Here is a 144179-nt window from a genome sequence, read left to right as displayed (position 1 = left end):
AGACGCACCGGGTGTACCACCCAACTGTGGGCAGAACCTCTTCCCCTCTGCGGGCAAGCTGGAGACTTGTGGCCCAACTGACCACACTTGAAACAGGTAAAGTCTCCCTGGCTACCTCTCCTAGAACCTAAACCCGGTGCTGGAAAGGTAGATCTCGCTAAAGCACTCTGGGACTGTTGAGGGTTAGAACCCCTCTGCCTCCTGCCATCCCCTTGGCCATCCAGACTCCTCTTGGAGCCCGTCATCCTCTCCTCCTCCTCCATCATAAGCTCCATATGGGCTGTGACATCCACAAGACGCCCATATTCCCGGATCATAGAATCCCCAACTCTCATCTTGAGGCCATGCCTCAACTTCCTCTCAAACTCAATACAACGGCATTCCTCAGACGCCACAAGCTTAGGTGCAAACCTGGAAAAACTGGTAAAGGCGGCCTCAAACTCGGCCATTGACAAACATAGCTGCTTGAGCTGGCAAAACTGGTCCCTCAGCTTCTCCCTGATAGCTGGGGCTAGGAACTTCTCCTGGAAAGCATCTACAAAGGCCTCCCATGTACCACCAATACGACCCCTCGTGAACTTCCACCACTGACCCGCATCCCCCTTAAGCTGGAAAGATGCCAAGGTCACCTTCAATACCCCGTCTTCGATGCCAATCATCTCAAAGGTCTTGGTCATCAGCTCCAACTACTCATCAGCCTTAAGTGGCTCCTTTGGATCCCTAACAAACTCATCCGGATTAGATCGGAAGAACTCCCTCTTCTAAAAGGAAGGCCCTGCATCAACAACCTGGGCCTGCGCTGGATTCTCAGCTCTGAGAATGCCTATGGATTCCCTCATAGCTCCTGCGATCTCGCGGGCTAAGGCACCTATGGCCTATTGCACCACTGGCTCGGCCACATTGGCCTGACAACCACCCTTCTGCTGAGTCAAAATCTCATCCGGTATAAGCATCTCCTGCCTCCTAGGCCTGCCTTGCCTACCACCACGTCCTCGTCCGGACATCCTAATAAAGGTAACGAAGAACATTAGCACATTCACAAATGTGCCGAAGCTATAACACTCGCGTCCTAATGCAATGGATAACTGTAATTCACTCCACGTAAGCACATAATCACATAAGCACCTACGAATTTCGTTTCCGGATAATGATATTCGCGAGGCGTTACTAGAGTTCCGATTAGAAACAGCATTGATCAAGTGCTTTTCCAACAAGACTCACAGAAACCCGATGATCCAATCAACATCCTAGAAACTAAATCCCATACCCAAATAGTCACATAAGCATGTTATCACATACGCATATAACACTACATCTAAGTCTCTATCAAGCGAGACGAACCCATTGTGGTACTAACCACTTCCCGCGTATCCAAAGTATTCGAACCCGGTACGCTCTGATACCAAGTTGTAACGCCCTCAAAATAAACCCATCAATCATATATTCTTGACATAAGAGAATAAAGCATAATTACATTTCATCAGAGTATTCATTACAAAATGTATTACATGTTGACAACAAAAGGAAATGCCCTACGGGCTTACAACTTTCCAAGCCAACACTTGGTTACAAAAAGAGTGAGTACTAACTCAAACAGATAATAAGCCCTTGGATACACATGCAATAAAAAAATGTAACCACAAAAGATGTCCCAGCCACTAAGCCTCTCAAGCTACGTCATTGGAGGTGGCATGCTACCAGTACCTAAAAATGATGTTCCATATAGGGTGAGCCAACGCCCAGTAGAGATATGCTAAACATAATATTAGCAATAACTAAAACATTAGCACTTGATAAATGTTTAACCCATATGTATACTAACATGCAGTACAATCCAGTTCCATAATCCTTCACTTAACAAAACTCAACTTATAAACACGGCTCAGAACCTGGCCAAACAACTTAAGTGAGATTACATCTCAAGCCAACAATACTTCAAACTTGCCATTTCATGGAAATTGCGTCCGCGAGATTCGGCACCCATGTGTGATTATTTTCTCGTGGCCATTTTATGGAAATTTCATCCGCGGGACTCGGCACCCATGTATAGATGTTTTCGGATTGCCATTTTACGGAAATTGTGTCCGCTGGACTCGGCACCCATGTATAGATGTTTTCGGATTGCCATTTTACGGAAATTGCGTTTGCGGGATTCGGCACCCATGCATAATTATATTCGAATTTCCATTTGACGGATATTGTGTCCGCGGGATTCGGCACCCATGTGTAATTATTTTCAAATAGCCATTTTACGGAAATTTCATCCGCGGGATTCGGCACCCATGCATTCAAATACACAACTTGATTAGTTTTAATTCACCTAATCATCATGCAGTGTCTACAACAATCAAGACTATCCTCCACCGATAGCCCAAAGCAGTTATTTCTAAACAAATAATAAATGCTTCAACAAATATATAATTGACATTTTCAAAAATGAGCGATTAATAAATCCAACTCCACCATTCTATCTCATAATGAGCCAATTTCATTATTCCCAACCCAATTTCATAATTCCGTAACAAATGTCATTAATTACACTAATGACCGAAATATACCCAAACATGGCATTTTCCCCTTAAGCTCAATATTGACCCAAAGGTCCAAATATTATCAACAACACCAATGATCTCATCTCTAGACTCAAATACACATGTATAGGCTCAAAATACAAAATCCCTCTTTTATACATTTTGAAACCCTAACACCCAAAATCACCCAAACTCAACATTACATCAAAATGACCAATAGTTTATGTCAAAGACTATAGAAATGAGTAGTTATCCCTAATTCAAATTCGGAGCTCAAGAAAGAAGATGAAGAAAACTCAAGGTGCTCCAAATCAAGAAATTTTCGGATCAAAGTGAAGCCCACACCAAGCACAACAGTTTTTACAAAGCGACAAGGGTGGGAGATCACTCTAACTAGATCAATACCAGGAGAGATGTTCGGTTGTAGAGAGAGGTGCCCTCCAATTGAGGTTTTGAAAATGTAAGAGAGAGAAAGGAAATCAAAAAGTGATCTAAAAAGGTGAAACTCGGACTGATATACAAGTCGCCTAGCTCGGGCGTGGAAACCCCCGCTCGAGCGTCAGACACAGACTCATGCTCGAACGTCAAAACGCTTGCTCGACCGTCGGATGCACACTCACAGAAGTTTTGCAAACGATGGTCCCCGCCTGAGTGTCAAACTCCCCGATCGAGCGGAGGGACAAAATCAAAGGGTCACGCTCGAGTGTAAAAACTCCCGCTCGAGCGTACGAAGACCTGTAGAGAAAAATACTGGGAGATGGAAATTTACGCTCAAGCGTCAAAACGTCCGCTTGAGTGGAGAAGCAACAACAAAGGGTCCGCTCGAGCGTCAAAAGCCCCGCTCGAGCATGAAGGCCAAATTCTACGGGTCAACTTTTGGTTTCAAGGCACAACCAACCTGTTTCAAACCTGCCCAACACAACCCAAGACTCAAATACGAAGAGTAAAGGATGGAAATGAGAATGAGACAACAACACATCCACGGAACCGAGTCCGGAATACAATAAATAAAGAGAGGAAAAACCAGGATCGCTATAACCTCCCCCCTCACGAAATTTCATCCTTGAAATTAAGTACAAGTTTTCAAAAACATGTTTTTCTCAATTATCAACAGTATTACAACTCCACATTCATCAACTTGACCCAATACCGATCATCCCATCTCTTTTCCAGAGGCAAAATCCAACATAATCTCCAACATGCATTATCAACATGCATCACAAAATAAATTCAATGCCAATATTCTATTTGCATTTCTAAAACAGAGTTAGCATATGCAATGTTAAAATAAATTTCCCTTACAAGGTAAGTTCCACAATATTTTGATAAACCAAAACATTCACAATGTTTTATAACTTAAGACATATTTAATGCTCTTAAAGTTTATGAATATTACAAAATTCCCAATACATAATTATGTATTAACAAACAAATCCAAATATTTCTCGCAGACCTCCAACTCACGTTCCCAAGTGGCTTCCCCCACTTCGTGATGCTCCATAAGACTTTTACCAAGGGAATAGTCTTGCCTTGTAAGACTTGATCCCGCCTATCTAAGATCCGTACCGGCCTCTCTTCATACGAGGCATCCTCGTCAACCTCTAAGTCGGTCCAATCTAATACATGCGATGGATCCGGCTCGTACTTCCGAAGCATACTAACATGAAACACGTCATGCACCCCAGACAACTGTGGCGGTAAAGCTAAGCGGTACGCAACCTCTCCAATCCTCTCAAGGATCACAAAGGGACCGATGAACTGAGGGGACTACTTCCCACTCTTCCCAAATCTCATCAAACCTCGCCTAGGTGATATTTTTAGAAAAACATGATCACCCGTCTCAAATGCCAAAGGCCTCCTCCTACGGTCGGCATAACATTTTTGGCGACTCTGGGCTGTAACAAGCCTCCTACAGATAAGCTCAACTTTCTCTGTCGTTTCCCTCACCAACTCCGGGCCTAACAAAGGTGCATTACCCACCTCGGCCCAACAAACTTGAGACCTACACGGTCGGCCATACAAAGCCTCAAACGGTGCCATACCGATACTCGACTGAAAACTGTTGTTTTAGGAAAACTCCACCAAGGGCAAATGCCTCTGCCACGACCCACTAAAGTCAAGGACAGAACCTCGAAGCATATCCTCAAGGATCTGAATAGTACGCTCGGACTGCCCGTCAGTCTGAGGATGATAAGCCATGCTAAAGGTCAATCTAGTGCCCAAGGCACTTTGCAAACTCTGCCACAACCTATCTATAAAACGTGGATCTCTATTAGAGACGATCGACACTGGGGCTCCGTGCAACCTCACTATGTCCCGAATATACAAGTCGGGAAGATGATCTACCGAATCTCTCACGCGCATAGGAATGAAGTGCACCGACTTAGTCAACCAGTCTACAACCACCCAAATGGCATCACTACCCCGTTGAGTCCTCAGAAGACCTACAACGAAGTCCATAGTGACATGCTGCCACTTCCACTCGGCAATAGGCAGGGGTTGCAACAAACCCGTTGGCCTCTGATGTTCGGCCTTCACTTGCTGACAAGTAAGGTACTTAGACATAAACACAGCCACATCCTTCATCATACCCCGCCACCAAAACTGGCGACCCAGATCACGATACATCTTGGTGCCTCTCGGATGTACCTCAAGGCGTGAATGGTGAAACTCTCAGAGTACTTCCTCTCGGCAAGACTCCGGCACACACAAACGGTCTCGGTATCTCACACTCAGGTCGGGATACGCAGACAAACCCTCTTCAGCCTTCCCGTTGGAGATCTTCTCTCAGAGGAATTCTATCTCAAGGTCACCTCCCTGTGCCTCTAACACTCGAGTCACAAGTGTAGGCTGCGCAACAACAGAAAACAAGGCCGCAGCCTCAACGGATTCGCCGAGAAGCAAATCAAACTCGCCAAGTGCACCGAACATCTCCCACTCTCGGATGGCTATACAAGCTACATCGCTAATTGATTTTCTACTAAGGGCATCGGCCACAACATTGGCCTTTCCCGGGTGATAATGCAACTCGAAGTCATAGTCCACAATGAACTCCATCCACCTCCCCTACCTCAAATTCAAGTCTCTCTACGTAAACAGGTACTTCAAACTCTTATGATCCGAGAATACCTCGAATTAGCCACCATAAAGGTAGTGCCTCCAAATCTTCAAGGCGAAAATTACTACTGCTAGTTCTAGGTCGTGAGTAGGGTAATTTCTCTCGTGAATCTTTAACTGACGTGAGCCATAGGCTACCACTTTCTCCTCTTGCATCAAGACGTAACCCAAACCCTCTCGTGAGGCATCACAATATACCGCATAACCCAAACCTCTCTCTGAAATAATCAAAACCGGAGCGGTGGTCAATCTAACTTTCAACTCTTGGAATGACTTTTCACATGTCTCACTCCATACAAATTTGACCCCTTTCCGCGTCAATCTAGTCAACGGCGAAGCTGGCCTGGAGAAATCTTTCACAAGCTGGCGGTAATAACCAGCTAATCCCAGAAAACTGCGGATCTCAAAAACGCTCTTAGGCTGTACCCAATCTTGCACTGCCTCAATCTTGGATGTATCAACAGACACCCCTTCCGCGGAAACCACATGGCCTAAGAACTTGACCTCTCCTAGCCAGAACTCATACTTCCCAAACTTGGCGTACAGCCTATGGGCTCTAAGAAACTCAAGCACCACTCTCAAGTGTTCCTCGTGCTCCTCCTCCGAAGGTGAATAAATCAAGATGTTGTCTATGAAAACGACTACAAAACGATCTAAGAATTTCCAGAATATTCGGTTCAGCAAATCCATAAACACTGCCGGTGCATTGGTGAGCCGAAATGGCATCACCAGAAACTCGTAGTGGTCATACCGCGTACAGAATGCCGTCTTCGGAATATCCTCCTCCCTGACCCTCAACTAATGGTAACCCGATCTCAAGTCTATCTTAGAGAAACAACGGGACCCTTTCAACTGGTCAAACAAGTCATCTATACGGGACATAGGGTATTTATTCTTAACCGTCGCCCGATTCAATTTCCGATAATCGATACAAAGTCTCAAGGCACCATCTTTCTTTTTAGAAAAGAGGGTCGGCGCTCCCCACGGCGAAACACTAGGGCGAATAAAACCCTTATCTAGCAACTCCTGGAGTTGAATATTCAACTCACTCAACCCGGCTGGGGCAAAACGGTAAGGTGCCACAGAAATCGACGCTGTGCCCGACACTAAATCAATAGAGAACTCTATCTCTCGATGTCGTGGCAAACTAATAAGATCCTCAGGAAAAACATCCGAATACTCACAAACCACTCTCGGCAACTCAACCCCGGTCTCATCACACTCGCTACTCAAAAGGCTAGCGAGAAGACCACCAAGCTCACTCCGCCCTCGCAGATCATACACTGGTGGCAACACACTACCAACCCAATCCCCCAAGAAATGGAAACAATCCCCGCTCACAGTACATACAGTGACCCTCTGGCGGTAACAATCAATAACTGCCCGGTATGATGATAACCAATGCATACCCAAAATCACATCAAAGCCCGACATGGGAATAACAATAAAGGAAATGGAAGGCGGCGGTCGGCGACCTCTATATCACAGCCCCGACACCCTTGTTTCAAAATAACCTCACCCCCAACAGGTGATACAACACAAATAGGAGATGCTAATTGCGCTAACTCCAACCCCAAAACAGATGCAAATGCAACAGATATAAAGGAATGAGATGCACCCATATCAATCAACACATTGGCAACCGAGTTGCAAAACAAAAAGGTACCTCTCACAACAGATGGAGCCGGTCCTAGATCCTGCGCGGTAACGGCATACACATGCCCTGTAGACCCCTGATCTACCTGCTCACCTTTCGGAGCAAAAGGCTGGTGCACAGACTGAGACGATGAAGCCCCTTGATTGGCCCTCGAGGCCTAAACAGACTGTGCTGGCTGCGAACTCTGCGTCTATCTCAAACCAGACGCACCGGGTGTACTACCCAACTGTGGGCAAAACCTCTTCAGGTGCCCTGCCTGACCACACTGGTAACAAGAGGACGACCGGCCTCTGCCCTGACTCTGGCTCTGAGGTCGAGCCGAAGATGAAGCTGCTCCCTGACCTCCTCCCCTCTGCGGGCAAGCTAGAGACATGTGGCCCAACTGACCACACTTGAAATAGGTAAAGTCTCCCTGGCTACCTCTCCCAGAACCCGAACCCGGTGTTGGAAAGGTAGATCTCGCTAAAGCACTCTGGGACTGCTAAGGGTTAGAACCCCTCTGCCTCCTACCATCTCCCTGGCCATCCTGACTCCTCTTGGAGCACCTCATCCTCTCCTCCTCCTCCACCATAGACTCTATATGGGTCGCAGCATCCACAAGATGCCCATATTCCCGGATCATAGAACCCCCAACTCTCATCTTGAGGCCGTGCCTCAACTTCCTCTCAAACTCAATACAACGGCGTTCCTCAGACGCTAGGAGCTCAGGTGCGAACCTGGACAAACTGGTAAAGGCGGCCTCAAACTCGGCCACTGACAAACATAGCTGCTTGAGCTGGCAAAACTGGTCCCTCAGCTTCTCCCTGACAGCTGGGGCTAGGAACTTCTCCTGGAAAGCATCTACAAAGGCCTCCCATGTACCACCAATACGACCCCTCGTGAACTTCCACCACTGACCCGCATCCCCCTTAAGCTGGAAAGATGCCAAGGTCACCTTCAATACCCCGTCTTCGATGCCAATCATCTCAAATGTCTTGGTCATCAGCTCCAATTACTCATCAGCCTTAAATGGCTCCTTTGGATCCCTAACAAACTCATCCGGATTAGATCGGAAGAACTCCCTCTTCTAAAAGGAAGGCCCTGCATCAACAACCTGGGCCTGCGCTGGATTCTCAGCTCTGAGAATGCCTATGGATTCCCTCATAGCTCCTGCGATCTCGCGGGCTAAGGCACCTATGGCCTATTGCACCACTGGCTCGGCCACATTGGCCCGACAACCACCCTTCTGCTGAGTCAGAATCTCATCCGGTATAAGCATCTCCTGCCTCCTAGGCCTGCCTTGCCTACCACCACGTCCTCGTCCGGACATCCTAATAAAGGTAACGAAGAACATTAGCACATTCACAAATGTGCCGAAGCTATAACACTCGCGTCCTAATGCAATGGACAACTGTAATTCACTCCACGTAAGCACATAATCACATAAGCACCTACGAATTTCGTTTTTGGATAATGATAGTCCCGAGGCGTTGCTATAGTTCCGGTTGGAAACAGCATTGATCAAGTGCTTTTCCAACAAGACTCACTAAAACCCAAGGATCCAATCAACATCCTAGAAACTAAATCCCATACCCAAATAGTCACATAAACATGTTATCACATACACATATAACACTACATCTAAGTCTCCATCAAGCGAGACGAACCCATTGTGGTGCTAACCACTTCCCGCGTACCCAAAGAATTCGAACCCGGTACGCTCTGATACGAAGTTGTTACGCCCTCAAAATAAATCCATCAACCATATATTCTTGACATAAGAGAATAAAGCATAATTACATTTCATCAGAGTATTCATTACAAAATGTATTACATGTTGACAACAAAAGGAAATGCCCTACGGGCTTGCAACTTTCGAAGCCAACACTTGGTCACAAAAAGAGTGAGTACTAACTCAAACAGATAATAAGCCCTTGGCATGATACACATGGAATACAAAAATGTAACCACAAAAGATGTCCCAGCCACCAAGCCTCTCAAGCTACGTCCTTGGAGGTGGTATGCTACCTGTACCTGAAAATGAGGTCCCATATAGAGTGAGCCAACGCCCAGTAGAGCTATGCTGAACATAATATGAGTAATAGCTACAACATTAGCACTTGATAAATGTTTAACCCATATGTATACTAACATGCAGTACAATCCAGTTCCATAATCCATCACTTAACAAAACTCAACTTATAAACACGGCTCAGAACCTGGCCAAACAATTTAAGCGAGATTACATCTCTAGCCAACAATACTTCAAACTTGCCATTTCACGGAAATTGCGTCCGCGGAATTCGGCACTCCTGTGTGATTTTTTTCTCGTGGCCATTTTACGAAAATTTCATTCGCGGGACTCGGCACCCATGTATAGATGTTTTCGGATTGTCATTTTACGAAAATTTCATCCGCGGGACTCGGCACCCTTGTATAGATGTTTTCAGATTTCCATTTTACGAAAATTGGGTCCGCGGGATTCGGCACCCACGTATAATTATATTCGAATTGCCATTTTACGGATATTCCATCCGCGGGATTCGACACCCATGTGTAATTATTTTCAAATGGCCATTTTACGGAAATTTCATCCGCGGGATTCGACCCCCATGTATTCAAATACACAACTTGATTAGTTTTAATTCACCTAATCATCATGCAGTGTCTACAACAATCAAGACTATCCTCTACCGATAGCCCAAAGCAGTTATTTCTAAACAGATAATAAATGCCTCAATAGATATATAATTGACATTTTCAAAAGTGAGCGATTAATAAATCCAACTCCACCATTCTATCTCATAATGAGCCAATTTCATTATTCCCAACTCAATTTCATAATTCCATAACAAATGTCATTAATTACACTAATGACCCAAATATACCCAAACATTTCATTTTCCCCTTAAGCTCAATATTGACCCAAAGTTCCAAATATTATCAACAACACCAATGATCTCTTCTCTGGACTCAAATACACTTGTATAGGCTCAAAATACAAAACCCCTCTTTTATACATTTTGAATCCCTAACACCCCAAATCACCCAAACTCAACATTACATCAAAATAACCAATAGTTTATGTCAAAGACCATAGAAATGAGTAGTTATCCCTACTTCAAATTCGGAGCTCAAAGGAAGAAGATGAAGAAAACTCGAGGTGCTCCAAATCAAGAAATTTTCGGATCAAAGTGGAGCGCACACCAAGCACAACACTTTTTACAAAGGGACAAGGGTGGGAGATCACTCTAACTAGATCAATACCAGGAGAGAAGTTGGGTTTTAGAGAGAGGTGCTCTCCAATGGAGGTTTTGAAAAAGTAAGAGAGAGAAAGGAAATCAAAAAGTGATCCAAAAAGGTGAAACTCAGACTGATATACAAGTCGCCCCGCTCGAGTGTAGAAACCCCCGCTCGAGCGTCAGACACAGACTCACGCTTGAGCGTCAAAACGCTCGCTCGAGCGTCGTATGCACACTCACAGAAGTTTTGCAGACGATGGTCCCCGCTCGAGCGTCAAACTCCCCGATCGAGCGGAGGGACAAAATCAAAGGGTCACGCTCGAGCATAAAATCTCCCGCTCGAGTGTATGAAGACCTGCAGAGAAAAATATTGGGAGATGGAAATTTACGGTCGAGCGTCAAAATGCCTGCTCGAGCGGAGAACCAACAAGAAAGGGTCCGCTCGAGCGTCAAAAGCCCCGCTCGAGCGTGAAGGCCAAATTCTGGGCATCAACTTTTGGTTTCAAGGCACAACCAACATGTTTCAAACCTGCCCAACACAACCCAAGACTCAAATACGAAGAGTAAAGGATGGAAATGAGAATGAGATAACAGCACATCCACGGAACCGAGTCTGAAATACAATAAATAAAGAGAGGAAAAACTAGGATCGCTATACATAATGTTTACATATAAGATGCGATTGAGACATCTAATAATTGCCGGGCTAAGTAGCATTAGCTTATGACTCAAGCGAGGGCACCAAAGTGGTTGGATGATGGTAAAGTTGATGGATGGCTTCAACGCTTGAACTCAGATTGTGGCCAGCATAGTTCAACTCAGGCTAGACTAGTGAACTTGTAGGTTCCCTGGCTATAGCTTTAGCTTAAGTCATTGGATAATCACTTTTTTTTTTTTTTTGTGTAGTAGAAAATAAAAAATTAATATTGTGATGATCAAGGATGGACTTTTATTTTTCATGTATAAAACAAATAAATTAGTATTGTTATGATCATGGATGGGTCTTGAAAATTTGAAAATCTAAATATACTTTTGCACCCTGTGGATCCATCCTTGGTGATGATTACAAAACATAAAAATGATGATTTTTTCTATTTCAATTAATAACATTTGGTGCGGTTGGCAACTAACCAAAAAAACTCTTTTTTTTTTCTTTTAAATATTATATTTTTCAAATTTGCGTCAAAGATTTTACATTTTTTTTTTTGTATCTAGTGTAGAATGATCTAAAAACATCACCAACTTATTTTCACTTTTATTTTTAATGAATTGTTTTTCATTTTTTTAATAACTTATTTGGTCCATATAGTTGCGTAGTTTCTAAAATGCAAACTTTTTTCAAAAAAAGTTCATCAAAAATGAAAGAAAAAAAAAACCACAAGTTCACGACCCAATTCAGATCTGTTCCCTAGTGCCCAGAGTCACCACACACAATGGAATAATTTCCCTAGACTAAAATACACAGATGGTCCCAATAATCAATACACATCAGTATCGCAAAACGTGGTAGTTCACCATTATAAACATGAGACCAAAACAAATAGTTCACAGTATGCTAAGTTCACACATGTTTCAGAAATAATTTGATTCCATTGATAATATAATAATTTTATCAAAACGGTTTAGTCCTGAAACAACAATTTAATTTTCCAACAGTTCAAGGTAGGGGAACATTTATAAAAATATGTAGCATGAAACTACTCACCTGAAAATGAAATAATATAATCCTCAAATAGAGTATGAAAGTCCAACTAGTGCCCTGAACTAAGCATGAAGACTATACGTCACTACTAATTTAAAAATACTAAAGAGAATAATAAATTAAGTATCCCACACTAAAGTACACTAACACAGCTCAACCCTACTCACCGTTACACTTAAATAATACCTAGGTTCATGTTCTTCAAGGTCTAAAATTACCCAAGCCATGGGTTCAAATCGAAACTTAATTAATAGTAACTTTAAGATAAAACAGAGTTTTAAACAAACTTTCCCAATATATTCGCTAACTTTGAAAATTAAAAAACCCACTCAACGATATTCAAAAAATTCCAAAACCCTCTAGATAACAACTAATATATCCTAAGTTTCAAACCCAATTGGTCTCACTTGATTTGCTTATCAAAATAATAATTTACAATTAATTATATCTAAACAGGTTGTTTTCTGCAGCATTTTAAAAAAATTAATGGTTCTCTTAGTATACACGAGAAATCAATGCAAGGCCAAAAATGTAAGAAACTAGACTCGTGACCGGTTCTAATGACACTAATTTGATAATTTTTGGATTTATACCCAAAGAGAACGACACTCCCGAATTTACTGTTTTAAACCAGTTTTCTGGACAGATTTGAACGCATCAGTTTATATGGATTTTGACCCCCAAAAATTATTAAAAACTTCAGATATGAAATTCAATATGTAATTAATTTACTGTAAAAATTTCAAATCAAAATTCATTCATTTGATATGGTTTCTTGACTTTTAAAGTTTGTGATTCTGTGTAGAATTTTCAGACTAAGAATTATACCCAATCTTTATAAATAAATTTAACTCCTCAGATTTCTTAACCGTATATATATATATATATATATTCATACAAAATACATAAACCTACAACCTCTCCACCAATGAACTAAATACTAATAGAGTAAGGATAATGAACAAAAATGTAATGACCCTCATTCTCGTGTTAGTCACGTTCATGTATATCTGCATGATTTTGTCTTGATGAGCTTGCATTTGTAGATTTTGAATTGTGTTGCCTAAGTAAAGGTCCCTATCTTGTGTTGTGCTTGTGTGATTTGCATGTGTATTACTGCCATGCTTTGTTCCTTGCTTGGTACGTTAAGCCTAGGTCACACCCTTGAACCTCTTACACCTAAGACCATCTTGGAATCCACTTTGGTTGACCTCCACCTTCACCCTGGTACATTGGCCGAGATGTCATCATCTAGGCCGAGGTGTGCATCACCTCGACCGAGATGTGTATCATCTGGGCCGAGGTGTTATCATCTAGACGTCCTAGATCTTTGATCCTTGCACCTAGTGATCTTGTTCCTGGACTGGTATGACCTAGACCGAGGTGTGGCACATCTAGGCCGAGGTGTGGCACAGCTAGGTCAAGTGTTATCCTTCCTAGCCGAGATCATTGAGACCTTACTTGCCGAAGCCTATGTCTTGATCCGAGATTCTTACCTTGTCAGAGTGACCTTGTCACCTTACTTGTCATATACACTTCGTCATATCCATGACTTTTCACTCAGGCACCTTTTTGAGGAAATCCAATCCGGTAGTGCCACGTGTCCCAGCAGGGGGTTAAGTCAACCGGTAGTAGAGAAAATATATCATTTGTTATATCTTTGTCCTAGAAGAGAGAGAAGCTCTTGGAAGAGAAGAAGAAAGAGTTCTTAGAGTAAGAATAGATTTCCAAGCTTGATTCTTAGAGTTTGAACCGTTGGATTCGTGTTTTGAGGTTAGAGTCTTGATCTACTCTTGTTGTTCTTTATATTGATCTGATCACATTGCATGATCTAGCATGAATCACGAGCCTTGCATTGATTTGAAGTTTGGTTTTAGAAAGAGAAAATGATGTTCTTGTGTTCTTCAAGAAAAACCCACATTTTGATCCGAAAGTTTGTATCAAGATCCATGTTTTTGTGTTTGTTTTCATGGAATCTTCAAGTATGGGTACCTAGGTCCGTGTTTTTGAACTCATATCATGAAATCTCAGATTTTGAATGAAGAAGTTGTGATTTTAGCATTCATGTTCTTCATGTTCATATTCTTCATGTTCTTCAAAAGGAAACCCAGATTTTCCAGACTTCATTTCCCTGAATGTGGCCACCGGGACCACACCTCGGCCAAGAGGTGTGGGACCTTGGCTAAGACCTGGTTGGTACCCAGCATGTTTTCCCGAGATGAAAAACAGTGTTTTAACTCCCAACACATGTTTTGCTTCGTCTTGACCTAGTTTTGAAAGAAATACCGGGATCATTTACGCTCATGTAGAGCTTGCTTTAAGGATGCATTGCACAACCATCTTTGAGCATTACTTCTTGTCTTCTTGAAATGCATTCAGTGGACCTTGTCATGTATTTGTAGGTCTTGGATTCTTTCCTTAAGCGCTACACCCGAAGAGCTATGTGAGTGGTATTTTTAATAAAGCTATGTTATAATATTTGATAAAAGCTTTGCTTCGTTTCGTTTTGGAAAAGTATTTGTTTAAGTATGAAGGATTATCCCTAGTTTTGTATAAAGTATTATCTTATTCTGATGACATTCTTGAAAAGTCCTTAGTGCTAGAAGACTATAATGCAACTAGTACCCTTGTTTCAGATATCTCCCTTGCCACCGACGGTCTTGTACGGGTGGGTTTGTCTAATTGATTTCGGGTTGATTATTCCCTTGTTTTGTTAGGAATGTCATCCCTTGTATTATATTGATGCTACTAAGCATCCCTTGAAGCTTTGAAGGACTTGATAGATGACCTTGGTTCATCCCTTGATTTTGTACAAGCTATGATATGTATTGTTTTGATAAAGATCTTGGATAACATTCATTCAAACCTTTATTACTAATATCATTCACTGAGTATCCAAACTCACCCTTTCCTTATATATATGTAGGTGACGAGCAAGAAGGCGGCGACGCCTAGATGTATTTTGAAAGTTGTGTTCGGATTCATAGTTTGCTAGCATCTTGAAGATTATGCTTCTTAGCTCTGTATTTCATGTCTTTTGTATATGTCGGGTTGAGAAGCCTTTTGATCAAGATGCAACATGCACTTTATTTTATTTGTATTCAAGTTGTAAAACCATGTTAAAATGTACGTCATTTCATTTGATCTATGCATAGCTCTTATGGACTACTTAGACTTAAATTTATTGATTCCGCACATGTAAGCCCCATATGTATACTCTGATTGTATGAATCCTTGTAAGTTGGCCTTTGGTAATCTCGGATTACTGGCCATCATGACACCATTCGACTAGGGGCGGAATGGGGTCGTGACAGATTGGTATCAGAGCATCAGTTTCTTATAGTACGCTATTCATACACTTTGAGTCCTAAAGAGCGTAGGATCTCCCTTAGGATGACGTTAGGATTGCATCATATTGCTTGCTACTTGACAAGATGTGTATCATCTCGGCATGATCATTTGTTACTTGCATATATGTCTATTAGATCATTTTGTTTTTTAAAAAAGTCACATTTTGCATACTCCTAGCATCATGAGAAGGGGTAGACCTCCAGTTAGCCGAGATCAATCTGAGGATAGGTTAGACAGATTAGAAAGGATGGTAGAGGGTTTGGCCCATGAGTTGAGGCGAATAAGGCAACAGAACACTAGTACTACCTCTACTCAGGTCGAGCAGACAAACGACCGAAATGTAGTACCGCCTCCACCTCCTCCAGTGCCACAAGTGCCTCCATAGCCAGCTTTGTATGGGGATAGCACATTGACTTTGATTAAAGAATTTAAGAAGATGAATCCACCGACATTCCATGAAGGTATAGAGCCAATGAAGGCAGAATCATGGGTTCTTGAGATGAGAAGTTGTTCGAGATTTTTCCGAGCACCGATGCTCAGAAGGTGTCATTGGCAGCATTCACATTGGATGACGACGCTCGAAGATGGTGGATGATGATCCAAGAAGGCAATCCAGGTTTGACTTGGGCCAGATTTTTGGAGTTTTTTTATGACAAACATTTTCCCGTCAGTGTCCGAGATCGCAAGACCACAGAATTCCAGACTTTGACCCAGGGTAACAAAACAGTGGCTGAATATGACCGTGCTTTCACCAAGTTGGCGAGATATACACCTCACATGGTCAATGATGAGTACAGGAAAGCTAGGAAGTTCGAGAGTGGACTTTGAGGACCAATACAAGATCGATTTAATATGCTCAACATGCCGACTTATGCCGGAGTGTTAGATAAAGCCATCCTGGCAGAAGCTAACTTAAACAGATATCAGAGTTCAGTGGAGAGCCAGAGAAAGAGGCAGAATTATGACAATCGCCGAGTACCGTTTCGTGCCATGAAGAAGGCGAATATGGGCAGTTCTAGTAACTCGAATCAGGAAGGTGATACTAGGCCGACATGTTCAAGTTGCGGGAAGCCACATTTTGGGGTTTGTCGTTGGGCGTCTGGAGCTTGTTTCGAATGCGGAGAGATGGGCCATCATGTCAAGGACTGTCCCAAGACAAAGGCTAATGATAGCACGAAAAGTGGGAGTACCTCGGGTTCTGCACAAAAAGGTAATATCGGGAAAGGACAAATGAGGCAGAGTAGAGTTTTTGCATTGGTGCCAGGAGACACTCAGAGCGTCGAGACAGTAGTGTGAGGTACCCTTCCAATTTGCTCTCAAGATGCATATACATTGATTGATTCGGGTTCCACACATTCATTTGTATCTGCTAAGTTTGCCGAGAAGTTAAATAGGGAACTAGAACCCCTTGGTTATGTGTTATCTATGTCTACTCCATCTGGGAGAACTATGACTGTTGCATCCATTTATAGGGCGTGTGTTGTTGTGATTGAGGATGTTGAATTATTAGTTGATTTGATGTCGTTGAACATGGCTCATTTTGATATTATATTGGGAATGGATTGGTTAGTAATAAATCGTGCATCCATTAATTGTGTTTCCAAAAGTGTCACATTGAAACCCCCAAACCAAGCTGAGGTTACGTTTCAGGGTAAAGGAGTAGTATCCCCACCTTACATGATCTCATCCATGAAGGCTTCTAAGTTGATCCTATAGCGATCCCAGTTTTTCCTTCCTTATTTACTGTATTCCGGACCTAGTTCCGTTGATAGTTGTGGTTGTCTGTATTTCATTTTCGTCCTTTAATGCTTTGGATTGGAGTTTAGAAATGTCTTGGGCGTGTTTCGAACAGGTTGGTTGAGCTTTTGTCCCAACTCTTGTTGCCTAGATTTTAGTGATCCGCTCAAGCGGGTCTTCTTGTGCTCGAGCGGAGTTTGCACACCTTCAGTAGTTTGTCCGTCTACAAAAGGACCGCAGATGTGTTTTTCACGCTCGAGCGGGTACCCTTGCCCTCGAGCAGATGTTCTTTCTCTGTAAAAGTACTGGAAGAGTGTAATCTATGCTCAAGCAGGTTTCCATTTGCGCTCGAGCCGGTGTGTTTTGCAGTTGTGTCTTGACACTCGAGCGGGTATTCTTGCACTCGAGTGGGTTCAGTTTTTGTGCTTGACACTCGAGCGTCCTATTCTCCGCTCGAGCGGACTAGTTGTATATCAGATTGCAGTTGGGTGATTTTAAATCACTTTTCACACTTTCTTTCTCTCTCTTACTTTTCAAAACCTCCATTGGAGAGCACCTCACTCTAAAAATCTAACTTCTCTCTAGGGTTTGATCTAGTAGGAGTAAGCTTCTATCCTTGGGCCTTTGTAAAAAGTGTGGAGCTTGTTGAGTGCTACATTTTGATCCAAAAATATTGGGGTTTGAAGCATTTCGAATTTCTTCATCTTCCTTCTTTGAGCTCCAAATTTGAGGTAGGGATAACTACTCATATATATGGTCTTTGACATAAACTTGTTGTCATTTTGGTGTAATGTTGAATTGGGTAACTATAGGTGTTAAGGTTTCAATATGAAAAGAGGGGTTTTGTTCTTTTGGGCCAATACATGTGTATTTGGGTCCTAAAATGAGATTGTAGTTGTTTAATGATAATACTTGGACCTTTGGGTCAATATTGGAAAAAGGGAGAAAGTGCCATATTTGGGTTTTAATAGGTTATTAGTGTAATTAATGACTTTCATTGTGAAATAGTGAAATTGGCTCATTATGTAGTAGAATGGTGGAGTTGAAGTTAATAATCACTCACCTTTGAGAATTATTGATAATTTATCTGTTGGTGCATTTATTATCTGTTTAGAAATAACTGCTTTGGGCAATCGGTGGAGGATAGTCTTGATTGTTGTAGACACTGCATGATGATTAGGTGAATTAAAACTATTCAATTTGAGTATGTCATTGAGTATGACGGTTGGAATAATACAACGAATATGTGTGTTGATTGGTCATTGTATATGATGAGTATTTGAATACATGGGTGCCGAATCCCACGGATGAAATTTTCATAAAATGGCAATTCGAAAATAATTATACATGGGTGTCGAATCCCGCTAATGAAATTTTCGTAAAATGGCAATTCGAAAATGTCTATACATGGGTGCCGAGTCCCGCGGATGAAATTTCCGTAAAATGGCCACAAGAAAATAATTACACATGGGTGTCAAATCCCGCTGTCGCAATTTCCGTAAAATGGCAGTTTGGAGTATTTGTTGGCATGAGATGTAGTGTCATCTAAGTTGTTTGGCCAGGTGTAAACACCCCATTTTTGACCGCCCTTAAGACTTGGGCACTACTGATGGTTTGCTCGGTGTTGAGAGATGTGCAGGGCAAAGAATCAGTTTCTTCGGCTAGAAGAGAGGCAAATCTTTCAAAACACTTTGTTTAGGGTTTTGGAGTTGAAGAAAAGAGGAAAGGAGAGGAGAAAACTAGTTTGGGAGAAGTTCGGCATGAATCCGGGTAGAAGCGAGTAGAGCAGCCCTCGCTGAATCGGGCTTATCTGTCTGTACGCTTGGAGTTTAGCTATAGGGCCACCACCGTCGGAAAGCTTACTTCCGGGGCTTCATTTTGCACTCAAGAATCTCTTAAAGCCAAGTCCGGGTGGGGGAAATATGATTGGTTGAAGTTGGGTATCATACCGGTTGGATCGAATCTACGCGGCTTCACGAAAAAGGGCATAACTTTTTTCACAGAAGGAATTTTAATGCAAGGTTTGCGCCATTGGAAAGCTAACTTCCGGGGCTTCAATTTGGACACCAACCGGCCGTTTTTTTGACATTGGAATCATCTATCGGCAATCTATTTTGCCGACCGGCAAAATATTATGCCGACCGGCACTTTATTTTGGCTGACGACCAAATGTTCTGGCCGGTTTGCACCATTTGCACCCTCCAAGCCTGGTGCATCCCAGCTGTGCCAGTTGGAATGCACCAGCACACTCCCCCGTGCATATATGTTGCTATTTTGAGCCCTTGACCACCTTTGGACCCCTCTTTTGCACCCTTTGCTCAAGGCTTCTTGAGGAAGCCTTGACCCCTTATCTTGGCTTCCTCAAGAAGCCTACCAGCTATCCAAGCTTCTCCAATAAGCCTTGAACCCCTTTGACCCCTTTCCCTTTACTTAGCTTGTAAGTTAAGTGCTTTCCTTGCCTTATATAAGCACCTCTCCTCCTCCTTTGTTTAGGTTGGATTTTTAGGACAAAAAACCAGAGATATATAGATATATCTGATATATACATACATATATCCTTTCATCTCTCACTATATCTCTCCCATTCAACCATCAAACACCCTTGTTCTTGGGCCATTTCTTCATCAACTCATAGCACAAGGCATCCAATGCCCATTCCAGCAGCTTGAGGCTGTCCTCCAGAGGTTAAAAGCTCCCAAACCCGGTCCAAAGGTTGCTAAAGATTGGTTCTACAAGGGTGAGTACCACTTTCCCTCTTTTGTGCATTTTCTTGGCCTATATCTTAGCCCCTTGTGGTTACATCTTTGGGCTCCAACCCAAACTTCAAATCATCATATTTTGAGGTCCTCTTCATGTTTGATTGAGGACCTCTTGCTGTTTGAGAACAGTAGCTAGCACTTCCTTCATTAGCCCTCTTTATGCCATAATTTTGCATAATATTTTTGGCTTGTGTGTGATCTGTTTTGAGGCATGTTATAAACTGTGAAGTTGCTTATTTTGAGCTCTTCTTCAACATTGAAGAAGGGCTCAACACTGTTTGGATACTCTATGTGCTACTTGCTTTGAAATCCATGTGGTAGGCCCGTTTTTGTATGCCATTTTAGCCCCATCTTTGCTTGCTGTTTGGCCATGCCATAAACTGTAAAAATGCTTATCTCAAGGCTGCCTTGCTTCTGTCTTCATGCTCCATGTCCATATTATGCATGCTTTGTATAGCTGTAAGCCATTTCATGTGCCTAATTTCGCATTTCGGGATTCATTCCATGCGGTGAGTGTTGTTTTGTTATGTTTCGGGGCTGTTTTGCATCACCTATCGCCTCTGAAATTTGCATGCGAATTGTCCATGTTTGTGCCTTTCAAATGCGTCGAAAATTCGCTTCATTATGCTTAAGTCTTGGACCATGTATCTATGCATGTTTGCATGTCATTTGCCTCCATGCACTTAGCATTTTGGCCACTGTTTTGGGCCTAACTAGAGCTGCCTAATTCATGTTTAAGACCATCCTTTGCTTATTTGCATGCTCACCTTGCATGTTTGCTTGTATCGGCATGTTGCATCCTTAGCTCGTATGCCTAAGTTGCATTGCATCTTGCATGCATCACCTTGCCTCTTGAGATGAGTATGATAGAGGTTAGGCCTCCTCGTGTGTTTATTTGGTTTGCATGCATTTTGAAATTGAAGTTGCACACTTGATTCTTTGGGCCATCATGCATGGAAATGCGTGATTGGTGGTCCGAGAATTGGGGCACATCCTCCTTTGAGTCATTAACATGATAAGGAATGTGATGGGTGCATAAATTGCTTGAACTGCATTGCCATGCAAGATTTTGCCCTCTGCTGCTGTGAGTTACAGGTTCTGCAGGAGTTTATTGCCGGCCGGCAGTATTTATTGCCGACCGGCAGTCAATCGATGGCCGGTGGATCTATTTTGTGCCGGTGACTAGATTCTACTGCCGGTGGAAATTCTGCTCAGCCGATGATATTCCCCAGTGTCCTGAGAGGCATCCCTGAGACTTTGGCAGTTTTCAGAGGAGCAAAGCAGGGAAAACAGAGGCAAACTATGCATGGCAGTGCAATTCCGAGCCAGTCCCGAGCATGCGTTGCATCTGGCCCTCGCCCCGAGGCGGTTTACCGTTTTTCTTTAGTTTAGTTAATTTGTTAATTAATTAAGCAATTTGTAATATTTAATTAGCTTGCGTAGTTAATTAATTTGTATTATTATTTTGGTCCCTCCGAGTGAGGGCGTGTCTGTAATAAGTGTGTGTGCGTGGTGTGCATGTCTTCCAACCTCCACTTCTTTCTTTCATTTTATTTACCTGCTTATGATGGTAGATTAGGGCACATTTATTTTAGCATACCTTATGCTATGCATGCGTGCATTCATGCATTTGTTGACATGCACCGGGCTCGGTACATCATACAAACTACATTGTACTTTTCAATTCCAAATTGAATACATGTTACTTGTAGCATTTCATATGCCATTTTAGGGTTAGCCGAGCCTGTTTAGATTGCATCTTTGCATGTGTTGCATTAGCTATTTTTAACATGAACTAGGATCATGCATATGATTACTGACTAGTTTCTGTTTTGGCTCGGAGTACTAGGTAAGCTTTTGTGCTTTAGCATATCGCATGCGTGTGAGTGTTGCCATGACAGTATGATTACCATGAGGCTAGCTGCTTATGTGATATAACTGTTTGAATGCCTGTGGATGGAGGTTGAATTACCTAAATTGGAATAATGCATTAAAACTGTGAGTTTTAAGCCCACTAGATAGTGGCAAAATCATCTTTTCTAAAAGCCCACTTGAGGGTGGCAAAATCTGGATTTTAGCCTACTTGCGAGTAGCAAACCATTTTCAAAACAAACATGAAATGTTTTGTTCCAATTTGGGCGATTTGGTCTATACTTGTTTGCTGCGCGCATAACATAGTAATTCTAGGCTAATAATCGGGATAAGAACACATAACGTTTTCAAAACAAGATATCACGGTTAGTAGAGGCCGGTCTTCGGACCGGGCGAAAGGGGGTGCTCAGAGCTGACCTTCCCCGATCGTACCCAAGCTCCCGAGCCGAGACAACTCTGGTGATGACGGACATGTGGCCTTCGGCACCGAGTCAGGGTTTCCTAAATTCTCCCATAAAAAATATTTAGGTGGCAACTCTGTATCTGGCAAAGCAGTCCATGTTTGGCACTACTTTTTCAAAAATCTGTTTCTCAAAACGATTTGCCAGATTTGGACTCTTTGGTTCAGATTAAGAACCGTGACACAAATCGAATCCGAACTGTAGCATGAGGCCCACACGGGCGCGTCTACAGTTTCTGGCGACTCTGCTGGGGATTTAGAGAGCTTGACTCGAACTCGTGATATCCTGTTTTGATCTCATTTATGTGTTTCTTTGCATTGCATGTGCATTGGTGCGCCTAGGAACACAGTGTTTGCCATCTGCCATTCCTGAACGATTTGCCGGAGGCTTGTCTTGTCAAGATATGTCCATAAGGCTGACCGGCTATGGGCTCTGACAGCATGGGACCACAAACCCCGGTTTTATCAGGGCACCCTTTTTGACCATTCGACCTAGTGCATATTCGGATCCATAGTGACCATTCCAAGTTAGGACAGGTTGCTTACCCGATGTTAGGTTGTTTGAAAACTGCTGCGTGCGTAGTGAAGCCCTAGCTCCTGACAAAATAGGACAGGGAAACCCTACCCCAACATAGGGGTGTTTTTCGCTCTCACTTACTTGTTATGTGCTTTTGGGGTGCGTCTCCATACGAATGCATATATCAGTTTACAGGGTTTGGGCATCAGGCCTGCGGGCACCAGTTCAGTATTTGGGAGTCAGCTTTACCTGTGGGTATCAGACTCAGATTTGGGGCAGAATTTTGGGGCAGAATTCAGTAGGAGGCACAGTCATTCAGCTCTGCTCATATGGGTTATCGTGAAATCGGGCTGAGATGCTGTCTGTTTTCCCTTTTGTTAAGTAGTCTTGGAACCATAGCATCAGAAGGGTCTGATATCCCCCGGGTACTCTGGACCTGTGTTGTTATGTGATCGGGGGATGAACCACTTACTGGCAATGCTCAGTTTACTCCAGATGTGATGGATGGCACGCACTATTTTGAGCATTTGTGAATGCTATTTATTCTGCTTTCTGACTTGGGTATTGAGTCTGTCTTGTTGTATCGAGTCAGTCCTGTTGAGTCTGTCTTGTTATATCGGGTCAGTCCTGTCGAGTCTGTCTCATTGTATCAAGCTAGTCCTGTTGAGTCTGTCTCGTTGTGTCGAGTCAGTCCTGTTGAGTCTGTCTTGTTGTATCGAGTCAGTCTTGTTGTGCAGAAGTCGGGTGATTCCGGGGGTGTTACTTCGGATATCACTATTTTGCTTTGTGTTTGTCCTTTTGAGTCTGTTTCTGCCAGGGAGCCAGTTGTGCCAACAGATTTGAATGAACAGCAGTGATTTTCACACTCTTGTGTTTGCTTCTGCCGTGTGCCAGTTGTGCCAGAAGTATTGAATGGAATGACAGTGCTCTTCGCCTGCCTTTTCTGTGCCTTGAAATCATTGTATCGACCTAAGTTTTTTTCAAAACTTTTTTTGAACACTGCGGTGAAAACGAAGAGGAAGGAATTCCTCGGGATTTGCAAAATTTTGATCATTTGAGAGAAAGAGAGGCGTGCTAAGCCCTTAATGAATGAGATCATGTTTGTTAATGTGAGTACTGAGAAGGATCCTGGCTTGATCCAGATTGGTCCCACACTGTCTTCAGCACGAGCGATTTGTCGCTTTCTTAAAAACTTTCGAAAAATGTTTTGCGCAGTCCTGTGAAGACTTGTGTCGAATCGCCCTTGAGATTTTGCAGCCGAGGATCGCTCTCAGCCTCAAGATTCTGTCCATTTGCTTTCAAACCTCGGACTTAAATTCAGAATGTTCAATGGTCAACCGCCATATGAGGCCTGTGTGGCCAGATTCGAAGCAGCCCTCGGACAAGAGGCAAGAAACTCAGATCAAGAAGATTAGACCTTATCAGAAGAAGCTTGCAAAGCTAGAACAGAAGTACCCTTCAAACTAGGGGCAAAGATGTCAGACGTGCTCGAAGAGCCGAAGATGAGTCCTCTTGCAAATCAACAGCCACTTTCCTGGATACGGATGGCTTCAAACTCCTACAACCATTTGGCATGGACCAAATTATGCTTTTGCCCTTTGAGAGGCTTGCTGGGCCGAAAACCTGGAAGGGCGACCCAGGCAAAAGTTAGAGCAAGAGAAAAATACAAAAAAAAAAAAAAATGAAAAAAAAAATGCAAAAAAAAGATCAAAAAAGAAAATAAAAAAAAAGAAAAGAAATGAAAAGAATTGAAAAGAAAAGAAAAACAAAGCTCGCAAGGTCGAAAACCCGCATCGGGCGCCTTGGCAAAAGTTAGAGCCTAAAAAGGAGAGGTTAAATACCCGAGTGTACCTTAACCCCGAACTACGTAAGGCTTGATTCCCATCTTTGGGATACGTAGGCAACTTCATTTTGAGGTCCAGCCGTAAAACACTTCAAATTCGACTGTGTCCATGTGTTGGTTCTAGTCATCTTTGTCTTTTTTGTATCCGGGAGTTCGGTTGCAATCATCGCTCTGAGGACTGATTACAATAAACTACGGGGCCATTCAGACAAGGGGCAACTCTCCGTTGCCATTCAATGCGCTGCGGTGCTGTGCAAACAAGGGGCAACTTTCCGTTGCCATGTAGCTCTCTTCGAGCAAGGGGGCAATTTTCCTCCAAATTCGAGGTTGTGCGTCTCAAGAGTGGGTTCCGTGCTTGTTAAGCATCGGCCGTTTGCAAAAATAGTTTTTGAGAATTTTTACTGAGGTTGACTAATTTCCCCAAAAATTGTTCCATCTTTTCCAAAAACTGGACCATTTCTTGGACCCAAAAAAGGAAAATTTTCAGTGCTCATAGCCTGACTTGCATGATTTCAAATCAAAAATCGAACAAGTGTGTTAATCTAACTCTCATGTTGGTCAAAATTGTTTTAGTAGAAAACCAAAACAAAAAATGGTCAAAATAATGAACTAGGGGCACAGTTGAGTCAGGCTTCCTGTCTTTTCCCTGTTGTCAATGCATTTTCCAGAAAGGGCACTCTACTTGCCAGAAAGGGCACAACTGAAGTCAACAACAAAGGGCTGAAAGCTCTCTCCTCCTCCAAGCAACGAGGTATCAAGACAAGTGCGAAGCACGAACTGGAATGGGGCGAGATATTCCATTCCCTTATCTGGACAGATCTAACCACGTCCAAACTCCCCAGCAGGGCATCATCAACCGATGTTAGCTGCAGATTTGCTACATACCCAGTTGTAGCACAACCCCTCTGTGGGAGAAACTTACTGTTGTGAACAAGAGTCTGGTAAAATACCAGGGGCAAGAGCCCACAATTTCCAGCTTATCCATCAACCACCCAGGGGAGGGATGAAAAACGAGAGATTAAAGAATAGAGAGATGTGCGCTGAGAGAAAAAGCGAGAAAAGGGTTTTGAGAGAAAAACCGAGCTTGAGAGCCGAGTGATGTGAGAATCACAAATAAGAAAGGGTGGGAATAATACCCGGTGAAACAGGCTCCCTGTGCACGTCTGTGTGTCGTGTCTTTTGTTTTGTTTGTCTCGATTCTTGCTTTGAGTCGTTCCGAGTGTGTCTCGACGTGTTTAGGTTGTTTACCTTTTGTTTTCCGTTGTTGAGTCTTTCTCGTTGTGTTCAGTCGTAGGCTCAATACCTGGTCGAAAACTCATCTCTCAATTTCAAAAATAAATCATTTTGTGCTCAGAGTGCTGTGCCATCCTTCACGTTTGTGCAAAACAAGATTCTTTTTTCCATAAAACTGCAGGGTCCACCCCCGATAAGTGTGAACGGTGAAACCAGGACCTATCTGAAGCTATGATGGTTCCAGACTGCAAAGCAAAAGCAAAAGAGCGAAAATCGAAGCATCTGAGTTTGTGTCAACTTCAGAAAATTCCGTGATTGTACTCCGGACGTACCCCTTCAGGGCCTTGTCAATGCTCCGAAATATGAGTGTACCTCTACCTCAGGCGCAAGATCAATCCTGCTTCAAGGTTATGCACTCTTCCACTTACATTGTTATGCACCCACTTCACTTGCATTGTAATGCATTATACCTATCAAGTTTCTTCCTCAGTCATGCACGATATTGTATGCGCGGTTCATTCAAAGATGTTCCGTTTTAAGGTCATTCACTTTCGTGTATCAATCACACACACTCACTTTAGTGTATCAATCACACTTTATTCGCTTAGTGTATCAATTACACTCTAATTTCAATCACACACACTCACTTTAGTGTATCTATCACGCACATATTCGCTTTTGTGTCTATTGCACTCTCACTTAGTGTATCAATCACACTTCTTTCATTTTGTGTATCTATCACACACATTCTCGTTTTCTGTATCACACTTCATTGATTTAGTATATCAATCATACTTTGTTCACACTGTGCATCTATCACACTTTGTGTTCGCTTTTAGTGTATCAATCACACTCTGTTCACACAGTGCATCTATCACACTTCGTGTTCGCTTTCAGTATATCTATCATACTTGTTCACTAAGTGCATCTATCACACTCCGTGTTCGCTTTCAGTATATCTATCATACTTGTTCACTAAGTGCATCTATCACACTTTGTGTTCCCTTTTAGTATATCTATCATACTTGCTCACTAAGTGCATCTATCACACTTTGTGTTCGCTTTTAGTGTATCAATCACACTCTGTTCACATAGTGCATCTATCACACTTTGTGTTCATTTTCAGTATATCAATCATACCTTGCTCACTAAGTGCATTTATCACACTTCGTGTTCGCTTTCAGTATATCTATCATACTTTGTTCACTTAGTGCATCTATCACACTTTGTGTTCACCTTTAGTATATCTATCATACCTTGTTCACTTAGTGCATCTATCACACTTTGTGTTCACCCTTTGTGTATCTATCACACTATGCTCACCATACTCGCTTAGTGTATCTATCACACGCTCAACTACTGTATGTATCACATGTTGCTTCATATAGTGTATCTATCACATGCTCGCTTTGTGTATCAATCACACACGTTCGCTTTGTGTATCAATCACACACTCTCACTTTGTGTATCTATCACACGCTCACACTTTGCCTCATGTAGTGTATCCATCACACTAGCTTCACCTTTTATGTATCTATCACACTATGCTCACTTTGTGTATCTATCACACGTTCACTTTGTGTATCCATCACACGCTCCCTTTGTGCATCCACCACACACGGTTGCTTAGTGTATCTATCACATATTTGCTCAGTGTATCCATCCCACTTGTTTCGCTTTGTGTATCTATCACACTTTGCTTTGCTTAGTGTATCAATCACACTTTATTCGTGTAAGCATGTCCATCAGACTCTCTTCACTATGTGTATCTATCACGCATGTTTGTCCACTTAGTGTATCTATCACACTTCGTTCACTTTTGTGTATCTAACGCACATGTTCGTGAGAATTGCATAATTCTCTTACATCCTTTCTGCATGAGATGTAGTTTGGTTCATGTCTACTTGCTGGCATAGCATTCGCTTAAAATGTTGCATTTATTTTGCATAATTGCTTCATCACAGCTACATTCACGCTATTTTGCGCATTGCACTGTTTTGTGCAGTTTACATTCGCGCTATTTTGCGCACCTCACTTGTACTTGTTAGTACATTGCATTGTTTTGAGGGCAAACTGGCTTCGCGTGGTGTATAAGTCCAATTATCAAAGTCTTCCTGCATATCATTTGCATCATGCCCCTGAACTACGCTGGTTTCATTCCTTGCAAAGGGATACGTAGGCAGCCTGTGGGCACAACCATTTATTTATCGGTATTTTGTTTGTTTTTCCAAGTCTTCGGCCTTGTCAAAAATGGGTCGTCTTTGGGCTTTGACATTCACTCCCGTCATTGTTATGACTTTCGAGTTCTGTCAAAGAGGGGCAACTGTAGACACCCCATTTTTGACCGCCCTTAAGACTTGGGCACTACTAATGGTTTGCTCGGTGTTGAGAGATGTGCAGGGAAAAGAATCAATTTCTTCAGCTAGAAGAGAGGCAAATCTTTCAAAACACTTTGTTTAGGGTTTTGGAGTTGAAGAAAAGAGGAAAGGAGAGGAGAAAACTAGTTTGGGAGAAGTTCGGCATGAATCCGGGTAGAAGCGAGTCGAGCAGCCCTCGCTGAATCGGGCTTATCTGTCTGTACGCTTGGATTTTAGCTATGGGGCCACTACCGTCGGAAAGCTTACTTCCGGGGCTTCATTTTGCACTCAAGAATCTCTTAAAGCCAAGTCCGGGTGGGGGAGATATGATTGGTTGAAGTTGGGTATCATCCCGGTTGGATCGAATCTGCGCGGCTTCACGAAAAAGGGCATAACTTTTTTCACAGAAGGAATTTTAATACAAGGTTTGTGCGATTGGAAAGCTAACTTCCGGGGCTTCAATTTGGACACCAACCGGCCATTTTTTTGACCTTGGAATCATCTATCGGCAATCTATTTTGCCGACCGGCAAAATATTATGCCGACCGACACTTTATTTTGGCCGACGACCAAATTTTCTGGCCGGTTTGCACCATTTGCACCCTCCAAGCCTGGTGCATCCCAGCTGTGCCAGTTGGAATGCACCAGCACACTCCCCCGTGCATATATGTTGCTATTTTGAGCCCTTGACCACCTTTGGACCCCTCTTTTGCACCCTTTGCTCAAGGCTTCTTGAGGAAGCCTTGACCCCTTATCTTGGCTTCCTCAAGAAGCCTACCAGCTATCCAAGCTTCTCCAATAAGCCTTGAACCCCTTTGACCCCTTTCCCTTTACTTAGCTTGTAAGTTAAGTGCTTTCCTTGCCTTATATAAGCACCTCTCCTCCTCCTTTGTTTAGGTTGGATTTTTAGGACAAAAAACCAGAGATATATAGATATATCTGATATATACATACATATATCCTTTCATCTCTCACTATATCTCTCCCATTCAACCATCAAACACCCTTGTTCTTGGGCCATTTCTTCATCAACTCATAGCACAAGGCATCCAACGCCCATTCCAGCAGCTTGAGGCTGTCCTCCAGAGGTTCAAAGCTCCCAAACCCGGTCCAAAGGTTGCTAAAGATTGGTTCTACAAGGGTGAGTCCCACTTTCCCTCTTTTGTGCATTTTCTTGGCCTATATCTTAGCCCCTTGTGGTTACATCTTTGGGCTCCGACCCAAACTTCAAATCATCATATTTTGAGGTCCTCTTCATGTTTGATTGAGGACCTCTTGCTGTTTGAGGACAGTAGCTAGCACTTCCTTCATTAGCCCTCTTTATGCCATAATTTTGCATAATATTTTTGGCTTGTGTGTGATCTGTTTTGAGGCATGTTATAAACTGTGAAGTTGCTTATTTGGAGCCCTTCTTCAACATTGAAGAAGGGCTCAACACTGTTTGGATACTCTATGTGCTACTTGCTTTGAAATCCATGTGGTAGCCCCGTTTTTGTATGCCATTTTAGCCCCATCTTTGCTTGCTGTTTGGCCATGCCATAAACTGTAAAAATGCTTATCTCAAGGCTGCCTTGCTTCTGTCTTCATGCTCCATGTCCATATTATGCATGCTTTGTATAGCTGTAAGCCATTTCATGTGCCTAATTTCGCATTTTGGGATTCATTCCATGCGGTGAGTGTTGTTTTGTTATGTTTCGGGGCTGTTTTGCATCACCTATTGCCTCTGAAATTTGCATGCGAATTGTCCATGTTTGTGCCTTTCAAATGCGTCGAAAAGTCGCTTCATTATGCTTAAGTCTTGGACCATGTATCTATGCATGTTTGCATGTCATTTGCCTCCATGCACTTAGCATTTTGGCCACTGTTTTGGGCCTAACTAGAGCTGCCTAATTCATGTTTAAGACCATCCTTTGCTTATTTGCATGCTCACCTTGCATGTTTGCTTGTATCGGCATGTTGCATCCTTAGCTCGTATGCCTAAGTTGCATTGCATCTTGCATGCATCACCTTGCCTCTTGAGATGAGTATGATAGAGGTTAGGCCTCCTCGTGTGTTTATTTGGTTTGCATGCATTTTGAAATTGAAGTTGCACACTTGATTCTTTGGGCCATCATGCATGGAAATGCGTGATTGGTGGTCCGAGAATTGGGGCACATCCTCCTTTGAGTCATTAACATGATAAGGAATGTGATGGGTGCATAAATTGCTTGAACTGCATTGCCATGCAAGATTTTGCCCTCTGCTGCTGTGAGTTGCAGGTTCTGCAGGAGTTTATTGCCGGCCGGCAGTATTTATTGCCGACCGGCAGTCAATCGATGGCCGGTGGATCTATTTTGTGCCGGTGACTAGATTCTACTGCCGGTGGAAATTCTGCTCAGCCGATGATATTCCCCAGTGTCCTGAGAGGCATCCTTGAGACTTTGGCAGTTTTCAGAGGAGCAAAGCAGGGAAAACAGAGGCAAACTATGCATGGCAGTGCAATTCCGAGCCAGTCCCGAGCATGCGTTGCATCTGGCCCTCGCCCCGAGGCGGTTTACCGTTTTTCTTTAGTTTAGTTAATTTGTTAATTAATTAAGCAATTTGTAATATTTAATTAGCTTGCGTAGTTAATTAATTTGTATTATTATTTTGGTCCCTCCGAGTGAGGGCGTGTCTGTAATAAGTGTGTGTGCGTGGTGTGCATGTCTTCTAACCTCCACTTCTTTCTTTCCTTTTATTTACCTGCTTATGATGGTAGATTAGGGCACATTTATTTTAGCATACCTTATGCTATGCATGCGTGCATTCATGCATTTGTTGACATGCACCGGGCTCGGTACATCATACAAACTACATTGTACTTTTCAATTCCAAATTGAATACATGTTACTTGTAGCATTTCATATGCCATTTTAGGGTTAGCCGAGCCTGTTTAGATTGCATCTTTGCATGTGTTGCATTAGCCATTTTTAACATGAACTAGGATCATGCATATGATTACTGACTAGTTTCTGTTTTGGCTCGGAGTACTAGGTAAGCTTTCGTGCTTTAGCATATCGCATGCGTGTAAGTGTTGCCATGACAGTATGATTACCATGAGGCTAGCTGCTTATATGATATAACTACTTGAATGCCTGTGGATGGAGGTTGAATTACCTAAATTGGAATAATGCATTAAAACTGTGAGTTTTAAGCCCACTAGATAGTGGCAAAATCATCTTTTCTAAAAGCCCACTTGAGGGTGGCAAAATCTGCATTTTAGCCTACTTGCGAGTAGCAAACCATTTTCAAAACAAACATGAAATGTTTTGTTCCAATTTGGGCGATTTGGTCTATACTTGTTTGCTGCGCGCATAACATAGTAATTCTAGGCTAATAATCGGGATAAGAACACATAACGTTTTCAAAACAAGATATCACGGTTAGTAGAGGCCGGTCTTCGGACCGGGCGAAAGGGGGTGCTTATAGCTGACCTTCCCCGATCGTACCCAAGCTCCCGAGCCGAGACAACTCCGGTGATGACGGACATGTGGCCTTCGGCACCGAGTCAGGGTTTCCTAAATTCTCCCATAAAAAATATTTAGGTGGCGACTCTGTATCTGGCAAAGCAGTCCATGTTTGGCACTACTTTTTCAAAAATCTGTTTGTCAAAACGATTTGCCAGATTTGGACTCTTTGGTTCAGATTAAGAACCGTGACACCAATCGAGTCCGAACTGTAGCATGAGACCCACGCGGGCGCGTCTACACCAGGTTCTGAGCCGTGTTTATAAGTTGAGAATTGGATAAGTAAAGGATTATGGAACTGGATTGTACTGTATGTTGGTTTATATGGGTTAAACATTTGTCAAGTGCCAATGTTTTAGTTATTGCTCATATTATGTTTAGCATATCTCTACTGGGCGTTGGCTCACCCTATTTGGGACATCATTTTCAGGTGCAGGTGACATGCCACCTCCAAGGATGTAGCTTGTGAGGCTTAGTGGCTGAGAGACCTTTTTGATTATTTTTGTATTACACGTATATCAAGCTAAGGGCTTATTTTGTGTAGAGTTAGTACTCTCCTTTTGTAACCAAGTGTTGACTTGGAAAGTTGTAAGCCCGTAGGGCATTTACTTTTGTTGTCAACATGTAATACATTCTGTAAGAATACTCTGATTTATGAAATGTGATATCTCTTTCTTGTATCATGGATGTCTGTTTTGGGGTTTATTTTGAGGGCGTTACAACTTGGTATCAGAGCGTACCGGGTTCGAATACTTTGGGTACGCGGGAAGTGGTTAGCACCACAATGGATTCGTCACGCTTGATAGAGACTTAGATGTAGTGTTATACGCTTATGTGATAACATGTTTATGTGGCTATATGGGTATGGGATTTAGTTTCTAGGATGCTGATTGGATGCTTGGGTTTCTGTGAGTCTTGTTGGAAAGGCACTTGATCAATGCTGTTTCTAACCGAAACTCTAGTAACGCCTCGGGACTATCATTATCCAAAAATGAAATTCGTAAGTGCTTATGTGATTATGTGCTTACGTGAAGTGAATTACAGTTGTCCATTGCATTAGAACGCGAGTGTTATAGCTTCGGCACATTTGTGAATGTGCTAATGTTCTTCGTTACCTTTATTACGATGTCAGGACGAGGACGTGGTGGTAGGCGAGGTAGGCCTAGGAGGCAGGAGATGCCTATACCGGATGAGATTCCGATGCAGTACGAGGGTGTTGGTCAGGCCAATGTGGCTAAGCCAGTAGGTCAGCAGGCCATGGGCGCCTTTGCCTGCGAGATAGTAGGAGCTTTGATGGAATCCATGGGCATTCTTAGAGCTGAGAATCAAGTCCCGGCCCAGGTTGTTGATGCAGGGCCTTCTTTTCTAAAGTGAGAGTTTTTCCGGTCTAATCCGGATGAGTTTGTTGGGGATCCTAAGGAGCCACTTAAGGCTGATGAGTGGCTGGAGCAGATGACGAAGAGGTTTGAGATGCTTGGCATCGAAGATGGGGCGTTGAAGGTGACCTTGGCATCTTTCCAGCTTAAGGGGGATGCCGGTCAGTGGTGGAAGTTCATGAAAGGTCATGTTGGTGGCACATGGAAGGCCTTTGTAGATGCTTTCCAGGAGAATTTCTTATCTCCAGCTGTCAGGGAGAAGCTGAGGGATCAGTTTTGTCAACTCAAGCAGCTGAGTATGCTAGTGGCCGAGTTTGAGGCCACTTTTACCAGTTTATCCAGGTTTGCTCCTGAGCTTGTGGCATCTGAGGAACGCCGTTGTCTTGAGTTCGAGAAGAAGTTGAGGCATGGACTCAAGACCAGAGTCAGGGGATTCGTGATCCGGGAGTATGGGCGTCTTGTGGATGCCGCGACCCATATGAAGACTATGATGCAGGAGGAGGAGGAGAGGATGAGGGGCTCCAAGAGGAGTCAGGATGGCTAAGGGGATGGTAGGAGGTAGAGGGGTTCTAACCCTCAGTAGTCCTAGAGTGCTTTGGTGCGATCTACCTTTCCAGTACCGAGTTCAGGTTCTGGGAAAGGCAGCGAGGGAGGCTTTACCTGTTTCAAATGTGGCCAGCTGGGCCACAAGTCTCCAACTTGCCCGCAGAGGGGAGGAGGTCAGGGAGCAGCTTCATCTTCGGCTCGACCTCAGGGCCAGAGTCAGGGCAGAGGCCGGTCGTCCTCTTGTTACCAGTGTGGTCAGGCGGGGCACCTGAAGAGGTTCTGCCCACAGTTGGGTGGTACACCCGGTGCGTTTGGTTCGAGACAGACGCAGAGTTCGCAGCCAGCACAGTCTGTTCAGGCCTCGAGGGCCAATCAGGGGGCTTCATCGTCTCAGTCTGTGCAACAGTCTTTTGCTCCGAGAGGTGAGTAGGTTGACCAAAGACCTACCGGGTGCGTGTATGTTGTTACTGCGCAGGATCTTGTACCAGCTTCATCTGTTGTGAGAGGTACCTTTTTATTTTGCAACTCGGTTGCCAATGTGTTCATTGATACGGGTGCATCCCATTCTTTTATATCTGCTACATTTGCATCTGTTTTGGGGTTGGAGTTGGCACAGTTAGCATTTCCTATATGTGTTGTATCGCCTGTTGGGGGCGAATTGATTTTGAAACAAGGATGTAGAGGTTGTGACATAGAGGTCGCCGACCGCCGTCTTCCATTCTCTTTTGTAGTTATGGCTATGTCGGGTTTTGATGTGATTTTGGGTATGGACTGGTTATCGTCATACCGGGCAGTTATTGATTGTTACCGCCAGAGGGTCACTGTTTGTACCTTAAACGGGGATTGTTTCCATTTCTTGGGGGATCGGGTTGGCAGTGTGTTACCACCAGTATATGATCCGCGAGGGCGGAGTGAGCTTAGTGGTCTCCTCGCTAGCTTTATGAGTAGTGAGTGTGATGAGACCCAGACTGTATTGCCAAGAGTGGTTTGTGAGTATTCGGACGTTTTTCCTGAGGACCTTGTTAGTTTACCACCTCATCGAGAGATCGAGTTCTCCATTGACTTAGTGCCTGGTACGGCACCGATTTCCATGGCACCATATTGTTTTGCCCCAGCCGAGTTGAGTGAGTTGAAGATCCAACTCCAGGAGTTCTAGGTAAGGGCTTTATTCGCCCTAGTGTTTCGCTGTGGGAAGCACCGGCCCTCTTTGCTAAAAAGAAAGATTGTGCCTTGAGACTTTGTATCAATTATCAGAAATTGAATCGGGCTACTGTTAAGAATAAATACCTTATGCCCCGTATAGATGATCTGTCTGACCAGTTGAAGGGGTCCCGTTGTTTCTCTAAGGTAGATTTGAGATTGGTTACCACCAGTTGAGGGTCAGGGAGGAAGATATTCCGAAGATGACATTCCGTACGCGGTATGGCCGCTATGAGTTTCTGGTGATGCCATTTGGGCTCACCAATGCACCAGCAGTATTTATGGATTTGATGAACCGGATCTTTCGGGAATTCTTAGATCGCTTTGTGGTCGTTTTCGTGGACATCCTGATTTATTCACCTTCTGAGGCAGAACACGAGGAACACTTGAGAGTGGTGCTTGAGTTGCTTAGAGCCCATAAGCTGTATGCCAAATTTGGGAAGTGTGAGTTCTGGCTAAGATAGGTCAAATTCTTAGGCCATGTGGTCTCTGAGGAAGGGGTGTCTGTTGATATATCTAAAATAGAGGCAGTGCAGGATTGGGTACAGCCTAGGAGTGTTTTTGAGATCCGTAGTTTTCTGGGATTAGCTGGGTACTATCGCCGGTTTGTGAAGGATTTCTCCAGGCTAGCTTCGCCGTTGACTAGATTGACGCGGAAAGGGGTCAAATTTGTGTGGAGTGAGACTTGTGAAAAGTCATTCTAGGAGTTGAAAGTTAGACTTACCACCGCTCCAGTGTTGATTATTCCAGAGAGAGGTTTGGGTTATGCAGTTTTTTGTGATGCCTCACGAGAGGGTTTGGGTTGTGTGTTGATGCAAGAGGGGAAAGTGGTAGCATATGGCTCACGTTAGTTGAAAATACACGAGAGGAACTACCCTACACATGACCTTGAGTTAGCAACCGCGATTTTTGCCTTGAAGATTTGGAGGCACTACCTTTATGGTGAGAGATTCGAGGTATTCTCGGATCATAAGAGTTTGAACTACCTGTTTACACAGAGAGACTTGAATTTGAGGCAGAGAAGGTGGATGGAGTTCATTGAGGACTACAATTTCAAGTTGCACTATCACCCGGGAAAGGCAAATGTTGTGGTCGATGCCCTTAGTAGGAAATCCATTAGTGATGTTGCTTGTATAGCCATCCGAGAGTGGGAGATGTTGGGTACACTTGGTGTAGACGCGCCCACGTGGGGCCCTCGCCACAGTTCGGACTCGATTCGTGTCGCGGTTCTTAATCTTGAACCAAAGAGTCCAAATCTGGCAAATCGTTTTGAGAAAACAGATTTTAGGAAAGAAGTGCCAAACATGGACTGCTTTGCCAGATACAGAGTCGCCACCTAAATATTTTTTATGGGGGAATTTAGGAAACCCTGACTCGGTGCCGAAGGCCACATGTCCGTCATCACCGGAGTTGTCTCGGCTCGGGAGCTAGGGTACGATTGGGGAAGGTCAGCTATGAGCACCCCCTCTCGCCCGATCCGAAGATCGGCCTCTACTAACCGCGATATCCGTTTTTTGAAAACATTATGTGTTCTTATTCCAATTGTTAGCCTAGAGTTACTATGTTATGCGCACAGCAAACAAGTATAGACTAGATTGTCTAATTTGGAAATAAGCATTGCATATCCGTTTGTTTTGAAAAGCGCTTTGGAATTTGCTACTCGCAAGTAGGCTAAAACACGGATTTCAATGAGTTTTTCTAACTCAAACAATCCAACCTTCACCCACAGGCATTCAAACAGTTTATCTCATATAAGCATCTAGCCACATGGTAAGCATACTATCATGGCAACATTCACACACATGTGAGATGCTAAAACATAAATACTTACATTGTACTCCGTGCCAAAACCATAAACTAGTTAGCAAACATGCATGGTCCTAGTTCATGTTAGAGTGACTAATGCAACGCATGCAAAATGCAATTAGAGTAGGCTCGGCTAACCTAAGCATGGCATGTGAAATGCAGTCAATTGATGCACGTATTCAATTTGGAATTTGAAATACAAATGCAGTTAGCGTGATGTACCGAGCCCGGTGCATGTAAAACAAATGAATGAATGCACGTATGCATTACATGAGGTATGCTAATTTAAACGTGCCCTAATCTACCATCATAAGCAGGTAAATAAAAGGGAAGAAAGACGTGAGGTTGGAAGACATACACACACTCACGCACACTTATTACAGATTTGCCCTCGCTCGGAGGGACCAAATAAATAATACAAATTAATTAACTACGCAAGCTAATTAAATATTACAAATTGCCTAATTAGCTAACAAACTAATTAAGCTAAGAAAAATAGTAAACCGCCTCAGGAGGAAAGCCAAATGCAGCGCGTGCTCGGGTCTTGCTCGGAAGTGCACCGCCATGCCTAGTCTGCCTCGTTTTCCTTCCTTTACTCCTCTGGAGGCTGCCAAAACCTCTGGATTGCCTCTCAGGATACTGGAAGACATCACCGGCCGAGTAGGATTACCACCGGCAGTGATATATAGCTACCGGCCATTGGTGAAGCTATCGGCAGAGATAGGAGTGCCGGTCGGCACTTGACACTGCCGGTCGGCAGAGTGTTCCTGCAGAATCTGCAATTGACAGCAACAGAGGGCAAGGCAGAGCATGGCAGCACAATTCAAGGCATATATGCACTAATCTTGTCCCTTATCATGTTTGTGACTCAAAGGGGCATGTGTCTCGATTCTCGGACCACCAATCACGCATTTCCATGCATGATGGCCCAAAGAATCAAGTATGTAACTTTCATGTCAAATGAAATGCAAATCAAACAACCAAGCTAAGGCCCAATTCCTATCACTAAGTCAAGGAATAAGGCATGCATGCAAGATGCAATGCAACCTAGACATACAAGCTAAGGATGCAACATGGCATGGCAAGACACTTATGCAAGCATACAAGCAAACATGAGGCAATGCAAATGGATGAAAAGATGGACTTATACATGGTTTAGGCAGCTCTAATAAGGCCCAAAACAGTGGTTAAAGTGACCAAAATAAAGGACCAAAACACATACACACATGCACATGTTAAAGGGCCAACACTTAGGCACAAGTGAGGCAACTCTCAAGCGCACTTGAAAAGGGATATCATGGACACATGGCATGCAAGGTAAGCTTCGAAAATCATGTGAAAACATGGTGCCAAACCAAGCAACAAATCAAGCTAAACATGCAACAAATGGTCCAAGTACTTGAAGCAAGTCAATGGGACTTGAACCATGGCTAAGCCAACCAAGCCTCACAAGGCTAAGAGGGTTTAAGATAGGTTCAAGATAGACCTAAACTATGCAAAGGCGGCTCCTTAGATGGCATCTAAGTGGCTCAATTTCAAAGCATGCACAATGGCTAAAGCATGGAACATGCTACACAAGCTTTCAAAGTAATAAAGAGGCATTCAAGGCAAACATATAGGCATGCAAAGGGGACTGAAATGACATGGTGGGTGGTTCCCAAATCACCAAATCAATGCAAAAATGTCATGCCATACATTCGCATACTTAAGGCCAACAAGCCGGAATGCAAAGGGGCTATATTAAACATGCCAAAGCCGACCCAAACAACTATGGACAGACCTAAAACATGGCAAAATATGCACAAAACCTTCACAAGACTAAGCCTAAAACATGCTTGAACAAGGGTTGACAACCTAAGGCATATTAAGGCAATAACAAGGCATTACATGGTAGGTATGCTAAGCATGCATGGTGTACCAAAACCAACACACAACAAGGTTATATCATGGCATAATAAGCATGGAAAACAACCAAGACATGATCAATACACACTCTAACATGATGCTCTCTCAAGAGGCCAAAAAGGGTCCCTTTCAAGGACAACAAGGAGAGAGGGTGGCCCTCCCCTTTTGGAGACTTCAAGGCACCATCTCCACCACTGAAATCCCTCAAGATTTCAGTGGTGAAGAGGCCCAAACATCAAAGTCTCGAAACTCACTCAAAATAGCACAAAATGGGGCCTTTCAAGGCCTAAGAGGGGTCAAACACCTCCAAACCACAAAACACTCTTAATGAACAATCAAGAGGGCTAAAAAATAGAACTTTTTTGTATTATACACCAAGCTCAAAAACGATTTTAAGATAGGTCAAAATACAATGCAAAAATGGGGAATAAAGGTGTTAGTTTCTTACCCTTGAAGACCTCTTTAACAATGGTGCTCCAACAGCCCTCCTTGGCTTGAAAACAGCTTTAAAACTTCAAAACCAACCTCTTAGAACCTCAGTAGCTAAGTGAAGGTGAAACACTAGGTGTTTGTGTGCAATAGTATGGACTAAAACACCTAGAACACAAAGAGAGTAAGAGAGAGATAGAGTGTGTATCTAACCCTAACCCTAAAACCAGAGCTTCTCTCTGTGTTCTCTCTCTCTAAAATGTCTAAAATGTCTAAAGTGTCTAAACCTAAGCAAGGGAGAGAAGGGCTCCTCTTATAGAGCTTCTTGTCTTGTAAAGCTTACAAGACAAGCTTCTAAAGAGGGAGATCCCTCCATACACGTGTATGGCGGGGTGCCAAATGCAAGACAGCTGTACTAAAATATCTGCAAAAGCAGATGAACAGTAGTCGGCTACCCAAAAATGTCATTTTGGCAAAAGGGAGTGCCGACCGGCAACAAAGAATGCCGACCGGCAATATAGATTGCCGATGGCAGCAAAACACTAGCCGGTGGCCTCTGGCCATGGCCGGTGATGTGTGGGGACGCCTCACAAGGCATTCCCTGCCCCTCCAAGGCAAAACACAAGTGTTTGGTGCAAAACCTGACACTAAACAGTCAAGTTCGGAGATCCTGAGGCAAGGCGCGTAGCCTAGACCTCCGGGAACTCCAAACGAACACAAACAAGGGTAATCACCAAGTGTTCCAATGGTGACGTCCAAGTCTTGAGGACGGTCAAAAATGGGGTGTCTACAGTTGCCCCTCTTTGACAGAACTCGAAAGTCATAACAATGACGGGAGTGAATGTCAAAGCCCAGAGACAACCCATTTTTGACAAAGCCGAAGACTTAGACAAACATGCAAGACAAATAAGGTATGTGCCCGAAGGCTGGGGCAAAATGCAAGGCAATGCACAGAGCCGGACATAACTTATAATCATGCAAAGAAAGATGTAACGAAGCACACATGCGACAATTTTAAGCTAGCATACACCGAACTACACTACAATGCAGAAGGGATGTAAGAGAATTATGCAATTCTCAATACGTCTCACTCGGAGGATACAATACCTGTGCGGCTCGTCTGGTTGCACCAGCCTCAAATGAGCCGTACATACAATATCGTTCCTGAAAAGAAAATAAACTTAACAGATACAATATTGTTAGCAACATCCATGACAATGCAAGAATGGATGCAAAATGATATGCAATATATACAAAACAATGTATAAACAATGCAAATGAAGATGCAATGCAATTGAAACAATGCAAGCTATATGCAAAGCAATTGAATCACGATCCAATCACGAGTGGTTCGAAACCACACCTATGTCAAATAGATTGATGGAGGTAACAAGTCTGTCTACCATAGAACGGTCAACTGAACTATGAGCATTGTAGACAGACACAAGAACAAGTATTGGGGGGGATTGACATAAGTGGGGAAACAACCCGCTGGAGAAAGGACAATGATCCTAATGCCGGATGCAAAAATTACACTACAATGTAATATATATATAGATATGCTGGGGAGATGAAACGGATATGGCACACGGGCCAAACCAAATCTTGCCTAGGTAGGGCATGTACGCATACAAGCCACGTCTAACATAGAACGGTCCACTGAACTATGCTTCGACAAGAGAAGTATGGGCACATACCAGACCAAGCTCAACATGGAAAGGCGCAAGCCATAGGCGGAGGTGATGCGGTGAATGCATGCGAGCTAGAATGCAATATCTACATATTTACAATGGATATGGCACGCAAGCCAAACCAAATCTTGCCTAGGAAAGGCATGTACGCATACGAGCCATGTCTAACACAGAAAAGGTGCGGCAACCCTCAAACCAACATACCAGCGTGGAATAGGCGCGTACACATGCAGAACTGTGCTTTAACGTGAAAAGTAAGGGTACATACCAGACCAAGCTCAACATGGAAAGGCGCAAGCCATAGATGGAAGGTGATGTAATGAATACATGCAAACTACAATGCAATGGATATGGCACGCGGGCCAAACCAAATCTTGCCTAGGAAAGGCATGTACGCGTACAAGCCAGGTCTAACACAGAACGGTCCACTGAACTATGTTTCGACGTGAAAAGTATGGGCACATACCAGACCAAGCTCAACCATGGAAAGGTGCAAGCCGTAGATGGAAAGTGATGCAATGAATGCATGCAAACTACAATGCAATGGGCACTATGTTCTAATGATGCACGACAATGCAACTATATTTTTGTTTTTGAAATGCAAATGATGTATAAAATGCATGTTGCATGGAACGCGCGACAACACGCGACTTTCGAGATGTATGACAATGCGAACTCTAAAGGTCTTACACCTTCCAAGGATTTAAGGTCTCCTAGACCGCGGGAATATCTGTGCGGTTCGTCTGGTCGCTCCAGCCTCAAATGAACCGTACATACAATATCGTGCCTGAAAGGAAAACAAACTTAACAGGTACGAAGTTGTTAGCAACATGCATATTGATGTACTTGAAAATGCGTGACAACGCAAAGCAAGTGGGAAGCATAACGATGCTGTGAAAGCACAGACATGTAAGTGGAGCACGCGGTCTATGCAGGCAACGAAACTGATCATAGGCATGCGGTCTACGCAGGCAATGAAATTGGACATAAGAATGCGGTCTACGCAAGCAAAACATGCGGTCTACGCAGATAATGAATTTTGAACAATTATGCGGTCTACGCAAGCAATACATGCGGTCTACGCAAGCAATACATGCGGTCTACGCAAGTAATGAAATTGAACAATTATGCGGTCTACGCAAGCAGAACATGCGGTCTACGCAAGTAATGAAATTGAGCAATTATGCGGTCTACGCAAGCAATACATGCGGTCTACGCAGGTAATGAAATTGAGCAATTATGCGGTCTACGCAAGCAAAACATGCGGTCTACGCAGGTAATGAAATTGAACAAACATGCGGTCTACGCAAGCAAAACATGCGGTCTACGCAGGTAATGAAATTGAACAATTATGCGGTCTACGCAAGCAATACATGCGGTCTACGCAAGTAATGAAATTGAGCAATTATACGGTCTACGCAAACAATACATGCGGTCTACGCAGGTAATGAAATTGAACAATTATGCGGTCTACGCAAGCAATACATGCGGTCTACGCAAGTAAAGAAAGTGATTACAAACATGCGGTCTACGCAGGTAATGTAATTGACATGCGGTCTACGCAGGTAAAGAAATTGATTACAAACATGCGGTCTACGCAGGTAATGTAATTAACATGCGGTCTACGCAAGTAAAGAAATTGATTACAAACATGCGGTCTACGCAGGTAAAGAAATTGATTACAAACATGCGGTCTATGCAGGTAATGTAATTGACATGCGGTCTACGCAAGTAAAGAAATTAATTACAAACATGTGGTCTACGCAGGTAATGAAATTGAACAAACATGCGGTCTACGCAAGTAAAGAAATTGATGGATATGCAAAATGTAAATGGGATGCGCAAAACAGCGCGATGCTTTAGACAACGCGAATGCACAAAACAGTGCCATGGTTTGAAATGCACAAGACAGTGCGGTGATATGCGATGCACAAGATAGTGCGATTGATTTGAAATGCACAAAACAGTGCGATTATATGCGATACACATGGGGCAACTTTTGAGCTTTTGTAATAGCTAAAAGGATATAAAAAGGATACACCTTGCACGAATTCGAGTGCCACGCACTGAAGACACAACCCGAGGTCAAAACGGAGGCCGGTTGAGCGTCAGAAACACACTGTTTTGCACTGTTTTGGGTACTAAAGGCTCTAGATCCCACACATAACTCAAACAAGGGTGTAGGAGGCTCCACAATCACTGTTAGGAGACCACCGGATGTCCACCGGCTATCAGAATAAATCACCGGCCGTCCATCGGCACTCATTCAATTCCATCGGCACAATTTTCTGCTGGCCGGCACAAAATGTTGCCGACCGGCAAAAAGTTCCTGAGTCGGGGCAGTTTCGACAATTCACCACGGGTGTTTTAAAATAGGGTTTCTAAACCCTATTTCCCACTTCCTCTTCCGCCGAAAACTCACACCCTCTCTCTCTCTAGAGTGTTTCTCTCTCCACTTTTCTCCGTTTCTTCGCGTTCTACGCCCGTTTCGTCGTCGGATTCGCGATTTTCTTCGCGTTTCGGACATTTTCAACCGAACAAATCTTAGTTTCGGTGCCTCGTTTGCCATTCCCACCTTTTGGGGTTTGTTCCCCTCGCTTTCCTCTTGATTTCCGTGCCCTTTCACATCCCGGCCTTTTCGGTCATTTTCGGCCTTCCCGAGAGTTGACTTTTCGGTTGACTTTCCGTATTCTAGCCCGATTTTCCTTCCTCCGGCTATTTTCTCATCACTTTTGACATGGCGGATGACATTCCACGTGGTGGGACTCCCTCGGATCACGAGATGGATCCCGGGGTCGAGCTCCTACCTTTGAGCGAGCGCCCGTTCGACCCGGTGACCTACCGGCCGGCGATCCATGTTCTGCCCCCTGACGGACTGCGCCAGTTCAGGAGTTTCGAGAGGTACGCGCGACTTGAGCTACTACTGCGTGAGCCTACCTCCCACTTGTCCTTCGACACTTCCGAGGTAATTCTCTGTTCTCTGCTTTACTTTCTGCAATGTAGGATACAAATTGTCAACTACTAGTTGTATTCTTTAATTACTTTAGCCCAGACACCCTGTATACTGTAGTTGATTGTAGACATACGTGTAACTGATATCTGCTTGAGACTGACACATGCACACACACTGCACTGGCCCTGAATCAACCAAACACACGGCGCACACTGTATTTCACTACACACACATTGGTACCCCGTATTTGCTTGAGTCTGTCAAACTTGCACACATGCTACACTGTACTGAACCACCGGAACACGCTGACGCATCACATGTTGTAGTTCACTATAAGCACACCGGCACCCGGTATTTGTTTAAATCTGTCAAACTTGCACGCATGCTATATCTCGCTCTGAACCACCCAAACACGCTGACGCATCACACGCTGTAGTTCACTGTGAGCACACCGGCACCCAGTATTTGTTTAAATCTGTCAAACTTGCACGCATGCTATATCTCGCTCTGAACCACCCAAACACGCTGACGCATCACACGTTGTAGTTCACCGTAAACTTCTTAAAACTGCATTTTGAATATTGCCTTGCAATTGTTGATTTCTGTTTACAGGGGGATTCCCATACCATCCGTGGGTATGGGAACACCGGCGCTCGGGAGTGGTATGACGAGCTTCCTGATGCGGTCCGTCCCATTGTGGACCCAGCGGGTTTCGGCGCCTTCTGCAGAGGACTCTCCAGGCTCACTATATGCCGACCTCTCCTTGCCGCTCTGGTGGAGAGGTGGTGGGACACCACTGATTCATTCCATTTCTCAGCAGCAGGGGACATGACGATGACCCCTTACGATTTCTCGATGCTCACAAGCATCGGGGTAGGGGGTGATCCGATCCCCTTTGACATTGACATGGACGAGTGGACTGCCGCTCAGATCCATCTACTCGGTGAGGCACCACCTCTCGCTTGTCCAGGCTTTGTCCGATACTCCTGGTTTGAGGTGCAGTTCCGGGTCTAGCCTACCCTTGTTGACGCAGCCCCGATGACCCCGGAGGCCGTGGAGAGGTACGCTCGCGGCTTCTTCATGTTCTTGCTCGGGACGACCATCTTCGCCGACTGGGCGAACACCGTGCCTCTCTGCCTACTCAGCGCATTGGTGGACGTCCGAGACATCTTGCATTACGACTGGGGTGGCGCCGCTCTGGCCACTCTCTATAGGTACATGAGCTCGGCTTCCCGCGGCAGCAGAAAGTTGCTCGGAGGTTACTGGCGGGCTTGGGAGGTACATTTCTTCTCCGCTCTTCATTTCTGCTTTTCTATATTTTCTGTACTCTGTACACTGCACACACTGTAGTCTGCTTTATACCCGTTGTATACTGTACACACGGCACCCACATACACTCTGCTTTACACTAACTGTACATTGCTCACACTGTACACTCTGCACAATACAATGCACAACACATGGCTCCGCCATTTCTGCTATATTCTGTATTCTGCTTTATCTGATAAATGCACTGGTGTTTATCTTGCAGTTGTGGGTTTACGCCTACTTTCCTAGGCTCGCACCCGTGCCAGTCACGGAGACCCCTCTGGTCGTCCCCTTTTCATGCCGCTTTGACGGGAGATGCACCCGGCGGCCACGACAGACATTCGGCTTTTTCTGCCGCTATTTCGACACCATCACCGCCGCGGAGGTATGTTCAACTTTTATAGTTTATTTTAGCTTCGCCTTTCTACTGCATATTTCAATAACAGTAGATAATAAACTGTATTGCATTTTCAGATCACCTGGCAGCCTTGGGTTCCTTTGCCAGCCGTGACGCGGGATCGGTTTGCCGGTGCTGATGAGACCTTGCATTTTCGGATCTTGTTGGAGGGCCCGGTCTGTCGGGCTTGGTACCTAGGTGAGCGTTTCTTACGCCAGACCCTAGGGTTACCGGAGCAGATAGTCCCGGCTCACCCTCCTGCGGACATGAGGGAGACCGAGGGGCTCACTACCGAGCAGATGGACGATTACACTATCGGCTGGGAGGAGACCCGCTTCAGAGGCATCGGCGACTACAGAGAGTATGTGCAGACGTACCTTATGCGGCCTCTGAGCGGCGGCCGTCGAGCTGAGGGAGCCAGGCCTGTGGCGCCAGCAGCCGGGGCAGGAGCGAGAGCTGGGGTAGGGGCTTCGAGGAGGGCCCGAGTTCGTGGCAGGGGCGGAGTCCAGGGTGGACGGGGGACCGGTTGGCCTGCTCTGCCTGCTGCATTGACTTTCCGAGGGCAGGGCGGGGCGACCTATCAGGTCCCCTTTGCCCCTCCGCCAGTTGATCACGAGTTTGTCGATGTCCCTGACTTGCCTCCGGTATGTATTACTGCGTTTCTATACAGTCATTTCATTTCAGTTTATTTGATATTCCACAGAATATTGATGCATCTGATATTTTTGCAGGCCTCTTCTGAGTATACCCGGCAGTCATTGGAGATGAATGCCTCCATGATGGGGATGCTTCAGCAGACCTTTGATCTCCTAGCCCTCTACAGCATTCCGGTATGTTTTTCTGATCGCGGCCTCAAACCATTCATACATGTAGACACCCCATTTTTGACCGTCCTCAAGACTTGGACGTCACCGTTTGAACACTCGGTGATTATCCATGTTTGTGTTCGTTTGGAGTTCCCGGAGGTCTCGGCTCACGTGCCATGCCTCAGGATCCCCGAACTCGACCGTTTAGTGTCTGGTTTTGCACCAAACACTTGCATCTTGCCTTGGAGAGGCAGAGTGGGGCTTGTAGACCATCCCCACCCATCACCGGCAGTGGCTAGATGCCACCGGCTGGTTTTTGCTGCCACCGGCAATATAGTTTGCCGGCCGGCACTCTTTGTTGCCGGTCAGCACTATTTTGTGCCGGTCGGCACTCTTTTTGGCCAAGATGGCATTTTTTGCCGGCCGATTGCTGTTCATCTGCTTTTGCAGATATTTTTAGACAGCTGTATTGCTTTTGCTCCCCTCCATACACGTGTATGGAGGGATCTCCCTCTTGCAAAGCTTGTCTTGTAAGCTTTACAAGAGGCATATAGAGAGAAGCTCTCTCTAAGGCAAAAAAGAGGCTTTAGACATTTTTGAGAGAGGAAAATACAGAGGAGAGCTCTTGTTTTTCTAGGGTTAGGGTTAGATATACACAACCTATCTCTCTTTCCCTCTCATTTTGTACACTAGGTGTTTTGTGTCTCACTATTGCACACAAACACCTAGTGTTTCACCTTCCTCTTGGAGCTGAGGTTCTAAAGAGTGTGTTTTGAGATTTTGGTGTTGGATTCAAGCCAAAGGAGGCCATTGGAGCACCATTGTTGAAGAGGACTACAAGGGTAAGAAACTAGTCCCTTTTTCCCCCATTTTTGCATCGACTTTATATCTATCTTAGAGCTGTTTTTGTGATTATTGTATAACATAAAAAAGTTCTGTTTTTAAGCCCTCTTTATTGTTTATTAAGAGTGTTTTGTTGTTTGAGGGGTGTTGACCACCCTTAGGCCTCAAAAGGCCTCATTTTGAGCCATTTTGTGCTAGCTCCGGGATTTTGGTGTTGAGGTCTCTTCACCACTGAAATCTTAAGGGATTTCAGTGGTGAAGATGATGCTTTGAAGTCCCAAGAAGGAGAGGGCCACCCCCTCTCCTTGTTGTCCTTGAAAAGGGCATATTTTGGCCTCTTAAGGAAGCCTATGCTTGAGTGTGTGTTGAGCATGTTTGGTTTGTTTTTCATGCTTATATATCCATGATATAACATGATTTCAAGTTGGTTTTGGAACTCCATGCATGCTTAGCATAGTTGCCATGTAATGCCTTGTTTATGCCTTAATGTGCCTTAGGTGGTTAGCCTTTGTTGGAGCATGTTTTAGGCTTGTATTTGTGAAGTTTATGCGCTTATTTTGCCATGTTTTAGCTCTGTCCATAGTCATTTGGATTGATCTTTGCATGCATTATATAGCTTCTTTGTATTTGGGCTTGTTGGCCTTGAGTAAGTGCATGTGTAGCATGCCATCTTTGCATTGTTTTGATGATTTGGAATCATCCTACATGCCATTTCAGTCCCATTTCCATGCTTGTTTGATTGCCTTGCATGTCTCTTTAATGCTTTGAAAGCATGTGTTGCAATGCTCCATGTTTTGGCCATGGTGTATGCCTTTGTATTTGGGCCATTTAGATGCCATCTAAAGAGTCCTTTAGCCTTGTTTTAATGTGCTATAAACTTGTTTTTGGTCGCTTAATGCATGCCTTGCTTGGTCTTGTTAAGTGTAGCTCAATGCCTCATTGATTTGCTTCGAACACTTAGGCCATTTGGGTGCATGTTTGGCTTGATTTGTTGTTCGGTTTGGCACCATGTATTAGCATGATTTTAGAGCTTATAATGTATGCTAATTGCTCTTGTTCATCCCTTTCAAGTGTGCTTGATTGTTGCTTGATTTGTGCCCAAGTGTAGGCCTTCCATCATGTGTATATGTGCATGTGTTTTGGCTTCTTGTTTTGGTCATTATGGCCACTGTTTTAGGCCTTATTAGAGCTGCCTAATCCATGTATAAGTCCATCTTGCCATCCATTTTGCATTGCCATATGTATGCTTGCATGATTGCATAAGTGTTTTGCCATGCCATGTTGCATCCTTAGCTTGTATGCCTAGGTTGCATTGCATCTTGCATACATGCCTTGTCCCTTGAATTGGTGATAGGAATAGGGCCTAAGTTGTTTGTTGGTTTGCATGCATTTGAAACCAAAGTTGCATGCTTGGTTCCTTGGACCATCATGCATGGAAATGCGTGATTGGTGGTCCGAGAACCGAGGCACATGTCCCTTTGAGTCATTACAATGATAAGAGACATGGTTGGTGCATACATGCCTTGAATTGTGCTGCCATGCCTTGTTTTGCCCTCTGTTGCTGTGAGTTGCAGGTTCTGCAGGAATACTCTGCCGACCGGCAGTGTAATGTGCCGACCGGCACCATTTTCTCTGCCGACAGACCCTATTTTGTGCCGATGGCCATACTACACTGCCGGTGGAAATTTCAATCAGCCGGTGGTGATCCTCTCTGTCCAAGGGATCAGCCCTGAGGTTTTGACAGCCTCCAGAGGAGGAAAGGAAGGAAAGCAGAGGCAGCTTGCGCATGGTGGCACGCTTCCCGAGGCATTTTCCTGCTTTAATTAATTTATTTAATTTGTTAATTAAATTAGTTAATTTGTAATATTAATTAGCTTGCGTAGTTAATTAATTTGTAATATTTATTTGGTCCCTCCGAGCGAGGGCAATTCTGTAATAAGTGTGCGTGAGTGTGTGTATGTCTTCCAACCTCACGTCTTTCTTCCCTTTTATTTACCTGCTTATGATGGTAGATTAGGGCACGTTTAATTTAGCATACCTTATGCTATGCATGTGTGCATCCATGCATTTGTATTGCATGCATTAGGCTCGGTACATCACGCTAACTGCATTTGTACTTCAGTTCAAAAATTGAATACGTGATAGTTGATCGCATTTCATATGCCATTTTAGGGTTAGCCGAGCCTGTTTAGATTGCATCTTTGCACGTGTTGCATTAGCCATTTTTAACATGGACTTGGATCATGCATGTTTGCTAACAAGTTCTTTGTTTTGGCATGGAGTACTATGTAAGTATTTCCGCTTTAGCATATCGCATGAGTGTGAATGTTGCCATGACAGCATGCTTAACATGTGGCTAGATGCTTATGTGTTAAACTGTTTTTGAATGCCTGTGGGTGAAGGTTGGATTGTTTGAGTTGGAAAGACTCGTTGAAATCCGCATTTTAGCCTACTTGCGAGTAGCAAATTCCAAAGCATTTTCAAACCGAACGGATATGCAATGTTTATTTCCGAATTAGGCAATCTAGTCTATACTTGTTTGCTGCGCGCATAACATAGTAATTCTATGCTAACAATTGGTTTAAGAACACATAAAGTTTTCAAAAACGGATATCACGGTTAGTAGAGGCCGGTCTTCGGACCGGGCGAAAGGGGGTGCTCATAGCTGACCTTCCCCGATCGTACCTAAGCTCCCGAGCCGAGACAACTCCAGTGATGACGGACATGTGGCCTTCGGCACCGAGTCAGGGTTTCCTAAATTCCCCCATTTTAAAATATTTAGGTGGCGACTCTGTATCTGGCAAAGCAGTCCATGTTTGGCACTACTTTTTCAAAAATCTGTTTCTCAAAACGATTTGCCAGATTTGGACTCTTTGGTTCAGATTTAGAACCGTGACACAAATCGAGTCCGAACTGTAGCACGAGGCCCCACGCGGGCGCTGTTACAGTTTCTGGCGACTCTGCTGGGGATTTAGAGAGCTTGACTCGAACTCGTGATATCCTGTTTTGATCTCATTTATGTGTTTTTTGCATTGCATGTGCATTGGTGCACTTAGGAACACAGTGTTTGCCATCTGCCATTCCTGAACGGTTTGCCGGAGGCTTGTCTTGTCAAGGCATGTCCATAAGGCTGACCGGCTATGGGCTCTGACAGCATGGGAACACAAACCCCGGTTTACCGGGGCACCCTTTTGACCATTCGACCTAGTGCATATTCGGAATCCGTAGTGACCATTCCAAACTAGGACAGGTTGCTTACCCGAAAGGTTGTTTGAAACCGCTGTGTGCGTAGTGAAACCCTAGCTCCTGACAAAATAGGACAAGGAAACCCTACCCCAACATAGGGGTGTTTTGTTCTCTTTACTTGCTATGTGCTTTTAGAGTGTTACTCTACAGGAACGCACGTGTCAGTTTGCAAGTTTGAGTATCAAACCTGGGGACACCAGTATTAGTATCAGTTGAGAGAATCAGTTATCCGCGGGTATCGGTTCAGTTTTCGGGAACAGTGACTTCTGGGAACAGTGATCAGCAGTAGGGTACAGTTGTTTGGCTACACCCGTGTTTGATCAGTTTGGGCTGAAATGTTGTCTGTTTTCTTTCAGTTCAGAGAGTTGCAGAGTTGATACAGAACAGCCAGTGTCCCCCCTTGCTGAGGCAGGATTTATGGCGACACAAAGTTCAGAAGAAATTGTGGTTATGACAGCTGTACCGGAGCAGGGAACCACTCCGCAGAATGAGGCCGCCATCAGTATGTCATACCCGCCCAGGATGCCCGTTGTGCACCCGGTCTGGGCTCCTCAGTTATACCAGGCTCGTGAGCCCACCACCTTCGAATTGATGGGGATGATAGGCGATCTCCAAAGGTCTGTGGCGGACCTCGCCTATGGAATGTCGGCTTCACCGCCAGCGGCGCCGTATGCCGGGAATTTTGTACCACAGGAGCCTCCGCTACTGGGGCGGATTGTGATAGAGCTCAGCCAGCCAGAGGTGGCTTCCGGCTATAGCCACGACATGTCAGCACCAACCCAGACCCTTGATCAGGCTGAGGCCAGAGGAAAAGACAAGGCAAAGGTAGACGCCGACCCTATTGAACAACTGCTGTGGGCAGTCGAGGCTTTGAAGGCCAGAGGGATGAACAAGCAACAAACATCTGCAATCGTGATCAAAGCCGTGGATGATGCTTTCCCCTCTCCGATCAAAGGCAGTTCAAGCCAGACAGAAAACTGGGATGGGCCCCGTCATGCCCAGACAATTCCAGTAGTTCCCAACCCTGCACCGGGGAAGGTTCAAAAAGCCAAGGCAGCGCCAGCTGATCCTTTCGCCAGCGCATCTGGCAAGAATCCTCAAACTGCAAAGTACCTGCCCCGAGGGCGCAGGGTCTTTCATGACCTCCACATGCCTTTGTCTAGGGCATTGCTAATATTGGCGAAGAATGGGCATCTTAAGCCTTTGGAGCCCCGGCCACTGCCGAAGAATCTCCCCACCACTCATGATGCTACCTTGTACTGCGCGTACCATCAACAGTCCGGTCACAGTACCGATGGATGTTCCCGCCTTCGTCATGAAGTGCAGGATTTGATTGATAACAAGGTTATCCTACCACCTACCTCAGGCAAGCCCGTCACCACTCAGTTGTTGGATTTCGAGGGCTCAGATACTGCGAGTATGTAAAGTGAACCGCCTGCGGGCAACATTTGGTACATTTTTGATGAAGCGTCTGGCACGCATTTTTGAGCATCGGTGAAACCGAGTTTTGTAAATTCTGGCTTGGATATCGAGTCGGTCTTTTGTTTTGAGTCTGTCTCTTTGTCTTGAGTCAGTCTTCTTCTTTTTTTCTTTTTTTTTTTTTTTTTTTTTTTTGCTTAAGGGTCTGTCTTGTTGTATCGAGTCAGTCCCCGTTGTATATAAATTCCCGGTGACTCTGGGGTTGTTGTCCAGAACACCATTTTGTTTTGTAATTATTATCTATTTTTGTTTTGAGTCTGTTTCTGCCGAGGGGCCAGTTACACCAACAGAGCCGATTGAAACAGCTGTTGCTATCTCAACCTTCATGCTTGCTTTCAGCATAAGGGCCAGAGAATTTGATTGGGCTGACAGTACATCTCGCCTGCTCTCCTGTGTGCCAAACTCATTGCATTAACCTAAGTTTTTCAAAAAAAACAGCCTTTTGAACACTGCGGTGATAAAAACGAAGAGGAAGGAATTCCTCGGCTTTTGTAAAATTTTGATCACTTTGAGAGAAAGAGAGGCGTGCTAAACCTTTTTATGAATAAAGCCATGTTTGTCGGCGTGAGTACTGAGAAGGACCCTGGCCTGATCCAGATTGGTTCCACACTATCTTCAGCGCGAGCGATTCGTCGCTTCCTTAAAAACTTTCAAAAGCAAATGTTTTACGCGACTCTGCGAAGACCTGTGTGGAATCGCTCTTGAGATTGCGCAGCCTAGGATCGCTCTCAGCCTCAAGATTCAACCTATTTGTTTTCCGAGTTTGAACCCGTTCAGAATGTTCAGAAAGTTCAACGGACAAACGCCATGAAAGGCCTGTGTGGCCAGTTTTGAAGTAGCCTTCGATCAAGAAGCATCCAAGCCGAATCAGAAGGCGTAGACCTCGCCGGAAGAAGCTCGTAGAGTAACCCTGATGGATTCTTCTGCAAATCAGTGCAACAGCCGTTCTCCTAGACACAGAGAGGCTTCAATTTCAAAAAAAACCATTTGGCATGGACTTGCTACACTTTTACCCTTTGAGAGGCTCGCTGGGCCGAAAACCCGGAAGGGCGGTACAGGCAAAAGTTAGAGCAAGATAAAAATACAAAAAAAGCAAAAATACAAAAAAGAAGAAAAGAAAAGAAAAGACAAAAGATACAAAAAGAAAAAGAAAAAGAAAAATGCAAAAAAGAGAGGGAATAGAAAATGAAAAGAAGCTCGCAAGGTCGAAAACCCGCATTGGGCGCCTTGGCAAAAATAAGAGCCAAACAAAGTGAAGGTTAAAATACCCGAGTGGACCTTAACCGGAACTACGTAAGGCTTGATTCCCATGTTTGGGATACGTAGGCAACTTCATCACGAAGTCCAGCCCCCAACGCTTTCATAAGCGTCTCAGTCCATGCAATGGGTTCGATTTCACCTTAAAGTCCAGTGGCCAACACCCTTCAAGGTGATTGTGTCCATATATGTGTTGTGACCGTCTTCGTCATCTCTGTGTCTGAGAGTTCGACCACCGCCAATGAACACTGTCTGCAGATTGTTGCGGCACCATCCCAAACAAAGGGGCAACTTTCCGTTGCCACGAGCCGCTGTGAGCCGCCTTCCAAGCTAGGGGCAACTTTCCGTTGCCTCCCACCCCCCTTCAAACCAGGGGCAATTTTCCATTGCCTCCGATCCGTGGTTGCGCATCTCGAAGAGTAAGCTCCATGCTTGTTGAGCATTGACTGTTTGAAAAATAGTTTTTGAAAATTTTTACTGAGGTTGACTATTTTCTCGAAAACTATTTCATTTTCCAAAATCGGACCAATGTCTTGGACCCAAAAAGGAAAATTTTCAGTGCTTGCGGCTTGACTCGCACGGTTTTCAAATCAAAAATCGAACAAGTACGTTAATCCGACTCTCATTTTGATCAAAACCGTTTTAGTAGAAGGCAAAAACGAAAAAATGGTTAAAATGATGAACTAGGGGTACAGTTGAGTCAGGCGTTCTGTCTTTCCCCCGTCATCGACGTACTTGCCAGAAGGGCGATCTACCCGCCGGAAGAAATAGCGGTGAGCTAACGGCATCGGGCGTGAACCCGCAACTTCCTGTTCATTCATCAGTCACCCCGGGGAGGGATGGAAAATGAGAGATATGAAGAATAGAGAGGTGTAAGTTGAGAGAAAAGTGAGGAAAAGGGTTTTGAGAGAAAATCCGAGCTTGAGAGCCGAGTGATGCGAGAATCACAAATCAGAAAGGGTGGGAAACAATACCCAGATTGAACTGGCTCCTCGTGGTCCGGCGTCCCCCATCTTCGCTTACGCGTCTGTGTGTCGTGTCTCTTTCATTTGACGGTCTCGTCTTTTGTTTTGAGTCTCTCCCGAGCGTGTCTCGTTGTGTTTAGGTCGTGTACCTTTATATTTGAGTCCTCCCCGCTGTGTTCAGTTGTAGACTCGATATCCCGGTTTGAAAAACCCTCATTCGATTTCGAAAATCATCTATGCTCAGAATGCTGTGCCATTCTCTACATTTGAATGTGTTTTGACTCCTCCAACCGGTTCCATCTTTGAGGTCCGTCCTGTCAGATTGGGCTGTTTTGTTTGAGAATTGCCGTGTGCAGAATGAATCGAATGTTGTGTTATGGACTGTATGCAGGTTAATCCCCAACAGAGTAAGGGCTATGTGTCCAGAATCAGGCAGTGGGTTGCTTGGGTTATTTTGCTGTTGGCTGTTTAAGTTATCTGATTATTACAGCGCGAGTGTTCAATTTTTAGACAACCAATCAATTCCATTTACATTGAGGTGTAACATGATGAGATGCGATGCAATGCATGAAATGTGTAAATGTAAACACTTTTTCAGATAAAAAGTCTGTTTCATTTACATAGTTTTTCAAATGTACAAGTTTTGGAAACAAAAATCTGCCTGCGGCAGTACAAGGTAATCTATCTACCAACAAAAAGAAAAGTACAAAGAAAGAAAGAAAGAAAAGATAGCAAAAATCTGCATCTATGTCCAGCGACTCCAAGGGCTGTCAGTCCGTCCTGGTCCTCTTCCTGGACGAAGGTCCAGGAGCATCGCCAGCGTCGTCGTCAGAGCCCGAGCTAGAACCGTCTCCGGTCTCCTCCTCCGATGACCCTGCCTCCGCCTCTGACTCCTCGTCGTCGTCATCGTCCGGGACTGGAGCTCGCGAGCTACTCCCGACGTGAGTACGCCCTCCCCTGGTACGGGGAAATATCCTGCCCTCCTCATCTCTCCCCCGAGCAGGGACAGAAGGTCCGGCTGGAGCACCTCCTGCCATGGGAATCTGGAAAGGAGGCTGAAAAGTTCACGAAAAGCGAAATGCATCAGAATGTCGTGAGCAGTTTATCAGTGCAGAATACAATGTGTGAGTACAGTGTATGAATGCCGTGAGCAGTTTAACAGTGCAGAATGCAGTGTATGGGTACAGTGTAAGAACGCCGTGAGCAGTTTGTCAGTACAGAGTACAGTGCAGAATGCAGTGTATGCAGTGGGCCAGATGCTGTGAGGTCAGTGTATCAGGTGTTGTGCCGTGCATCAGATTATGTAAAGCAGTGTATGAATGGTTTGAGGCCAGTGTCAGAAGGACATACCGGTATGCTGTAGACGGCTAGGAGGTCAAATGTCCGCTGGAGCATCCCCATCATCGAGGCATTCATCACCAACGACTGACGGGTGTACTCAGAAGAAGCCTGCAAAAGTATCAGACGCATCAATATTCTGTGGAATATCAAGTAAACTGAATTGAATAACTGTACGAAATGCAGTAGAACATACCGGTCGTAAGTCGGGGACGCCAATGAGCTCGTGACCAGCCGGTGGAGGGGCGAAGGGCATCTGATAGGTCGACCCACCCTGCCCCTGGAAGGTCAGTACAGCGGGCAGGGCAGGCCAGCCAGCTCCTCGTCCTCCCCGCACTCCACCCCTACCACGGACCCCAGCCCTCCTCGAACATCCAGCCCCTGCTCCTGCTCCGGCCCCAGTCGCCGATGCTACAGGCCTGGTCCCCTCTGCTCGACGGCCGCTCAAGGGACGCATCAGGTACGTCCGCACGTACTCCTGATAGTCGCCGGTGCCTCGGAAGCCGGCCTCCTCCCAGCCGATGGAGTAATCATCCAGCTGCTCAGTTGTCAGCCCCTCGGTCTCCCTCATCTCTGCAGGAGGGTGAACCGGGACTATCTGCTCAGGTAACCCACGGGTCTGGCGTAGAAAACGCTCCCCCAGGTACCAAGCCCGACAGACCGGGCCCTCTAGCAAGATCCGGAAACGCGAGGTCTCCTCAGCACCAGGGAACCGACCCCGCATCGTCGACGGCAAGGAAGCCCATGGCCGCCATGTGATCTGAAAGTAACAGACAGTTTGTTATCTACTGTTATTGAAACATGCAGTGGGAAAGCGAAGCTAAACGAACTGAAAGTAAAGCATACCTCTGTGGGGGTGATGGTGTCGAAATATCGGCGGAAGAAGCCGAACGTCTCTCGTGGTCGCCGGGTGCATCTCCCGTCAAAGCGACTCGAGAACGGGACAGCCGGAGGAGGCTCCGCGACTGGTACGGGTGCAAGCCTAGGGAAGTAGGCGTAAACCCACAACTGCAAAACAGATGTCAGTACGACCATCAGATAAAGCAGGATATACAGGATAAAGCAGAAATGGCAGAGCCGTGTGTTGTGCAGTGTATTGTGTGCAGTGTACAGTGTGAGCAGTGTACAGTCAGTGTAAAGAAGAATGTATGTGTGTGCCGTGTGTACAGTATACAGTAAGTGTAAAGCAGACCGCAGTGTGTGCAGTCTACAGAGTATAGAAAGTACGAGACAGGAATGAAAAAGTGGAGAAGAAATGTACCTCCCAAGCCCGCCAGTAACCTCCAAGCAGCTGGCCGCTGCCGCGAGAAGCCGAGCTCATATAGCCGTACAGGGTGGCCAGAGCAGCGCCGCCCCAGTCGTAGTGCAAGATGTCCCGGACGTCCACCAGTGCGCTGAGAAGACAGAGAGGCACGGTGTTCGCCCGGTCGGCGAAGATAGTAGTCCCGAACAGGAACATGAGGAAGCCGCGGGCATACCTCTCCACGTCCTCCTCGGTCATCTGAGTCTCCTCCCCCAATGCGGGCTGGACCCGAAACTGTGTCTCGAACCAGGAGTATCGGACGAAGCCTGGACGAGCTAGCGGTGGGGCCTCCCCCAGTAGATGGACCTGAGCGGCGGTCCACTCATCCATGTCTGTGTCGAAAGGGATCGGATCCCCCCTACCCCGATGCCTGTGAGCATCGAGAAGTCATAAGGGGTCATCGTCATGTCCCCTGCAGCAGAAAAATGGAAAGAGTCGGTGGTGTCCCACCACCTCTCCGCCAAAGCAGCAAGAAGAGGCCTGCATGTGGACAACCTAGAGAGCCCTCGGCAGAAGGTGCCGAAGCCCGCCCGATCCACGATGCGCTGGACCGCATCAGGGAGCTCATCATACCACTCCCGCGCACCAGTATTCCCATACCCGCGAATGGTATGGGAACCCTCCTGCAAACAGAAAATGACAATTGCAAGACAACATTCAAAATGCAGTTTTGAAAGAACAGATATGGCATGTATGCAAGTTTGTCAGATTCAGGCAAATACCGGGTACCGGTGTGCTTACGTAAAATACGTGTGCTGTGTCAGCGTGTTTGAGTGTTTCAGAACAGATATGGCATGAATGCAAGTTTGTCAGATTCAGGCAAATACCGGGTGCCAGTGTGCTTACAGTGAAATACGTGTGATGTGTCAGCGTGTTTGGGTGTTTCAGAACAGATATAGCATTGTGTGAAAATCTAACAGATTCAGACAAATACTGGGTGCCAGTGTGTATGCAGTGAAAAATAGTGAGTGCAGTGTGTTTGAGTGATTCAGGGCTAGTGCAGTGTGTGTGCATGTGTCAGTCTCAAACAGATATCAGTTGTATGTATGTTTACAGTCAACTACGGTCTACGGCATATCAGTTTTCAGCAGTTAAAGAATACAACTAACTATGACAGTTTTTGTATCCTACATTGCGGAAAGTAAAGCAGAAGACAGAGAGTTACCGCAGAAGTGCCGAATGAAAGGTGGGAGGTAGGCTCACGCAGTAGTAGCTCAGGCGCCACGTGCCTCTCGAAGCTCCGGAACTGACGCAGGCCGTCGGGAGGCAGAACATGGATCGCCGGCTGGTAGGTCGCCGGGTCGAACGGGCGCTCGCTCAGTGGTAAGAGCTCGACCCCGGGATCCATCTCGTGGTCCGGGGGAGTCCCGCCACGTGGAATGTCGTCCGCCATGTAGAGAATGGTGTGAAAATGGCCCGGAAAAGGAAAACCGGGTCGGAATACGAAGAGTCAACCAAAAAGTCAACTCCCGAGAGGGTCGGAAATGGCCGGGAAGGCCGGAATGTGAAGAGGCACGGAAATGAAGAGGAAAGTGAGGGGAACAAACCCCGAAAAGGTGAGAACGCCGAACGAGGCACCGAAACGAGAATGTGATCGGTGGAAAATGTTCGAAACGCGAAGAGGATCGCGAATCCGACGATGAAACGAGCGTAGAACGCGAAGAAACGGGCGAAAAATGAGAGAGAAGCACTCTAGAGAGAGAGAGCAAGGGTTTTCGGCGTGAGAAGAATGAGAAAATAGGGCATGAAGCCCTATTTTATAACACCCAAGGTGAAAAGACAAAACTGCCCCGCACCGGCAACTGTTTGCCGGTCGGCAATGTTTTGTGTCGGCCGGCACTTTTTTGTGCCGATGGAATTGTTTTTGTGCCGATGGCCAGTCGGTGGCCTCCCCTTTCGGCCGGTGGGGTTCCCACAGCCTTGGTTAGGCCATTTGAGTTGTTTTGGTCTTCATAGCTCAAGAAAGTGCAAGAAAATGCATCTCCGACGCTCAACCGGCCTCCGTTCTGACCGCGGGCCGTGTCTCCAGTGCGTGGCACTCGAATTTGTACAAGGTGTATCCTTTTTGTATCCTTTTGAATTCAAAAGTTGCCCCATGTGTGTTGCACAAGTTCATCACACTACTTCTGTGCATTACATCGCACTGTCGTGCGCTACACATTTGCATTGTTATGCACGTGTTACATGTGTTGCAACACGCACCCCTTTACATTGTCGTGCATATTTCTCTTGCATCGTCATTTCATTTCCATTCCGTGCATTGTCATGCATTCCGGAATACGTGCGTTGTTGCGCATTTAAGCCCATTTACATTCCGTGTGGCGTGCGTGTCACACTGGTCATCGCACTGTCTTGTGCATTTCAAACCTCGCGCTGTTCTGCGCGTCGCACTGTTTTGTGCATTTCAAATCGTCGCACTGTTTTGTGCATTTCAAATATCGCACTGTTTTGTGCATTTCAAACCGTCGCACTGTTTTGTGCATTTCAAATCTCGCGCTGTTCTGCGCATCGCACTGTTTTGTGCATTTCAATTTCGTGCTGTTTTGCGCATCTCATTGCATTTTGCATGCATTCCATCGCACTGTCCTGTGCACTCGCGTTGCCTAACGCATTGTGCTATTTTGCGCATCATACCGTTGTGCAATACCATGGTCTGGCGAGACCTTAAACACGCACGGTCTGGCGAGACCTTAAACACGCATGGTCTGGCGAGACCTTAAACACGCATGGTCTGGCGAGACCTTAAACACGCACGGTCTAGGAGACCTTAAATCCTTGGAAGGTGTAAGACCTTTAGTGTTCGCATTGTCGTACACTTCGAAAGCCGCGTGTTGTCGCGCATTCCATGCAACATGCATTTCATGCATCATTTGCATTTCAAAAACAAACAAAAAAAAAACATGCATTGTCATGCATACATTTTGCATCCCGGTCTAGGAGACCTTAAATCCTCTAAAGGCGCAATTCCTTTGGTGTTTGTCGTGCCCGAACGACTTTTCGGTGGTCTGGTAAAGCCACCTGCCTATGTTTGCGATGAGTTCCTAGAAGACCAACTGGGACGGTGGAAACTAGAGTTCGAACGGCTTATGCCTAGAACGCAAAGGTTCGGGAGTTCCGAGACTAAAGTCTGGTTTAAATACCCAGGGGTTTACCCTCGGCTTGAAATCTGTATGGAAGCCCCATAGGTTGAGGCGGCATGTCTACGCCTCAATTCTGGATACTGAACCAACCTAGTATATCACCCTGTTGGTAAGATAGGGAAAGTTGCAATCATAGTCATTGCATCATAGTGCATTGTCATGCATTTCCATTGTAGATTGCATGCATTCATTGCATCACCTTCCATCCATGGCTTGCGCCTTTCCAGGTTGAGCTTGGTCTGGTATGTGCCCTTACTTTTCATGTTAAAACACAGTTCTGCATGTGTATCGCGCCGATTCCACGCTGATATGTTGGTTGAGGGTTGCGGCACCTTTTCTGTGTTACACATGGCTCGTATGTGTACATGCCTTTCCTAGGCAAAATTTGGTTTGGCTTGTATGCCATATTCATTGTATCCATATCCACTCCATTGCATATTTGTAGATATTGCATTGTAGATTGCATGCATTCATTGCATCGCCTTCCATCTATGGCTTGCGCCTTTCCAGGTTAAGCTTGGTCTGGTATGTGCCCCTACTTTTCTGTGTTACACATGGCTTGTATGTGTACATGCCTTTCCTAGGCAAGATTTGGTTTGGCCTACATGCCATATTCATGTATTACGTTGTAGTATAATTTTTGCATCCGGCATTAGGATCGTAGTCCTTTCTCCAGCGGGTCGTTTCCCCACTTATGTCAATTCCACCCAATATTTATTCTTGCGTCTGTCTACAGTGCTCATAGTTCTGTTGACCGTTCTATGGTAGACAGACTTGTTATCTCCATCAATCTATTTGAGATAGGTGTGGTTTCGAACCACTCGTGATTGGATCACGATTCAAATGCTTTGCATGTAGCTTGCATTGTTTCAATTACATTGCATCTTCATTTGCATTGATTATACATTGTTTTGTATATATTGTATTTCGTTTCCATCTTGCATTGTCATGCATGTTGCTAACCATATTGTACCTGTTAAGTTTGTTTTCTTTGCAGGCACGATATTGTATGTACGGTTCATTTGAAGCTGGTGCAACCAGACGAGCCGCACAGGTATTGTATCTCCCGAGTGAGACGTATTGAGAATTCCATAATTCTCTTACATCCTTTCTGCATTGTAGTGTAGTTTGGTATGCTAGCTTAAAATTGTCGCATGTTTGCTTCATTACAGCTTTCTTTACATGATCATAAGTTATGCTCGGCTCTATGCATTGTCTTGCATTTTGCCCCTGCCTCCGGGCGCATACCTTATTTGTCTTGCATGTTTGTCTGAGTCTTCGGCCTTGTCAAAAATGGGTCGTCTCTGGGCTTTGACATTCACTCCCGTCATTGTTATGACTTTCGAGTTCTGTTAAAGAGGGGCAACTGTAGACACCCCATTTTTGACCGTCCTCAAGACTTGGACGTCACCGTTTGAACACTCGGTGATTATCCATGTTTGTGTTCGTTTGGAGTTCCCGGAGGTCTCGGCTCACGTGCCTTGCCTCAGGATCCCCAAACTCGACCGTTTAGTGTCTGGTTTTGCACCAAACACTTGCATCTTGCCTTGGAGAGGCAGAGTGGGGCTTGTAGACCATCCCCACCCATCACCGGCAGTGGCTAGATGCCACCGGCTGGTTTTTGCTGCCACCGGAAATATAGTTTGCCGGCCGGCACTCTTTGTTGCCGGTCAGCACTATTTTGTGCCGGTCGGCACCCTTTTTGGCCAAGATGGCATTTTTTGCCGGCCGATTGCTGTTCATCTGCTTTTGCAGATATTTTTAGACAGCTGTATTGCTTTTCCTCCCCTCCATACACGTGTATGGAGGGAACTCCCTCTTGCAAAGCTTGTCTTGTAAGCTTTACAAGAGGCATATAGAGAGAAGCTCTCTCTAAGGCAAAAAAGAGGCTTTAGACATTTTTTAGAGAGGAAAATACAGAGGAGAGCTCTGGTTTTTCTAGGGTTAGGGTTAGATATACACAACCTATCTCTCTTTCCCTCTCATTTTGTACACTAGGTGTTTTGTGTCTCACTATTGCACACAAACACCTAGTGTTTCACCTTCCTCTTGGAGCTGAGGTTCTAAAGAGTGTGTTTTGAGATTTTGGTGTTGGATTCAAGCCAAAGGAGGCCATTGGAGCACCATTGTTGAAGAGGACTACAAGGGTAAGAAACTAGTCCCTTTTTTCCCCATTTTTGCATCGATTTTAGATCTATCTTAGAGCTGTTTTTGTGATTATTGTATAACATAAAAAAGTTCTGTTTTTAAGCCCTCTTTATTGTTTATTAAGAGTGTTTTGTTGTTTGAGGGGTGTTGACCACCCTTAGGCCTCAAAAGGCCTCATTTTGAGCCATTTTGTACTAGCTCCGGGATTTTGGTGTTGAGGTCTCTTCACCACTGAAATCTTGAGGGATTTCAGTGGTGAAGATGATGCTTTGAAGTCCCAAGAAGGAGAGGGCCACCCCCTCTCCTTGTTGTCCTTGAAAAGGGCATATTTTGGCCTCTTAAGGAAGCCTATGCTTGAGTGTGTGTTGAGCATGTTTGGTTTGTTTTTCATGCTTATATATCCATGATATAACATGATTTCAAGTTGGTTTTGGAACTCCATGCATGCTTAGCATAGTTGCCATGTAATGCATTGTTTATGCCTTAATGTGCCTTAGGTGGTTAGCCTTTGTTGGAGCATGTTTTAGGCTTGTATTTGTGAAGTTTATGCGCTTATTTTGCCATGTTTTAGCTCTGTCCATAGTCATTTGGATTGATCTTTGCATGCATTATATAGCTTCTTTGTATTTGGGCTTGTTGGCCTTGAGTAAGTGCATGTGTAGCATGCCATCTTTGCATTGTTTTGATGATTTGGAATCATCCTACATGCCATTTCAGTCCCATTTCCATGCTTGTTTGATTGCCTTGCATGTCTCTTTAATGCTTTGAAAGCATGTGTTGCAATGCTCCATGTTTTGGCCATGGTGTATGCCTTTGTATTTGGGCCATTTAGATGCCATCTAAAGAGTCCTTTAGCCTTGTTTTAATGTGCTATAAACTTGTTTTTGGTCGCTTAATGCATGCCTTGCTTGGTCTTGTTAAGTGTAGCTCAATGCCTCATTGATTTGCTTCGAACACTTAGGCCATTTGGGTGCATGTTTGGCTTGATTTGTTGTTCGGTTTGGCACCATGTATTAGCATGATTTTAGAGCTTATAATGTATGCTAATTGCTCTTGTTCATCCCTTTCAAGTGTGCTTGATTGTTGCTTGATTTGTGCCCAAGTGTAGGCCTTCCATCATGTGTATATGTGCATGTGTTTTGGCTTCTTGTTTTGGTCATTATGGCCACTGTTTTAGGCCTTATTAGAGCTGCCTAATCCATGTATAAGTCCATCTTGCCATCCATTTTGCATTGCCATATGTATGCTTGCATGATTGCATAAGTGTTTTGCCATGCCATGTTGCATCCTTAGCTTGTATGCCTAGGTTGCATTGCATCTTGCATACATGCCTTGTCCCTTGAATTGGTGATAGGAATAGGGCCTAAGTTGTTTGTCGGTTTGCATGCATTTGAAACCAAAGTTGCATGCTTGGTTCCTTGGACCATCATGCATGGAAATGCGTGATTGGTGGTCCGAGAACCGAGGCACATGTCCCTTTGAGTCATTACAATGATAAGAGACATGGTTGGTGCATACATGCCTTGAATTGTGCTGCCATGCCTTGTTTTGCCCTCTGTTGCTGTGAGTTGCAGGTTCTGCAGGAATACTCTGCCGACCGGCAGTGTAATGTGCCGACCGGCACCATTTTCTCTGCCGACAGACCCTATTTTGTGCCGATGGCCATACTACACTGCCGGTGGAAATTTCAATCAGCCGGTGGTGATCCTCTCTGTCCAAGGGATTAGCCCTGAGGTTTTGACAGCCTCCAGAAGAGGAAAGGAAGGAAAGCAGAGGCAGCTTGCGCATGGTGGCACGCTTCCCGAGGCGTTTTCCTTCTTTAATTAATTTATTTAATTTGTTAATTAAATTAGTTAATTTGTAATATTAATTAGCTTGCGTAGTTAATTAATTTGTAATATTTATTTAGTCCCTCCGAGCGTGGGCAATTCTGTAATAAGTGTGCGTGAGTGTGTGTATGTCTTCCAACCTCACGTCTTTCTTACCTTTTATTTACCTGCTTATGATGGTAGATTAGGGCACGTTTAATTTAGCATACCTTATGCTATGCATGTGTGCATCCATGCATTTGTATTGCATGCATTAGACTCGGTACATCACGCTAACTGCATTTGTACTTCAATTCAAAAATTGAATACGTGATAGTTGATCGCATTTCATATGCCATTTTAGGGTTAGCCGAGCCTGTTTAGATTGCATCTTTGCACGTGTTGCATTAGCCATTTTTAACATGGACTTGGATCATGCATGTTTGCTAACAAGTTCTTTGTTTTGGCATGGAGTACTATGTAAGTATTTCCGCTTTAGCATATCGCATGAGTGTGAATGTTGCCATGACAGCATGCTTAACATGTGGCTAGATGCTTATGTGTTAAACTGTTTTTGAATGCCTGTGGGTGAAGGTTGGATTGTTTGAGTTGGAAAGACTCGTTGAAATCCGCATTTTAGCCTACTTGCGAGTAGCAAATTCCAAAGCATTTTCAAACCGAACGGATATGCAATGTTTATTTCCAAATTAGGCAATCTAGTCTATACTTGTTTGCTGCGCGCATAACATAGTAATTCTAGGCTAACAATTGGTTTAAGAACACATAAAGTTTTCAAAAACGGATATCACGGTTAGTAGAGGCCGGTCTTCGGACCGGGCGAAAGGGGGTGCTCATAGCTGACCTTCCCCGATCGTACCTAAGCTCCCGAGCCGAGACAACTCCGGTGATGACGGACATGTGGCCTTCTGCACCGAGTCAGGGTTTCCTAAATTCCCCCATTTTAAAATATTTAGGTGGTGACTCTGTATCTGGCAAAGCAGTCCATGTTTGGCACTACTTTTTCAAAAATCTGTTTCTCAAAACGATTTGCCAGATTTGGACTCTTTGGTTCAGATTTAGAACCGTGACACAAATCGAGTCCGAACTGTAGCACGAGGCCCCACGCGGGCACTGTTACAATACACTGCTTCACATAATCTGATGCACAGCACAACACCTGACGCACTGATCTCACAGTATCTGATACACTGCATACACTGCATTCTGTACTGTACTCTGCACTGATAGACTGCTCACGGCATTCATACACTGTACTCACACACTGCATTCTGCACTGATAAACTGCTCACAGCATTCACACACTGTACACTGCATTGCATTCTGCACTGATATACTGCCTTCGGCATTCACACACTGTATACTGCATTGATACATTGCTCACATTATTCTGATGCATTTGCCCTTTGTGATTTTTCAGCCTCCCTTCCAGATGCCTGTGGTAGGAGGTGCTCCAGCCGGACCTTCCGTCCCCGCCCGAGGGAGAGATGAGGAGGGCAGAGTATTCCCCCGCTCCAAGGCGGGGCGCACTTATGTCGGGAGTAGCTCGCGAGCTCCAGCCCCGGATGATGATGACGACGAGGAGTCAGAAGCGGAGGCAGAGGCGGAGGCGGAGTCATCAGGGGAGGAGACCGGAGACGGCACTAGCTCGGGCTCTGACGACGATGCCGATGATGCTCCTGGACCCTCGTCCAGGAAGAGGACTAGGACAGACTGATAGCCCTCGGGATCGCTGGACATGGATATAGATTTTTTTTGTTTTTCTTCTTTCTTGTACTTTTCCTTTTGCTGGTAGTTAGATTACCTTTTACTGCCGCAGGCAGATTTTTGTTTCCTCAAAACTTTGTACTTGGAAAAGATTATGAAATGAACAAACTTTTTGCTTAAAAAGTGTTACATTTACATATCTAATGTATTGCATCGCATCCCATCATGTTACACTTTAATGTAAATGGAATTGACCCGTTGTCTGAATGTTGAACACTTACACTGTGGTAATAATCAGATAATTAAACAGCCAATAGCAAAATAGCCCAAGCAGCCCACTGCTTGATTCTGGACACACGGCCCTTACTCTGTTGGGGATTAATCTGCATACGGCCCATAACCCAACACTTGGTTGATTCTGCACACAGTAAACTTTAAACGAAACAGCCCAATCTGACAAGACGGCCTACGGGGGTGAAACCAGCTGGAGTTGAAGCACACTCAAGTATAGAGAATGGCACAGCATTCTGAGTATAAACAATTTTTGAAATTGAATAAGGGTTTTTCGAACCGGGGTATCGAGCCTACAACTGAACACAGTGGGGAGGACTCAAACAAAAGGGTACACGACCTAAACACAACGTGACACACTCGGAAAAGACTTAAAACACAGGTTGAGGTAATCGAAACAAAAGACACGACATACAGACGCGTCAGTGAAGACAGGGGACCTCAGATCGCGAGGAGCCAGCTTCTCTGGGTATTGTTTCCCACCCTTTCTGATTTGTGATTCTCACATCACTCTGGCACTCAAGCTCGGTTTTTCTCTCAAAACCCTTCGGCTCGCTTTTCTCTCAACTCACACCTCTCTATTCTTCATTCTCTCATTTTTTTTCGTCCCTCCCCCAAGATGATCAATGAATGAATAGGACGTTGCGGGTTCATGCCCAATGCCGTTAGCTCACAGCTATTTCTTCTGGTGGGTGGAGTGCCCTTCTAGCAAGTATGTTGATGACGGGGGGGAGACAGAACGCCTGGCTCAACTGTGCCCCTAGTTCATCATTTTAACCATTCTTTGTTTTTGCTTTCTACTAAAACAGTTTTGATTAAAATGAGAGTCGGATTAACGTACTTGTTCGATTTTTGATTCGAAGACCATGCAAGTCAGGCTGTAAGCACTGAAAATTTTCCCTTTTGGGTCCAAGAAAATGGTCCAGTTTTGAAAAATGGAATAGTTCTAGAGAAAATAGTCAACCTCAGTAAAAATTTTCAAAAACTATTTTGCAAACAGTCAACGCTTAACGGGCATGGAACTTACTCTTTGAGATGTGCAACCTCGGATCGGAGGCAATGGAAAATTGCCCCTTGTTTAAAGGGGGTGGAAGGCAACGGAAAGTTGCCCCTGGTTTGAATGGCGGCTCGCGACGGCTCGTGGCAACGGAAAGTTGCCCCTTGTTTGGATGGTGCCGCAGCAGTCCGCAAACAGTCTCCATTGGCGGTGGTTGAGCTCTTGGACACAGAGATAACGAAGACGGTTAGGACAAATATATGGACACAGTCACCTTGGAAGGTGTTGGCGACTGGATTTTGGGATGAAATTGAAACCATTGCATGGACTGAGACGCTATGAAAGCGTTGGGGGCTGGACATCAGGATGAAGTTGCCTACGTATCCCAAACATGGGAATCAAGCCTTACGTAGTTCCGGTTAAGGTACACTCGGGTATTTTAACCTTCACTTTTCAGGCTCTAACTTTTGCCAAGGCGCCCGATGCGGGTTTTCGACCTTGCGAGCTTCTTTTATTCATTTTCTTTTGTTCATTTCTTTTTCTTTTTCTTTTTTCTTTCTTTTCTTTTTCTTTTCTTTTTTGTATACATATATATTTTTTTTTCTTGCTCTAACTTTTGCCTGGGTTGCCCTTCTGGGTTTTCGGCGCAGCGAGCCTCTCAAAGGGTAAAAGTGTAACAAGTCCATGCCAAATGGTTTTTGAAGTTGAAGCCTCTCTGTGTCTAGGAGAACGGCTGTTGCAATGATTTGTAGGAGACTCCGTCATGGCTGCTCCACGAGTTCTCTCAGGTGAGATCTATTCTTTTGATTCGGCTTTGTTGCCTCTTGTTCGAGGGCTGTTTCTGATCTGGCCAAATAGACCTTGCATGACGTTTGACCGTTGAACTTTCTGAATGGGTTCGAGGTTTGAAAGTGAGGGGTCGAATCTCGAGGCTGAGAGCGATCCTAGGCTGCACAATCTCAAGAGTGGTTCCACACAAGTCTTCACAGGGCCGTGTAAAACATTTGTTTTTGAAAGTTTTTAAGAAAGCGACGAATCGCTCGCGTCGAAGATAGTGTGGAACCAATCTAGATCAGACCAGGATCCTTCTCAGTACTCACGCCGACAAGCATGATTTCATTCATTAAGGGCTTAGCACGCCTCTCTTTTCTCTCAAAATGATCAAAATTTTGCAAAACCCGAGGAATTCCTTCCTTTTCGTTTTTATCACCGCAGTGCTCGAAAGAGGTTTTTGAAAAACTTAGGTTAATGTAATGAGTTTGGCGCGCAGGAGAGCATGCGAGATGTACTGTCAGCCCAATCAAATTCTCTGGCAATTATACTGAAAGCAAGCATGAAAGTGAGATAGCAACAGCTGTTTCATTCAGATTTGTTGGTGTAACTGGCCCCTCGGCAGAAACAGACTCAAAAACAAAAACAGGTAATTACAAGACAAAATGGTGTTTGAGGCAACAACCTCTTGAATCACCTGGTATTCTATACAAAGGGGACTGACTTGCTACGACAAGACAGACCCTTAAGCAAAAAAAGACTGACTCAAGACAAAGAGACAGACTCAAAACAAAAGACTGACTCGATACCCAAGCCAGGATTTACAAAGCTAGCGTTCATAGCCACTCAAAAATGCGTGCCAGATGCCACATTGAAAATACCGAAAGCCGCCCGCAGGTGGTTCACTTTCTGATCACATACTTGCAGTATCTGTGTCCTCAAAATCCAATAACTGGGTGGTAACGGACTTGGCTGAGGTAGGTGGGAGGATAACCTCGTTGTCAATCAAATCTTGCACCTCATGACGGAGGCGGAAGCAATTGTCGGTAGCATGGCCTGTCTGCTGGTGGTATGCACAGTACTGAGCAGCATCATGCGTAGCAGGGAGATTCTTCGGGAGAGGCCGAGGCTCCAAGGGTTTAAGGTGTCCCCTCTCAGCAAGGATCTGAAGTGCCTTGGACAGAGGCATGTAGAGAGCATGAAAGGTCCTGTGCCCCCGGGGCAGGTACTTTGGAGTCTGAGCGCTCTTACTAGCCGCACAAGCGAAAGGGTTGGCAGGCGCCACTTTAGCTTTCTGATCTTTCCCGGGTACAGGGGCGGGAATAGGAAGAACTGTTCTGGCATGACGGGGCCTATCCTGATTTTCTGACTGACTCGAACTACCCTCAGGCGGAGTGGGGAAAGCATCCTCCACAGTTTTTGCAACAACTGCGGATATCTGTTGCTTGTTCATCCCCCCGGCTTTCAAAGCCTCGACTGCCCACAACAGTTGTTCAATGGGATCGGCATCTGCCTTCATTTTGTCTTTTCCTTTGGCCTCAGCCTGATCGAGGGTTTGAGTTGATGTTGATATGTCGTTGCCATAGCTAGAGGCCATCTCCGGTTGGCTAAGTTCAATCACAATTCGCCCCAACAGCGGGGGCTCCTGGGGTACAAAACTCCCGGCATATGGTGGGGCTGGAGGTGAAGCTGACATTCCGTAGGCGAGATCCGCCACAGACCTCTGGAGATCACCTATCATCCCTATTAGCTCAAATGTAGTAGGCTTGCGAGCCTAGTATAGCTGGGGGGGCCCAAACCGGGTGCGCAATAGGCGACCTGGGTGGATGTGACACATCAGTGTTGGTCTCACTTTGCAGAGTGATCCCCTGCTCCAATGCAGCCGTCATAATCACGATCTCTTCCGAATTCTGCGTCATCATAAGCCCTGCCTCGGCGAGGGAGAGCACTAGCTATTCTGTACCAGCTGTCTGAACTGAAAGAGACAACAAACAGCATTTCAGCCCAAACAGATCAAACACGGGTGTAGTTGAACAACTGTACTCTACTGCTGATCACTGTTCCAAAACTGAACCTGATACCCGCGGATAACTGATTCTCATAACTGACACTGATACTGGTGTCCTCAGGTCTGATACTCAAACTTGCAAACTGACATGTACTTTCCTGTAGAGAAACACTCTAAATGCACATAGCAAGTAAAGAGAGCCAAAACACCCCTATGTTGGGGTAGGGTTTCCCTGTCCTATTTTGTCAGGAGCTAGGGTTCCACTATGCATGCAGCGGTTTCCAATCAACCTAACATCAGGTAAGTAGCCTGTCCTAATTTGGAATGGTTACTATGGATCCGAATATGCACTAGGTCGAGTGGTCAAAAAGGGTGCCCCGGTAAAACCGGGGTTTGTGTTCCCATACTGTCAGAGCCCATAACCGGTCAGCCTTATGGTCATGCCTTGACAAGACAAGCCTCCGGCAAACCGTTCAGGAATGGCAAATGGAAAACACTGTGTTCCTAGGCGCACCAATGCACATGCAATGCAAAGAAACACATAAGTGTAATAAAAAATAGGATATCACGAGTTCGAGTCAAGCTCTCTAATATCCCCAGCGGAGTCGCCAGAAACTGTACACGCGCCCGTGTGGGGCCCTCGCCACAGTTCGGACTCGATTCGTGTCACGGTTCTTAATCTTGAACCAAAGAGTCCAAATCTGGCAAATCGTTTTGAGAAAATAGATTTTAGGAAAGAAGTGCCAAACATGGACTGCTTTCCCAGGTACAGAGTCGCCACCTAAATATTTTTTATGGGGGAATTTAGGAAACCCTGACTCGGTGCCGAAGGCCACAAGTCCGTCATCACCGGAGTTGTCTCGGCTCGGGAGCTAGGGTACGATTGGGGAAGGTCAGCTATGAGCACCCCCTCTCGCCCGATCCGAAGATCGGCCTCTACTAACCGTGATATCCATTTTTTGAAACATTATGTGTTCTTATTCCAATTGTTAGCCTAGAATTACTATGTTATGCGCACAGCAAATAAGTATAGACTAGATTGTCTAATTTGGAAATAAGCATTGCATATCCGTTTGTTTTGAAAAGCGCTTTGGAATTTGCTACTCGCAAGTAGGCTAAAACACGGATTTCAATGAGTTTTTCCAACTCAAACAATCCAACCATCACCCACAGGCATTCAAACAGTTTATCTCATATAAGCATCTAGCCACATGGTAAGCATATTATCATGGCAACATTCACACGCATGCGAGATGCTAAAACATAAATACTTACATTGTACTCCATGCCAAAACCATAAACTAGTTAGCAAACATGCATGGTCCTAGTTCATGTTAGAGTGACTAATGCAACGCATGCAAAATGTAATTAGAGTAAGCTCTGCTAACCTAAGCATGGCATGTGAAATGCAGTCAATTGATGCACGTATTCAATTTGGAATTTGAAATACAAATGCAGTTAGCGTGATGTACCGAGCCCGGTGCATGTAAAACAAATGAATGAATGCACGCATGCATTACATGAGGTATGCTAATTTAAACGTGCCCTAATCTACCATCATAAGCAAGTAAATAAAAGCGAAGAAAGACGTGAGGTTGGAAGACATACGCACACTCACGCACACTTATTACAGATTTGCCTTCGCTCGGAGGGACCAAATAAATAATACAAATTAATTAACTACGCAAGCTAATTAAATATTACAAATTGCCTAATTAGCTAACAAACTAATTAAGCTAAGAAAAACAGTAAACCGCCTCAGGAGGAAAGCCAAATGCAGCACGTGCTCGGGTCTTGCTCGGAAGTGCACCGCCATGCCTAGTCTGCCTCTGTTTTCCTTCCTTTACTCCTCTGGAGGCTGCCAAAACCTCTGGATTGCCTCTCTGGATACTGGAAGACATCACCGGCCGAGTAGGATTACCACCGGCAGTGATATATAGCTACCAGCCATTAGTGAAGCTATCGGCAGAGATAGGAGTGCCGGTCGGCACTTGACACTGCCGGTCGGCAGAGTGTTCCTGCAGAATCTGCAATTGACAGCAACAGAGGGCAAGACAGAGCATGGCAGCACAATTCAAGGCATATATGCACTAATCATGTCCCTTATCATGTTTATGACTCAAAGGGGCATGTGTCTCGATTCTCGGACCACCAATCACGCATTTCCATGCATATGGCCCAAAGAATCAAGTATGCAACTTTCATGTCAAATGAAATGCAAATCAAACAAACAAGCTAAGGCCCAATTCCTATCACTAAGTCAAGGAATAAGGCATGCATGCAAGATGCAATGCAACCTAGACATACAAGCTAAGGATGCAACATGGCATGGCAAGACACTTATGCAAGCATACAAGAAAACATGAGGCAATGCAAATGGATGAAAAGATGGACTTATACATGGTTTAGGCAGCTCTAATAAGGCCCAAAACAGTGGTTAAAGTGACCAAAATAAAGGACCAAAACACATACACACATGCACATGTTAAAGGGCCAACACTTAGGCACAAGTGAGGCAACTCTCAAGCGCACTTGAAAAGGGATATCATGGACACATGGCATGCAAGGTAAGCTTCGAAAATCATGTGAAAACATGGTGCCAAACCAAGCAACAAATCAAGCTAAACATGCAACAAATGGTCCAAGTACTTGAAGCAAGTCAATGGGACTTGAACCATGGCTAAGCCAACCAAGCCTCACAAGGCTAAGAGGGTTTAAGATAGGTTCAAGATAGACCTAAACTATGCAAAGGGGGCTCCTTAGATGGCATCTAAGTGGCTCAATTTCAAAGCATGCACAATGGCTAAAGCATGGAACATGCTACACAAGCTTTCAAAGTAATAAAGAGGCATCCAAGGCAAACATATAGGCATGCAAAGGGGACTGAAATGACATGGTGGGTGGTTCCCAAATCACCAAATCAATGCAAAAATGTCATGCCATACATTCGCATACTTAAGGCCAACAAGCCGGAATGCAAAGGGGCTATATTAAACATGCCAAAGCCGACCCAAACAACTATGGACAGACCTAAAACATGGCAAAATATGCACAAAACCTTCACAAGACTAAGCCTAAAACATGCTTGAACAAGGGTTAACAACCTAAGGCATATTAAGGCAATAACAAGGCATTACATGGTAGGTATGCTAAGCATGCATGGTGTACCAAAACCAACACACAACAAGGTTATATCATGGCATAATAAGCATGGAAAACAACCAAGACATGATCAATACACACTCTAACATGATGCTCTCTCAAGAGGCCAAAAAGGGTCCCTTTCAAGGACAACAAGGATAGGGGGTGGCCCTCCCCTTTTGGAGACTTCAAGGCACCATCTCCACCACTGAAATCCCTCAAGATTTCAGTGGTGAAGAGGCCCAAACATCAAAGTCTCGAAACTCACTCAAAATAGCACAAAATGGGGCCTTTCAAGGCCTAAGAGGGGTCAAACACCTCCAAAACACAAAACACTCTTAATGAACAATCAAGAGGGCTAAAAAATAGAACTTTTTTGTATTATACACCAAGCTCAAAAACGATTTTAAGACAGGTCAAAATACAATGCAAAAATGGGGAATAAAGGTGTTAGTTTCTTACCCTTGAAGACCTCTTTAACAATGGTGCTCCAACAGCCCTCCTTGGCTTGAGAATAGCTTCAAAACTTCAAAACCAACCTCTTAGAACCTCAGTAGCTAAGTGAAGGTGAAACACTAGGTGTTTGTGTGCAATAGTATGGACTAAAACACCTAGAACACAAAGAGAGTAAGAGAGAGATAGAGTGTGTATCTAACCCTAACCCTAAAACCAGAGCTTCTCTCTATGTTCTCTCTCTCTAAAATGTCTAAAATGTCTAAAGTGTCTAACCCTAAGCAAGGGAGAGAAGGGCTCCTCTTATAGAGCTTCTTGTCTTGTAAAGCTTACAAGACAAGCTTCTAAAGAGGGAGATCCCTCCATACACGTGTATGGCGGGGAGCCAAATGCAAGACAGCTGTACTAAAATATCTGCAAAAGCAGATGAACAGTAGTCGGCTACCCAAAAATGCCATTTTGGCAAAAGGGAGTGCCGACCGGCAACAAAGAATGCCGACCGGCAATATAGATTGCCGATGGCAGCAAAACACTAGCCGGTGGCCTCTGGCCATGGCCGGTGATGTGTGGGGACGCCTCACAAGGCATTCCCTGCCCCTCCAAGGCAAAACACAAGTGTTTGGTGCAAAACCTGACACTAAACAGTCAAGTTCGGAGATCCTGAGGCAAGGCGCGTAGCCTAGACCTCCGGGAACTCCAAACGAACACAAACAAGGGTAATCACCAAGTGTTCTAATGGTGACGTCCAAGTCTTGAGGACGGTCAAAAATGGGGTGTCTACACTTGGCGAGTTCGATTTGCTTCTGGGAGAATCCGTTGAGGCTGCGGCCTTGTTTTCTGTAGTTGCGCAACCCACACTTGTGAATCGAGTGTTAGAGGCATAGAGAGGTGACCTTGAGGTAGAATCCCTCCGAGAGAAGATCTCCAGTGGGAAGGTTGAGAACGGTTTGTCTGTGTATCCCGATTGAGTGTGAGATACCGAGATCGTTTGTTTGTGCCGGAGTCTTGCCGAGAGGAGGTACTCTGAGAGTTTCACCATTCACGCCTTGCGGTGCATCCGGGACGCACCAAGATGTATCGTGATTTGGGTCGCCAGTTTTGGTGGCAGGGTATGAAGAGAGATGTGGCAGTTTTGGTGTCTAAGTGCCTTACTTGTCAGCAAGTGAAGGCCGAACATCAGATGCCAGCGGGTTTGTTGCAACCCTTGCCTATTGCCGAGTGGAAGTGGGAGCATGTCACTATGGACTTCGTTGTAGGTCTTTCGAGGACTCAGCGGGGTAGTGATGCTATTTGGGTGGTTGTAGACCGGTTGACTAAGTCGGCGCACTTTATCCCTATGCACGCGAGAGATTCGGTAGATCATCTTGCCGACTTGTATATTTGGGACATAGTGAGGTTGCACGGGGTCCCAGTGTCAATCGTCTCAGATAGAGATCCACGTTTTACTGCTAGAATGTGGCAGAGTTTATGGAGTGCCTTGGGCACTAGATTGACCTTTAGCACGGCTTATCATCCTTAGACTGACGGGCAGTCCGAGCATACTATTCGGATCCTTGAGGATATGCTTCGAGGTTGTGTCCTTGACTTTAGTGGGTCGTGGGAGAGGCACTTGCCCTTGGTAGAGTTTGCCTACAACAACAGTTTTCAGTCGAGTATCGATATGACACCGTTTGAGGCCTTGAATGGCTTACCGTGTAGGTCTCCAGTTTGTTGGGCCGAGGTGGGTGATGCACCTTTGTTGGGCCCGGAGTTGGTGAGGGAAACGACGGAGAAAGTTGAGCTTATCCGTAGGAGGCTTGTTACAGTCCAGAATCGCCAAAAGATTTATGCCGACCGTAGGAGGAGGCCTTTGGCATTTGAGGCGGGTAATCATGTTTTCCTGAAAATATCACCTAGGCGGGGTTTGATGAGGTTTGGGAAGAGTGGGAAGTTGTCCCCTCGGTTTATCGGTCCCTTTGAGATCCTTGAGAGGATTGGGAAGGTTGCGTACCGTTTAGCTTTACCGCCACAGTTGTCTGGGGTGCATGACGTGTTTCATGTCAGTATGCTTCAGAAGTACGAGCCGGATCCATCGCATGTATTGGATTGGACCGACTTAGAGGTAGATAGGATGTCTCGTATGAGGAGAGACCGGTTCGGGTCTTGGATAGGTGGGATCAAGTCTTGTGAGGCAAGACCATTCCTGTAATAACCCACATTCATGTCTTAGTCAGGTTCATGTACATTTGCATGATTTTGTTTTGTTAAACTTGCATTTGCAGACTTTGACTTGTTTTGCCTAAGTAAAGGTCCTTGTCTTGTTTTGTGCTTATGTGATTTGCCTAAGTGTTGTATGCATGTTTTGTTCCTTCCTTGCTGTCTCAAGCCTAGGTCATGCCAAGCCTAGGTCATGTTAAGCCTAGGTCATGCCAAGCCTAGGTCATGTCAAGCCAAGGTCATGCCAAGCCTAGGTCATGCCAAGCCTAGGTCATGTCAAGCCAAGGTCATGCCAAGCCTAGGTCATGCCAAGCCTAGGTCATGTCAAGCCTAGGTCATGCCAAGCCTAGGTCACACCTTTGAACCTCCTACCCCTAAGACCATCTTGGAACCACTTTGGTTGACCTCCACCATCACCTAGGCATATTGGCCGAGATGTCATCATCTAGGCCGAGGTGTGCATCACCTAGGCCGAGATGTGCATCATCTAGGCCGAGATGTTATCATCTAGGCGTCCTAGATCCTTGATCCTTGCACCTAGTGATCTTGTTCCGGGACTGGAATGACCTAGACTGAGGTGTGGCATAGATAGGTCAAGTGTTATCCTTCCTAGCTGAGGTCATGTGAACCTTACTTGCCGAAGCCTATGTCCTAAGCCGAGATCATTACCTGCCGGAGTGCCCATGCCACCTTGCTTGTCATACACACTTTGTCATACACTTGTCTTGTCTTTCAATCACCTTTTTGAGGAGAACCAATCCGGTAGTGCCACGTGTCCCTGCAGAGGGTTAAATCAGCCGGCAGAGAGAGAAAAACATATCATTTGCTATATCCTTGTCTTAGAAGAGAGAGAAGCTCTAGGAAGAGGAAGAGGAATTCTAGAGAGAGGTAGATTTCCAAGCTTGATCTTCACACCTTGAACCGTTAGATCCGTGTTTTGAGGTTAGATTCTTGGTCTACTCTTGCTGTTCTTGTTGTTCATCTAGATGCATTGCATGATCTAGCATGTTTCATGGGCCATGCATTGCTTTGAAGTTCGGTTTTAGAAAGAGAAAGTGATATTCATTTGTTCTTGAGGAAAAGCCATGTTTTGATCCGAAAGTTTTTATCAAGATCCATATTTTCGTGTTTGTTTTCATATGATCTTCAAGTATGGGTACCAAGGTCCATGTTTTCGAACTAATAGCATGAAATCCCAAATCTTGTAATAACAAGTTATGATTTTAGCATTCATGTTCTTCATGTTCTTCATGCTCATGTTCTTTATGTTCTTCAAGGAGGAAACCCAGATTTCCAGACCTCATTTCCCTAGGTGTGATAACCGAGACCACTCTGGCCTAGATCACACACCTAGGCCAAGCATCGTATCTCACCTTGGCCTACCTTGCATGATCACCTGCACGTTAGTTTATCTTGCATGCACACCTAGGCCAACCTCTGCACATCTAGGCTAACCACTGCACACCTATGCTGACCATGGTACACCCTTGCCGGCACCTTGTAACAGCTCGGCAGCCAGCTGCACACTGAAGCCTAGGTAACCACACCTCGGCCAAGAGGTGTGGGACCTCGGCCAAGACCTCTCGGGTTCACCCAGCTAAGTCATTTTAGCGTAGATCATCTATGTGCATCCATTCCAAGACCTGGTTGGTACCCAGCATATTTTCCCTGGATGAAAAACAGTGTTTTAACTTCCAGCATGTTTTCCCTAGATGAAAAACAGTGATTTAACTTCCAGCATGTTTTCCCTAGATCATTTGCATTCAAGTAAGGCTTGTTTTTAAGAGTGCATTCAATAGGCTTTGCCATATATTTGTAGGTCTTGGATCCTTGCTTTAACCCTAACGTCCGAAGAGCTATGTGAGTGGTATTTTTAAAAAAGCTATGTTATAAAATTTTGATAAAGCTTTGCTTTGTTTTGAAAAGTACTTGATCAAGCATGAATGATTATCATTAGTTTCTGTATCAAGTATTATCTTGTTTTGATGACATTCTTGGAAAGTCCTCCCATGCTAGGGAACTCTAAGCCCATGTAGCACCATGTTTGAGAGATCTCTGCCATCGATGGTCTGTGAACGGATGGTCCCACCGACGGTCTGGTGTGCGGGTGGATTTGTCTAATCGATTCCGGGTCGATTATTCCCTTGTTTTGTCTGGAATGTCATCCCCCATGTATTATGTTGATGTTATTAAACATCCCAAGAAGATTTGAAAGACCATGATTGATGAACTTGATTCATCCCACGTTTTGTTACAAGCTATGATATGTATTGTTTTGATAAAAATCTCGGATATCATTCATTTAAACCTTTATTACTAATATCATTCACTGAGTATCCAAGCTCAACCTCTCCTTATATATATATATATATATATGTAGGTGGCAAGCATGAAGGCGGTGACGCCTAGATGTGTTGTTTTGCAAGATGTTTTTGGATTCATGTTATGCCAGCATCTTGAAGATTATGCTTCTTGACTTTATATTTCATGTATTTTGTATATGTCGGCTTGAGAAGCCTTTTGATCAAGATGTAACATGTACTTTATTTTATTTGTATTCAAGTTGTAAAGCTATGTAAAGATGTATGCCATTTCATTTGACTTGTGCACAGCTCTTATGGACTAATTAGATTTGTATATATTGGTTCCGCACATGTTAGCCCCATATGTAATACTCTGATTGTGTGTAAATTTTGAAAGTTGGCCTTCGGTAATCTCGGATTACTGGCCATCATGGCACCATTCTACTAGGGGCGGAATGGGGTTGTGACAATTCCCTTGGTAAAGGTTTTGTGGAAACATCACGGAGTGGAGGAAGCCACTTGGGAACGTGAGTTGGAGGTCCGCGAGAAATATCCAGACTTGTCTGTTAATGCGTAATCATGTATTGGGAATTTTCTAATATTGATGAACTTTAAGAGCATGGAATATGTCTTAAGTTGTAAAACATTGTATAAGTTTTGATTTATGGAAGCATTTTGGAACTGCCCTTGAAATGGAAGTTATTTTAACATTGCATATGTTAATTTTGTTTTAGAAATGCAAATATGTTATTGGCATTGAATGTGAAATTGAATTATGGATTATGTATTGAAGTTTTTTGAATTTCAAGGAAAGCATGTTAAAAATGCATATTGAGTTATATATTGTGGCTTGCCTCTTGAAAAGAGATAGGATGACCGGTAATGGGTCAGGTTGTGGTAATGGGTCAGGTTGTGTATAGCGATCCCGGTTTTCCGTCCATTGAGTATTGTATTCCGGACTTGGTTCCGTAGATGTGGGTTGTTGTATTTAGCTTGTTTCCGTCCTTCAATACTTTGTATTTGAGTTATAGGATGTTTTGGGCAGCTTCGTTTCAGGTTGGTTGTGATTGGAAGCATATGGTTGCTGTCCAGTTTTTAGCCTCTTCGCTTGAGCCAGGACTTTGTCGGTCGAGCGAGCCTTGTGTTGTTGCTTCTTCACTCGAGCGAGAGTTTGTACGCTCGAGCGGGATTTTCGTGTCTTCAGGTTTTGTTCAGATGCAGCCTTGGCTCGAGCGAGTTATCCTTTGCTCGAGCGAGCGAGCTGTATGTTTTGGGCTTCTTTGCTCGATCGAGCATTTCTTCGCTCGAGCGTGCTTCTGGATTGCGGACCTGAAGCTTCGTGTTTTTCGCTCGAGCGAGGCTTTGTGCACTTGAGCGAGGTTTCTTTGTGTCTGGTCAGTCGAGCGAGGAACGTATATATCAGTTCGCAGCAGCAGGTTCTTCTTCACTTTTTGATTTCCCCTTTTGTCTCAAACCCTATATTCGACTCTCTCCCTCTCTACACTCACCTTCTCTCTAGGGATTGATCTAGTTCTTGGGTGTTCTTACCCTAATCTCTTTATAAGAAAGATAGAGGGTTGCGTGGGCTTCGTTTTGATCCGAAAAACTTTAGGATTGGAGCACTTCAGAATTTGGCTCTTCTTCTCCCTGGGTTCTTCATTTGTGGTAGGGATTCTCCTTGCTCCTTTCAATACTCCGTCTATAGATAGACATGTGGTAGTTTTGTATTGCATGAAAATCATATCATGTTGAATTTCTTTGAAAACCATGTGAGGGAACCTAGGGTTGGTTGTTTGAGAATGATTACTTTATCATTGATAGTTCTTTGGGTTAATTGGAGTGCAAATTAGCATGTTATTGTGGAAAGAGGAAAAAGCCCTAAATTATGTTTTGATTTGGTAAATTAAAATGGAGGGTAGTTGAACAATAATTGTAAATTACTATTGTTAATATGAGCTGGGTGAAGGTATTAATGCCTATAGGATTAACTACGACTTTGGGGTCGTTTTGAAATGAATGTGTTGAACCGAGTTGGATTATGGCTTTATTTTCCATGGAATTGATTTTGTAAAATAAAAATAATGGAATTGATTTTGTGAATGGGAAACGTGTTTTTGGGAATAAGTGGTGTAACTTGTTGACTTGGAAAGTTTATGAAAGTTGACCTTGAAAATGGAGAATGAAATGTTAACTTTATGTGAGTCTCGGAAAATGAATATGGAAATTGAACTATTATGTCATGAGTCTTGAATATCCACATTTAGGGTTTTACCTTTACCTATCGTACTAGCGTTGTTGTTGGGTTTAAGATCTCATGATAGTTGAGTCTTCTAATAGGTGTACTGAATACATGCATCTAGAGGTTTTGTCCTTGGTCATCGGTGGAGGATGACATTGTTGTATTGAATTGTTGTATTTGCATTACACCGGTGTTGATTGAACATTGTATGTAATGAAGTGCTATGATACATTATATATGTATAATTGTTAAGGAGGAGATAGGTGATGTACTCCGGTGTGTGGAAGGAGATGGGGGATGTACTCCACACACCTCTATGTTCATATACTTTAACACTTTGCTTATGTATCTCGATAGTTCATGTGTATGTATTACACTTGTTGGTTATGCTCTGTTGTATTGTGATTTTTAGTATTATATACTGCGCTTATAATCAAAGGTACCGTTGCCTTCCAATTAGCGCTTGGAGAACTGATTTACCCGGTAGAGTAGAGCTTTATTATTATTGTCTTAGTCTATCTGAGTATATCATGGATTGCGATGGTTACAGTTTTGGAGGGCCGAGTTGCCTCATTTGTTGATTATATACATGTTGATGATTTGTTATCTCCTTTCTATTAAAGGAATGCATGTATAGATATTAATGTGTTGGGAACAAACCAAAATGCCATTATGAGATTTTGGGAAAGTGTGAAGGAAAATTGGGTATTTGAAAGTATGTTTTCAAAAAGGAAAAAATTTGTTGTAAGTATGGAAAATGGGAGGAAAATAATGGGCTTAGTGGGATTGTTTTCTAAGTTGTTATTGTTTATGAAAGTTTGGGAACAAAGGATAATGAAAAGAAAGATGAATCGCTTATAGCATTGAATGAAATGGCTACTTTCGAGAAAAGCACATACTTATGTATATCTTGTATAAACTGCCACATTACTATTCTAGTATGAGATTGAGCATTCATGATCATAGCTATCTGTAAGTTGTTATTGTTGAGGATCATGTTGAGATCCCTACTGGACTATATGTTCATCCCACGTTGTTGAATCTTTTTCAGGTAATAAGCAGGACGTGCTACAAGATTTTGGATCTTCTTATTTGTTGGCCATGGGGCCTCTTTTATGTTGGTGGAATGATATTGCTGTAAAAGGGTTACACCCTTCTTCTTGATTCTTTTAAATAAATGATGTAAGCCTTCGGGCATTTTATTCAGTATGCTCATGTTGTATTTAATTTGCATTCGGATGACAGAATGATTATTTATTTTTTTTACTCATTGGACTAAAGTGTTTATTTCCGCATGTTATCTCTGAAATTGAATTAAGTAATGAATTTGGTAATACTTCCGAGTAATAAAAAGTGGGGCGTGACATTGTGGAATGTTGGTTGGTAATGTTATTGAGAATTGAGGAAAACTTGTTTTTGAAAACTTGTACTTAATTTCGGGGAAGAAATTCCTTAAGGGGGGGTTATAGCGATCCCGATTTTTCCTTCCTTATTTATTGTATTCCGGACCCGGTTCCGTTGATAGTTGTGGTTTTCTGTATTTCATTTCCGTCCTTTAATGCTTTTGATTGGACTTTAGAAATGTCTTGGGCGTGTTTCGAACAGGTTGGTTGAGCTTTTGTCCCAACTCTTGTTGCCCAGATTTTTAGTGATCCGCTCGAGCAGAGTTTGCATACCTTCAGTAGTTTGTCCGTCTGCAAAATTACTGCAGATGTGTTTTTCACGCTCGAGCGGGTACCCTTACGCTCGAGCGGGTACCCTTGCTCTCGAGCGGGTGTTCTTTGTCTGTAAAAGTACTGGAAGAGTGTAATCTACGCTCGAGCGGGTTTCCCTTTGCGCTCGAACGGGTGTGTTTTGCAGTTGTGTCTTGACGCTCGAGCGGGTATTCTTGCGCTCGAGCGGGTTCAATTTTTGTGCTTGACACTCGAGCGTCCTATTCTTCGCTCCAGCGGACTAGTCGTATATCAGATTGCAACTAGGCGATTTTAAATCACTTTTCACACTTTCTTTTTCTCTCTTACTTTTCAAAACCTCCATTGGAGAGCACCTCACTCTAAAACTCCAACTTCTCTCTAGGGTTTGATCTAGTAGGAGTGAGCTTCTATCCTTGGGCCTTTGTAAAAAGTGTGGAGCTTGTTGAGTGCTACATTTTGATCCGAAAATATTGGGGTTTGGAGCATTTCGAATTTCTTCATCTTCCTTCTTTGAGCTCCGAATTTGATGTAGGGATAACTACTCATATATATGGTCTTTGACATAAACTTGTTGTCATTTTGGTGTAATGTTGAAGTTGGGTAACTATAGGTGTTAAGGTTTCAATATGAAAAGAGGGGTTTTGTTCTTTTGGGCCAATACATGTGTATTTGGGTCCTAAAATGAGATTGTAGTTGTTTAATGACAATACTTGGACCTTTGGGTCAATATTGGAAAAAGGGAGAAAGTGCCATATTTGGGTTTTAATGGGTCATTAGTGTAATTAATGACTTTCATTGTGAAATAGTGAAATTGGCTCATTATGTAGTAGAATGGTGGAGTTGGACTTAATAATCACTCACCTTTGAGAATTATTGATAATTTATCTGTTGGTGCATTTATTATCTGTTTAGAAATAACTGCTTTGGGCTATCGGTGGAGAATAGTCTTGATTGTTGTAGACACTGCATGATGATTAGGTGAATTAAAACTAATCAATTTGAGTATGTCATTGAGTAAGACGGTTGGAATAATACAACGAATATGTGTATTGATTGGTCATTGTATATGATAAGTATTTGAATACATGGGTGCCGAATCCTGCGGATGAAATTTTCGTAAAATGACAATTCGAAAATAATTAAACATGGGTGCCGAATCTCGCGGATGAAATTTCCGTAAAATGGCAATTCGAAAATATCTATACATGAGTGCCGAGTCCCGCGGATGAAATTTCCGTAAAATGGCCACAAGAAAATAATTACACATGGGTGTCGAATCCCGCTGACGCAATTTCCGTAAAATGGCAGTTTGGAGTATTATTGGCATGAGATGTAGTCTCATCTAAGTTGTTTGGCCAGGTTTTGAGCCGTGTTTATAAGTTAAGAATTGGATAAGTAAAGGATTATGGAACTAGATTGTACTGTATGTTGGTTTATATGGGTTAAACATTTGTCAAGTGCTAATGTTTTAGTTATTGCTCATATTATGTTTAGCATATCTCTACTGGGCGTTGGCTTACCCTATTTGGGACATCATTTTCAGGTGCAAGTGACATGCCACCTCCAAGGATCTAGCTTGGGAGGCTTAGTGGCTGAGAGACCTTTTTGATTACTTTTTGTATTACATGTATATCAAGCTAAGGGCTTATTTTGTGTAGAGTTAGTACTCTCCTTTTAGTAACCAAGTGTTGACATGGAAGGTTGTAAGCCCATAGGGCATTTACTTTTGTTGTCAACATGTAATACATTCTGTAAGAATACTCAGATTTATGAAATGTGATATCTCTTTCTTGTATCATGGATGTCTGTTTTGGGGTTTATTTTGAGGGCGCTACAGATCCAAAAAGGGTGTCAAGGTTATTTGTGTAGTGTACTAAGTAATCTGAATGGAAACATTGAATTGGACGATATCCCAGTTGTTAATGAATTCGCTGACATTTTTCCAAATGATTTGCCTGGCCACTTAGCCGATAGGGAAATACGATTTACTGTTGACGTTATATCAGGAACCCAGCCTATCCCCAAAACACCCTATAGGATGGCCCCCGCTGAGCTTAAAGAATTGAAACTGCAATTATAAGAGTTGTTGGATAAGGGTTTCATTAGCCCGAGCACTTCACCTTCGTAACGCCCTCAAAATAATAACATTAAAACCCGTCAACTTAGACATGCATTGGTATAAAAGATAAATATTCTTCTATTCATCAGAGTAGTTCTTTACAAAAGTATTACATGTTAACAACAAAAGCAAATGCCCTACGGGCTTACAGCTTTCCAAGTTAACACTTGGTTACAAAAAGAAGAATGCTAACTCAATACATATTAAGTCCTTGGCTTGAATTTACATGTAATACATCAAAAGAAAGCAAATAACAAAGCAGTCTGTCTGCCTCTAGCCTCCCAAGCTATGTCCTTGGAGGTGGCATGCTACCTGTACTTGAAAATGATGACCCATAAAGGGTGAGCCACAGCCTAGTAGAAATATACTAAACCAGCTATGAACAATGACTAAAAGATTAGCAGTTGATAGATGGTCAACACAGTTACATCCACATACATTACATTTCGGTTTCATGACATTAAGTCCATGTTACATTTCATTTCCCATGTCTTTCCAACTTTGAGTTTGAAAACAAGGCTCAACACCTAGCCAAATAACTTAATGAGATTTTAGACTCATCTTTAAAACACTTTCGAAATTTATGAGGGATACACATTTTAATGCTGTATCAATAACACATAAGCCATTCCCACACTATACGAACGATACACATTGTGGTGCTGTATCAACATGACATAGAAACACTTCTATACTTCACAATTGATAACGATATACATTTTAGTGCTATATCAAATCAATTTAAACACTTCTATAATCAACACTTGATACATATTGTAGTGCTGTATCAATGCCACACGAAATCCGATTTAGAGGTCCATCCCCCATCTTCCAATAAACCGTGGAGTACATCCCCCATCTCCTCCCACACAATGCAATGTATAGAAACAATTATCATATACAAATTAAATCAATCAATACGCATTTTAGTGCTGTATTGTACCAACCACCATATTCAATGGCTTACTCAATTGATTAGTTTTAGTTTGCCTAATCATCATGCATTGTCTACAACAATCAAGACTATCCTTCACCGATAGTCCAAAGCAGTTATTTCTAAAGAGTAAATAAATGCACCAAATGGATATATTATCAACATTCAACTTTGGTGAGCGATTAAATGAATCCAACCACACCCGTTAATCCCATAATCTCTTTCAATTTGAATACTCTCAATTCAATTCCTCATTTCTCAAAGTTAATTATACAAATTAATTTATCCAACTAATTAGGGCATTTTTCCATAATTAACATAACAACTCCAAGGTTACACTTTCGTCCATAGTTCATCATCTATATCATTTCTCTATACCAAGCATGCATATAGGTTTAAATACACATAAAACCCCATCTTTTGTAAAATTACACAAAGGCCCAAACTTTCTCAAAATTACCCAATGACCCCCAACATATCAAAATGCTAAAATTCAAAGACAAAGCTTATAAAAAGGAGTAAGATATCCCTACCTCGAAGTTAGAGCTCAAACGGGGAAGTTGAAGAAAATCAAAATGCTCCAAACTCAAAGATCCACGGATCAAAATAGAGCCCTCGACGATCAACACACTTTTTACAAAGGCCGGAGGATAGGGAGACACTCTAACTAGATCAAACCCTAGAGAGAAGGGTGATCTTAGAGAGAGAAGCTCTCAAAAAGTGTTTTTAGAAAGTTAGAGAGAGAGAGAATGTAAAAAGTGATTTTAAAATGCCCAGCTGCCAACTGATATATGACATTCCCGCTCGAGCGGAGAACACAACGCTCGAGCGTCAAGAATAAAAAACTAGGTACGCTCGAGTGCAAGAAGGCCCACTCGAGCGCCAAGACACAAGAATAAAGTACATCCGCTCGAGCGTGAAAACCAGTCCGCTCGAGCGTAGATTTCGCCATCCCAGAACTTATACCAAAAAGTACTACCCGCTTGAGCGCCAGAGTACCCGCTCGAGCGCGACCGCTCGAGCGTAAAGAAACCCGCTCGAGCATAAAAATCACACCTGCAGAAGTTTTGCAGGGACACGAAATACTGGGAGTGTGCAATATCTGCTCGAGGGCAACAAGGCCCGCTCGAGCGGAACGACCAAAAACCTGGCAACAAGATTTTAGACCAAGGTTCAACCCACCTATTCGAAACATGCCCAACACATCCTAAAACTCAAACAAATGGAATTAAAGGACGACAACAAGATAGATACAACTACCAACTCCATGGAACCGAGTCCGGAATACAACAGAACAGTAAAGGGACAACCGGGATCACTATAACCTCCCCTCCTTAAAGAATTTTGTCCCCGAAATTAAACACAAGTTTTTCAACAACATGTTTGCTCCATTCTCAACAATATTACAACATAATATTAAACAATCCGACCCATTACCGGCCAATCCCATCTCTTTCAAGAGGCATTTCACATTACACATAACAGTCTGTATTATCAACCGGCATTCCTTTGAAAATTACCAGTTTCAACCTGTTTCCCACAGTTTCTTAACACATGCAACATTAATATCATTCTTGCATTTCCACAATATACTTAACATACGCAATGTTAAAACAAACTTCCATTAACCAAAATATTCACAATGTTTTACAACTTAAGACATATATAATGCTCTTAAAGTTCAACGATATTACAAAATTACCAATGCATGGTTACACATCAACAAACAAGTTTGGATATTTCTCGTGGACTTCCAACTCACGTTCCCAAGTGGCTTCCTCCACTCCATGATGTTTCCACGAAACCTATACCAAAGGAGTGGTCTTGCCACGTAGGACTTGATCCCACCTATCCAAGACCCGAACTGGTCTCTCCTCATACGAGGCATCCTCATCTACCTCTAAGTCGGTCCAATCTAACACATGGGACGGATCCGGCTCATACTTCCAAAGTATACTCACATGAAACACGTCATGCACTCCGGACAACTGCGGTGGCAAAGCTAAACGATAGGCGACCTCGCCAATCCTCTCAAGGATCTCAAAAGGGCCAATAAACTGAGGGGACAACTTCTCACTCTTCCCAAACCTCATCAATCCCCGCCTAGGTGATATCTTCAGAAAGACAAGATTACCCACCTCAAACACCAAAGGTCGCCTCCTACGATCGGCATAAGATTTCTGACGACCCTGGGCTGTAACGAGCCTCCTACGGATATGCTCAACTTTCTCCGTCGTTTCCCTCACCAACTCCGCACCCAACAAACTGGAGACCTACACGGTCGGCCGTACAAGGCCTCAAACGGTGCCATACCGATGCTAGACTAAAAACTGTTGTTGTAGGCAAACTCCACCAAGGGCAAGTGCCTCTCCCACGTCCCACTAAAGTCAAGGACACAACCTCAAAGCATATCCTCAAGGATCTGAATAGTGCGCTCGGACTACCCGTCAGTCTGAGGATGATAAGCCGTACTAAAGGTTAACTTAGTGCCCAAGGTACTCTACAAACTCTGCCACAACCTAGCAGTAAAACGAGGGTCTCTATTTGAGACGATCGTCACTGGGACCCCGTGCAATCTCACTATGTCCCGAATATACAAGTCGGCGAGATGATCTACCGAATCTCTCACGTGCATAGGAATGAAGTGCGCCGACTTAGTCAACCGGTCTACGATCACCCAAATGGCATCACTACCCCACTGAGTCTTCGGAAGACCTACAACGAAGTCCATAGTGACATGCTCCCGCTTCCACTCGGCAATAGGCAAGGGTTGCAACAAACCCGCTGGCCTCTGATGCTCGGCCTTCACTTGCTGGCAAGTAAGGCACCTTGATACGAAAACAGCCACATCTCTCTTCATACCCCGCCACCAAAACTGGCGACTCAAATCCCGATACATCTTATTGCCTTCCGGATGCACCGCAAGGCGTGAATGATGGAACTCTTGGAGTACTTCCTCTAGGCAAGACTCCGGCACAAACAAACGGTTTAGGTATCTCACGCTCTGGTCGGGACACACCGTCAAACCCTTCTCAACCTTCCCACTGGAGATCTTCTCTCGGAGGGATTCTACCTCAAGGTCACCTCTCTGTGTAGGGTAATTCTTCTCGTGTATTTTCAACTGACGTGAGCCATAAGCTACCACTTTTCCCTCTTGCATGAACGCACAACCCAAACCCTCTCGTGAGGCATCACAATAAACTGCATAACCCAACCCTCTCTCCGGAATAATCAAAATCGGAGCGGTGGTCAATCTAACTTTCAACTCCTGGAACGACTTTCACAAGTCTCACTCCACACAAACTTGACCCCTTTCTGCGTCAATCTAGTCAACGGTGAAGCTAGCCTGGAGAAATCTTTCACAAACTGACGGTAATACCCAGCTAACCCCAGAAAACTGCGGATCATAAACACACTCTTAGGCTGTGCCCAATCTTGCACTGCCTCTACCTTGGATGTATCAACAGACACCCCTTCCCTGGATACCACATGGCCTAAGAATTAGACCACTCCTAGCCAGAACTCACACTTCCCAAACTTGGCATACAGCCTATGGGCTCTAAGCAATTCAAGCACCACTCTCAAGTGTTCCTCGTGCTCCTCCTCAGAAGGCGAATAGATAAGAATGTCATCCACGAAAACGACCATAAAGCGATCTAGAAATTCCCGGAAGATCCGGTTCATTAAGTCCATAAAGACTACTGGTACATTGGTAAGCCCAAAGGGCATCACCAGAAACTCATAATGGCCATACCGCGTACGGAATGCCGTCTTAGGAATATCCTCCTCCCTGACCCTCAACTGGTGGTAATCCGATCTCAAGTCTATCGTAGAGAAACAACGGGAACCCTTTAACTGGTCAAACAAATCATCTATACGGGACATAGGGTACTTATTCTTAACCGTAGCCCGATTCAACTTTCGGTAGTCGATACACAATCTCAAGGAACCATCTTTCTTTTTAACAAAGAGGGTCGGCGCTTCCCACGGTGAAACACTAGGGCGAACAAAACGTTTATCTAGCAATTCCTGGAGCTGAATCTTCAACTCACTCAACTCGGCTGGGGCAAAACGATAAGGTGCCATAGAAATCGGCGCTATGCCGGGCACTAAATCAATAGAGAACTCTATCTCTCGGTGAGGTGGCAAACTAACGAGATACTCGGGAAAAACATCCGAATACTCACAAACCACCCTCGGCAATACAATCTGGGTCTCATCACACTCACCACTCAAAAAGCTAGCAAGTAGACCACTAAGCTTATTCCGCCCTCGTGGATCATACATCGGTGGCAACACACTACCAACCCGATCCCCCAAGAAATGGAAACACTCCTCGCTCAAGGTACAAACTGTGACCCTCTGGTGGTAGCAATCAATAACAACCCGGTTTGACGATAGCCAATCCATACCCAAAATAACATCAAAACCCTTCATGGGCATGACAACAAAAGGAAAAGGAAACCTATGGCCGGCGATCTCTATATCACAACCTCTAACACCTTGTTTCAAAATCAACTCACCACCAATAGGCGATACTACACATATAGGAGATGCTAACTGTGCCAACTCCAATTCCAAAACTGATGCAAATGCAGCAGATACAAAAGAATGCGATGCACCCGTATCAATCAATACACTAGCAACCGAGTTGCAAAATAGAAAGGTACCTCTCACTACTGATGGAGTCGGTACTAGGTCCTGCGCGGTAACAGCATACACGTGCCCTGTAGGCCCTTGATCCAAGTGCTCACCCCTCAGAGCAAACGACTGTTGCACTGACTGGGACGACGAAGCTCCCGGATTGGCCCTCGAGGCCTGCACAGACTGAGCTGGCTGAAAACCCTGCGTCTGCCTAGAACCAGACGCGCCCGAAGTGGCACTCAACTGTGGGCAAAACCTCTTCAGGTGCCCAGGCTGACCACACTGATAACAAGACAAGGGCTGACCTCTGCCCTGACTCTGGCTCTGCGGTCTTGCTGAAGATGAAGTAGCTCTCTGACCTCCTCCCCTCTGTGGGCAAACTGAAGCCTTGTGGCCCAACTGACCACACTTGTAACAGGTGAAATCTCCCTGATTACCTCTCCTCGAGCCTGCACTCGGCACCGAAAAGGTCGATCTAGCAACACCTCCCTAAGACTGCTGAGGGTTAGCATTCCTCTGTCTCCTACCATCACCCTGACCATCCTGGCTCCTCTTGGAGCCTCTCTGTCCCTTCTCTTCCTACATCATGATTTCAATATGGGCTGGAGCATCAACCAAGCGCCCATAGTCTCGGATCATTGAACCTCAAACCCTCATCTTGAGGCCGCGCCTCAACCTCTTCTCGAACTCAATACAGCGGCGTTCCTCGGACGCCACAAGTTCAGGTGCGAACCTAGACAAGCTAGTAAAAGCAGCCTCATACTCGGCTACTGAAGAACTCAACTGCAAAAGCTGACAGAACTGGTCTCTCAGCTTCTGCCTGACTGCTGGAGACAAATACTTCTCCTAAAAGGCCTCCACAAAAGCCTCCCACGTGCCAGCAATACGGCCCCTCATGTATTTCCACCACTGACCCACACCCCCTTTAAGCTGGAAGGATGCCAAGGTCACTTTCAACGCTCCGTCCTCGATGCCAAGCATCTCGAACGTCTTACTCATTTGCTCTAACCACTCGTCAACCTTTAGTGGCTCCTTCGGATCCCCAATAAACTCGTCCGGGTTAGACTGGAAGAACTCCCTTTTCAAGAAGGAAGGCCCTGCCCCAACAACCTAGGCCTGAACTGGATCCTGAACTGGATTCTCAGCTCGAAAAATACCCACAGACTCCCTTAAAGCATCGGTTATCCCTCGGGCTAAAGCGCCCATAGCCTCTTGACCTGTTGGCTCGGCCACATTGGCCTGGGCAACCCCCTCCTGCTGTGCCGGAATATCATCTGGTAAAGGCATCTCCTGCCTACCACGTCTGCCACGTCTACCACGTCCTCGTCCTGACATCCTAATAAAGGTAACGAAGAATGTTAGCACATTGATAAATGTGCCAAAACTAAACACTCGCGTCCTAATACATGGACAACTGTAATTCACTCCACGTAAGTACATAAACACATAAGCACTTACGAATTTCATTTCCGGATAATGATAGTCCCGATGCGTTACTAGAGTTCTGGTTAGAAACAACATTGATCAAGTGCTTTTCCAACAAGACTCACAGAAACCCAAGGATCCAATCAACATCCTAGAAACTAAATCCCATACCCAAATAGTCACATAAACATGTTATCAAATAAACACATAATGTCACACATAAGTCTCTAACAAGCGAGACAAACCCATTGTGACACTAATCACTTCCCACATACCCAAAGTATTCGAACCCGGTAAGCTCTGATACCAAGTTGTAACGCCCTCAAAATAATAACATTAAAACCCGTCAACTTAGACATGCATTGGTATAAAAGATAAATATTCTTCCATTCATTAGAGTAGTTCTTTACAAAAGTATTACATGTTAAAAACAAAAGCAAATGCCCTACGGGCTTACAGCTTTCCAAGTTAACTCTTGGTTACAAAAAGAAGAGTGCTAACTCAATACATATTAAGCCCTTGGCTTGAATTTACATCTAATACATCAAAAGAAAGCAAATAACAAAGCAGTCTGTCTGCCTCTAGCCTCCCATGCTATGTCCTTGGAGGTGGCATGCTACCTGTACCTGAAAATGATGTCCCATAAAGGGTGAGCCACAGCCCAATAGAAATATACTAAACCAGCTATGAACAATGACTAAAAGATTAGCAGTTGATAGATGGTCAACACAGCTACATCCACATACATTACATTTCGGTTTCATGACATTAAGTCCATGTTACATTTCATTTCCCATGTCTTTCCAACTTTGAGTTTGAAAACAAGGCTCAACACCTAGCCAAATAACTTAATGAGATTTTAGACTCATCTTTAAAACACTTTCGAAATTTATGAGGGATACACATTTTAATGCTGTATCAATAACACATAAGCCATTCCCACACTATACGAACGATACACATTGTGGTGCTGTATCAACATGACATAGAAACACTTCTATACTTCACAATTGATAACGATATACATTTTAGTGCTATATCAAATCAATTTAAACACTTCTATAATCAACACTTGATACATATTGTAGTGCTGTATCAATGCCACACGAAATCCGGTTTAGAGGTCCATCCCCCATCTTCCAATAAACCGTGGAGTACATCCCCCATCTCCTCCCACACAATGCAATGTATAGAAACAATTATCATATACAAATTAAATCAATCAATACGCATTTTAGTGCTGTATTGTACCAACCACCATATTCAATGGCTTACTCAATTGATTAGTTTTAGTTTGCCTAATCATCATGCATTGTCTACAACAATCAAGACTATCCTCCACCGATAGTCCAAAGCAGTTATTTCTAAACAGTAAATAAATGCACCAAATGGATATATTATCAACATTCAACTTTGGTGAGCGATTAAATGAATCCAACCACACCCGTTAATCCCATAATCTCTTTCAATTTGAATACTCTCAATTCAATTCCTCATTTCTCAAAATTAATTATACAAATTAATTTATCCAACTAATTAGGGCATTTTCCCATAATTAACATAACAACCCCAAGGTTCCACTTTCATCCATAGTTCATCATCTATATCATTTCTCTATACCAAGCATGCATATAGGTTTAAATACACATAAAACCCCATCTTTTGTAAAATTACACAAAGGCCCAAACTTTCTCAAAATTACCCAATGACCCCCAACATATCAAAATGCTAAAATTCAAAGACAAAGCTTATAAAAAGGAGTAAGATATCCCTACCTCGAAGTTAGAGCTCAAACGGGGAAGTTGAAGAAAATCAAAATGCTCCAAACTCAAAGATCCACGGATCAAAATAGAGCCCTCGACGATCAACACACTTTTTACAAAGGCCGGAGGATAGGGAGACACTCTAACTAGATCAAACCCTAGAGAGAAGGGAGATCTTAGAGAGAGAAGCTCTCAAAATGTGTTTTTAGAAAGTTAGAGAGAGAGAGAATGTAAAAAGTGATTTTAAAACGCCCAGCTGCCAACTGATATATGACATTCCCGCTCGAGCGGAGAACACAACGCTCGAGCGTCAAGAATAAAAAACTAGGTACACTTGAGTGCAAGAAGGCCCGCTCGAGCGCCAAGACACAAGAATAAAGTACATCCGCTCGAGCGTGAAAACCAGTCCGCTCGAGCGTAGATTTCGCCATCCCAGAACTTATACCAAAAAGTACTACCCGCTCGAGCGTAAAGAAACCTGCTCGAGCGTAAAAATCACACCTACAGAAGTTTTGCAGGGACACGAAATACTGGGAGTGTATAATATCCGCTCGAGCGCAACAAGGCCCGCTCGAGCGCAACGAGCAAAAACCTGGCAACAACATTTTAGACCAAGGTTCAACCCATCTGTTCGAAACATGCCCAACACATCCGAAAACTCAAACAAATGGAATTAAAGAACGACAACAAGATAGATACCACTACCAACTCCACGGAACCGAGTCTGGAATACAACAGAATAGTAAAGGGACAACCGGGATCACTATAACCTTGGGGAGCTGCAGTTTTATTTGTTAAGAAAAAGGATGTGAAGACACTCCATTTTTGACCGTCCTCAAGACTTGGACGTTACCATTTGAACACTCGATGATCATCCATGTCCGTGATCATTTTGAGTTCTCAGAGGTCTTAGCTACACACCTTGCCTCAAGATCTTCCAACTTGGCTGTTTTGTGCTTGGTCATGGACCAAAAACTTGTGTCATCCCCACACCTCACCGGCCTTGGCTTGAGGCCACCGACCTAGTTTTCTTGCTACCGGCCAAATATTTCGGTCGGTCGGCATTTCTTTTAGTCGGCCGGCCATTTTTGTTGGTTAATCGGCCATATTCTCCAGCCGACCCCTGTTCATCTACTTTTGCAGATATTTTTATGCTAGTTGTCACAGCTGGCATCCACTTTACCCCCCTCCATACATGTGTATGGAGGGATTGGCCTCTTGTTTAGCTTCTCTTGGAAGCCTTAGAAATTGGATTTCTATAAGAGGGGAGGCCCTCCTCCCTTCTCAGAGGTTCTGGAATTTAAGGTTAGAGTTCATATATCTCTCTCTCTATGTCTCTTCCTCTATATATTTGTGTGTGTATTTGTGACCAAAAGGGTGTTTTGTTCACATTTTTGCACTAAGACACATAGTATTACACCATACCTTGGTTGCTGAGGTGCCAAAGGGTTGTTCTTGAATTTTTTGAGCTGGTTTTGACCCAAGGAAGGTGTTGGAGTGGTCTTCTTGAATAAGGTCTACAAGGGTGAGAACTATTCCCTTTATTCCCCATTTTTTCATAGGCTTTTAACCTATCTTGCATCCGTTTTTAAGCTTAGCTATAAACTAAGAAAAGTTCTTTTTTTACCTGCTTTTGATCTTTGTTTAAGGCCTCTTTGAGGTTTGGGGTTGTTTCCCCCCTCTAAGGCCTTGTTAGGCCTTGTTTTAGGCCATCCATTTTGGCCCTTGCTTTGGTCTTTGCATGACCTCTCTACCACTGAAATCCAGAGGATTTTCAGTGGTGGAGAGGTGGTTTTGAGGTCGTAAATGGGAGAGGGTTGTCCCCTCTCCTTGTTGTCTTTGATGCTTGCATAAGTGGCTTGTGTTGTAGCATGTGTGCCTAGCTTGCTTTAGCTCCATTTCAATGCATATTAGGCTTTGTTTTGCTAGGATATAGCACTGTTTTAAGTTGGTTTAGACATGCCTTGTATGCTCCATACACTTGTCTTGTAATCCCGTGTTTTGGCCTTAACATGCATCATGTTGTAACATGTGTGTTTTAGCATGATTTTGGCTTAGCTTTGTGAAGCTTTTATGCATGTTTTGGTATACTTGAGGTCTAATTTTGGTTGTTTGGGTCATCCATGACTGCGTTGTATAGCTACCATGTAATCTAGCTTGTAGGCTTTGAGTATTGGATTCTCTAGTATGCTCTACTTGCATCATTTCAGTGGTTTGGCATCACTTATAATGATATTTCAGTCCATATAGCATGCTCAAATACTTGCATTTATCACCTATTCCATGCTTTGGATAGTTTGTGTTTTATGCTCCATGTTTGGACCTTTGTGTATGCTTCCATGCTTAGACCATTCAGATGCCATCTAAGTGTGGCTTTGGCCTTATTTTGGTCTGCCTCGGGACTGTTTTGAGTCCCTTTGGCTCTTTGAGGCTTGGTTGACATGGTCATGGCTTGAGCCCCTTGGCTAACCTTGAGTTTTGGACCTTGTTGCATGCCTTACTTACATGGTTTTGTTGGTTTGGCACCATCCTTAACATGATTTCAGACTTTATCAATGCTTACCATATGTCCATGTCCATCCCTTTTAAGTGTACTTAAAGTTGCTTCTTTATGCTTAAGTATTGGACCATGTATGCATGCATGTTTGTATGTAAATTTGCCTTCATGTTCTTAGCATTTTGGCCACTAATTTGGGCTTATTTGAGAGCTGCCCATATTAGTTTAAGACCATCCCCACATGTTGTTACATGCTTGCCTAGTATGTTGTCACATACTTGTTGCATGTTTAGTGAATTACATGTTGTAGTATGCTAGTTCAATTGTGCCTTGTTGTGTGCTCAATCCATGACATGTTGTTGCTTGCTTAGGTTGTAATGCATTTGGCATGCATTCTCTCTTTTAGTCACTTAACATGTTGTTACATGTTTGTATGTTGTCACATGCTTTCATGTTTGCATGCTTGTTCACATTTTCATGGTGCATACTTAGCTTCCATGCTTAGGATCGCATAGCATTGAGCATGCATCCCTTGCCTCTTGATCAACCATGATTGAGGTTTGGGGTCCCTTTGTATGTTTTGTGTTTTGTGCATTTAATATTGAAGTTGCGTACTTGACTCATTTGGCCATCACACATTGAAATGCGCGATTGGTGGCCCAAGAGTCGAGAACCATGCTCCTCTAAGTGTCAAACATGCTGAGGAGGGTGGTGGTGCATAAATTGCTTTGAAAATGCATTGCTATGTCTTGCATGTCCTCTGTTGCAGCAAACCAGTCTCCTGTCGGAAGAAATGGCCGGCCGGCAACTTTTAGTGCCGGCCGACTATCAAAACCCAGCCGGTGGTATAATTTTTGGTCGATGACTAGTTCTCCATGGCCGGTGGTATTTACCCTGGGTCGGTGACCTCCCACAGTGCTCAGGGAGTAGTCCAGAAGTAACCTTGAGACTTGTGCAGTCCTCAGAGGTGCAGAGCAGTGCAAACAGAGGCAACAAGAGTATGACGATGGATTTCCGGGCGGAATCGAGCAGGCGTGCATTCATCCCTCTTCCCGAGGCCTCCTTACTGCTTTTCTTAGCTTAATTAATTCGTTAGTTAGTTAAGTGTTGTAAATATTTAATTAGCTTGTAGGTTAATTAATTTGTATTATTCTTTCGGTCCCTCCAAGAGAGGGCACAATTGTATAATAAGCGTGTGTGTGTGTGATGCATGTCTTCCAACCCTCACTTCTTTCTCCCTTTTACTTACCTATTTTTGATGGTTAGTATTAGGGCACGTTTCAATTATCATCCTTATGCTATGCATGTTTGCATCATTCATCTGTATTGCATGCACCGGGCTCGGTGCATCGTAGTAACTGCATAGTATTTCAAATTCCAAGTTGAACATGTGTATCGAGTTGTTGCATTTCACATGCCATCTTAGATTAGCCGAGCCTATTCTAGTTGCACTTTGTATGCGATGCATTAGCCATCTTAACATGGACTTGGATCATACATTTGATTACTAACATGTTCCTTGTTTTGGCTCGGAGTACACTGTGAGTATTTATGCTTTAGCATATTGCATGAATGTGAGTGTTAACATGACAACATGCTTACCATGAGGCTATGTGCTTATATGATATAACTGCCTGAATGCCTATGGGTGAAGGTTGGATTGCTTGAATTGGGATAATTCATTGAAATCCGTGTTTTAGCCTACTTAAGAGTAGCAAACTTCAAATCATTTTCCAAACAAACGGATATGCGATGCTTTGTTCCAAATTAGGCGATCTAGTCTATACTTGTGTGTTGTGTGCATCACATAGTAAATTCTAGCTAATTAACTGAAATAAGAACACATGTTTTCAAAACAAAATATCATGCTTAGTACAAGCCGATCTTCGGATCGGGTGAGCGGGGGTGCTCATAGCTGACCTTCCCCAATCGTACCCAAGTTCCCGAGCGAAGGCAACTTTGGTGATGACAGACACGTGGCCTTAGGCAACGAGTCAGGGTTTCCTAAATTCCCTCAAATCAAAATATTTAGGTGGCGACTCTGTATCTGGCAAAGCAGTCCATGTTTGGCACTTCTTTCTAAAAATCTATTTTTCAAAACGATTTGCCAACTTTGGACTCTTTGGTGATTTATCAATCTCGCATCGCACATTGGGAGATCAGATTAAGAACCGTGACATTTGAGCCCGAACTGTAGTGAGCCCAAACGAACAAAACGGGATCTCCCTCCCGGGACGTTCGGGGACGTCTACAGGATGATGCACTTCATCTTTGTATTGATTACCGAGAATTGAACAAGGTAACCATTAAGAATAAGTATCCATTGCCGAGGATTGATGATTTGCTTGACCAATTACAAGGAGCACGAGTCTTTTCTAAAATTGATCTCAGGTCGGCCTACCATCATCTCAAGGTTAAAGCCGAGGATGTTGAGAAGACTGCTTTTCGGACAAGGTATGGCCACTACAAATTTTTGGTAATGCCTTTTGGAGTGACTAATGCCCCTGCAGCATTCATGGATTTGATGAACAGAGTCTTTAAGCCATACCTAGATGAGTTTGTGGTTGTTTTCATCGACGATATATTGATCAATTCCAAGAGTAGTGATCAGCATGAGAAGCATTTGAGACTTGCCTTGCAGATTTTGAGAGACAAAAAGTTGTATGCCATGCTTAGCAAGTGTGAGTTTTCATTTTCCATCATTTCATTTTTGGGTCATGTGATTAATGAAGAAGGTATTTCGGTTGTTCCTAGCAAAATTGAAGCCGTTGTGAACTGGCCAAGGCCGACTAATGTGTCCGAGGTCCGTAGTTTTCTCGGTTTGGCAGGTTATTACAGAAAGTTTGTGAAGGACTTCTTAAGGATCGCATTACCATTGACACAATTGACTCAGAAGGGAGTGGCATATGAATGGACCAAGGATAGAGAGTTAGCTTTCCAAGAGCTAAAGACGAGGCTAGTCACAGCAACGATCCTTGTACTACCGTCAGGTAATGAGGAATTTCAGATTTATAGTGATGCTTCGCATAAGGGTTTGGGTTGTGTGTTAATGCAAGGGGGTAAGGTCATAGCATATGCATCTCGTCAATTGAAACCTCACGAAAAGAATTATCCTACCCATGATCTAGAATTAGCTGCCGTGGTATTTGCTTTGAAAATTTGGCGTCATTACTTGTATGGAGCTTCTTGTCAAGTTTTCACAAATCACAAGAGTCTGAAATACTTATTCACTCATAAAGAATTGAATATGAGGTAGAGGAGATGGCTGGAGTTGTTGAAAGACGACTTGCAGATTCAGTATCACTGAGGTAAAGCTAACTCAGTGGCCGACGCGCTGAGTAGGAAGCTAGTTGGGAATTTAGCTTGTTTAGCAACGATTTCAGTGGAGCCGACTGTTATTGAGAAGGTAAATGTAGACACCCCATTTTTGACCATCCTCAAGACTTGGACGTCACCGTTTGAACACTCGGTGATCATCCTTGTTTCTGTTCGTCTTGAGTTCCCGGAGGCCTCGGTTGCGCACCTTGCCTCAGAATCTCTCGACTCGACCGTTTTGTGTCTGGTTTTGCACCAAACACTTGTGTTTTTGCTTTGGAGCGCAGGGAATGGCTTTTGGGACATCCCTACACTCCACCGGTTGTGTCTTGAGGCCACCGGCTGTGTCTTGTTGCCATCGGCCAAATGTAATGGCTGGCCGGCCAATTTGATTGCCGGTCGGCCACTTTGATGGTCGGCCGGCCAAATGTGGTTTTCAACAGATATTTCTGCAGACAGCTGGCAGCTGTTATTCCAGGCCATACCCCAGCCCATGCCTGGACGTGGGAGCTCTGAGGAGCTGCAGATTGATATATCTCTATATCAATCAAGCTCTCAAAAAGGAGAGAGATACACAAGGAGAGAAAAAAAGAGAGATATACAAACCTAAGAAGCAAAAATCTTCCTCTCTCTCTACATTTTTCTGCCTCTCTCTCTAAGGTTTAGGGCTTGTTTGTGCTCAAAAGTGCATTTTCTTTGCACTTTTGCATACAAACACCTAGTTCTCTACTCCTTTTATTGAGCTGACGTACTTGAAGGTGATTTTTGGGGTGATTTGAAGCCTTTTCTTGGTACAAAAGTTGCTGATTTGCTGCTGTGCTTCAAGGGTGAGCTTTTACCTCTTTTAATCCTTGTTTTCATAGCTTGTTTTTCCATATTTGCAACTGTTTTTGAGCTTAACATATAACATAGAAAAGTCTTGTTTTTGAGTGCTCTAAATAGTTTGTTAAGGGTGTTTTAAGCTTTGGGGTTGTTTGACCCCTCTTAAGGCTTGTTTGGCCCTTGTTTTGTGCCATTTCGGTTGAGCTCCTGGACCATTGTGTTTGGGCCTCCTCACCACTGAAATCTTGAGGGATTTTAGTGATGACGATGGTGCCTTGAGGTCCTAGGAAGGAGAGGGGGTGGCCCTCTCCTTGTTGTCCTTGAAAAGGGCCATTTTTAGCCTCTTGAGGGAGCATATAGTTTGAGTGTGTGTTGACCATTCCTTGACTGATTTTCATGCTTATTATGTCATAATATAGCATTGTTGTATGTTGGTTTGGACAAACCTTGCATGCCTTGCATACATGTCCTGTAATGCCACATTTTGCCTTAACATGCTTTAAGTGTAGACCCTCGTTCTAGCATGATTTAGGCTTAGCTTTGTGAAGCTTACATGCATATTTTGATGTGGTAAGGGACTGTTTTAGGTCATTTGAGTCATTCATGTCTTGCTTTGTATAGCTACCACGCAATCCCTCTTGAATGCCTTAAGCTTTGGCATCTCTAGCATGCATTACTTGCATTGTTTTAGTGGTTTGGAACCACTTACCATGTTATTTCAGTCCTTATAACATGCTTGTATGGTTTCCTTTGACGCCTCTTTAATGCCTTAAAAGCTTGTGTTGTATGCTCCATGTTTAGCCTCTTTTGCATGCTTCCATGTTTAAGCCACTTGGACACCATCTAGGTGTTCCCTTTGCATGGTCTAGGCCTACCTTGAACCTGTTTTAAGCCCTATTGGCCTTGTGAGGCTTGGTTGGCTTGGCCATGGTTCAAGTCTCCTTGACTAGCTTCAAGTACTCGGACCAATTGCATGCTATGTTTGTCTTGGTTAACTTGGTTTGGCACCATCATTAGCACGGTTTTTTTACATTGCATGCCCTTAGTCCATGTTTAGTCTCTTCCAAGCGTGCTTGAGAGTTGCCTTTTTGTGTTTAAGTGTCGACCCATTAACATGTGCATGTGTGTGTATCTGTTGGTCCTCATGTTTGAGCACTTTGGCCACTGATTTTGGCATGCTTGCGAGCCATCCTAAATTAGTTTAAGTCCATCCCCTTTGCTTGATTGTATGCTCACCCTGTATGTTTGCTTGCATACTTGCATATTCGCATTGCATTGCCATGTTGTATGCTAGTTCACATGCTTAGGATTGCATTGCATGAGTATGCATGCTTGACCTCTTGAAGTGAGTACGATAGAGGTTGAGTTTAATTTGTTTGATTATGTGCATTACATTCCATATCAAGATGCACACTTGATTTTTTTTTTTTGGGACGACGAGAGGGGTCTCTACGTCTGGCACTGGGGCGAGTCTTAGAAAGTAGGCGTAGACCCATAACTGCAGAGCAAATACCAGAAGGGTTATCAGATAAAGCAGAACACAAAATAAAGCAGAAATTCTAGGACCGTGTATTGTGCAGTGTGTTGAGCAGAGTGTACGGTGTATGAAGTGTATAGTCAGTGTAAAGCAGGGTATATGTGTGTGCAGTATACAATAAAAATGAAACAGAAAGTACAGTGTGTGCAGTATACAGAGTACAGAAAATGCAAAACAGAAAAAGAAAAATGTACCTCCCAAGCGCACTAATAGCCTCCGGGCAACTGCCCACTGCCACAGGAAGCTGAGCTCATGTACCCATAGAGAGTAGCCAGAGCGGCGCTGCCCCAGTCGTAGTGCAGGATCTGTTTGACATCCACCAGTGCACTAAGCAGGCAGAGAGGCACAGTGTTCGGCCGGTCCGCGAAAATGGTAGTCCCAAACAGAAACATGAGAAAGCCGCGTGCGTATCTCTCCACAGCCTCCTGAGTCATTGGAGCCTCCTCGGTCAAAGCTGGCTGGACCTTAAACTGGACCTCAAACCAGGAATATCGAACGAAGCCGGGACGCGTAAGAGGCGGCACCTCACCGAGCAGATGGATCTGAGCAGCTGTCCACTCATCCATATCAGTATCAAAGGGGATCGGATCACCCCCTACCCCGATGCCTGTGAGCATCGAGAAATCGTAGGGAGTCATCGTCATGTCTCCCATGGCCGAAAGGTGGAACGAGTCAGTGGTGTCCCACCACCTCTCTGCTAGAGCGGCAAGGAGAGGCCTGCTCGTCGTCAGTCTGGAAAGCCCTCTGCAGAATACGCCAAATCCGGCCTGGTCAACAATACGACGGGCTGCGTCCGGTAACTCTGCATACCAATCCCGGGCGGCAATATTCCCAAACCCCCAGACGGTATGGGAATCTCCCTGTTTTCAAGCAGACAATGGCGAAAAAAAAAAAAAAACGCTAAAGTACAGTTTTGAAAAGCATTCAGATTTGGTAGTAAAACTACAACATGTGATGTCTCAGTGTGTTTGCATGTTTTGTTGTAGATACATCATGTGTGCACATTTTCCAGATTCAAATAGATATCGGGTGCCGGTGTTCTCGTAGTGAACTACAATGACTGATGTGCCAGTGTATTTAAGTGGTTCCGGGCGAGTGCAGTGTGTGTACACGCGTTCAGATTCAAATAGATAACAGTTGCAAGTGTGTTCACGGTCGATTACAGTGTACAGTGCCTCAGTACATTTGGGCTAAGCAGTTAAAGAACATAATCAGTTATGGCAGCTAGGTGTTCTACATTGCGAAAAGTAAAGCAGAGGGAAGAATGTTACCTCGGAAGCACCGAAGGACAAATGAGATGTAGGCTCGCGCAAGGGAAGCTCTAGAGGCACGCCCCTCTCGAAGCTCCTGAACTGGCGAAGTCCGTCGGGAGGAAGCACGTGAATCGCCGACCGGTAGGTCGCCGGGTCAAACGGGCGGACGCTCAAGGGGAGGAGCTCGGCCTCTGGGTCCATCTCGTGATCCGGGGGAGTCCCACCTCGTGAAATATCATCCGCCATGTCAAAAGTGGTGTGAAGACGGCCGGAAGAGTGGAAACCGAATGAGAATGTGAAAGGTCAACTGAAAAGTCAACCCCGGGAGGGCGGAAAATGGCCGGAAAGGTCGGGGTGCAGAAAAGGCACAAAAATCAAGAAAACCTTGGGGGAAACAAACCCCAAGAGGTGGAAATAGCAAAGGAGACACCGAAACGAAGAAATGTTCGGTGCAAAGTGTTCGAAACGCGATAAACTTCGCGAATCAAACGATGGAACGGAAGTGAAAATCAAGGAAAACGAGGAAATGAAGAGAAGAAAATACTCTAGAGGGAGGGAGGAGAGAATTTCGGCTAAGAGGAAGTAAGAAAAATAGGGTTTGGAACCCTATTTTAAAAGACCCGAGCCAAAAAGACAAAACTGCCCCGATTCAGGCATTTTTGGCCGGTCGGCTACATTTTTGGCCAGTCGGCCAAATATTTGGCCGGTGAGTTATTTCGATAGCCGGAGGGCATCCGGTGACTTCCCCTTTCAGCCGGTGAGCCTCCCACAGCCTTGTTTGGGTCAAATGAGTGGTTTGGGACCTTCATTGCTCAAGTCAGTGCGAGAACAGTGCATTTCCGAAGCTCGACCGGCCCCTGTTTTGACCTCAGACCGTGTCTTCTGTGCGTGGCACTCGGATATGTGCAAGGTGTATCCTTTTTGTATCCTTTTTGTCTCTTTTAAAATTCGAAAGTTGCCCCACGTGGGTTACATTACAACGCTCTATCGTGAACGCACGCTAATTTTGCATCATTTCTGTCACGTCGTTGCACACACATCTCGCATTGTCACGCATGTCATAATCATGCATACTCATGCATTCAAAATAACAAAATTCATGTATTTGCCCGATCTGGCGAGACCTTAAACCCGCTCAGTTGCATTGTCATGCATTTCAAACAACGCGCGTGGTTGCGCATTCGGGTTCACATGCATTGTCATGCATATCAAAAGACATGCGTTGTCACGCACTTACATCAACATGTATTGTCATACATCTCAAAAGCCGCACGTTGTCTCGCATTTCAAAATCATGCACCATCATGCATTTGCATTTCGAAAACAAAAACAAAACAAAAAATAGTGCATATGTCATGCATCATTGTAAATAGTGCATATGTCATGCATCATTGTAAAAAAATGCATATGTCATGCATCATTGTTAAAAAATGCATATGTCATGCATCGTTGTAAATAGTGCATATGTCATGCATCATTGTTAAATAGTGCATATGTCATGCATCATTGTAAATAGTGCATATGTCATGCATTCATTGTAAATAGTGCATATGTCATGCATACCACTGTAAATAATGCATACGTCATGCATCTTACTGCAAATATTATAAATATTCCATTCCATTGCATATTGTAGATATTGCGTTATAGCTTGCATGCATCCACTGCACCACCTCCATCTAGGGTTTGCGCCTTTCCTTGTTGAGCTTGGTCTGGTATGTGCCCATACTTTTCACGTCTATGCACTCATAGTTCTGTATGACCGTTCTATGTTAGACGTGATTTGTTCGTGTCCATGCCTTTCCTAGGAAAGATATGGCTTGGCCGTAGGCCTTATCCCACTATATCCATTCCATCGCATATTTGTAAATAGTGCATTGTAGCTTGCACGCATCGACTGCATCCCCCCATCTATGGCTTGCGCCTTTCCATGTTGAGCTTGGTCTGGTATGTGCCCATACTTTTCATGTCTATACACTCATAGTTCTGTATGACCGTTCTATGTTAGACGTGGTTTGTTTGTGTCCATGCCTTTCCTAGGCAAGATTTGGTTTGGCCCACGCGCCATACCCATGGTACGTATTACATTGTAGTGTAATTTTTTGCATCCTGCATTAGGATCATTGGTCTTTCTTCAGCGGGTCATTTCCCTACCTATGTCATTCCACCCAATTACTTGTTCTTGTGTCCGTCTACATCACTCATAGTTCTGCATGTGTACGCACCTATTCCACGTTGGTATGTTGGTTTGAGGGTTGCAGCACCTTTTCTATGGTAGACAGACTTTGCATCTCCATCAATCTATTTAACATTTATGTGGTTTTGAATCGCTCAGGATTTTATCGTGATTCAATAGCGTTGCATTTTCATTTGCATTTTTTATACATAGTTTTGTATATATTGCATATCATTTTGCATCCATTTTGCATGTTATGTATGTTGCTAACGATATTGTACCTGTTAAGTTTGCTTTCTTTTCAGGCACGATATTATATGTACGGTTCATTTGAGGCTGGTGCAACCAGACGAACCGCACAGGTATTGTATTCTCCGAGTGAGACGTATCGAGAATTGCATAACTCTCTTACATCCTTTCTGCATTGTAGTGTAGTTTGGTGTATGCTAGCTTAAAACAGTTGCATTGTATGTGCTTCGTTACAGCTTTCTTTGTATGATCATAACTTATGCTCGGCTTCTTGCATTTTCAGTTGCATTTCGCCCTGCCTTCGGGCGCATATCTTTATTGTCTTGCATGTTTGTCTAAGTCTTCGGCCATGTCAAAAATGGGTCGTCTCTGGGCTTTGACATTCACTCCCGTCATTGTTATGACTTTCGAGTTCTGTCAAAGAGGGGCAACTGTAGACACCCCATTTTTTACCGTCCTCAAGACTTGGACGTCACCGTTTGAACACTTGGTGATCACCCTTGTTTGTGTTCGTCTTGAGTTCCCAGAGGCCTCAGCTGCGCACCTTGCCTCAGAATCTCTCGACTCGACCGTTTTGTGTCTGGTTTTGTACCAAACACTTGTGTTTTTGCTTTGGAGCGCAGGGAATGGCTTTTGGGACATCTCTACACTCCACCGGCTGTGTCGTAAGGCCACCGGCTGTGTCTTGTTGCCATCGGCCAAATGCAATGGTCGGCCGGCCAATTTGACTGCCGGTCGGCCACTTTGATGGCCGGCCGGCCAAATGTGGTTTTCAACAGATATTTCTACAGATAGCTGGCAGCTGTCATTCTAGGCCATACCCCAGCCCATGCCTAGACGTGAGAGCTCTGAGGAGCTGCAGATTGATATATCTCTATATCAATCAAGCTCTCAAAAAGGAGAGAGATACACAAGGAGAGAAAAAAAGAGAGATATACAAACCTAAGAAGCAAAAATCTCCCTCTCTCTCTACATTTTTTTCCCTCTCTCTCTAAGGTTTAGGGCTTGTTTGTGCTCAAAAGTGCATTTTCTTTGCACTTTTGCATACAAACACCTAGTTCTCTACTCCTTTTATTGAGCTGACGTACTTGAAGGTGATTTTTGGGGTGATTTGAAGCCTTTTCTTGGTCCAAAAGTTGCTGATTTGCTGCTGTGCTTCAAGGGTGAGCTTTTACCTCTTTTAAGCCTTGTTTTCATAGCTTGTTTTGCCATATTGTCAACTGTTTTTGAGCTTAACATATAACATAGGAAAGTCTTGTTTTTGAGTGCTCTAAATAGTTTGTTAAGGGTGTTTTAAGCTTTGGGGTTGTTTGACCCCTCTTAAGGCTTGTTTGGCCCTTGTTTTGTGCCATTTCGGTTGAGCTCCGGGACCATTGTGTTTGGGCCTCCTCACCACTGAAATCTTGTGGGATTTCAGTGATGAGGATGGTGCCCTGAGGTCCTAGGAAGGAGAGGGCCACCCCCTCTCCTTGTTGTCCTTGAAAAGGGCCATTTTTAGCCTCTTGAGGGAGCATATAGTTTGAGTGTGTGTTGACCATGCCTTGACTGATTTTCATGCTTATTATGTCATAATATAGCATTGTTGTATGTTGGTTTGGACACACCTTGCATGCCTTGCATACATGTCTTGTAATGCCACATTTTGCCTTAACATGCTTTAAGTGTAGACCCTTGTTCTAGCATGATTTAGGCTTAGCTTTGTGAAGCTTATATGCATATTTTGATGTGCTAAGGGACTGTTTTAGGTCATTTGAGTCATTCATGTCTTTCTTTGTATAGCTACCATGCAATCCCTCTTGAATGCCTTAAGCTTTGGCCTCTCTAGCATGCATTACTTGCATTGTTTTAGTGGTTTGGAACCACTTACCATGTTATTTCAGTCCTTATAACATGCTTGTATGGTTTCCTTTGATGCCTCTTTAATGCCTTAAAAGCTTGTGTTGTATGCTCCATGTTTAGCCTCTTTTGCATGCTTCCATGTTTAAGCCACTTGGATACTATCTAGGTGTTCCCTTTGCAAGGTCTAGGCCTGCCTTGAACCAGTTTTAAGCCCTCTTGGCCTTGTGAGGCTTGGTTGGCCTGGCCATGGTTCAAGTCTCCTTGACTAGCATCAAGTACTCGGACCAATTGCATGCTATGTTTGTCTTGGTTAACTTGGTTTGGCAGCATCATTAGCACGGTTTTTTTACATTGCATGCCCTTAGTCCATGTTTAGTCTCTTCCAAGCGTGCTTGAGAGTTGCCTTTTTGTGTTTAAGTGTCGGCCCATTAACATGTGCATGTGTGTGTGTGTGTTGGTCCTCATGTTTGAGCACTTTGGCCACTGATTTTGGCATGTTTGCGAGCCATCCTAAATTAGTTTAAGTCCATCCCCTTTGCTTGATTGTATGCTCACCTTGTATGTTTGCTTGCATACTTGCATATTCGCATTGCATTGCCATGTTGTATGCTAGTTCACATGCTTAGGATTGCATTGTATGAGTATGCATGCTTGACCTCTTGAAGTGAGTATGATAGAGGTTGAGTTTAATTTGTTTGATTATGTGCATTACATTCCATATCAAGATGCACACTTGATTTTTTTTTGGGCCATCATGCATGGAAGTGCGCGATTGGTGGTCCGAGAATCGAAGACCATATCCCTTTGAGTCATAAATATGATAAGAGGTGTGTTTGGTGCATACATTGCTTAAAATGTATTGCCATGCCATGTTTTGTCCCCTGCCGCTGTCAAACCAGTTTTTGCAGGAAGATTTGGCCGGTCGGCAGTATTGAGTGCCGACCGGCAAAGAGTGTTTGGCCGAGTGTATAATGTTTAGCCGATGACCATTCTAAATGGCCGGTGATGATCTCACTCAGCCGGTAGTGTCCCACAACACTCAGAGAAGCAACCTTGGGAGTTGTGCAATTTTCAGAGAAGCAGAACAGTCAAAGCAGAGGCAAACTTGTGCATGGCAGTGACTTTCCGAGCGGAGCCAAGCGCGCATTGCATTGGGCCCTCTTCCCGAGGCCGTTTACTGCTATCATTAGATTAGTTAATTTGTTAATTAATTAATTGGTCTGTAATAATTAATTAGCTTGTAGGTTAATTAGTTTGTATTATTCTTTTGGTCCCTCCGAGCGAGGGTGAATCTGTAATAAGTGTGGGTGTGTGTGTGCATGTCTTCCAACCCCCACTTCTTTCTCCCTTTTACTTACCTGCTTTTGATGGTTAGTATTAGGACATGTTTACTTTAGCATACCTTATGCTATGCATGCGTGCATTATTCATCAGTATTGCATGCACCAGGCTCGGCGCATCATACTAACTGCATAAGTATTTCAAATCTAACTTGAATACATGCTACTTGTGCATTTTCACATGTCATTTATAGACTAGCCAAGCCTACTCTAGTGACATTCTGTATGCGTTGCATTAGGCATTTAAACATGGACTTGGATCATGCATGATTTCTAACATGTTCTTGTTTTGGCTTGGAGTACTTGGTAAACATTTATGCTTTAGCATACCGCATGCGTGTGAGTGTTGCCATAACAACATGATTACCATGAGGCTAGCTGCTTATGTGATATAACTGCTTGAATGCCTGTGGATGGAGGTTGAATTACCTAAATTGGAATAATGCATTAAAACTGTGATTTTCAAGCCCACTAGATAGTGGCAAAACCATCTTTTCTAAAGCCCGCTCGCGGGTGGCAAAACCTGCATTTTAGCCTACCTGCGAGTAGCAAACCATCTTCAAAATTAACATGCAATGTTTTGTTCCAATTTAGGCGATTTAGTCTATACTTGTTTGCTGCGCGCATAACATAGTAATTCTAGGCTAATAAATGGAATAAGAACACATAACGTTTTCAAAACTGGATATCATGGTTAGTAAAGGCCGATCTTCGGATCGGGCGAGAGGGGGTGCTTATAGCTGACCTTCCCCAATCATACCCAAGTTCCCGAGCCGAGGCAACTTTGGTGATGACGGACACGCGGCCTTTGGCACCGAGTCAGGGTTTCCTAAATTCCCCCTTAAAAAATATTTAAGTGGCGACTCTGTATCTGGCAAAGCAGTCCATGTTTGGCACTTCTTTTCAAAAATCAATTTCTCGAAACGATTTGCCGGATTTGGACTCTTTGGTTCAGATTAAGGACCGTGACACAAATTGAGTCCGAACTGTAGCATGAGACTCCCGGGCGCGTCTACAGTAAAGACCAGACAGATAGAGGATGAATTCTTCAAGAAGGCAATTGATGAGATTGCCACTAAGCCGAGGCCAAGGTACACCATCGAAAATTAAGTGCTTAAGTTTGAAGGAAGATTGTGCTTGGCCGACGTCCCTGAGTTGAAAAGAAGAATTTTTTAGGGAGCCCATGGTTCCAGATTTTCCGTTCATCCAGGGAACACCAAGATGTATTAAGATGTGAAGCAAACTTTTTGGTGGCCAAATATGAAAAGAGAAATAGCCGAGTTTGTATCCCAGTGTTTGTATTGTCAACAAGTAAAAGCAGAACACCAGAGGCCAGCAGGACTTCTTCAACCTTTGTCAATTCCTGAGTGGAAATGGGAACATATCTCCATGGATTTTGTGGTTGGTTTGCCGAAGACACAAAAAGGTATGGATTCGATTTGGGTTATCGTTGCTAGATTAACTAAGTCAGCACACTTCTTGCCCGTTAAGACTACCTTTAAGGCCGAACGACTTGCTTTGTTGTATATGAATGAGATTGTTAGACTTCATGGAGTGCAGATGTCCATTGTGTCAGACCGAGATCCGAAGTTTGTTTCTAGATTTTGGCAGAGTCTACAAAGAGCTTTGGGAGCTAAGTTGAGGTTTAGCACAACTTTTCATCCCCAAACCGATTGGCAAACAGAGAGAACAATTCAGACACTTGAAGATATGCTTAGACTATGTGTATTGGACTTCAAGGGAAGTTGGGAAGTGCATTTGCCATTAGTGGAATTTGCTTACAACAAAAGTTATCAAGCTAGCATTGGCCTGGCGTCGTATGAAGCTTTGTATGGAAGGAAGTGCAGATCGCCGATATGTTGGACCGAGGTAGGAGACAAAGCTTTGATTGGTCCCGAGCTAGTCCAAGTGACGACTGAGAAGATTAAGTTCATTCAGCAAAGAATCAAAACCGCTCAGAGTTGAGAGAAGAGTTACGCCGACCAAAGAAGAAGAGAGTTAGAATTTGAAGTTGGGGATCATGTATTCCTGAAGATTTCGCCGATGAAAAGAGTTTCAAGATTTGGGAAGAAAGGTAAGTTAGCACCTTGTTACATCAGGCCATTTGAAATCCTTAAGAGGGTTAACCCCGTAGCCTACAAACTTGCTCTACCGCCAGAATTAAGCCAAGTCCATAGTGTGTTTCATGTTTTGATGTTGAGGAAGTACATTCGGGACCCACTGCATGTGATTGATTATTCTGGAATTGTGGTTAATGAAGATTTAGGCTACGAGGAGAAGCCGGTGAGAATTATTGATAGGCAAGTGAAACAGTTGAGGAATAAGTCGATACCGATGGTGAAAATTGAATAGAAGGAGCATTACGGCAAAGTGGCTACATGGGAAATGGAAGAGGAAGTGAAAATTCGTTATCCAGAGTTGTTTTCGGGGCAAGGTAACTTAAGTTTAGGGACCAAACTTCTTTAAAGGGGGTAAACTGTAATGACCCTCATTCTCGTCTTAGTCACATTCATGTATATCTGCATGATTTTGTCTTGATGAGCTTGCTTTTGTAGATTTTGTATTGTTTTTCCTAAGTAAAGGTCCCTGTCTTGTGTTGTGCTGGTGTGATTTACCTGTGTATTACTGGAATGCTTTGTTCCTTGCATGGTGCGTTAAGCCTAGGTCACACCCTTGAACCTCTTACACCTAGGACCATCTTGGAATCCACTTTGGTTGACCTCCACCTTCACCCTGGTACATTGGCCGAGATGTCATCATCTAGGCCGAGGTGTGCATCACCTAGGCCGAGATGTGTATCATCTAGGCCGAGGTGTTATCATCTAGACGTCCTAGATCTTTGATCCTTGCACCTAGTGATCTTGTTCTTGGACTGGTATGACCTAGACCGAGGTGTGGCACAACTAGGTCAAGTGTTATCCTTCCTAGCTGAGATCATTGAGACCTTACTTGCCGAAGCCTATGCCTTGATCTGAGATTCTTGCCTTGTCAGAGTGACCTTGTCACCTTACTTGTCATACACACTTTGTCATATCCTTGTCTTTTCACTCAGGCACCTTTTTGTGGAAATCCAATCCGGTAGTGCCACATGTCCCAGCAGAGGGTTAAGTTAGCCGGCAATAGAGAAAACATATCATTTGCTATATCTTTGTCCTAGAAGAGAGAGAAGCTCTAGGAAGAGAGGAAGAAGGAGTTCTTAGAGTGAGAATAGATTTCCAAGCTTGATTCTTAGAGTTTGAACCTTTGGATTCTTGTTTTGAGGTTAGAGTCTTGATCTACTCTTGTTGTTCTTTATATTTATCTGATCACATTGCATGATCTAGCATGATTCATCAGCCATGCATTGATTTGAAGTTTGGTTTTAGAAAGTGAAAATGGTGTTCTTGTGTTCTTCAAGGAAAACCAACGTTTTGATCCGAAAGTTTGTATCAAGATCCATGTTTTTATGTTTGTTTTCATGGAATCTTCAAATATGGGTACCTAGGTCCATGTTTTTGAACTCATATCGTGAAATCTCAGATTTTGAATAAAGAAGTTATGATTTTAGCATTCATGTTCTTTATGTTCATATTCTTCATGTTCTTTAAAAGGAAACCCAGATTTTCCAAACTTCATTTCCCTGAATGTGGTCACCGGGACCACACCTCGGCCAAGAGGTGTGGGACCTCGGCCAAGACCTGGTTTGTACCCAGCATGTTTTCCCGAGATGAAAAACAGTGTTTTAACTCCCAGCACATGTTTTGCTTTGTCTTGACCTAGTTTTGAAAGGAATGCCAGGATCATTTACGCTCATGTAGAGCTTGTTTTAGGGATGCATTGCACAACCATCTTTGAGCATTACTTCTTGTCTTCTCGAAATGCATTCAGTGGACCTTTCCATGTAATTGTAGGTCTTGGATTCTTGCCTTAAGTCCTACACCCGAAGAGCTATGTGAGTGGTATTTTTAATAGAGCTATGTTATAATATTTGATAAAAGCTTTGCTTCGTTTCGTTTTGGAAAAGTATTTGTTTAAGTATGAATGATTATCCTTAGTTTTGTATCAGGTATTATCTTGTTTTAATGACATTCTTGGAAAGTCCTTAGTGCTAGGGGACTATAATGCAACTAGTACCCTTGTTTGAGATATCTCCTTTGCCACCGACGATCTTGTACGGGTGGGTTTGTCTAATTGATTCTGGGTCGATTATTCCCTTGTTTTGTCAGGAATGTCATCCCTTGTATTATATTGATGATACTAAGCATCCCTTGAAGCTTTGAAAGACTTGATAGATGAACTTGGTTCATCCCTTGATTTTGTACAAGCTATGATATGTATTGTTTTGATAAAGATCTCGGATAACATTCATTCAAACCTTTATTACTAATATCATTCACTGAGTATCCAAGCTCACCTTCTCCATATATATATGTAGGTGACGAGCAAGAAGGCGGTGACGCCTAGATGTATTTTGTAAGTTGTGTTTGGATTCATATTTTGCTAGTATCTTGAAGATTATGCTTCTTAGCTCTGTATTTCATGTCTTTTGTATATGTCGGCTTGAGAAGCCTTTTGATCAAGATGTAACATGCACTTTATTTTATTTGTTTTCAAGTTGTAAAACCATGTTAAAATGTACGTCATTTCATTTGATCTATGCACAACTCTGATGGACTACTTAGATTTAAATTTATTGCTTCCGCACATGTAAGCCCCATATGTATACTCTGATTGTATGAATCCTTGTAAGTTGGCCTTTGGTAATCTCGGATTACTGGCAATCACGGTACCATTCTACTAGGGGCGAAATGGGGTCATAACAAAAAACAAAAAGAATAAGAAAGATAGAGACCTACCACACACACAAAAGTTCTTCCTTGTTTGCAACCTTCTTTTTTTTTTCTTGTTCTTTTCTCTCAACCTCTCTCTTTCCGTGGCGGTTGGTCCTTGTAGGTGGGGAAGACAAAAGACGGTTTGGTGATGGTGGCGGACGATGGCGGCTACTACAGAAGAGAAAGAAACATAATCTCGTTAGAAAAGAGATAACGTAAAGTTTAACTCAGGCTAGACTAGTGAACCTGTAGGTTCCCTGGCTATAGCTTTTGTTTAAGTCATTGGACAACACACTTTTTTTTTTTTAACGTGTAGTAAAAAATAAAAAATTAATATTGTGATGATCAAGGATGGACTTTTATTTTTCATGTACAAAATAAATAAATTAGTGTTGTTATGATCATGGATTGATCTTGAAAATTTGAAAATCTAAATATACTTTCGCACCCTGTGGATCAGTTCTTGGTGATGATTACAAAACATAAAAATAAAGATTTTTCTATTTTAATCAATAACATTTGGTGGGACTGGCAAATAACAAAAAAAACTCATGCTTTTTTTTTCTTTTGAATATTATATTTTTAAAATTTGCGTCAAAGATTTTATATTTTTTGTGTATCTAGTGTAGAATGATCTAAAAACATCACCAACTTATTTTCACTTTTATTTTTAATGAATTGTTTTTCATTTTTTTTATAACTTATTTGGTCCACATAGTCGGGTAGATTCTAAAACGTAAAAAAAAAGTTCATAAAAAATGAACCAAAAAAAAAAAAACCACAAATAATTACCGCAGTTCCACTAAATTTTCTTTACGAAAAATTACAATTCAATAGTATTTTCAAAAAATAATTACAACTTTATTTTGAAAATAATTTTAATTTTAATATTTAGAAAATTTAACAATCTGATCAAATTTTTTTTTTCAAAAAAATAAATCAAAATATATTCAAAGCACAATAAATTTTTAAAAGCTTTGCCAAGAGAGGGCTCGATAATGGCGGCGAACGATGGCGGCTACTACGGAAAAGAATGAAACATAATCTCATTAGAAAAGAGATCAAGTAAAGTTTAAATATTGGTAGTAGTAGAATCATAAATCCATACCAAATTGTTCATAATCTAATTAGAAAAAAGATAGTGTAAAGTTTAAATTGTGGTAGTAGTATAATCATAAACTTATCCCACATCGTTTAAAAACAACGCATAATGTTTAAATATAAGATGTGATTGAGATATCTAATAATCGCTGAGCTAAGTAGCCTTGGCTAATCAGTCAAGTGAGGGCACCAAAGTGGTTGGATAATGGTAAAGTTGAAAGATGGCTTCAAAACTTAAACTCAGGCTACACCAGTGAACCTGCAGTTCTGGCTACCTTTAGGTTGTTAATTTAAGTCATTGGACAACCAGTTCTTTTTTTTTTTCTTTTTTTTTTTTACATATCGAAAATAAAAAATTAACATTGTGATGATCAAGGATGGAATTTTTTTTCGTATACAAAATAAGTAAATTAAAATAGTTATGATCAAGGATGGATTTCCAAAATTTGAAAATCTAAATATATACTTTTGCATCTTGTGGATCAGTCCTTGGTGATGATTACACAACAAAAAGATGATGGTTTTTTCTATTTCAATCAACAACATTTGGTGGGTTTGGCAACTATATCCCGCCACACCTCCCCCCCTTTTGAATATTATATTTTTTAAATTTGTGTCAAAGATTTTATATTTTTGTGTATCTAGTGTAGAATGATCTAAAAACATCACCAACTTATTATCACTTCTTTTTTTAAGAATTGTTTTTTTAACTTGTTTGGTCCACGTAGTCTAGTATATTCCAAAACGCAAAGTTTTTCAAATATTTTAGAAAAAAATTAATTAAAAATGAACCAAAAAAAACCCAAATACTCACCCCAGTTCCACTATGTTTTCTTTACGAAAAATTACAATTCTATAGTATTTTCAAAAAATAATAAGAAATTTATATTAAAAAAATAATTTTAATTTTAGTGTTTACAGAATTTACCACTCTGATCTGATTTTTTTTCAAAAAGATAATTCAAAATAGACTCAAAGAACCGTAAATATTTAAAAGCTTCGACAAGAGAGGGTTCGGTAATGGTGGAGAACGATGGTGGCTACCACGGAAAAGAAAGAAACATAATCTCATTAGAAAGCGATAGCGTAAAGTTTAAATGTCAGTAGTGTTGGAAAAATGGTTTAATATAGGCATATTTTTTAGTCCAATTATAAGTGGGCCCCAAACGTTGTTTGGGGTGGGTCTGAAGAGGTGAAGTGTTCCTTGCCGCGTGGCAAGTCACACGGTGAAGACGGAACGTCAAAACCATTTATGAGTGAATGAGAAATTGACGACGATTTCAAGTTTAACATTAATTTTTTAGACAAAGTTCATTTGAATTTTTTCAATAAAAATTATTGTGGAAATTTAATTTAATTATAAATTTATTTTTGATTTCTTAAAGTGGTTTCCTAAAAAATGATTAAACTATTCAAATAGTTTAATATAAATATTCCAATTGGTTGAAATAAGTTGTTCCTCTAAATGGTTTGTTTTTGTTTAATCTATTAAACTATGTAAATAGTTTAAAAAGTTTATTCCAACAATTTTTATAACTGTTGCACCTCGGAACCTTTTCAATTTGTTTGAAAATAAGCAACGGTCAGATTTAATTTTCCATCAAATCTGTTCATTTGAATAAGGCACCTGTTGACCACTTTTTATACCTATTTGGACTATTACAAACGGTGACTTTGTTGCCTATAAATAGAAATTTATTCCAGCAATCTTTACAATTTTAGAGACATCCAAAAATCAGTCAGATTATTTGTGTTCTTGCTGTCCAGATTTCATTTGGTTGCATTACTTCTTCATTTTAGTTTTAGAATAAATTAAAGAGAGTATAGATCACAGGTTTGGTTCACCGAACAAATTTATTTGAAGTACTTCTATAAATTTGTGAAGATCATTGTATCCTGGGAGATAGACGCCACTCAACCGTAAGCACCGTAGCGGGGCGAATCTGTCTTAAGGACAGAGTGTCACACACTCGACTTGGTCTTGTAATTTTTATTTGGTTCGACAAAATAAATTCGGTATGTTATTTATTTATTTTGTTTGATTTTATTTCTTGTTATTTTATTTACACAGAAGATTGTTCCAACAATCTTAAGACAGATTCAAATTATTCTGTTTACAGAATTTTTCGTTTGTTTTCCTTTTTCATTCTTCGTAAATAATTTCAGAAGAAAATTATTTTCTGTGGATTTACAAAATAATATTCTGGTTGGAAAAACAAACAGTGATTATATGCTATTTGACAGATAGTAGTAATATACTGTCTCTTTTCTTTGACAACAACTAGTAGTACGATACTGGTGTCATTAACAATTCAGAATATATCTTTGTGGAATTTTTTCAGAAATTAATTTTGGGTTTTAGAAATTATTTTCTGAGTTTTCATTAATTAAAATTCTGTTTCAGTATTTTAATTATTGAAGTGTTACTGAAATTTATTTTCTTGTGTGGAATTAATTTGTTTAAATAATATTTTATTTTATTTCCAAATTAATTGAAAAATAAAAGTTATAGTTTTTATTTCTTTTATTTTTATAGAATTTAATTTCTTGTGTGGAATTATTTTGGTTAAATAAAATTTTATTTTATTTCCAAATTAATTGATAAATAAAATTTATAGTTTTTATTTCTTTTATTTTACAGAATTTAATTTTCTGTGTGGAATTAATTTGTTTAAATAAAATTTTATTTTATTTTCAAATTAATTGGAAAATAAAAGTTACATTCTTGTTTCTTTTATTTTTACGGAATTTAATTCTGTGAATTTGGTTTAATTTTCTGTGTAGTGTAAATTCTAATTATAATTTTGTTTTATATATTAGAATTGATGGCTCTGAAACAAATGCCCAAACAAGTACTACTGTGGTGGCTGCAATGACGCCAACCCCCTCTCCTGTTGTAACAGTACCGGTAAATCACGGTGAAAAGCCAGAGAAGTTCTTAGGAACTGACTTTAAAAGATGGCAACAGAAAATGTTGTTCTATCTTACAACTCTGAACTTGGCTCGTTTTCTCCGTGAAGATGCTCCTATCCTGAAAGAGGATGAAACCGACCGGCAAGTGGTTGCTGCGGTTGATGCTTGGAAACATGCCGATTTCCTTTGCCGGAATTATGTCTTGAACGGACTTGACAACACATTATACAACGTCTACAGTCTAATCAAGATAGCAAAGGAACTTTGGGAATTGTTGGAGAAAAAGTACAAAACGGAAGATGCCGGCTCAAAGAAATTTGTGGTTGGCAGATTCTTGGATTTTGTAATGGTTGATTCAAACACTGTGATCAGCCAAGCTCAAGATTTCCAACTCATTCTGCATGACATTCACGCAAAAGGTATGTATCTCAGTGAATCCTTTCAAGTTGCAGCCATAATTGAAAAATTACCAAAAGGCTAGAAGGAATTCAAGAACTACCTCAAACACAAGCGCAAAGAAATTTCTATGGACGAGTTAATTGTGCGCTTGAGGATTGAGGAGGACAACCGCAATTCTGAAAAACGGGCTGGTAAGCTTCCTATGGAGTCTAAGGCAAATGTGGTGGAACATGCTTCAAAAACCAAGAAACGAAAGTCTTCTGGAGAAAGTTCATCACAAGGCTCTAAGGAGGGGGGGGGAAATAAAAAGTACAAGTTTAATGGCAAATGTTACATCTGTGATAAAGAGGGACATCGGGCCAAAGATTGCCGTAGCAAAGGCAAAAACAAAAGAAGAACAAGCAAGAAGCCTGCTCAAGCCCACATGACCGAAGTGGATAATATTTCCAATGGTGTTGATGACATCAATCTTTCTGCAGTTGTTTTCGAGGCAAATCTTGTCGAAAATCCTAAAGAATGGTGGGTGGACACTGGTGCTACTCGCCATATTTTTGCCGACAAAAAGATGTTCACATCTTATTCTATAGTGGACAATGGTGAACAACTGTTTATGGGAAACTCCTCAACTTCCAAAGTTGAAGGACAAGGAAAGATTGTACTCAAGATGACATCTGGAAAGAAACTCACTCTCAACAATGTACTGCATGTACCGGACATTCGCAAGAATTTAGTTTCCGGATCTTTGTTGAGTAAGAATGGGTTTAGGCTAGTTTTTGAAAGTGACAAATTTGTAATTACCAAAAATGGGATGTATGTAGGAAAAGGTTACATGTCTGATGGCCTTTTCAAGTTAAATGTAATGACCGTTGTACCCTCAGTTATTAATAATACTACATCTTCTTCTTACTTGCTTGAGTCTTCAAATTTATGGCATGATAGACTAGGACATGTTAATTATGGATCTTTGCGTAAATTAATTAATATGGAAAGTTTACTTAAATTTAACATTGATTCAAATCATAAATGTGAAATTTGCGTTGAGGCAAAATTATCTAAAACTCCTTTTCATTCAATTGAAAGAAGTACGAAACCACTTGAATTAATTCATAGTGACATTTGTGATTTTAAATCAATTCAAACTAGAGGTGGGAAAAAGTATTTTATCACTTTTATAGATGACTATACTATATATAGCTATGTTTATTTAATTCGAACCAAGGATGAAGCTTTGTGTAATAACCCTCACCACTGCTTACCGATAAACTGAACTGATTATGACTGATAATTGAACTGATTAAAGTACTGAACTGACTGACCGAAAACTGAAACTGAATTGACTGAGTCTATCTGTTTAATTGTGCAACTATCTGTTTGAATTGCATTTTATCTGTTGACTGTTTGTTTGATCTGTTCATGTCTTATGTTTAAACTGCTCATTGAAGGCCTTATCGGCGGCCGAATTAGAAACCGATTGGTGTTTTATGATCGTCATAATTAATGTGATTTTATGGTATAATTGTCGGAAAACTGATTAGGTATGATTAAATTAGATTAAAATGAGTTAAATTGCAACAGTTGCCGTAATTACCATTTTGTCACACTTAGTGGCCACTATCTCACACACATGTGAGCCTTGTACACACTTGAACAACATTTCATTAGCCCCTTCTTCTTGTTCAACCGACCACGAGAGGGAGAGAGGGAGAGAATTTGGTTTTCATCTTGAATTGCTTGGAACTTGGAGAATTGCTTGCTAATTAAAGAGTAGATTGCTTAATTGAACCTCTAGACTTGCATTCGAGGAACCTAGGTATGAATTTCATCCTTTTGATTTGTCTTTAAGTTGATTCATTCATGGTTCATGCCTAAATGTCGAGCAAAGTTGGAATTGGTTCATTAATGGTGAATTGAAGCTCATTTCTTGCATGCATGTTAGTGTTGTTGGAGTTTGAGTTGAATTCATGACAAGAATGTTACATGCATGTTCATAATTATGTTAAGTCCGTGGTTTCACCATGTTTTGAAAAGAATTGGCTCCTTAGAGCATCAAAGTGGAGCTTCAAAATGATTTGAATTCATGCATGTTTGCATGTTCTTCATATTTTTGAAAAATGGTTTGAAATTGAGTTTGAATTAAACACCCTTGGGCTTGATTTCTCAAATTGAGCTTTGAACCATGCTATTCTATCTGCTTATAAGTGTTTTCCAGAAAATAGGCCCAAGAGGATCGGTTTTAATGCATTTGAATGTGAGTTTGAGCTTGGAGGTGCAATATGGGTTTCCCAGATTTTGCACTTACGCTCGAGCGGGGTAAGTGGCGCTCGAGCGTGGAATCCGAGCATCCAGCATCTCTCTGCACTGTTTTACAGTCCGCTCGAGCGGAGGATTGGGCGCTCGAGCGGAGTCATGTCTCAAGCTCGAGCGGGCGTCGAGCGGAGATTTCACTCATCCAGTACTTTTACAGAATGCTCGAGCGGGGAAGTTTACGCTCGAGCGTGTACCTTTGTTGCATTACCGCTCGAGCGGGGAAACCTGCGCTCGAGCGGGACTCTATTTTTCTGAAAATTCTGAAACTATTTTCTGATCACATCTTTGCATCCTCATCCCATTCTAGGCGTTCTTAGGCCTAGTTTAAGACATCTTAATGAGGATATAGATGTAGAACACACCGAGGCATTAGGGATTAAGTTATTATCTTTTCCAGCTGTGTAGCTTAGTGTGTTCAATCTGTTAACTGTGTAGGGTTGGCGACTGAGGAGACGCTCTAGCATACTGTAGCCCAAACTCTGTGAGTAACGATTGTGTAAAGATATGTTCACAAATGATTATTTTCTGAACAACTGAACTGTACTGTTTTCTGAACTGATTACTGTTAACTGAATGAATGTATGTCCTATATTCTGAACTGTATTGTGGCATCCTTAGCACCTACTGTTTACTGTTACTGTTACAGAGATCTCTGTCGGTTCCCTCGTTGGAACCACTACTGTTTACTGACTGATGGCCATCATTACTGTTCGGTCTTGTAAGACCTACTGTTTACTGTACTGTTATGCTAATGGGTGTACCACATATGACTGTACTGACTGAATGACTGAATACTGTTTAAATGAACTGTTTTCATACTGTAAGGACATTCATTCTTAACCTCTTTACGCATTATGTTATTCATTGGGCTTTAGCTCACTGCTCATATATATATGTAGGTGTATAGGCACCAGACCGCGGCTAGAGACATTAGGGTAACTCCAGTTTTGTCAAGCCAGCCTATGTGCCTCACTGCGAGGTTCCGAGCCTATCGTGTTAAGGCTTAGGGGTGTTGTACAATTCCCCTTCTGCACCGTCTTACTGTTCTGTATAGACTGACTGTTTACTGTACTACTTTATAGGGTTGAGTCCCTAGTCTGAATGATTGTAAATATTGTGCATACTGTTCTGTACCATTTATGCATGAATGTATGAAAAGTCTTTTTCATATAGACTGTCACAGCTCAGTGGACATTATTTATTTACTGTTTTGGCTTCTGCCAGGCCCTGTACTCTGTTTTACTCTATTACTGTTAAGCAGGCCTTTGGTAATCTCGGATTACTGGCCAGTTACGGTGCTAAACCCATAGGGCCGGGTTTGGGTCGTGACAGAGTGGTATCAGAGCGATACTTAACCACGAGTTATACCGCACACACATGTCCAAATGAGCTATAGGGTGTCCTAGAAAAGTGATTAGGGCATTTCATGAACTTGAAAAGTGTGTGGTTATGTTATGACTGAATACATGTTGATGTGATAACTGTCTAAACATGCAACTGTTTATGTTACAATTGCTATAACTGTTATAATTGCTTATAGTGAAATGGACAATGCAAATGAACCTGAATCCTCATCTACTGAGGCAAGAATGGAAATAATGGAAAGAATGATGGAACTGATAACAGCTAGACTTGAACAACAGAACCAACAGCCCCCACCTCCTCCTCCTCCGGTACAGCCGGAACCTAATGTGAATGTGAATGATGGGGATATTATTGCTCTGACCTAGAAGTTCAGCAAAATGAAACCGCCATCCTTTCAGGGAGGCCTCGAACCGTTAAAAGCTGAAGCTTGGGTTCTGGAAACAGAAAAACTATTTGAAGTGTTTCCGTGCTCAGAAGCGAATAAAGTATTGTTAGCTACCTTCACCCTTCAAGAAGAAGCTAGAAGGTGGTGGATGTTGATCCGCGATACAACTACTGTTATGACTTGGGCTCAGTCCAAGGAGTCATTCTTTGAAAAGTACTTCCCACAGTGTGTCAGGGATAGGAAAGTAACTGAGTTTGAACAACTGAAACAGGACACCACGTCGGTTGCCGAATATGAAACCAAATTTACTGAACTTGCCCGTTATGCACCGCATATGGTGGATACTGAGTATAAGAAGGCCAGAAAATTTGAAGGTGGCCTTAATGTTGCAATTCTCGACCGAATAAATGTGTTGAAACTACCGACTTTTGTGGGTGTTCTCGACCGGGCATTGATGGCCGAGTCGAACATTGTAGCAGTGAAACAATCTGAAACACCAACAACTGAATGGCATGGGAAAAGGCAGGGTTTCAAATTTAAGAAAGGCAAGCACAACCCGGCCAACAAGAAACAGAATACGGGGTCGACGACTAGCCCCAGCCAAGGGAGTGGGTTCATACCACCCTGCTCTAAGTGTGGCAAGAAGCACAAAGGGGTCTGCTACAAAATATCTGGAGCCTGTTACAGGTGTGGCAAGGTGGGCCACATGCTTAAAGACTGCCCCTCTGCTCCATAAGCCAGTAGTAAAGCTGCACCAAGCGCAGCAGCATCAACTGTAGTACCAAAGCCTAACCCCAAAGCTACCGGGAAAGAGCCCATGAGGCAGGGCCGAGTATTCGCCCTAGTACCGGGAGACGTGCAAAATACTGAAATCGTTGTGTCAGGTATCCTCTCTATTTGTACATAAAATGCATATGTATTGATTGATTCGGGGTCTACGCATTCTTATGTGTCGCATGCCTTTTCTCGAAAATTGAATAGACCCTTAGAACCTATGAATTATCTGTTAGCTGTATCATCACCCGTTGGGGGATCTATGACCTGTGCATACATGTACCCTGCTTGTGAAATCGTTGTTGGAGATGCACATCTGTTTATTGATTTACTGCCATTGAATATTGGTCATTTTGATGTTATATTGGGGATGGACTGGTTAACGAAATATCATGCCACCATAGACTGTGTAACAAAACAAGTAGTTTTTCGCCCACCCGGTTTGTCTGAATTTGTGTTTGATGGGGTTGGAGTAGTACCTCCCCCGTATCTGATTTCATCTGTGAAAGCTGTTAAACTAATTAAGAAGGGTTGTAAGGGATATATGTGTTATGTACTGACTGTATCTACTAACAATAATGTTAATGTGAACTGTATTCCTATAGTCAGAGAATTCCCAGATGTCTTTCCAGACAATTTGCCAGGAGATTTGATTGACAGGGAGATTGAGTTTACTGTTGATGTGGTTCCCGGAACACAACCGGTTTCTAAAGCTCCGTACCGAATGGCTCCAACTGAATTGAAAGAACTGAAAGTGCAACTGCAAGAACTGTTAGACAAAAAGTTCATCAGACCCAGTACCTCACCATGGGGTGCACCTGTTTTGTTTGTAAAGAAGAAAGACGGCTCACTGAGACTGTGCATTGACTATCGTGAACTGAATAAGGTAACTGTAAAGAATAAATACCCCTTACCGCGTATTGATGACTTATTTGATCAGTTACAGGGTGCACAAGTGTTCTCCAAGATTGATCTCAGATCGGGATATCATCAACTGAAGGTTAAACCAGAAGACATTGATAAAACTGCTTTTAGAACGAGGTATGGTCATTATGAATTTTTAGTTATGCCATTCGGAGTCACGAATGCCCCTGCTGCTTTTATGGACCTCATGAACAGAATTTTTAAACCATACCTTGACGATTTCATTGTAGTATTTATTGATGACATATTGATTTACTCCAAAAGTATAGAACAGCATGAACATCATCTGAGACTTGCCCTGCAAACCTTAAGAGAACAGAAACTGTATGCTAAACTGTCTAAATGTGAATTTTGGCTTGACCATGTTATGTTTTTGGGGCATGTTGTTAGCAAAAATGGAATTTCCGTTGATCCGCAGAAAATTGAAGCTGTAGTGAACTGGCCTAGACCAACAAATGTGACCGAAGTCCGAAGCTTTTTGGGATTGGCTGGATATTACAGAGGATTTGTCAAAGACTTCTCCAAAATTGCCCTACCATTGACTCAGTTAACTCAGAAGGGGACATCATTTGACTGGACTGACCAAAGAGAATCTGTTTTCCAGGAGTTGAAAACTCGATTAGTGACTGCACCGGTTCTTACCTTACCTTCAGGTACGGATGGTTATACTGTGTTTAGTGATGCTTCTCATAAGGGTTTGGGATGTGTTTTAATGCAGAATGGGAGAGTAATTGCCTATGCTTCCCGTCAACTGAGACCGCATGAAAAGAACTACCCGACTCATGATCTGGAACTTGCTACAGTAGTATTTTCACTGAAAATCTGGCGTCACTATCTGTACGGGGTGACATGTGAAGTATGCACCGACCACAAGACCTTAAAATATTTCTTCACACAGAAAGAATTAAACATGAGACAGCGGAGATGGCTAGAACTGATTAAAGACTATGACCTACAGATTTTGTATCATCCGGGAAAAGCCAATACCGTTGGCGATGCACTGAGCCGGAAATCGATTGGAAACTTAGTATATTTGCTTACCAAACAGAAAGAGTTGCTTTGTGACCTTGAAAAATCTGAAATTGAAATTGTTTTGCGAGAACAAGGTGGAACCTTAGCTGCTATTTCTGCTCAACCGGCACTGATTAAAGAAATTAAAGAGAAACAGCAACTGGATGACTTCCTGAAGAAGATCATCGAAGAAAGGGAATTTAAACCGAGACCGGGATTCAAATTTGAGCACAATGTACTGAAATTTCATGAAAGACAGTGTGTACCGAATGATATTGAACTGAAAAGAAGAGTTCTGCAAGAAGGCCACAATTCGAAATTGTCTATCCACCCGGGGAATACGAAAATGTACCAAGATCTGAAACAGAATTTCTGGTGGCCGGGAATGAAGAAAGAAATTGCCGACTTTGTGTCCAAATGCCTTCATTGCCAACAGGTCAAAGCCGAACATCAACGACCTGCCGGATTATTGCAACCCCTACCCATACCAGAGTGGAAATGGGAGCATATCACGATGGATTTTATCGTTGGGTTACCTCGCTCTAGAAAAGGTATGGATTCGATTTGGGTTATTGTTGATAGACTAACCAAATCTGCTCACTTCTTACCTGTCAAGACAATCTATAATACGGACAAATTGGCTGTTATCTATATTGATGAAATTGTTAGACTGCATGGAGTGCCTGTGTCCATTGTTTCTGACAGGGATTCGAAGTTTACATCGAGGTTTTGGCAAAGCTTACAGACTGCACTGGGAACTGAACTAAGACTGAGCAGTGCCTATCATCCTCAGACAGATGGCGAATCAGAAAGAACCATCCAGACTCTAGAGGATTTACTGAGAATGTGTGTCCTTGACTTTCAGGGAAACTGGGAAAGCCATTTGCCATTAGCTGAATTTGCTTACAACAACAGCTACCATTCGAGTATTGGTATGGCGCCTTTCGAGGCATTGTATGGCAGAAAATGTAGATCTCCGATTTGCTGGGCAGAAGTTGGAGACAGGCCTTTGCTTGGGCCCGAGATCGTATATGAAACAACTGAGAAAGTGAAACTGATACAACAGAGACTGAAAACTGCGCAGAGCAGACAGAAAAGTTATGCGGATGTCAGAAGACGAGACAGAGAATATGAAGTGGGTGATCACGTTTTTGTGAAAGTGACACCAATGAAGGGCCAGACTCGTTTTGAAGTCAAAGGCAAGTTAGCGCCAAGATACGTCGGACCGTATGAGATTATTGAGAAAATCAATCCGGTGGCGTATCAAGTTGCGCTTCCTCCTGAAATGGAGCACATGCATAATGTTTTCCACATTTCGATGTTAAGAGATTATCTCTGGGATCCCTTCCATGTAATTAAGCCTACTCGGGTAGTGTTGAGTGATGACTACACTTACGAGGAACGGCCTATACAGATCGTAAACAGACGGATCAAGAAACTGAGGAACAAAGAGATCCTGCTAGTGAAAATTGACTGGCAAAACCACGGTGGCGTGTATGCCACCTGGGAGAGGGAAGATGACATGGCCAAACGATATCCTGAACTGTTTCCACTGAATCCTGTTTTCTTCCAGAATGAAGGTAACTCGAGTTTAGAGGACTAAACTCTTTATAAGGAGGGGAGACTGTAATAACCCTTACCACTGCTTACCGATAAACTGAACTGATTACGACTGATAATTGAACTGATTAAAGTACTGAACTGACTGACTGAAAACTGAAACTGAATTGACTGAGTCTATCTGTTTAATTGTGCAACTATCTGTTTGAATTGCATTTTATCTGTTGACTGTTTGTTTGATCTGTTTATGTCTTATGTTTAAACTGCTCATTGAAGGCCTTATCGGCGGCCGAATTAGAAACCGATTGGTGTTTTATGATCGTCATAATTAATGTGATTCTATGGTACAATTATCGGAAAACTGATTAGGTATGATTAAATTAGATTAAAATGAGTTAAATTGCAACAGTTGCTGTAATTACCATTTTGCCACACTTAGTGGCCACTATCTCACACACATGTGAGCCTTGTACACACTTGAACAACATTTCATTAGCCCCTTCTTCTTGTTCAACCGACCATGAGAGGGAGAGAGGAAGAGAATTTGGTTTTCATCTTGAATTGCTTGGAACTTGGAGAATTGCTTGCTAATTAAAGAGTAGATTGCTTAATTGAACCTCTAGACTTGCATTCGAGGAACCTAGGTATGAATTTCATCCTTTTGATTTGTCTTTAAGTTGATTCATGCATGGTTCATGCCTAAATGTCGAGCAAAGTTGGAATTGGTTCATTAATGGTGAATTGAAGCTCATTTCTTGCATGCATGTTAGTGTTGTTGGAGTTTGAGTTGAATTCATGACAAGAAGGTTACATGCATGTTCATAATTATGTTAAGTCCGTGGTTTCACCATGTTTTGAAAAGAATTGGCTCCTTAGAGCATCAAAGTGGAGCTTCAAAATGATTTGAATTCATGCATGTTTGCATGTTCTTCATATTTTTGAAAAATGGTTTGAAATTGAGTTCGAATTAAACACCCTTGGGCTTGATTTCTCAAATTGAGCTTTGAACCATGCTATTCTATATGCTTATAAGTGTTTTCCAGAAAATAGGCCCAAGAGGATCGGTTTTAATGCATTTGAATGTGAGTTTGAGCTTGGAGGTGCAATCTGGGTTTCCCAGATTTTGCACTTATGCTCGAGCGGGGTAAGTGGCGCTCGAGCGTGGAATCCGAGCATCCAGCATCTCTCTGCACTGTTTTACAGTCCGCTCGAGCGGAGGATTGGGTGCTCGAGCGGAGGATTGGGCGCTCGAGCGGAGTCATGTCTCAAGCTCGAGCGGGCGTCGAGCGGAGATTTCACTCATCCAGTACTTTTACAGTACGCTCGAGCGGGGAAGTTTACGCTCGAGCGTGTACCTTTGTTGCATTACTGCTCGAGCGGGGAAACCTGCGCTCGAGCGGGACTCTGTTTTTCTGAAAATTCTGAAACTATTTTCTGATCACATCTTTGCATCCTCATCCCATTCTAGGCGTTCTTAGGCCTAGTTTAAGACATCTTAATGAGGATATAGATGTAGAACACACCGAGGCATTAGGGAATAAGTTATTATCTTTTCCAGCTGTGTAGCTTAGTGTGTTCAATCTGTTAACTGTGTAGGGTTGGCGACTGAGGAGACGCTCTAGCATACTGTAGCCCAAACTCTGTGAGTAACGATTGTGTAAAGATATGTTCACAAATGATTATTTTCTGAACAACTGAACTGTACTGTTTTCTGAACTGATTACTGTTAACTGAATGAATGTATGTCCTATATTCTGAACTGTATTGTGGCATCCTTAGCACCTACTGTTTACTGTTACTGTTACAGAGATCTCTGTCGGTTCCCTCGTTGGAACCACTACTGTTTACTGACTGAAGGCCATCATTACTGTTCGGTCTTGTAAGACCTACTGTTTACTGTACTGTTATGCTAATGGGTGTACCACATATGACTGTACTGACTGAATGACTGAATACTGTTTAAATGAACTGTTTTCATACTGTAAGGACATTCATTCTTAACCTCTTTACGCATTATGTTATTCATTGGGCTTTAGCTCACTGCTCATATATATATGTAGGTGTATAGGCACCAGACCGCGGCTAGAGACATTAGGGTAACTCCAGTTTTGTCAAGCCAGCCTATATGCCTCACTGCGAGGTTCCGAGCCTATCGTGTTAAGGCTTAGGGGTGTTTTACAATTCCCCTTCTGCACCGTCTTACTGTTCTGTATAGACTGACTGTTTACTGTACTGCTTTATAGGGTTGAGTCCCTAGTCTGAATGATTGTAAATATTGTGTATACTGTTCTGTACCGTTTATGCATGAATGTATGAAAAGTCTTTTTCATATAGACTGTCACAGCTCAGTGGACATTATTTATTTACTGTTTTGGCTTCCGCCAGGCCCTGTACTCTATTTTACTGTATTACTGTTAAGCAGTCCTTTGGTAATCTCGGAATACTGGCCGGTTACGGTGCTAAACCCATAGGGCCGGGTTTGGGTCGTGACACTTTGGAAACTTTCATTCAATATAAGAATGAAGTTGAAAATCAACTTGGTAAGAAAATCAAGAAACTTAGAAGTGATAGAGGTGGTGAATATGAATCACCTTTTGGTGAGTTTTGTAAAGAACATGGAATAATTCATCAAACTACCGCTCCTTACTCACCTCAGCAAAATGGAATTGCTGAAAGGAAAAATAGGACTTTAAAAGAAATGATGAATGCCATGTTAATCAGTTCTGGATTACCTCAAAACTTGTGGGGGGAAGCAATACTTTCTGCTAATTATATTTTAAATAAAGTACCCCGAAAGAAAATAAATCAAATACCTTATGAATTGTGGCATGGAAGAGTACCATCCTACAAATACTTAAAAGTGTGGGGGTGTTTGGCTAAAGTGGCTATTCCTAGTCCTAAAAAGACTAAGATAGGTCCTAAGACCATTGATTGCATTTTCATTGGTTATGCCAAGAATAGTATTGCATATCGGTTTTTGATTCATAAATCAGAACATTCTGAAATGCATGTAAATACTATTATTGAATCTCGGAATGCATCTTTCTTTGAACATGTATTTCCGAATAAGATTGGACAAGAGACTAGTAATAAGAAAAGATCTTTTGATGCTATTACTAGTAATGACCAAGAACATGATCAAGAACAAGAGTTAGATCAAAATAAAGAAGAGGAACCTAGGCGTAGTAAACGTGCTAGAACCTCAAAATCTTTTGGTCTAGATTTTCTAACATATATGGTAGAAAATGAGCCTTTAACTTTTAAAGAGGCTATGTCCAGTCCTGAAGCTCCTTTATGGAAAGAAGCTGTCAACAGTGAAGTTGAATCCATCTTGCAAAATCACACTTGGGAATTAGTGGACTTACTACCAGGTTGTAAACCTCTTGGATATAAGTGGATTTTCAAAAGGAAAATGAAAGCGGATGGATCAATTGACAAATACAAGGCAAGACTTGTAGTCAAAGGATTTAGACAAAAAGAAGGTCTTGATTACTTTGACACGTACTCACCAGTTACTAGAATAACATCTATTAGAATGCTAATTGCCATTGCATCCCTATACAATCTAGAAATTCATCAAATAGATGTTAAAACCGCTTTCTTAAATGGTGAGTTAAATGAAGAAATTTACATGGAACAACCAGAAGGGTTTTCTGTTCCAGGGAAAGAAAAGAAAGTGTGTAAATTGGTTAAATCATTATATGGTTTAAAACAAGCACCAAAGCAATGGCATGAGAAATTTGACAAGGCAATGATGTCAAATGGATTTAAAATTAATGAGTGTGACAAATGTGTTTACATTAAAAACACAGATAAAGGTTATGTCATTGTATGTCTATATGTTGATGATATGCTCATCATTGGTAGTAATAATGACATGATTAAAACTACCAAGAAAATGTTGAATAAACATTTTGACATGAAGGACATGGACATTGCTGATGTAACACTTGGTATAAAAATTACCAAAACATCATAAGGATATGCTTTGTCACAATCTCATTACATTGAGAAAATACTTGACAAATTCAGCAAAGATGATGATCATCTTGCTAGAACTCCTGTAGATGTTAATTTGTATCTTTCTAAGAATGTACAGGAAAGTATTTCTCAATTAGAGTATGCCCAAATTATTGGCAGCTTAATGTACTCTATGAACTGCACTCGCCCGGATATAGCTTATGCAGTAAGTAAATTAAGTAGGTATACGAGTAATCCGGGAGTAGAACACTGGAAAGCAATTATAAGGGTTCTTAGATATCTCCGATTCACTCGCAACATTGGGCTTAATTATACTAGATATCCAGCAGTACTTGAAGGATACTGTGATGCAAATTGGATATCGGATACAAGAGACTCGAAGTCCACCAGTGGGTATGTCTTTACTCTTGGTGGGGCAGCTGTATCTTGGAAATCTTCCAAAAAGACTTGTATTGCTAGGTCTACTATGGAATCTGAATTCATAGCTTTAGACAAAGCTGGGGAAGAGGCAAAATGGTTTCGCCACTTCCTTGAAGATATTCCAATTTGGCCAAAACCGGTGCTCGCTATATGCATACATTGTGATAGTCAATCAGCAATAGGTAGAGCACAGAGTCATATGTATAACGGTAAGTCTAGACACATTCGTCGTCGACATAATACCGTAAGACAACTACTCTCTAATGGAATTATTTCCATAGAATATGTTAAGTCTAAAGACAACATAGCGGATCCACTAACCAAAGGGTTAGCAAGAGAGTTAGTTGAGAATTCATCGAGGGGAATGGGACTTAAGCCTATTAAATAAGAGTTACCACAATGGCAACCCAACCTAGTTGACTGGAGATCCCAAGATCTAGGTTCAAAGGGACAACTGAGTTGTGTATGACTCAGAAGTATCACTGGGGAGTCTAACTCCTACCCATTTCTATGATGAAATAGTGATGTCTGCAGCGTTTGAGGTTAAGTAAATTTTAATGATGCTTATATCTAGGTAAACCTAGTGGAGTATGGCAGGATACTCTTCATAAGCATCACCTATGTGAGTGTGAACTGGGCCGGTTCTATAAGATTTGTGAAGGGCTACAAGTCTTTAGAGCACTCATGAAGACCAGGCTGTTCAGGGCCAAAATGAACACAATAATGAGAACTAAACTGTGTCTGCGGATATACTGTGTGAGTTCTATTGTCTTGGTTTACACAAACGGCTGAACAGTTCAAGACATCATGTTCACTGGTTAGCTAGTAAATCCGATAGTGTCTCACAAGGGAAGGTTCAAAGACAAAAGCTACCTATCTTTTGCAGAATATTTTCAATTTCTGTAGTCTCTGTAATTAGATCTCTGAAATTAGATCATGTTGTTACATTTTCTCTTCGTCAAATTCCATTCATGTGGGGGATTGTTGGAAAAATGTTTTAATATAGGCATATTTTTTAGTCCAATTATAAGTGGGCCCCAAACGTTGTTTGGGGTGGGTCCGAAGAGGTGATGTGTTCCTTGCCGCATGGCAAGTCACACGGTGAAGACGGAACGTCAAAACCATTTATGAGTGAATGAGAAATTGACGACGATTTCAAGTTTAACATTAATTTTTTAGACAAAGTTCATTTGAATTTTTTCAATAAAAATTATTGTGGAAATTTAATTTAATTATAAATTTATTTTTGATTTCTTAAAGTGGTTTCCTAAAAAATGATCAAACTATTCAAATAGTTTAATATAAATATTCCAATTGGTTGCAATAATTTGTTCCTCTAAATGGTTTGTTTTTGTTTAATCTATTAAACTATGTAAATAGTTTAAAAAGTGTATTCCAACAGTTTTTATAACTGTTGCACCTCGGAACCTTTTCAATTTGTTTGAAAATAAGCAACGGTCAGATTTAATTTTCAATCAAATCTGTTCATTTGAATAAGGCACCTGTTGACCACTTTTTATACCTGTTTGGACTATTACAAACGGTGACTTTGTTGCCTAAAAATAGAAATTTATTCCAGCAATCTTTACAATTTTAGAGACATCCGAATATCAGTCAGATTATTTGTGTTCTTGCTGTCCAGATTTCATTTGGTTGCATTACTTCTTCATTTTAGTTTTAGAATAAATTAAAGAGAGTATAGATCACAGGTTTGGTTCACCGAACAAATTTATTTGAAGTGCTTCTATAAATTTGTGAAGATCATTGTATCCTGGGAGATAGACGCCATTCAACCGTAAGCACCGTAGCGGGGCGAATCTGTCTTAAGGACAGAGTGTCACACACTCGACTTGGTCTTGTAATTTTTATTTGGTTCGACAAAATAAATTCGGTATGTTATTTATTTATTTTGTTTGATTTTATTTCTTGTTATTTTATTTACACAGAAGATTGTTCCAACAGGTAGTAGTAGAATCGTAAATCCATCCCACATCGTTCATAATCTAATTAGAAAAGAGATAGTATCAAGTTGAAATATTGGTAGTACTATAATCGAAAACTTATCCCACATCGTTTAAAAACAACGCATAATGTTTACATATAAGATGTGACTGAGACATCTAATAATTGTCAGGCAAAGTAGCGTTAGCTTATGACTCAAGCGAGGGCACCAAAGTGGCTGGATTATGGTAAAGTTAATAGATGGCTTCAACGCTTGAACTCAGGTTGTGGCCAGCATAGTAGAACTCATGCTAGACTAGTGAACCTGTAGGTTCCCTGGCTATAGCTTTAGTTTAAGTCATTGGACAACCACCTTTTCTTTTTTTTACATTTAGTAGAAAATAAAAAAATTAATATTGTGATGATCAAGGATGGACTTTTATTTTTCATGTATAAAATAAATAAATTTGTATTGTTATGATCATGGATGGATCTTGAAAATGTGAAAATCTAAATATACTTTCGCACCCTGTGGATCAGTCCTTGGTGATGATTACAAAACATAAAAATGATGATTTTTTCTATTTCAATCAATAACATTTGGTGGGGTTGGCAACTAACCAAAAAAAACTCATTTTTTTTTTCTTTTGAATATTATATTTTTTAAATTTGCATCAAAGATTTTACATTTTTTGTGTATCTAGTGCAGAATGATCTAAAAACATCACCAACTTATTTTCACTTTTATTTTTAATGAATTGTTTTTCATTTTTTTTATAACTTATTTGGTCCATATAGTCGCGTAGATTCTAAAACGCACACTTTCTTCAAAAAAAGTTCATCAAAAATGAAAAAAAAAAAAAACACAAGTTCATGGCCCAACCTGGATCTGTTCCCTAGTGGCCAGAATCACCACACATAGTGGAATAATTTCCCTGGACTAAAATACACAGATGGTCCCAATAATTAATACACATCAGTATCGCAAAACGTGGTAGTTCACCATTATAAACATGAGACCAAAACAAATAGTTTATAGTATGCTAAGTTCACACATGTTTTAGAAATAATTTAATTCCATTGATAATATAATAATTTTATGAAAACGGTTTAGTCCTGAAACAATAATTTAATTTTCCAACAGTTCAAGGTAGGGGAACATTTATAAAAATATGTAGCATGAAACTACTCACCTGAAAATAAAATAATATAATCCTCGAATAGAGTATGATAGCAATCCCAGTTTTCCCTTCCTTTGTTTATTGTATTCCGGACTTGGTTACACGGTTATGTTGTTGTCTTATTCTCATTTTCATCATTTACTCTTTGTATTTGAGTCTTGGGTTATGTTGGGCAGGTTTAAAACAGGTTGGTTGTGTTTAGAAACCAAGAGTTGATGCCCAAATTTTGGCCTTCACGATCGAGCGGGCTTTTGACGCTCGAGCGAGCTCTTTATTGTTGCTTCTCCGCTCGAGCGGGCGTTTTGACGCTCGAGCGTGAATATTCATCTCCCAGTATTTTGTCTCTGCCGGTCGTCGTACGCTCGAGCGGGAGTTTTGACGCTCGAGCAGGACCTTTCATTTTTGTTCCTCCGCTCGAACGGGAAGTCTGACGCTCGAGCGGGGACCATGGTCTGCAAAACTTCTGGAAGTGTGCAATCGACGCTCGAGCGGCGATTTTCACGCTCGAGCGTGAGTCTGTGTCTGACGCTCGAGCGGGGCGACATGTATATTAGTCCGAAGTTTGACTTTTTGGATCACTTTTTCAACTCCTTTTCTCTCTTTTACTTTTCAAAACCTCCATTGGAGAGCCTCTCTCTCTAAAACACTACTTCTCTCTAGGGTTTGATCTAGTAGGAGTGATCCTCTACCCTTGGGCCTTTGTAAAAAGTGTTGATCTCGTTGTGGGCTACATTTTGATCCGAAAATCTTGGGATTTGGAGTATCTCGAAATCCTTCATCTTCTCCCTTTGAGCTCCGAATTTGAGGTAGGGATAACTACTCATTCTTATGGTCTTTGACATAAATTTATAGTCATTTTGATATAATGTTGATGTTGGGCAATTTTGGGTGTTAGAGTTTCAAAATGAAAAGAGGGGTTTTGTTATTTTGGCCCACACTTGTGTATTTTGGGTGACAAAATAATGGTATTGTTGATATTGTAGATATTTTGAGCCTTTGGGTCAATATAGAGAAAGAGGGAGAAAAGCCCTAATTTGTTGTTATGAATTAATTTATATAATTAATTTAGGAATGTTATGGAAATATGAAATTGAGTTGGGAATAAGTAAATTGGCTCATTATGAGATAGAATGGTGGAGTTGGATTCATTAATCACTCACCTTTGAAAATGTTGATAATTTATCTGTTGGTGCATTTATTATCTGTTTAGAAATAACTACTTTAGGCTATCGGTGGAGGATAGTCTTGATTGTTGTAGACACTGCATGATGATTAGGTGAATTAAAATTAATCAACTTCAGTATGTCATTGAGTATGACGGTTGGAATAATATAACGAATTTGTGTATTGATTAGTCATTGTATATGATGAGTATTTGAATACATGGGTGCCGAATCCCGCGGATGAAATCTCCGTACAATGGCAATTCAAATATAATTATACATGGGTGCCGAATCCCGCGGATGAAATCTCCGTAAAATGGCAATTCAATAATTATACATGGGTACCGAATCCCGCGGATGAAATTTCTGTAAAATGGCAATCCGAAAATATCTATGCATGGGTGCCAAGTCCCGCGGATAAAATTTCTGTAAAACGGCCATAAGAAAATAATTACACATGGGTGTCGAATCCCGCGGACGCAATTTCCATGAAATGGCAATTTGAAGTATTGTTGGCATGAGATGTAGTCTCACTTAAGTTGTTTGGCCAGGTTCTGAGCCGTGTTTATAAGTTGAGTTGTTGTTAAGTGAAGGATTATGGAACTGGATTGTACTGTATGTTGGTCTATATGAGTTAAACGTTTATCAAGTGCTGATGTTTTAGTTATTGCTCATATTATGTTTAGCATATCTCTACTGGGCGTTGGCTCACCCTATATGGGACACCATTTTCAGGTACAAGTGTTATGCCACCTCCAAGGATGTTGCTTGGGAGGCTTGAAGCTGTCAGACTCCTTTTTGTTGTATTACATGTATATCAAGCCAATGGCTTATTTTGTGTAGAGTAAGTACTCTCCTTTTTGTAACCAAGTGTTGACTTCGAAAGTTGTAAGCCTATAGGGCATTTACTTTTGTTGTCAACATGTAATACCTTTTGTAAGAATACTCTGATGATTGTAATATGAAATCTCTTCTATTTATTGTGAATGTATGTTATGATGGGTTTAATTTTGAGGGCGCTACAAGTGCCCTGAACCAAGTATGACGACTACACGTCACTACTAATTTAAAAATACTAAAGAGAATAATAAATTAAGTATCCCACACTAAAGCGCACTAACACAACTCAACCCCACTCACTGTTACTCTTAAATAATACCTAAGTTCATGTTCTTCAAGGTCTAAAATTACCCAAGACATAGGTTCAAATCGAAACTTAATTAGTAGTAACTTTAAGATGAAACAGAGTTTTAAACAAACTTTCCCAATCAATTCACTAACTTTGAAAATTACAAAACCCACTCCACGCTATTTGAAAAATTCCAAAACCCTCCAGATAACAACTAATATATCCTAAGTTTCAAACCCAATTAGTCTCACTTGATTTGCTTATCAAAATAATTATTTACAATTGATTATATCTCAACAGGTTGTTTTCTACAGCACTTTAAAAAAATTAATGGTTCTCTTAGTATACACTCGTTATCAACGCAAGTCTAAAAATTAAAGAAACTAGACTCGTAACTGGTTCTAATGACACTAAATTGATAATTTTTTGATTTATACCCATAGAGAACGACACTCCCGAATTTACTGTTTTAAACCAGTTTTCTGGATAGATTTGAACACATCTGTTTATATGGATTTTGACTCCCAAAAATTATGAAAAACTTTTGATATGCAATTCAATATGTAATTAATCTACTATAAAAATTTCAGTTCAAAATTCATTCGTTTGATATAGTTTTTTGATTTTTAAAGTTTGTGATTCTGTGCAGAATTTTTGGGCTAAGAATTATGCCCATTCTTTATACATGAATTTAACTCCTCAGAATTCTTAACTGTATATATATATATATATATATAAAATACATAAACCTACAACCTCTCTATCAATGAACTAAATAATAATAGAGTAAGGATAAAGAACTGTTAGAAATGGGCGCCCATGTGGCATGACCATTTCAATGCTTTGAATTTATAACTGTAACTCCTGCATTAATGGGGTTTGTAACTCCTGCCTTTATTGCAGAGGTTAATGGTGCATTAATGACCAGCAATAAAGGCTGGAGGCTTTTCCTCTCTCCCATATACATGCATAAATTGAGACCCTCCTGTCAACTCTAAAACACACAGAAATTTCCCACATTCTGACTCTCTCCCAAAAACAACGATCAAAGCCGTTTGCACTGTGATCTGTGCAGGTGATATTCACTGTTGTAATATCACCCCACTGTTGGGTTGACTGATCAGATTCAGGAAGCACGTGATTTACCCACGAGATCTTTTCTATTCAGACTCTGCAGGAAAGGTTTGACCATAATTTTTATTCCGCTGCGTTATACTGCTGATTTACATTAGTATCAGAGCCTAGTTGGGTATTTTCGTGTTTTCTTAATCATGTATATATATATGTACACATTATATAGCATGAATTGTTTGTAAATTTACATGAAGATGCTATTGTATGGAATTTATCATGCTTTGTATATGCCTTAAGTAGTGGGAGATTGATTGGTTGTTTTTTGCGCATGGAATTAAATTAAATTTTGATAATTATCACTAGAGGCGCAAGAGATGATTACGAGCATAGCAAATTTTCGATCTTGAGTCATGTGTAAAATTATCATTATTTAATTTAGATTCTTTTTTGCTGCAAAATAAATTTTTTTGTGTTGCTATCATTAATATCCCCTGCGCATTTGTTTACTCTATATGTAGAAATGGCTGCTAAGACAGTGGTGGCAGACTTAACTAAGGGAGAGAAATTAGATGGCGACAATTATGACATATGGCGCCGTAAGATCCAATACCTCCTCAATGAGAAAGAAGTGTTGACCACGCTTGAACAAGTGATGGTTGAGCCAGAGCAGGGTAATACAGCTCAACATCGTCGTGATCTTGAAGCCTTTCAGACTTGGCATAACAAAGATCGGTGTGCGTGCTTTACTGTGTTGAGCAGCATGCACAACGACTTGATTAGTGAGTTTGAGCATTGCCCTACTGCATTTGAGATGTGGGAAGCTCTCAAGCAAAAGTTTGGTATTACCTCTTTGGCAAAGCTACGTGGGCTGACTATGAAGTTTGACTCCTATCAGAAAAAGGCGCATCAATCGATAAAGCAGCATTTGAGGGTCATGTCAGCCATGATACGTGAGCTTGTGGTTGTTGGGCACAATTTGACTCAAGAGCAGCAAGTACAAGCTGTGATTCGCTCTCTGCCAAATTCTTGGGAGCAGATGAAGCAGAACATGATGCATAATGAGAGTGTGAAAACATTCGAAGACATATCACGTCATTTGGAGCTAGAGGCTGAGCGCCTTGAGGCGGCTAGGTCTGATGGTTCTGCTATGGTGGTTGAGTCAAGCTCATGTAGGACTTCTCAGTTCAAATGTGGAAAAGCAAAAGGTGCCCCTAAGGAGCAAGCAGCAGCTGCGCTTAAGCCCAATGGCGCTAGAAATTTCAAGCATAGGGGCACGAGAGGTGGTAAGAAGGCAAAGGCTAAATTGACATGCTTTAACGGTAACAAAGAAGGACACTTCGCTCGGGATTGCCCTGAGCAGAAGAAGGTACTCCCTTATTTAATTTCTCGCATTCAATGCTTTGTGTCTAGTCAAGCATTAATTGCTCATTCTCCTCATTTTTGGTTTGTAAACTCCGGAGCAACAGACCACATCGCGAGGGACAGAGTAGAGTTCGTTGAGTATCGCCGAGTACTTGCTGGGAGCAGAAAAGTTTACATGGGGAACGAGTCCAGTGTGGAGGTGCTTGGCATAGGCACATTCAAGCTGGAAATGCGATGAGGGCGCACCTTGTATCTTCATGATGTTCTTTATGCTCCGGATATTCGGTGAAACTTAGTTTCAGTTATTAGCATGATGAGCCTTGGTTTTAGTTTTTGTTTTGAGAATAATGGTGTTAGCATTTATTTGGAAACAATTTTTTATGGTTTTGGTTATCTTTCAGATGGTTTTTTAGTTTTGGATGTGGATGATTCTAGTCTTAATAAAAATGCCAATGGCTCTGTTTCTAATATTGCATTTTTTTGTGATAATGATTCTATGAGATGGCATGCCAGATTAGGCCACATAGGGCAAGACAGGATGACTAGATTGGCTAGAGAAGGTCTTTTAGGCCCACTCGCTAGAGTCACTTTGCCCAATTGTGAGCGCTGTCTTACTGGTAAGGCAACAAGGAAACCATTTGGGAAAGCCATAAGGGCATCAGACCCATTGCAACTTATTCATTTTGATATATGTGGACCAATGAATGTGAGGGCAAGACATGAAGCCCCTTATTTCATCACATTTATAGATGATTGCATGCGTTTTGGTCATGTTTATTTGATTTCTCACAAGTCAGAAGCATTGGATTGCTTTAGACGGTATGTTCATGAGGTTGAGAATCAATTAGATAAGAGCATTAAGGTTCTAAGGATTGACCGAGGACGTGAGTATCTATCTGAGCAATTTAAAGTGCTCTGTGGGGAAAAAGGAGTCATCAGGCAATTGACAATTCCTAAGACTCCGCAGCAAAATGGCGTAGCGGAGAGAAGGAATCGCACATTGCTTGACATAGTTAGATCAATGATTGCGCAAGCTAATCTTCCTATTTCTTATTGGGGAGATGCTTTATTGACTGCTGCCTACGTCCTTAACCGTGTGCCCTCCAAATCAGTTCCTTCCACACCATATGAGATGTGGACTGGCAAAAAGCCTGATTTGGGCAATTTGCTGCCTTGGGGTTCGGCAGCTTACATACACAACGCTTCTCATAAGTTTGGGAAGTTGGGCCCTAGAGGAAAGAAGTGTATCTTTATTCTCTATAGTGAGCATTCTAAGGGCTATGTGTTTGTTGGGGAGCATCCGGATGGAAGTGTGACTGAAATTGAGTCACGAGATGTGGATTTCCTAGAGGAGGATTTCCCTAGCAGAGGTGAGGTAACTAGAGAAGTAGAACTCTATGAGATGAAGGATCTACTTGAAGGCGCACCTAGTAGCCTAGTAGAGAATGAGGAGATAATTCCTCAAGCTCCTAGGGACAGTGGGAGCGATCTACCTGCCCATGGATTCTCAGGATTTTCAACTACGTAGAAGCAAACGTGGAGCTATACCCCGTCGTTGTTTTGAGATTGAAGGGGAAGCATTCATGATTCCTCCGAGTGATGAGATGGAGCCTAAGAATCTCAAAGAGGCTCTCTCATCCCCTTCTAGTAAAGAATGGAGTACTGCAATGGATGAAGAAATAGAGTCTATGAAGAAAAATCATGTCTGGGACTTGGTTGATTTGCCGCCAGGGCGCAAGACTATTGGGAACAAATGGGTTCTCAAAATCAAGCGCAAGGCGGATGGTTCCATAGAAAGGTATAAGGCTCGCCTAGTGGCGAAAGGTTACACCCAACGAGAGGGTGTGGACTATGAGGAAACTTTTTCACCAGTTGTAAGGTTTGCCTTTATTCACCTAATCATGGCCATAGTAGCTCAGTTGGACTTAGAGCTATATCAGATGGACGTTAAGACTGCATTTCTCAATGGAGAATTGGATGAAGAGATCTATATGGATCAACCAGAAGGCTTTGTGGCAGTAGGTCAGGAGCGCAAAGTTTGCAAGCTTCAACGATCTATTTATGGCTTAAAGCAATCATCCAGACAGTGGAATCTGAGATTTCATCGAGCCATTTTTTCTAATGGGTTTACGATGAAGATCACTGTGTATACGTTAAGCGGTCCAAAGACATTTTTGTGATATTGTCATTATATGTAGATGACATATTAATGGCTGGAAATGACTAGGAGATGATTGTCGCCACTAAAAGGTTGTTCTCTACATTTAAGATGAAGGACATGGGTGAGGCAAGCTATGTGCTCGGTGTTTAGATCCTTAGGGATCGCACTAGGAGACTTCTTGGTTTGTCTCAAGAGACTTACATTAAGACTATCCTAGAGCGATTCCAGATGCAGAGCTGCAAACCCATTGACACTCCTGTTGCAAAAGGTGAGAGCCTAAGCCTTGATATGGGTCCTAAGACTCAAGAAGAGAGTGAAAAGATGGCCCGTGTTCCTTATGCAAATGCTGTTTAAAGCTTGATGTATGCTATGATGTGTACGCGTCCTGACATTTGTTATGCGGTCGGATTGGTGAGTCGTTACCAATCCAACCCAGGACCAGCTCATTGGAAAGCAGTTAAGAGGATATTATGATATCTTAGAGGGACTGCAGATTACACACTTTGCTACTAGAGTTCAGATCTACATCTAGTTGGCTATTGTGATGCTGACTGGGGAGGAGACTTAGATGAGCGTAAGTCTACTTTAGGATATGCTTTCATGCTTAGCGATGGTGCTATTTCGTGGAGCAGTAAGAAGCAATACTGTATCGCCTTATTGACAATGGAGGCTGAGTTTGTGGCTTGTTCATCTGCCGTTCAGGAAACCGTGTGGTTGAGGAGATTCCTTCAGCATTTGGATGTTGTCACACACACTTCAGACCCTGTGACTATCCATTGTGACAGCATGGCTGCACTCGCTTACGCTAAGGATCCTAAATACCACGGCAGAACCAAACACATTGATGTGAGGTTCAACTTTATCAGAGACATTTTGGCACAGAAAGAAGTGCTCCTGGAGCACATCCCTATGAGTCGTATGGTTGCGGACCCTCTGACTAAGCCCATTGATAGAGATGTTTATCTTACTCATGTTAGGGCTTTAGGACTACGTAGGTGGTGATATGTTTTTTTTATGTGTATCCAGTTGAACTCATATTTTTTGGGGATATTTATGCCATTAGTATTCATATTTGTTTCTATTACACATTTATGTTTACTACCTTTTGCAATGGCTTGTGAAATAGCATACACAAAATAATTAAATTGATGTTAGCAGGCAAGATTGGCTCACTCACACGAGCAATCGCCCTTAGCGCTAGGTAGCGAGTAAGGATGAGACTAATGGCTTATTGTATTTGGAGCAATTAGAAAAGCCAAAATTATCCACTAGCTATGTCGCCTTGGCTGGAGCCAAGATGAGGTCTTGTTAGAGACCGACCATGGATATGAGAGTACCCACTTTTCCATGATGTGCCTGTTATGGATAGCCAGATGCGAGATCTCATTTGATGCCTGAGAGGCGAGCAAATAGAGAATTCGAGTTAGACGCTAGGAAGCGACTTGTACACTTAAAAGCGACTAGACTAAGATCTGTATAGTGTGTGAGTTTAACATCACTCTTTGGAAGAGTAACTCCACTATAACATGCATTCATACTGCATGTGCTTATCGACCCGTTAGCGAGGTGAAAGAATGGATCCCTGCTTCTTCTCCGTGTGAGTCCTAAAAGTCATTTTTCCCTAAATGACTTCACTTTGTGCCTTTTGTGACCTTTGACTATGTCATAAGATGAGGAGTTGATGTTTAGCTACTTTGGTATGTTGCCTGCGGTCATGTATCATTCGGCTTTAAGGGTCATTACTGGGAAAGCGGTCAATTGCAAATTGAATGATATTAGGGTGAAGGGAAGATCATCTAGTTCTACATCTCTGCTCTATATTCACTGTTGACAACTCACATCGCTCTTTATAGGATGCTGATTGGGTGTGAATATAATACGGGACCTAGGAGAGTCAAACATGCTCTTTGAGGGATTAGAGATGTTTTTGGACTGATGTAGCTAATGGGTCTGGGTACATGAGACACTATTTCTGTTTTTTTTTTGGGTTGATGTCTCTATGCTGACTCATATTGAGTTTCTAGTATAGAACCCCCACATGCAGGTGTTCTCAGCGGTCGCACAGTGCATTGGCTAGTATGAGACTGTTCATTTTTTGGGGAGATTGAGATAGAGATGTGGTAGTGTCATGCCAACTCATGTGCGAGTGGGAGATGTTAGAAATGGGCGCCTATGTGGCATGACCATTTCAATGCTTTGAATTTATAACTGTAACTCCTGCATTAATGGGGTTTGTAACTCCTGCATTAATGGGGTTTGTAACTCCTGCCTTTATTGCAGAGGTTAATGGTGCATTAATGACCAGCCATAAAGGCTAGAGGCTTTTCCTCTCTCCCCTATACATGTATAAATTGAGACCCTCCTGTCAAGTCTAAAACACACAGAAATTTCCCATATTCTGACTCTCTCCCAAAAGCAACGATCAAAGCCGTTTGCACTGTGATCTGTGTGGGTGATATTCACTGTTGTAATATCACCCCACTACTGGGTTGACTGATCAGATTCAGGGAGCACGTGATTTACCCATGAGATCTTTTCTATTCAGACTCTGCAGGAAAGGTACGACCATAATTTTTATTCCGCTGTGTTATACTGTTGATTTACAAGAACAAAAACAAAGAGAAGAAGAAAGATAGAGACCTACCACACACCCAAAAGTTCCTCCTTGTTTGCAACCCCCTTTTTTTTCTTTTTCTTTTCTCTTAACCTCTCTCTCCTCGTGGCGGTTGGTTCTTGTAGGTGGGGAAGACAAAAGACAGTTCGGTGATGGTGGCAGACGATGGTGGCTACTACGGAAGAGAAACAAACATAATCTCATTAGAAAAAAGATAGTGTAAAGTTTAAATATTGGTAGTAGTAGAATCGTAAATCTATCCCACATCGTTCATAATCTAATTAGAAAAAAGATAGTGTAAAGTTTAAATATTGGTCGTAGTATAATCATAAACTTATCCCACATCGTTTAAAAACAACACATAATGTTTGAATATAAGGGGTGATTGAGACATCTAATAATTGCCGAGCTAAGTAGCGTTAGCTTATGACTCAAGCCGGGGCACCAAAGTGGTTGGACGATGTAAAGTTGACTGATGGCTTCAACACTTGAACTCAAGCTAGACCAATGAACCTGTAGGTTCTAGCTAACTTGGTTGAACTCAGGCTAAACCGAGTAAACCACTAGGTTCTAGCTAGCTTGGTTGAACTCAGGCTAGACCGAGTAAACCTCTAGGTTTTACCAAGCTTAGTTAAACCCAGGAGGTTGTGGTCAGCTTAGTTGAACTTAGGCTAGACCAATGAACCTGTGAGTTGTGGCAAGCCGAGTTGAACTCAGGCTAGACAGTGAACCTGTAGGTTCTCTGGCTATAGCTTTAGTTTAAGTCATTGGAAAACCACCACTTTTTTTTTTCTTTTTTTATGTGTAGTAGAAAATAAACAATTAATATTGTGATGATCATGGATGGACTTTTATTTTTCATGTATAAAATGAATAAATTTGTACTGTTATGATCATGAATGGATCTTGAAAACTTGAAAATCTAAATATACTTTCGCACCCTATGGATCAGTCCTTGGTGATGATTACAAAACATAAAAATGATGATTTTTTCTATTTCAATCATTAACATTTGGTGGGTTTGGCAACTAACCAAAAAAACTCTTCTTTTTTTTCTTTTGTATATTATATTTTTTAAATTTGCCTCAAAGATTTTACATTTTTTGTCTATCTAGTGTAGAATGATCTAAAAACATCACCAACTTATTTTCACTTTTATTTTTAATGAATTGTTTTTCATTTTTTTTTTATAACTTATTTGGTCCATGTAGTCGAACAGATTCTAAAACGCAAAGTTTTTTGGAAAAAGTTCATCAAAAATGAACACAAAAAAAAAAAACCCAATACATACCGCAGTTCCACTAAGTTTTCTTTCCGAAAAATTAAAATTCGATGTTATTTTGAAAAATTGATTAGAAATTTATTTGAAAAATAATTTTAATGTTAATATTTAAAAATTTTAACACTCTGATGGTGGCAGACAATGGTGGCTACTGCTGAAAAAAAGGAAACGTAATCTCATTAGAAAAGAGATAGGGTAAACTTTAAATATTGGTAGTAGTAGAATCGTAAATCTATCCCACATTGTTCATAATCTAATTAGAAAAGAGATAGTGTAATGTTTAAATATTGGTTGTAGTATAATCGTAAACTTATCCCACATCGTTTAAAAGCAATGCATAATGTTTAAATATAGGATCTGATTGACACATCTAATAATCGCCGAGCTAAGTACCGTTGGCTTATGACTCAAGCGAGGCCCCCAAAGTGGTTGCATAATGGTAAAGTTGAAAGATGGCTTCAAAACTTGAACTCAGGCTAGACTAGTGAACCTAGAGGTTCTGGCTAGCTTTTGGTTACAGAGTTAAGTCATTGGACAGCCACCTTCTTTTTTTTTACACGTAGAAAATAAAAAATTAATTTTGTGATGATCAAGGGTGGACTTCTTTTTATATGTAAAATAAATAAATTAAAATTGTTATGATCAAGGATGGATCCAGAAAATTTGAAAATCAAAATATATACTTTTGCATCTTGTGAATCAGTCCTTGGTGATGATTACACAACATAAAAATGATGGTTTTTTCTATTTCAATCAATAACATTTGGTGAATTTGGCAACTAACAACCCCCCCCCCTCTTTTTT

The sequence above is a fragment of the Camellia sinensis genome, unplaced genomic scaffold, assembly GCF_055761805.1.
Source record: "Camellia sinensis isolate YWXY unplaced genomic scaffold, ASM5576180v1 Unanchor6, whole genome shotgun sequence".
Taxonomy (NCBI): domain Eukaryota; kingdom Viridiplantae; phylum Streptophyta; class Magnoliopsida; order Ericales; family Theaceae; genus Camellia; species Camellia sinensis.
Note: the sequence above shows the minus strand (reverse complement) of the source record.